Genomic DNA, 144,179 nt, shown 5'->3' with positions numbered 1-144,179 from the left:
TGTTAAGGAAAGATTTGCGATCACTAATTTAGAGAATTTTGAGGCCACTTGGTGGACGATTGAGGAGAAGAAGTTGGGAATTGATATGAGCAGTGTTACATGGGAGTTATTCCTAGAAATTTTTCGTGAATGATTCCTACCAGAGGAATGGAAACAACAAAGGGCTGATGAATTTCATAATCGTAGATAGTGCACTTTGTCAGTGACCGAGTATGAGCATAAGTTTTATGAGCTTATGCCTTTTTTAGGGTTCAGTGAAAATTTTGCTCAGTTGACACAACATTTTATTAGGGGTTTGAATAATTGTATTATTGGGGGAGTTAAGGTATTTGAGCTAAAAACCCTCAAGGATGCGGTGCATTAAGCTATCCTTGTTGAGAAAAGTGTCAACCTTGGTCAAGGTGGTTTTGTAGGAGCGCCAGCGGCATCAGGATCTAAAAACAACTACAATTCAGGTGGTAACAAGAAGTTTTCTTTCTCTAAGGGGAAACAGTATCAGCAGCAGTCTCAACAGACACAGCAATAGAAGGGATCAAATTCTCAAGCTCAAGGTGATGGCAAAGGTGCTAACACTAAGAACAACCACAATGCTCAACGCAATAAATAGAATAAGTCCAATCAGCCAGCTCAGAGTAGCCAATCTTTTGTGAGTAGAAACAGTCGCCAGCAATCAAATGTACCACTTATGGGAAGAGGTTCTGGTAGAAATACAGAATGCTTTTCATATGGTCAGATTGGAGATTATGCAGCTCAGTGTCCTCAGTGAGCACACCGTTTTAGAGCCTGCAGTTGGTGATGTAGGTAGAGCTCATAGAGTTTTTGCAGCAGTTGATCAGCATCAGGTAGATCATTAGGGAACAGTGGTTGAGACCACAAGTGCTATTAGAGGTATATCTCTTTCAGTATTGTTTGATTTAGGAGCTACAAATTCATTTATTTCACCATCTATAGTTTCTAAGTGTATGTTGGATGCAGTGAAGCAAGATCGTGGTTGGCAAGTGGAACTAGCCTCGAGCATTAAGGTCTAAACAGATTCTGTAGTTCATAAGTGTGGGCTTAGCTTAGGAAGCTTTGATACTAGAATGGATCTTCAAATCATACCCCTTGGTTTCTATGATGTGGTTTTAGGCATGGACTAGCTTGGATCTCATAGAGCCAATATAGATTGCAGGAAGAAGATTATTATGTGCCAAGATGACCAAGGGAATGATGTGCAGATAGTTAGGATACCGAGGCCTATATCTTTGCGAATGATTTTTTCTATGCAATTGAAGAAAATTTTCTAGAAGGGATGTTAGATATTTTTTGTTATGGTAAATGATCTTGATGAAGAAGATCCCATGAGGGAGACTTTAGATCACCTGATTTTGCAGGAGTGTGCAAATGTTTTTCCAAGTGAGATTCCAAGAATGCCTCCAAAGAGGGACATTGACTTTAGTATTGATCTGATTCTTGGAGTGGAGCCTATCTCTAAAGCTCCTTATCGCATGATGACACAGGAATTGGGTGAGCTACTTCTTCAGCTAGAGGAACTTCTGGCCAAAGGGAGCATTTGACCTAGTGTATCACCATGGGGAGCTCCAGTGCTCTTTGTGAAGAAGAAAGACAGTTCTTTGCGCCTTTGTATTGACTATAGACAGTTGAATAAGGTGACTATTAAGAATAGGTATCCTTTACCTAGGATTGATGACTTATTTGATCAGATCAAGGGAGCTACAGTATTCTCCAAGATTGATCTTAAGTCAGGATACCACCAGCTTCGCATTAAGGAAGCATATATTCGCAAGACTGCTTTTCGAACTCGTTACGGGCATTATGAGTTCACAGTGGTACCTTTTGGATTGACTAATGCTCCATCGATTTTTATGAGTTTGATGAATGGTGTATTCCGATCTTATCTGGACAGGTTTGTACTCATGTTTCTTGATGACATATTGATATATTTTAAGACTCAGAAGGAGCATGAGGAACACCTGCGGTTGGTTTTGCTGTGTTTAAGGGACAATCAGCTTTATGCCAATGCAGCTAAGTGTGAATTCTTCAAAACAAAGATTTAGTATTTTTAGCATGTTATTTCAGGTGATGGTATTTCAGTGGATCTTGCAAAGATTCAGGCGATAATAGATTGGCCAACACCGACTAATGTGTCAGAGATTCATAGTTTCATGGGGTTAGCTGGTTATTATTGTAGATTTGTCTAGAACTTCTCTCAGATAGCACATCCTATCACTTCTCTTCAAAGGAAAGGAAAGAAGTTCGTATGGATAGAGAAATGTGAGAACGCTTTCCAAAAGCTCAAGGAGCTTTTGACCAGTGCACCGATTCTAGCTGTACTTGATCTAGAAGGTGATTTCATGGTATGTACAAATGCTTCTCTTGAAGGGATTGGGGCAATGTTGATGCTGAATGGATGGGTGATTGCGTATGAATCACGCAAGCTCAAGGATCATGAGTTAAATTATCCTACACATGATCTTGAGTTAGCGGCAGTAGTTCATGTTTTGACAAGGTGGAGACATTTCTTGTTGGGACACAGATTTGAGCTACATAGCGATCATCGTAGTCTTCAGTAGATTTTTACTCAGCCTAATTTGAATGCTCGCCAGAGGCGATGGATGGAGTTTCTATGCAAATATAATTTTGAGGTTAAGTACATTCAAGGTAAGGAGAATGTGGTGGCAGATGCTTTTAGTCGTAGGAGACATGTGTTATCATCGATGACTCTTAGTAAGGATTTGAGGAGTCAGATTCTTCAGGCACTTCCTATGGATTCATGGTATGAGGAAGTGTGTAGAGAGATTAATTCAGGAAGATCTTTGCAAGGTAAATTTGCAGGTTATGTTTGAGAATCAGATGGTCTTATGAGACATTTGGGGAGGATTTATGTGCCATTTTTGGATGAGTTTCACACCTTGATTATGGCAAAAGCCCATAGTACACCTTACTCAACACATCCAGGTGTCAAGAAGATGCATGCTGATTTGAGACATTTGTTCTTTTGGTCTGCGATGAAGTGAGATATTGCTGATTTTGTGGCTAGGTGCCTTGGGTGTTGGAGAGTTAAGGCTGAACATCAGCACCCAGCTGGACTTTTGTAGCCTAATCTTATTCCTTCTTGGAAGTGGGATATCATCTCCATGGATTTCATAGTAGGATTACTTATGACAGTTCGACGTCATGATGCTATCATGGTCACCGTTGATCGGTTGACTAAGGTGGCGCATTTTTCACTAATTAGGTCTTCCTACACAGTAGCTTTTGTAGCTAATGTCTTTATGCATGATATTGTGAGATTACATGGTATTCCTAGAAAGATCATTTTTGACAGGGATCCTGTATTCACATCCACATTCTGGACATTATTGTAGCATGAGCTTGGAGTGCAGTTAAACTTTAGTTTGGCATATCATCTAGAAATTGATGGTCAGACAAAGAGGGTGAATCAAGTTTTGGAGGATATGTTATGGATGTATGTGATGGATAGGCAGACACATTGGGATGATTACCTCTACTTAGTGGAGTTTTCTTACCACAACGGATATCATAGTTCTATTGGTATGGCACCATTTCAAGCATTATATGGGCATCCTTGTCATATAACATTGAGTTGGGATAGTCTTGAGCATCACATCCTGTTGGGACCTGAGATGCTTCGTGATATGGAGCAATAGGTAGTGCGTATTAGTGAGCATTTGACTACGGCACAGGATAGGCAGAAGAAGTATGTCGATGCTCATAAGATTGATAAGCAGTTTGCTATGGGTGATAAGGTTTTCTTGAGAGTGCGATCGTGAAAGAGTCCGATCCGATATCGAAAGGGTTCTAAGGTAGCACCTCGATTTGTGGGACTCTTCGAGATTTTAGAGAGGATTGGCCCGGTTGCTTACTGCCTTGCTCTATCGCCCAGCCTAGCTCGCATTCATGATGTTTTCCATGTTTCAATGCTTTGGCAGTATATTCTTGATATTGTACATGTTCTTGATTGGAATTTATTGCAGGTAAAGGACGGGCAGCTGGCTTTGGAGACGGTTCGTATTCTGGAGCAGTAGAGGTTGGCCCTCATGGGGTCGAACCATCGAGCAGGTAAGGGTCCAACAGGACCCTACTGATGATTCTTCAGCTACTTGGGAGGATGCATCTAGATTGAGGGAGTTATATCCCTACTTTTTTGTAGGCTTCCAAGAGTAAGCCTAACCCAAGAGGGGGTGGATGTAGTGCCTACCCTCGTTCACATCTTTTCTGGACATTGTTAATATTATCAGACTATGATAGACTAGTTTTACATTGATAGATTAGTGGTATTGTTTTGACATTATCAGACATTATGTTATGCATTCAGTGGTTATAAGATGAGATTATTTAGACTTTACATTTCATGCATACATGATGATCATTATATTGTTTTCAGTTATTATTGATGATTAGATGGATAGTTTATTATCTTATGTGTTTTATTATGGATACTTACCCCATACTTGCATGTGTATGGTGTGCGTATTTTCTTATTGTATGGCATTTCTGATGTGGTTAAGGAAGGGAGTCGTAGTCACCTGCTTAGTTGGGATCTACATGATGCACCACTTCCTACCATTGTCTGTTTAGCTTAGCATTATATATAGTATATGTACATGCATAGTTTTTCTGCAAGTTGCAGGTACCAAGTATCGACTTCCCTGAATTGCCAGGATGAGCGTACCCTATTATACTATCTCAATGATAAGAGAAGGGAGATAAATTCTCAAGTCCAAATCCCAAACCCTTAAACCAATTTTCCTAGTGAGGTAAGACAAGTATTTGGATATTTTACCCATCGAATGTGTCGGATGACATAATTCATGATTTTTAACCCTTTAGACTGATTTTGAGTGATTTTCTCTATGATGGGTTTTCATATTCTACCTTGGAGGTCTATGGTGAATTATCAATTAATTAAGTCTTAATAAATAGATTTAATTAATAAATTAATGATTTGAGGAAATTAATATAAAATATCATGTTATTTGATATTTTGATTATAATTAATTAAATGTGAATTATTGAGAAAAAATGAATTAAATAAAAAAAATTAGAAATTAAAATTAATAATAGTTATAAAATAATAATAAAGTAACAAATAAATAATAATAATAAAAGTTATAAAGTTAAAATGAAAGTTATAAATATTTAGATAGAAATTATATAAAAAGTAAATTGGAGTTATAAGCTTGCATGAGAATTAACGCACTTCTCTATTTCTCATGTGTCAACAACACGGGGGTTAGTGCATCAATTAAGCACATGGTGTCTACAACCGTATGGCTCATCTTGAAGGTTGGAAAAAACCCATGCTTAGTTGCTGACACCTTCCAGCTATTTCTAGAAGCATTCTAGATGTTTCCTGAAAGCTCTTTATATTCAGGCATTCATAGAAGCTTAGACACATCGTTGGGAGAGCAATTGGAGCATTGGAGGACTCGAGAATTCTAAAGAAGGGAGGTGCTTGCTCTGCGGATTTTCTGAGGAAGAGCAATTTAGCATCAGAATCCGAGTAGATTCTTGTGATTTTAATTATGCTATTTTCGCATCTCACATTCCCTATCTTCTTCATGTCTTCCATATGTCTTCTGAGAAGTTTCATATTTATATGCATTATCAATATGGGTAGATTAATTTTATTGGAGAATTTTATATGCATTCATAATTATAGATATAATCTTTGTGAAAAAAAAAAAACATACATGGTTATATATTCAGATCTGCATACATATACATACATACATACATACATACATACATACATACATACATACATAGAGATATATATATACCTATGTATATTTATATATAATGCACTGAATTGAGCGATTGATAAATTGCAGTCAGAAATTTAATAAATTGCATCGCGATTCATATCACATGAAACAAGTGTATATTATAATGCCGTGGGCACGATTCGTACCCCGCGCCTATGGAAGGCAGAGACCTGCCGTCGCAGGTCTGTGGCGATAGGGGTACTACGTACCCACTGTCAGCGCAGTGCCTGCGACCGCAGGTACTGCGTACCGCAGCAAGAGTTTGGGAGGGGTTTAATTAATGTTAATGTTATGTAAAAAAAATGTTATGTTAAAACGTTTGTAAACAATCGATTCACATTGCTATATAATATGGTGTCAATCGAAATTGCTAAATCGATTTTATGAAAACGTATTAATATATTTACATATATATATATATATATATATATGTAATATATAATATGTAAATAAGTTATTTATAAATTTAAATTATTATTATTTGATCAATGACTTATAATGAAGATTTATTTTCATAAAGGTGACTCTTTAATAACTTTCAACTATTTAATAATTTAATTATTTTAAATTATTAAATAAGGAATTTATAGTTTGGTGGGGGATGTATCAAATTAATATTATAAATTGGAAAATGGATTTTTTTTAGTTCTGTTAAGGAAAACTTATATCCAAAAACAATATGAGTGTTTCTCCATTCATTCTTCAAACTTGGGAACTTAAACTGAGATCTCTATAATTCAAGTTGTAAAATCAAAACATGTGTTTACATTGTGTATTGTTTATGTTATTGTTTTGAGTTTTGGGTTGACTAGTGTTGACCAGTATAGGACGTCTACCAGAGGTTTGGGCGTTATGTGATTGTGGTGACATGATGATGTTTTAATCTTGATCTTTATAAACCTAACCATGGTTATGTGATGGAATGCTCTATGTATTGGTTGTGATTACTGATTGTTATAGTTGAGATTCTTATGTATGAGACACTTGACTTAACCATTATTTTGGTCATCAATCAGTTATCCTTGGTTATTTTCTAGTCGCCATGACGAGATTGAAATGTGGATTTATTCTTGGTGATGTCATGATGTGACATGTTTGACTCAACCATTTTTGGAGTCTTTGATCAGTATGATTGAGATATATATTTTGGTTATTGAGAACCATTGGATATTTGATTATAAGTGATACTTCAGTTGCCAATAGAGAGCTGTTGTGTTCATGATTTTCTATGGATGTTAGCTCATGGAGATTTGATGTTTTTATGCATATTTGATGATTTTATGGTTTATCTTTTGTGATTTTGAGATTTATGAGTCCATGAGAATTAGGGTAGGATATCTACATGTAGTGATGGGAAGTGGCTTGCAATGGGGGCCAGGGCCCTAAGAGGCTGCCAGGGTAACTCATTGTAAGTTGGATTAATAAGTGATAACATTCACACCTAATACTAACTGAATGAACTTAAAAAGATAAGTGTTTTGTTCTTTCCCATGCCTTGAGTGCTTGTATAGGCTAGGATGAGAGTAGTGAGACACATGGTTGCGACCTTGCATTCCGTAGTATGCCTCGTCAGTATGAGAAGATACTAGTGGCTGCATGAAATCAGTATGGACCCATGGAGTTTAGCTAACAGCCAGGGTAATTTGTACATGATAATTACGATGACACTTTTGCATTTGCATAGTAGGTTCCTACATGTCATTGTGTGCCTTTGGGATTAGATGTTAGATTTTTTGTTTGGAACCTTGAGTTAGTATGCTTTTAGGATTCCTGGACTTATAGAGATATGTGTTATGTGATTTTGATAGCCTGTTTGGGACTTGAGATTATCTCCTTAGCACGGTGGGAGTGGACCATTTAGGTACCACGCGGTCGGGTGGTAGAGTATTTTCTACTCTTATCATTTTGAGATTCATTGAGACATTGTGGGTGATGCGTCCTTCATGATGGTGGATATGTATCCTTTTTTATTGATGATTAGCATATGTTAGATGATGTTATCTTAGGCTTTTATTTGCATGTTAGATTACTTTCTACATATGATGTTTTATATATTAGGAGTGACATTCCTACTATGTAATATCGATGATCTCTTCAGTGATTTGGAATGTTATGCAAGGAGGGATGGCTAGGATCCATGATAGTCTAATGATGCTATTGACGGTTGGGAGGAACTGTGCACTTAGCTTATTATGTTTGATCTTTATGATGGATGTATATGTTTTTGTATCATGTGATTATCTCTATTTTGATGTATCATGGATTAGAATAGGATGATGTACCTTATTCTATGTATGTATATTTTTTGAGGTTGTCATACCCTATGAGATGAATAGTGGATGATTGAGTATTTGAAATGTAATGTATAAACATTGGACTTATTATTATTATTTCATGTGGATGTTGTACTAGATGCATTCATGTATGTAATTCAACATTAAGGGATCTTAAAGAATGTAATCTATTATGTATATTATGATGGACAATGTTATTGCTTCCGTTATTGTGCATGAGTTATATATATGGTATTTATTTTCAAAAAAAAAAAATGCTACTAAACTTAGTGAAAATCTAGGTTAATTCTTTGGAAACCTATTTAAGAGACCCTCATCTCTTCATTTTGAAAGGTTGAAGGAGAATTTGCATCGAATTGTTGCTGGAATTCATACTCATATTTGCTCATATTCACATATGCAAAGATCAAGATTGACCAAAAGTTGACTAGATTTAACCACGGTTGATTTGAGTTGACTAGTTTCAAATTTTTTTTTGAAATAATTAAACAAAATTGTTTAATTAAATGAAGTACTTACTTCTAATTAATTAAACAAAGTTATTTAATTAAATAAGAAGCCATTCCTAATTAATTAAATGAAGTTATTTAATTAAATAAGAAAAGTGTCTCTAATTAATTAAAGATTATTTAATTAAATGGAATAAGCAATTATGAGAGCATATCTCATTTTATTAAATTAAATATCTCAACAGAATCTCTCTTCAGTTCAAAAAGGCAAATTTCCAGTTCATTATTGATAAAAGAATGAGATTAGATCAATTAACTCCTTTTTCTACTCAAATTGAATCAGTTAACTCCTTATTTTACTCAAATTAAATCTGTTAACTCCCTTTAATTTGAAAATCTCCCTTTTTGACTGAACTTCACCTTTAATCCTGACTGTTGATTGAAATCGATCTCAACCGTAGATGAATTCCAGGAAAGTCTATTTAAGAGACACTCATCTCTTCATTTTGAAAGTTTGAATGAGAATTTGCATCGAATTGTTGCTGGAATTTGTACTAACATTTGCTCATACTCACATACGCAAAGATCAAGTTTGACCAAAAGTTGACTAGATTTAACCACGGTTGACTTGAGTTGACTAGTTTCGAAAATAATTTTAAAATAATTAAACGAAATTATTTAATTAAATGGAGTACTTACTTCTAATTAATTAAACAATCTTATTTAATTAAATGAGAAGCCATTCCTAATTAATTAAATGAAGTTATTTAATTAAATAAGAAAAGTGTCTCTAATTAATTAAAGATTATTTAATTAAACAGAAAAAGTAATTATGAGAGCATATCTCATTCTATTAAATTAAATATCTCAAAAAAATCTCTCTTCAGTTCAAAAAGGGAAATTTCCAGTTCACTATTGATCAAAAATGACTTAAATCAGTTAACTCATTTTTCTACTCAAATTGAATCAGCTAACTCCTTCATTTACTCAAATTAAATCTGTTAACTCCCTTTAATTTAGAAATCTCCTTTTATGACTGAACTTCACCTTTAATCCTAACCGTTGATTGAAATCGATCTAAACCATTGATGAATACCAAGAAAGTCTATTTAAGAGACCCTCATCTCTTCATTTTGAAACGTTGAATGAGAATTTGCATCGAATTGTTGCTGGAATTCATACTAACATTTGCTCATATTCACATACGCAAAGAGCAAGTTTGACCAAAACTTGACCAGATTTAACCACGGTTGACTTGAGGTTACTAGTGTCGAAAAGAATTTTGAAATAATTAAATGAAATTATTTAATTAAATGGATTACTTACTTCTAATTAATTAAACAAAGTTATTTAATTAAATGAGAAGCCATTAGTAATTAATTAAATGAAGTTATTTAATTAAATAAGAAAAGTGTCTCTAATTGATTAAAGAGTATTTAATTAAATAGAAAACATAATTGTGGGACCATATCTCATTTTATAAATTAAATATCTCAACAAAATCTCTCTTCGGTTCAAAAAGGGAAATTTTTAATTCACGATTGATCAAAAATGAGTTAAATCAGTTAACTCCTTTTTCTACTCAAATTGAATCAGTTAACTCCTTGTTTTACTCAAATTAAATCTGTTAACTCCCTCTAATTTGGAAATCTCCCTTTATGACTGAACTTCACCTTTAATCTTGACCGTTGATTGAAATCGATCTTAACCGTTAATGAATTCCAAGAAAGTCTATTTAAGAGACCCTCATCTTTTCATTTTAAAAGGTTGAATGAGAATTTGCATCGAATTGTTGCTGGAATTCATACTCACATTTGCTCATATTCACATATGCAAAGATCAAGTTTGACCAAAAGGTGACCAGATTTAACCACGGTTGACTTGAGCTGACCAGTTTTGAAAATAATTTAAAAATAATTAAACAACATTACTTAATTAAATGGAAGACTTACTTCTAATTAATTAAACAAAGTTATTTAATTAAATGAGAAGTCATTCCTAATTAATTAAATGAAGTTATTTAATTAAATAAGAAAGGTGTCTCTAATTGATTAAAGATTATTTAATTAAATAGAAAAAGTAATTATGAGAGCATATCTCATTTTATTAAATTAAATATCTCAACAAAATCTCTCTTCGGTTCAAAAAGGAAAATTTCTAATTCACTATTCATAAAAAATGAGTTAAATCAGTTAACTCCTTTTTCTAATCTCCCTTAATGACTGAACTTGAACTTTAATCCTGACCGTTGATTGAAATCGATCTCAACTGTTGCTGAATTTTAGGAAAGTCTATTTAAGAGACCCTCATCTCTTCATTTTGAAAGGTTGAATAAGAATTTGCATCGAATTGTTGCTAGAATTCATACTCACATTTGCTCATATTCACATACGGAAAGATCAAGTATGACCAAAAGTTGACCACATTTAACCATTGTTGACTTGAGTTGACTAGTTTCGAAAGGAATTTTGAAATAATTAAAGAAATTATTTAATTAAATGGAGTACTTACTTATAATTAATTAAACAAATTTATTTAATTAAATGAAAAACCATTCCTATTTAATTAAATGAAGTTATTTAATTAAATAAGAAAAGTGTCTCTAATTAATTAAAGATTATTTAATTAAATAGAAAAAGTAATTATGAGAGCATATCTTATTTTACTAAATTAAATATCTCAACAAAATCTCTCTTAAATTCAAAAAGGGAAATTTCCAGTTCACTATTGATAAAAAATGAGTTAAATCAGTTAAGTCCTTTTTCTACTCAAATTGAATCAGTTATCTCCTTATTTTACTCAAATTAAATCTGTTAACTCTCTTTAATTGTGAAATCTCCCTTTATGACTGAACTTCACCTTTAATCCTGACCACTGATTTAAATCGATCTCAACCGTTGATGAATTTCAGGAAGGTCTATTTAGGAGACCCTCATCTCTTCATTTTGAAAGGTTGAATGAGAATTTGCATCGAATTGTTGCTGGAATTCATACTCACATTTGTTCATATTCACATACACAAAGATCAAGTTTGACCAAAAGTTGACCAGATTTAACCATGGTTGACTTGAGTTGACCAGTTTTGAATAGAATTTTGAAATAATTAAACGAAATTATTTAATTAAATGGAGTATTTACTTCTAATTCATTAAACAAAGTTATTTAATTAAATGAGAAGCCATTCCTAATTAATTAAATTAAGTTATTTAATTAAATAAGAAAAGTGTCTCTAATTAATTAAAGATTATTTAATTAAATCGAAAAGGTAATTATGAGAGCATATCTCAACAAAATCTCTCTTTAGTTCAAAAAGGAAAATTTCCAGTTCACTATTGATAAAAAAATGAGTTAAATCAGTTAACTCCTTTTTCCACTCAAATTGAATCAGTTAACTGCTTATTTTACTCAAATTAAATCTGTTAACTCCCTTTAATTTGGAAATCTCCCTTTATGACTGAACTTCACCTTTAATCCTAACCGTTGATTAAAATCGATCTCAACCGTTGATGAATTCCAGGAAAGTCTATTTAAGAGACCCTCATCTCTTCATTTTGAAAGGTTGAATGAGAATTTGCATCAACTTGTTGCTGGAATTCATACTCACATTTGCTCATATTCACATATGCAAAGATCAAGTTAGACAAAAAGTTGACCAGATTTAACCACGGTTGACTTGAGTTGACTAGTTTCAAAAAAAAAATTAAATAATTAAAAAAAATTATTTAATTAAATGGAGTACTTACTTCTAATTAATTAAAAAAAGTTATTTAATTAAATGAGAAGCCATTCGTAATTAATTAAATGAAGTTATTTAATTAAATAAGAAAAGTGTCGCTAATTAATTAAAGATTATTTAATTAAATAGAAAAAGTAATTTTGAGAGCATTTCTCATTTTATTAAATTAAATATCTCAACAAAATCTCTCTTCAGTTCAAAAAGGGAAATTTCCAGTTCACTATTGATCAAAAATGAGGTAAATCAGTTAACTCTTTTTTCTACTCAAATTTAATCTTTTATAACTGAACTTCACATTTAATCCTGACCGTTGATTGAAATCGATCTCAACCGTTGATGAATTTTAAGAAAGTCTATTTAAGAGACCCTCATCTCTTCATTTTGAAAGGTTGAATGAGAATTTGCATCGAATTGTTGTTGGAATTTATACTCACATTTTCTCATATTCACATACGCATAGATCAAGTTTGACCAAAAGTTTACCAGATTTAACCATGGTTGACTTGAGTTGACTAGTTTCGAAAAGAATTTTAAAATAATTAAATGAAATTATTTAATTAAATGGAGTATTTCTAATTAATTAAACAAAGTTATTATGAGAGCATATGTTATTTTATTAAAATAAATATCTCAAAAAAAAATCTCTCTTCAGTTCAAAGAGGGAAATTTCTAGTTCACTATTGATAAAAAATGAGTTAAATGAGTTAACTCCTTTTTCTACTCAAATTGAATGAGTTAATTCCTTATTTTACTCAAATAATTAAATGAATGAGTTTCACAAATAATTTTGAAATAATTAAATGAAATTATTTAATTAAATGGAGTACTTATAATTAATTAAACAAAGTCATTTAACTAAATGTGAAGTTATTCCTAATTAATTAAATAAAGTTATTTAATTAATTAAGAAAAGTGTCTCTAATTAATTAAAGATTATTTAATTAAATGGGAAAAGTAATTATGAGAGCATATCTCATTTTATCAAGTTAAATATCTCAACAAAATCTCTCTTCAGTTCAAAATACGAAAATTTCAGTTCACTATTAATAAAAAATGAGTGAAATCAGTTAACTGCTTTTCCTACTCCAATTGAATCAGTTAACTCCTTATTTTACTCAAATTAAATCTATTAACTCCCTTTAATTTGGAAATCTCCCTTTATGACTGAACTTCACCTTTAATCCTGACCCTTGATTGAAATCGATCTCCACCGTTGATGAATTCCAGGAAAGTCTATTTAAGAGGCCCTCATCTCTTCATTTTGAAATGTTGAATGAGAATTCGCATCGAATTGTTCCTAGAATTCATACTCACATTTCCTCATATTCACATACGCAAAGATCAAGTTTGACCAAAAGTTGACCAGATTTAACCACGGTTAACTTGAGTTGACTAGTTTTGAAATTTTTTTTGAAATAATTAAACAAAATTATTTAACTAAATGGAGTACTTACTTCTAATTAATTAAACAAAGTTATTTAATCAAATGAGAAGCCATTCCTAATTAATTAAATAAAGTTATTTAATTAAATAAGAAAAGTGTCTCTAATTGATTAAAGATTATTTAATTAAATAGGAAAGGTAATTATGAGGGCATATTTCATTTTATTAAATTAAATATCTCAACAAAATCTCTCTTCGGTTAAAAAAGGGAAATTTCTAATTCACTATTGATAAAAAATGAGTTAAATGAGTTAACTCCTTTTTCTACTCAAATTGAATCAGTTAACTCCTTATTTTACTCAAATTAAATCTGTTAACTCCCTTTAATTTGGAAATCTCCCTTTATGACTGAACTTCACCTTTAATCCTAACCGTTGATTGAAATCGATCTTAACCGTTGATGAATTCCAGGAAAGTCTATTTAAGAGACCCTCATCTCTTCATTTTGAAAGGTTGAATGAGAATTTGCATCGAATTGTTGCTGGAATTCATACTTACATTTGCTCATATTCACATATGCAAAGATCAAGTTTGATCAAAAGTTGACAAGATTTAACCACGATTTACTTGAGTTGACCAGTTTTGAAAAGAATTTTGAAATAATTAAACAAAATTATTTAATTAAATGGAGTACTTACTTCTAATTAATTAAGCAAAGTTATTTAATCAAATGAGAAGCCATTCCTAATTAATTAAATGAAGTTATGTAATTAAATAGAGAAAGTAATTACGAGAGCATATCTCATTTTATTAAATTAAATATCTCAAAAAAATCTCTCTTCAGTTCACAAAGGAAAATTTTTAGTTCACTATTGATCAAAAACGATTTAAATCAGTTAAATCATTTTTCTACTCAAATTGAATCAGCTAATTCCTTATTTTACTCAAATTAAATATGTTAACTCCCTTTAATTTGGAAATTCCCCTTTACGACTGAACTTCACCTTTAATCCTGACCATTGATTGAAATCGATCTCAACCGTTGATGAATTTTAGGAAAGTCTTTTTAAGAGACCCTCATCTCTTCCTTTTGAAAGATTGAATGAGAATTTTCATCAAATTGTTGCTCGAATTCATACTCACATTTGCTCATATTCACATACGCAAAGATCAAGTTTGACTAGAAGTTGACCAACTTTAACCATGGTTGATTTGAGTTGACTAGTTTCAAAAAAAAATTTGAAATAATTAAATGAAATTATTTAATTAAATGGAGTACTTACTTCTAATTAATTACACAAAGTTATTTAATTAAATGAGAAGCCATTTCTAATTAATTAAATGAAGTTATTTAATTAAATAAGAAAAGTGTCTCTAATTAATTAAAGATGATTTAATTAAAGATAAATATTAATTAATTGAGCATATCTCAATTTATTAAATTAAATATGTCAACAAAATCTCTCTTCAGTTCAAAAAGGGAAAATTTCAATTCAATATTGATAAAAAATGAGTTAAATTAGTTAACTCCTTTTTCTACTTAAATTGAATTAGTTAACTCCATATTTTACTCAAATTAAATCTGTTAAGTCTCTTTAATTTGGAAATCTCCCTTTATTTCTTAACTTCACTTTTAATCCTGACCGTTGATTGAAATCGATCTCAACCGTTAATGAATTCCAAGAAAGTCTATTTAAGAGACCCTCATCTCTTCATTTTGAAAGGTTGAATGAGAATTTGCATCAAATTGTTGTTGGAATTCATACTCACATTTGCTTATATTCACATACGCAAAGATCAAGTTTGACCAAAAGTTGACTAGATTTAACCGCGGTTGACTTAAGTTGACCAGTTTCGAAAATAATTTAGAAATAATTGAACGACATTATTTAATTAAATGGATTACTTACTTCTAATTAATTAAACAAAGTTGTTTAATTAAATGAGAAGCCATTCTTAATTAATTAAATGAAGTTATTTAATTAAATAAGAAAAGTGTCTCTAATTGATTAAAGATCATTTAATTAAATAGAAAAAGTAATTATAAGAGCATATCTCATTTTATTAAATTAAATATCTCAACAAAATATCTCTTCAGTTCAAAAAGGGAAATTTCCGGTTCACTATTGATCAAAAATGAGTTAAATGAGTTAACTCGTTTTTCTACTCAAATTTAATCAGTTAATTCCTTAGTTTACTCAAATTAAATCTGTTAACTCCCTTTAATTTGGAAATCTCCCTTTAGAACTGAACTTCGCTTTTAATCCTGACCGTTGATTGAAATTGATCTCAACCATTGATGAATTCCAGGAAAGTCTATTTAAGAGACCCTCATCTCTTCATTTTGAAAGGTTGAATGAGAATTTGCATTGAATTGTTGCTGGAATTCATACTCACATTTGCTCATATTCACATACGCAAAGATGAAGTTTCACAAAAAGTTGACCATATTTAACCATGGTTGACTTGAGTTGACTAGTTTCGAAAAGATTTTTGAAATAATGAAATGAAATTATTTAATTAAATGGAGTACTTACTTCTAACTAATTAAACAAAGTTATTTAATTAAATGAGAACCCATTCCTAATTCATTAAATGAAGTTATTTAATTAAATAAGAGAAGTGACTCTAATTAATTAAAGATTATTTAATTAAATAGAAAAAGTAATTATGAGAGCATATCTCATTTTATTAAATTAAATGTCTCAACAAAATCTCTCTTCAGTTCAAAAAGGAAAATTTTCAGTTCACTATTGATAAAAAATGAGTTAAATCAGTTAGCTCTTTGTTCTACTCAAATTGAATCAGTTAACTCCTTATTTTACTCAAATTAAATCTATTAACTCCCTTTAATTTGAAAATCTCCCTTTATGACTGAACTTCACCTTTAATCCTGACCGTTGATTGAAATCGATCTACACCATTAATGAATTTCAGAAAAGTCTATTTAAGAGACCCTCATCTCTTCATTTTGAAATGTTGAATGAGAATTTGCATCGAATTTTTGCTGGAATTCATACTCACATTTGCTCATATTCACATACGCAAAGATCAAGTTTCACAAAAAGTTGATCAGATTTAACCATGATTGACTTGAGTTGACCAGTTTCGAAAAGAATTTTGAAATAATTAAATGAAATTATTTAATTAAATGGAGTACTTACTTCTAATTATTTAAAAAAAGTTATTTATATAAATGAGAAGCCATTCCTAATTAATTAAATGAAGTTATTTAATTAAATAAGAAAAGCGTCTCTTATTAATTAAAGATTATTTAATTAAATAGAAAAAGTAATTATGAGAGCATATCTCATTTTATTAAATTAAATATCTCAGCAAAATCTCTCTTCAGTTCAAAAGGGAAATTTCCAGTTCACTATTGATAAAAAATGAGTTAAATCAGTTAACTCCTTTTTCTACTCAAATTGAATCAGTTAACTCCTTATTTTACTCAAATTAAATCTGTTAACTCCCTTTAATTTGGAAATCTCCCTTTATGACTGAACTTCACCTTTAATCCTGGCCGTTGATTGAAATCGATCTCAACCGTTGATGAATTCCAAGAAAGTCTATTTAAGAGACCCTCATCTCTTCATTTTGAAAAGTTGAATTAGAATTTGCTGTTGGCATAAAGTTATTTGTCATTAGTGACAACACTCATCTTACAGTTCACACTGAGTAATACAGTTCTAACCGAGTAATACAGTGCAAATCGAATGATGGCAACACAGTTGAAACTGAGCACTGGCGACACAGTTCAAACTGAGCACTGGCAACACAGTTCAAACCGAGTACTGGAAACATAGTTCAAACCGAGCATTGAAGACATAGTTTTATCTGAGTAAAGTTGCACTTAGTGTAAACCAAGTAAAGTTGCACTTAGTATTAACCAAGTGAGGAAGCACTTAGTGTTGACCGAGTGAGGAAGCACTCAGTGATAACCGAGCTCAGGAAGTTATCAAAGAAGTTAGTTTCTACCGAGTGACACTATATCTACCGAGTCACCAATGGTTACCGAGTTCTATGCAACATTGTATGACTAGTATGAACCGAGCCCCTACCTCTATCGAGTGGATGACGATGCCGAGTAACATAGTGGATGCCATGTATCAGAAGATTGTCAAGTCTATCTGAAGAACCCAAGTTTAGTTTACCATTTGGCCGACTCAGTTATATTTTGTTTACTTGTGTTTGGCCGACCTTGCATGAATAATTATTGGAATGGTATATATATGCAATGTATTATAGACATTCAAGTGATATAGATATTCAAGAAGACATACAAGATATCTGGAATAATGATAGTGCGAATTCTTCAGCAAATAAGAATACTTAGCAAGGTCTACTAGGAGCTGAAATGATTTCATCAATCATAGAAGGTGATCTACAATATAGAACTCAGTCATATTGTAAGTTGATCTGTTGGTTCATCCTAATAGGTGAATCATTTTTGTAAATCCTTTAACAGTGTAGACTTAACTGTCTTTATTTAAATCTCCTAATAGTGTGCATACTTATAAAGTATGTTTGTAAATCCTCTAACAAGGTGGATCTAGCAATCCTCTGTGCTCCTAACAGAGCAGATCACTAGAAGTGATCATTATAAGCCTTAACCGGCCAACTTCATACTGCAGTAATGCAACTTTGTGGGTATCATCCCCACCCCAGTTTTACTTTCTATTTTTGAAAGTTTCTGAGTCACCAAATCTCTGTGCATATATGGTTTAAATGTTTAATAGTTTTTATGTAGCAGGATAGATAAGTAAATTTTGTGTATGGTTGACTTAAAAAGTTTTATTGTTATTGATTCACTCCTCCCCTCTCAGTAACCTATTATTTCTTGAATATTTTCAAAAATTTGTATCAGAGCTTTTTTGATTCTCAGGACAAAGTTTGATAGCTTGAGCAAAGATCTAAGTTATGGAGATATTCAGATTGGAGAAAGTGACTGAAAATGAAAAGCTAGATCTAGAAATGGCCATGGTTCAACTCAAAGAAGCAAAGGATCATCTTTCTCAATCCCTAAAAAGAAGAAAGGAACTTGCAAGACAAATGAATGACCATCACTATGTTGAAGTAAAGATTGAAGATTTGTTACCATCAAGTAGTTCTGAAGAAGCTAACAAGGCAATCAAAGAACTTCTAGAAAAGAATGGATCTCTACAAGAAGAGGTAAGAAAACTCAAAAGAGAACAAGAAGTCCAATCCATCAGGTTATGTGAAGTTTTGGAATAGAGAAACAAAGCAAATGAAGACTTAGAGGTAAGGAATAATCTATCCCTTCAGCATGAAGATCTTATAGGACAACTATCTAATGCAAATGAAAAAATTATGATTCTAAGATCTGAGAATGAAAGTTTGAGAAATGATTTAATCACTGAGAGACAAATCAATGAAAGCTTGAAAAATGACCTAATCTCTGAAAGGCAAGTCAATGAAAGAATGATGAAATCCCAAGTAGATATGAATCAATTGAATTTGCAAAATGAGCAGAATCTACATAGACAAAAAGGTAAAGCTTGTCTTGGATACAATGAAGAAGGTGAATCTTCAAAACAAAGTACCCAAAAGAATACAAAACCTACTTGCAATCACTATGGAAAGTTAGGTCATACATCAAACAAATGCTGGAGCAATGGAAAAACAAAATTCAATTGTAAATGTTTCAATTGGAATCAGCATGGTTACAAAGCAAATGAGTGCAAAGAAAAACCAAAATTTGTAGGCAACTGTCACAAATGCAATAAACATGGTCACAAGGCATTCCAATGCAGATCCAAATCATTCAATCCAGTAGAAAAACTTGTCAAAGCCATATTTGGATGGGACTACAACACCTGGTGTAGATGTCACTATTGTGGAGAATATGGACACACTGGCATAAATTGTGCAAGACATCACCTAAGGAAGAAGGACACTACTGTAAGGTGCTATACATGTACAGAACTTGGTCATATAGCTAGAAATTGTATGAATATAGAAAGAATTGAAGATGAAAAGAAAATCAAAGCAGACAACATCCGAAAGAAAATGAAGCAACAATGGATTCCTAAATCTACTGAACAAGATAAGTCAAGCAATGGCAATGTCACTCAAGAAATGAGTGACTCCATCATTTCCAATTAATATTCATAAAAGAAAGTATGGAACTGCATCCTTCAAGAATCATCCTAAGCAGTTCCAAAGGAAGAAAGATGATCAGATCAGTATGCAGATACACTTTGATCCCAAATCGGTTCAAGACTCAACTAAGTTCGGTCGGAAGCAACAAAGTTTCACTCACTGAGTTGTATCGACCGAGCGAGGTTGGTTCATGACCTTACCAAGTTAGGTCGATACATCAATATTTTTTTTTGATCACCTAGTTGATAGTATCTACCGAGCAAGTGGATGACAACCTGTCATTTCATCTATTGTCGTACCAAGCATTTATGACAAATGTTTTGTCAAAAAGAGAAAAATTTGATCTCATTCTTCACTACGAACTTTGAGCTAAGTTATCTTCTGCAAGCTTAAAGCAATTTTGAGTGAATTTTTTTTAAGAGCGAAGAATCTATTCAGAATTTGTCTTCACCTACCGAGCAGTAATGGCATCTGGTAGCAGCAGCTCCAAGGCAAAGAGAGGCTCAGAAATGCTAGTTAAAGGTGTGCAATGGAAGGCACCGAGCTTCAAATTGACACCAGCAATTGCAGAATCACTTGACCCTAACGGTGCCCAGTCTCGAATTCCTCCAAAGGTACTAGCTTCACAAACTTCAAAGCATTGAAGTTTGAGACAAGAACATAATAGGAGAAAATGCAGATTGAAGAATTGGTATTGAATAAAATGGGAAGATGGAAATACTCTCCTGAAGAGATTGCCTCTCAGATCCCTATAGAGCTATTGGAGAGGTTGCAACCAAGATGGGAAATTGCAACCAAAACTGTCAAAAATATCTTTCAGGAAACCCTGAACAATATATTCTAGGGGATCTACATTCAATGATGATAAATGTTGAGGAAGAATTCAAGGAAGATGAAATGGAGGAAGAAGACAATAAAGTTGAAATGGAGGAAGAAGAAGCTGATCAAGCTAAGGAGGAAGATGATCCTGTAAAAATTGCAGCCAAAGTCATTGCATCTCTTCCTCACTCTCCACCTAAAGAAGCTACATCAACTGTGGAGATAGCCTCTACTAGTGAGATTGTGTGCACAATAGCTTCATCAATTGCTCAATCTTCACCTGTCTCCTCTCAGCTCCGGGCACCATCTATGCAAGTGTCTACCACTTCAATAACCGAGCTACAACCATCTTCATTAACCAAGGCATCATCAACTACAACAGTAAGTTCATTAGGCATATCAACTTCTACTACAGAGTGTTTAGTAATTGTACCCACTAGTACTTCAATTTTGACAACTTCATTTGCTCCAATTTTTGCATCTGTTAGTTCTCCCATTCCAACCTGTACATCAATCTTGGGAGGAACATCAATTTTTTATATTGTTAGCACTTCTCTCAGTTTTCCTCTAGCTAGTCCTATTCCAGTTTTGTCAGCCAGTCCAACCTCATCAACTATTATTTCATATTCAAAGGGAAAAGGTGAAGTCATTGCAGGAAAAGAAAAAAGATACATAATTTCCAGCAAGGCAGTGGATGAGGAAATAGACTTGGATAAGGACATTATCATTCCTAAGATAAATCTGGATAATGCATCAGTTGATGAAATGAGAATGGTCAGTCATCTATTAGATCATAAGGCAAGGCAAAAACAACTGAGGCATGAGAGAGACCAAGAATATAGTATTATTGAAAGTGCTAAGAATATTCTAACAGAAGCTATTGGTGTTGAAGTAGATTCTACTCAACACATTTTGATTCAGTTAGAAGAAGCTATATATAAATTCAATAAGGATACCTTCGGCCAAGAAAAATTGATTGAAAAAGTAGAAAAGAAATTTGACAATAAGGTGCTTGAGCATATTGCTCAGCATATTGCATTAAAACAAGTAGAAGTGTCTACAATTTTGAGTAATTTTGAACATTCTTTTAATAATGTAACTTCACTTTTTGGCAAACTTTGTGATGTTACCGAGTATACTAAGGAAATCAAAGAAAAGTTGAATAAAATTGATGAGGATATAAAGGTCAGTGCACAAATGTTGCAGCTTGACCACAGTTCAAGTTCATCCCATCATCTCAGAATAAGATTTTTGTCAGAGAAATAGGCAGAATTGTTGAGAGAAGAAGCAAGGATTAGGTGTGATTGACATCCAAAATATGATCCTTCCTATCATGGAAACAATGCAGAAGCATATTGCCCATTCCAAAACATTAATTCATGACAAAAACTTCTCAATTGCAGATCATATGATTGAACTTTCTGCAGAAGTTCAAATAGCACTCTCCACCAGCAAAATTTTGCAAGAAAATTGGGATAAGACATTGGCTCTTATTCTCAAGGTACATTCTGAGTTTATCTCTCATTTTGGACTCTCTGTATAAATACATATTGTTTAATTTGGCATTATTGTCAAAAAGGGGGAGATAGCACACTCCAAGAGATAAATCTAAATCATTATGTAATAACTTGTAAATATTGTGCATATTGTGTGGGGGAGATACATGTAAGTAAGATATGTGTAATAAGACTTGCAAAGATCAATTTTGAAAATTCAGAACTGTATGTCTATTTTTGCACATAATTGTTTTTGTCACTAATGCCAAAGGGGGAGATTGTTGGCATAAAGTTATTTGCCATTAGTGACAACACTCATCTTATAGTTCACACCGAGTAATACAATGCAGACTGAATGATGGCAACACAGTTCAAACTGAGCACTGGCAACATAGTTCAAACCGAGCACTGGCAACACAATTCAAACCGAGCACTTGCAACACAGTTCAAACCAAGCACTGGCAACACAGTTCAAACCGAGCACTGGAAACACAGCTCAAACCAAGCACTGAAGACACAGTTTTAACTGAGTAAAGTTACACTTAGTGTCAACTGAGTAAAGTTGCACTTAGTGTTAACCGAGTGAGGAAGCACTCAGTGTTGACTGAGTGAGGAAGCACTCAGTGATAACCGAGCTCAGGAGGTTATCAAAGAAGTTAGTTTCTACTGAGTGACACTATATCTATCGAGTCACCAATGGTTATCGATTTCCAGGCAATGTTGTATGACTAGTATGAACCAAGCCCCTACCTCTCCTGAGTGCATGACGATGCCGAGTAACGTAGTAGATGCTGCGTATCAGAAGTTCATCAAGTCTCTTTGAAGAACCTGAGTTTATTTTACCATTTGGCTGACTCAGTTATATTTTGTTTACTTGTGTTTGGCAGACCTTGCATGAATAATTATTGGAATGGTATATATATGCAATGTATTATAGACATTCAAGTGATATAGATATTCAAGAAGACATACAAGATATCTGGAATAATGATAGTGTGAATTCATCAGCAGAAAAGAATACTCAGCAAGGTCTACCAAGAACAGAAATGATTTCATCAATCACAAAAGGTGATCTACAATAAAGAACTCAGTCAAGTTGTAAGTTGATTTGTTGGTTCATCCTAACAGGTGAATAATTTTTGTAAATCCTTTAACAGGGAAGACTTAACCATCTTTATTTAAATCTCCTAACAGAGTGCATACCTATAAAGTATGTTTGTAAATCCTCTAACAAGGTGGATCTCGCAATCCTTTGTGCTCCTAACAGGGCAGATCACCAGAAGTGATCATTGTAAGCCTTAACCGGCCAACTTCATACTGCAGTAACGAAGCTTTGTGGATATCATCCCCACCCCAATTTTACTTTCTATTTTTGGAAGGATTCTGGGTCACCAAATCTCTGTGCCTATATGGTTTGAATGTTTAATAGTTTTTATGCAGTAGGATGGATAAGTATATGTTGTGTATGGTTGACTTAAAAAATTTTATTGTTACTGATTCACCCATCCCCTCTCAGTAACCTATTATATCCTGAATATTTTCAACATTTGCATCGAATTGTTGCTGGAATTCATACTCACATTTGCTCATATTCGCATACGCAAAGATCAAGTTTGACCAAAAGTTGACCAAATTTAACCACTGTTGACTTGAGTTGACTAGTTTCGAAAAGAATTTTGAAATAATTAAACGAAATTATTTAATTAAATGGAGTACTTACTTCTAATTAATTAAACAAAGTTATTTAATTAAATGAGAAGCCATTCTTAATTAATTAAATGAAGTTATTTAATTAAATAAGAAAATTGTCTCTAATTAATTAAAGATTATTTAATTAAATAGAGAAAGTAATTTTGAGAGCATATCTCATTTTATTAAATTAAATATCTCAACAAAATCTATCTTCAGTTCAAAAAGGGAAATTTTCTAGTTCACTATTGATCAAAAATGAGTTAAATCAGTTAACTCCTTTTTCTACTCAAATCGAATCAGTTAACTCCTTATTTTACTCAAATTAAATCTGTTAACTCCCTTTAATTTGAAAATCTCCCTTTATGACTGAACTTCACCTTTAATCCTGACCGTTGATTGAAATCGATCTCAACCATTGATGAATTCCAGGAGAGTCTATTTAAGAGACCCTCATCTCTTCATTTTGAAAGGTTGAATGAGAATTTGCATCGAATTATTGCTGGAATTCATACTCCCATTTTCTCATATTCACATACGCAAAGATCAAGTTTGACCAAAAGTTGACCAGATTTAACCACAGTTGACTTGAGTTGACTAGTTTCGAAATTATTTAATTAAATGGAGTACTTACTTCTAATTAATTAAACAAAGTTATTTAATTAAATGAGAAGCCATTCCTAATTAATTAAATGAAGTTATTTAATTAAATAAGAAAAGTGTCTCTAATTAATTAAAGATTATTTAATTAAATAGAAAAAGTAATTATGAGAACATATCTCATTTGATTGAATTAAATATCTCAACAAAACCTCTCTTCAGTTCAAAAAGGGAAATTTTCAGTTCACTATTGATCAAAAATGTGTTAAATGAGTTAACTTATTTTTCTACTCAAATTGAATCAATTAACTCTTTATTTTACTCAAATTAAATCTGTTAACTCCCTTTAATTTTGAAATCTCTCTTTATGACTGAACATCACCTTTAATCCTAACCGTTGATTGAAATCGATCTCAACCGTTGATGAATTCAAGGAAAGTCTATTTAAGAGACCCTCATCTCTTCATTTTGAAAGGTTGAATGAGAATTTGCATCGAATTGTTGCTGGAACTCATACTCACATTTGCTCATATTCACATACGCAAAGATCAAGTTTGACAAGAAGTTGACCAGATTTGACCACGGTTGACTTGAGTTGGCTAGTTTTGAAAAGAATTTTGATATAATTAAACAAAATTATTTAATTAAATGGAGTACTTACTTCTAATTAATTAAACAAAGTTGTTTAATAAAATGAGAAGCCATTCCTAATTAATTAAATGAAGTTATTTAATTAAATAAGAAAAGTGTCTCTAATTAATTAAATATTATTTAATTAAATAGAAAAAGTAATGATGAGAGCATATCTCATTTTATTAAATTAAATATCTCAACAAAATCTCTCTTAAGTTCAAAAAGGGAAATTTCCAGTTCACTATTGATCAAAAATGAGTTAAATCAGTTAACTGCTTTTTCTTCTCAAATTGAATCAGTTAACTCCTTATTTTACTCAAATTAAATCTGTTTACTCCCTTTAATTTGGAAATCTCCCTTTATGACTGAACCTCACCTTTAATCCTGACCATTGATTGAAATTGATCTCAACTGTTGATGAATTTTAGGAAAGTCTATTTAAGAGATCCTCATCTCTTCATTTTGAAAGGTTGAATGAGAATTTTCATCGAATTGTTGCTAGAATTCATACTCACATTTGCTCATATTCACATACGCAAAGATCAAGTTTGACCAAAAGTTGACCAGATTTAGCCACGGATTACTTGAGTTGACTAGTTTCGAAAAGAATTTTGAAATAATTAAATGAAATTATTTAATTAAATGGAGTACTTACTTCTAACTAATTAAAAAAAGTTATTTAATTAAGTGAGAAGCCATTCCTAATTAATTAAATGAAGTTATTTAATTAAATAGGAAAAGTGTCTTTAATTAATTAAAGATTATTTAGTTAAATAGAAAAAGTAATTATGAGAGCATATCTCATTTTATTAAATTAAATATTTTTCATGCCCAAAAATGCCAACAAGTTATGATTTAATATTTAAAAGTCATGATAGGATTAAATGTAGTAAACAAGTTTTCAAATAAATTCACTTAACTTCCTCACGCACATGTATAACTATAAAATTTAAACACAACTCAAATGCAAATTTTCTTAACATATTTTAAACTTAAAATTGCTTAGCTAAGTATAGATCAATATGTTATCTGATTAATCTAATTTAAACGAATGTGATTACTAATCATAACAGTGTGCAGTAAGGTAACACCATCACATCTGATTTTCTTTTTTTTTTTAAATTACATATGCAAAACTGAAAACAAGCTATAAGACTCAATGCAAGCATATAACTCGAACACCATTTTATTGGCAAACCTGATTCAAAGGCTTAGCTGAAAAAGAACATGAAGAAAACCTAGCTTCGTTGCCATTTACAAAAAAGTTTAAAATACAAAATACATAGGATATCAATCCCAATTACAACAATTTTATTGAATTTTTTTCATGACCTTCATCAAGGGATTCAAAACGAATTCTGCAACACATTCAAGAACCATGGAGGGAATAGAATCTGATCGAGTGACAACCAAGCATAACTAAGAGACAATCAAACATGCTTATTCATACATGGTTTACACAATAGGATTCATAATGAATCAAAACTAGGGAAAGGTGGATTTTTCCAACATGAGAAGTCAAGCACAACACCAAAATAATGCCCAATCAGAGCTATAAACCAAGAACTTCCGTTCTTCCATTTTAACATGCCATACTCATACGAGGTTTCTGCTGATAGGTAGGGGCCATAACACCCTGCCCTTTCTCCCTCTTCTCATCCTGAGAAGAGACTCTACACTGTTGGACTCCAACTAAAATGCCCTTTCTCAAAATTGGCCACTTCTGCCCTCTCCAATGGTGAGTAATGCCAAAACACCCATGCAAGAACATCTCAAAATTCAACAAAAAAAAGGAAAAGAAAACGTCAAAAATAACATGGTTTTCAAAGCTTCCCAACATACCCACAAACACACAAACATTCAAACAACAACAAGATAGCATAAGCATGAAACAAGCACAAAATTATAAACAAGGGAGATGAGAATTCCTACCTTCACAAAGTGTTAATGGCAACGAACAAGTTTGAGTAGATCTTTCTCCTTCCTTGCTCCAATCTTCCAAGACTCCTCTCTAAATGTAGAGATTGGGTAACAACCTCAACTAGTCCAAGAAGGCCTCTAAATAAGCCTCAAACTCAACCACCAAAAGGATCAATAACTTCTCCCACCCACTTATAATTCTAGAATCTCCTAACTCAACCCATGCTATGGATAAACACTAAGTGAAGGTGGGGTAATGAAACTCATGGTAGCCATAGTCAATTTTTGCACAAAAGCAAAAAGAGACTTTTTGAGTGGCCTCAAAAGTCAAAAAAAGGGGCTTAGGAGTTGGAAAAGACCCCTAACCCATACCCATACCCCTTGGGTATAAATATTTCATGTTTTAAAGCCTTAGGAATAGGTTTAGAGCCAAACAAAGCCTAAAAAAATAATTAGGACCAATTAACAACTCTAAAATGCAAATTAAGCACTAATCTGGATTAAGGATGACTAAACTCGATTAAGAACCCAATTAGCAAACTGACACTAACTTAAACTGACTTAGGTCCATGGGTTACACAACTAACCCTAACCAGCATGCTAAAGAGCACAAACAATTCACGAGTGTCAAGTGACAATAAAAGAACATAGTTAGGAACACTAACATTTACTGAACACAGAGAGCTACATACATACATATCACAATACAATACTTGAATTATGAACAACAAGGTTTCCAAAACTAGCACATAGGGATCAGTTATGTTCCTTCATAGGGTTTCTCGGCTAAATATCTGCACACTCATTGCACACATCAATAGTCTTGTAAAATCACCTGTACATATATGTATACGTATCAAAAATTCACATAAATTGAAACATACATCAATAAGGGTTTCTTTCATCCTACTTATATCCTTAATCATCAAGATTCCAAAAATCAATGTGTTAATCCTACATTTTACTTAATTCATCAACATATATATACATAAAACCTTAAATGACAAATATCAAATATCTAAAAGTAACATCACACACCATGAAAAAAAATCAATATGTTCGAGCATCAGATAATGTCTCGTTATCTCGATTGGTGAGTATCAAAATAATAGTAATGTATCACTATGCTACGATGGATCGGGGCAAACTCAGAACATAATGCTTCAATTACTTAACTATTTAATTCATTTCTACTCACATTTAATCATCAATGATTACATAATCAACATGACATATAACTTATTCATTAATTCAGATTAAATACAAGAATAATCCTTGAGGTAACAAAATCAATAACATCATCATTAAGTGAAACACCTTGTATTATTATTAGTGAAAATTTAATGTTTAAACAGTCGATAATCTTTAAGTATTAAAGCATGGATGTATCTGTTGTTCTCAATTTTCATTAGGACATCTAAAAAAAAAAACTTACAACATTACTCCATATCCATTCAAATCTCCTACAACAGATTTGACAGAGAAATTCATATTTAATAAGTACATGAGAGGAGGGACCTTACATCCTCCCCCAGTAGCCTTTGACTTCCTCCTGGAAGTCGCACAATTAAAATGTTCATCTTATGCTAAACCTTGTCTAGACTTTTTCCAATATTTACTTTTATAAAAAGAATGATTAATGACTCACATACATACATAGGGATAATAACCTATTTACCTGATTAAAATTACTAAAATAAAAGTTTACTCCATAACTCTATCATGGTTACGTTTTTCCACGGTCAAACACTTCTTAAAACATATAGGTCACATATAAACAATTTTCTAATCTAATATAAATATACCTATAGAGTTTCTATCAATAATAATATCATAAGATGTTCTAAATCCCACATACCCTAATGTTAAACATCCACTTAATTGTCAAGAATCCCTTTTGGTAGGCCCATCATATATCACTTTGCCAACAATTTTTTTTTTATATAAAAAAAAAAGTGCCTCACAATTTAAATTCAACATCAAGGTTGAAACACCCAACACAAAAGTCCAAAATCAAAGAAATAAAGAGTGGCCACAATAGTAAAATTTTAATCAAGAAGTGAAGTCATGACTTAGAGGCAAAAATAGAATCATCAATAATACAGTGGGCTAAACAACCCCACATCACACCATTTGACAAAAAGGAAAAGAACATGCAGGGATCTTGAATTGAATATAGATGTTGGTCTAAAGACCATGTTGCTCAATCAATGATCAATCTCACATATTCACTACATAATTATCTTTGTCGACATTGCCCTATAATTAGGGTTTTTTATACTAAGGGTTTTGTCCCAATCCAAACTCACCCCAAAACGAAAATATGAGGATATTAAAATGAGTCTCCATCAATGCTTTTGTTTGTTATATTAGTTTCTTTTTGAAGACTCTAACATGTGGGGACCTTAGTGACAGTAGAGTTAAACTCTAAGTTGCAAATATAAAACCAAATTTCTTATCCTCAATTCACTATAATTACAAATTAGGGCACATACCCATAATCTTTCTCAAGTCAAATTCACCACAATATATCAGCTGAAGTTGTGTTATCAATCTCACCAAATTGGTATGATCTTGTATACATATACATATATATCAGTGTTTTATTTGTTTCATTATTTACACAAGTTCTAATTATCATCTTTGAATGTACTAAATGCTATTGTCCTTATCAATAATTCCAAATTATTCGATTTGATCAATAACATAAGTTATGTTAAATTAAATCTAATACTTACACACTTAATACACTTGACTAGGTCAATTCTCTAGCAGGGTTAATTCTGCACTTAAAGGTTACCCTACTATCATATTTATACTCGATCTTAGTGATCCATATAACCTATTGGAACTAATTTAAACATTTAAACATTTATGATTAGACAATCACAACATTAACTCATCTTCTATCAGAACCTAAATCATCCTAACAAATTATCATGTCAACTCTTGTCCTATAGGACCTTCAAATAAATACAAGAGTATTATCTCACTCAAGGCCATCCTCTACCCAGAATATTAATATATGCCTAGAACATTTTTAAATACATCTTTAATGATAAATGGATTAATTTTGAGAATAATATAATTTCATATTTCATATTAAGAAATCATAAATATACAACTACTTCTCTTTCCATTATACAAGCTAAACTTTTATTAAATACTTAACTATTTAGCCTAATAGTTTTATATTTAAAAGCAACTTCAAAACATGATAGAACAAATAATTAGAATTATTATCCATTAATCTAATACAATATAATTTATAATCCTAATTTTAGAACAACCATGCCTAAACATTTCAAATAGTTTGAATAAAATAAAGAAAATATTACATTTTAAAGTCATAGACTTATTTATTAATAACATTAATATGCTCTATTCAAAGGGAATACTATTAATATAAAACAAACTATTATAATACTAACAATTAAAACAAGTTAACTTAGTATACTAATTTGACATCTAACATACAAATCCTAACCTTTAAACTTTAATGCATATCCTATCTTTAATTATTAACATTATCTAATAAATCAAAACAAACTAAATTTAACATCAAGAATTTACAACTATCTCTACCTTACTAACTAAAATCTAATCACTAATACATACTATCAAAAAAAAAACTCTTAACATATCCTATCTTAACATCATAACATAATACCAATCTGAAAATTTAATACTAACCCAAAAAACTAATTTATAATTCTAACATTAAAACTATATAAAAAAAAAAAAATCCTAACTTTATCCTAAACTAACTTCAATAACACCTAACTACTAAAAATCTAACTAACTAACTAACACACTTCCTAACCCACACTTATCCTCCTCTAACCCAACTATTTCTAAGTCTACCTAGGCTCACGTGGGCCTTTCCCAAATGAAGAGCATGCTGCCCAAGACAAACAAAAGCTGCCCAAGGAAGCATGTTCCTTCTTCCTTCTTAGTAAGTATTACGTGAGCCTTAAAAGGAGATTTAATGGTTTGAAAATAGCTATATTTTAATATTCTTTCTTGAGTTTGCTGTTTTCAACAAAAGCTGCCCAAGGCTGCCATACGCAGCAACCAAGTCTCCCAAGGAATAAATACACCTGGCATGGGAGAAGGATAAAGTTGTGAGACAAGACTTTTAAAACCAAACCTGCAGCATTTAATACTTTGCCCCTCCAATTTTGATTGGCTCATACAACTATCATGTAGGTGACATGGGGCACATGTAGTACTTTGTTGCAGATTTTAGAGGCCCTTTTCAACGCCTAGCAAGGGAAATGGAGGGTAAGAGTTAATATTTTTGAATGCTTTGCACATTTTATTTATTATTAAGTTTGACTTGCTTCCTTCAAAGCTTGCCTACATCATACATTGGAGAGGGGAGTTATGAGTAAGCAAAATAGTTGGTTTAGTGTTCTCTTTTTTATTTATTTTATTTTATATTTATTTGAATTATTCATTATGTTCAAAGAGATATTTAGAGAATCTTAAGAATCTTTAAGATTCTATGTTGAAAAGGGAAATCAATTTTTTTTCTTTCCATACAAACTCCAAAGAGCATATTTTCTCTAGAAGGTAATTTTTTTTCAAGTGCATTATATTTTCTAAGTGTAGAATTTTTTAATGTAGAATATATTATCATACCATGGGGAATATATTTTTCTCTCTTATTTTTAGTCCCTTATTTTTTTTCTAAGTATTGAGTTATTCATTCTATTTAGTTAACCAGAGGAAGCATTTTCTTTTCTCTAAGTTGATTCTAACATTGGGTTTAATATTTTGTTTAAATATTTGAATATGAAGGTTATGCTTCCTGATAATTACGAACATGTAAAATGAAAGTACCAGTTATAAACTTGAATTTGCTCAACTTAGTTTAATTATCGGTTTCACAATTTCGAAGGAATGCATTTGTTTATTAAATTTCTACAAGGGAAATCTCTGCTTCATCTAGTAAATTATAAATGTCCACACTTAACATGGACCCATTATTGCCCTAGTGTCATGAAACTAGGCTCTGATACCAAAATGTCACTCCCAAAAATGCCAACAACTTATGATTTAATATTTAAAAGTCATAATAGGATTAAATGTAGTAAACAAGTTTTCAAATAAATTCACTTAACTTCCTCATGAACATGTATAACTATAAAATTTAAACACAACTCAAATGCCAATTTTCTTAACATATTTTAAACTTAAAATTGCACAGCTAAGTATATATCAACATGTTATCTGATTAATCTAATTTAAACGAATGTGATTACCAATCATAAAAATGTGCAGTAAGGTAACACCATCGCATCTAATTTTTTTTTTTTTTTTAAAATTACATATGCAAAACTGAAAACAAGCTATAAGACTCAATGCAAGCATATAAATTGAACACCATTTTATTGGCAAACCTGATTCAAAGGCTCAGCTAGGAAAGAACCAGGAAGAAAACCCGGCTTCGTTGCCATTTACAAAAAAGTTTAAAATACAAAATACATAGGATATCAATCCCAATTACAACAATTTAATTGAATTTTTTTCATGACCCTCATCAAGGGATTCAAAACGAATTCTGCAACACATTCAAGAACCATGGAGGGAACAGAATCTGATCGAGTGACAACCAAGCATAACCAAGAGACAATCAAACATGCTTATTCATACATGGTTTACACAATAGGATTCACAATGAATCAAAATTAGGGAAAGGTGGATATTTCCAACATGAGAAGTCAAGCACAACACCAAAATAGATGCCCAATTAGGGCTATAAACCAAGAACTTCCGTTCTTTCATTTTAACATGTCATACTCATACGAGGTTTGTGCTGACAGGTAGAGGCCCATAACACCCTACCCTTTCTCCCTCTTCTCATCCCGAGAAGAGACTCTACACTGTTGGAGTCCAACTAAAATGCCCTTTCCCAAAATTGGCCACTTCTGCCCTCTCCAAGGGTGAGTAATGCCAAAACACCCATGCAAGAACATCTCAAAATTCAACAAAAAAAAAGAAAAGAAAACGTCCAAAATAAGATGGTTTTCAAAGCTTCCCAACATACCCACAAACACATAAACATTCAAACAACAACAAGATAGCATAAGCATGAAACAAACATGAAAATCTGAACAAGGGAGATGAGAATTCCTACCTTCACAAAGTGGTAATGGCAATGAACAAGTTTGAGTAGAGCTTTCCCCTTCCTTGCTCCAATCTTCCAAGACTCCTCTCTAAATGTAGAGATTGGGTAAAAACCTCAACTAGGCCAAGAAGGCCTCTAAATAAGCCTCAAACTCAACCACCAAAAGGATCAATAACTTCTCCCACCCACTTATAATTCTAAAAACTCCTAACTCAACCCATGCTATGGATAAACACTAAGTGGAGGTGGGGTAATGAAACTCATGGTAGCCATAGTCAATTTTCGCACAAAAGCAAAAAGAGACTTTTTGAGTGGCCTCAAAAGTCAAAAAAAAGGGGCTTAGGGGTTGGAAAAGACCCCTAACCCATACCCATACCCCTTGGGTATAAATATTTAATGTTTTAAAGCCTTAGGAATATGTTTGGAGCCAAACAAAGGCTAGAAAAATAATTAGGAACAACTAACAACTCTAAAATGCAAATTAAGCACTAATCTGGATTAAGGATGACTAAACTCAATTAAGAACCCAATTAAAAAATTGACACTAACTTAAACCGACTTAGGTCTATGGGTTACACATCTAACCCTAACCAGCATGCTAAAGAGCACAAACAATTCATGAGTGTCAAGTGACACTAAAAGAACATAGTTAGGAACACTAACATTTACTGAACACAGAGAGCTACATAGATACATATCACAATACAATACTTGAATTACGAACAACAAGGTTTCCAAAATTAACACATAGGGATCAGTTCTATTCCTTCGTAGGGTTTTTCAGCTAAATATCTACACACTCATTGCACACATCAATAGTCCCGTAAAATCACATGTACATATATGTATATGTATCAGAAATCCACATAAATTGAAACATACATCAATAAGGGTTTCTTTCATCCTACTTATATCCTTAATCATCAAGATTCCAAAAATTAATGTGTTAATCTTACATTTTACTTAATTCATCAACATATATATACATAAAACCTTAAATGACGAATATCAAATATCTAAAAGTAACAACACACACCATGAAAAAAAATCAATATGTTCGAGCATCAGATAATGTCTCGATATCTCAATTTGTGAGTATCAAAATAATAGTAATGTAACACTATGCTACGATGGATCGGGGAAAACTCAGAACATAATGCTTCAATTACTTAACTATTTAATTCATTTCTACTCACATTTAATCATCAATGATTACATAAGCAACATGACATATAACTTATTCATTAATTCAAATTAAATACAAGAATAATCCTTGAGGTAACAAAATCAATAACATCATCATTAAGTGAAACACCTTGTATTATTGTTAGTGCAAATTTAATGTTTAAACAGTCGAGACAACATAGTCATTCTCTAATCTTTAAGTATTAAGGCATGGATGTATCTGTTGTTCTCAATTTTCATTAGGACATCTAAAAAAAAAACTTACAACATTACTCCATATCCATTCAAATCTCCTACAACAGATTTGACAGAGAAATTCATATTTAATAAGTACATGTGAGGAGGGACCTTACAATATCTCAACAAAATCTCTCTTCAGTTTAAAAAGCGAAATTTCCAATTCACTATTGATCAAAAATGAGTTAAATCAGTTAACTCCTTTTTCTACTCAAATTGAATTAGTTAACTCCTTATTTTACTCAACTTAAATCTGTTAACTCTCTTTAATTTGAAAATCTCCTTTTATGACTGAACTTCACCTTTAATCCTGACCGTTGATTGAAATCGATCTCAACCGTTGATGAATTCCAGGAAAGTCTATTTAAGAGACCCTCATCTCTTCATTTTGAAAGGTTGAATGAGAATTTGCATCAAATTGTTGCTGGAATTCATACTCACATTTGCTCATATTCACATACGCAAAGATCAAGTTTGACCAAAAGTTGACCAAATTTAACCACGGTTGACTTGAGTAGACTAGTTTCGAAAAGAATTTTGAAATAATTAAATGGAATTATTTAATTAAATGGAGTACTTACTTCTAATTAATTAAAAAAAGTTATTTAATTAAATGAGAAGCCATTCCTAATTAATAATATGAAGTTATTTAATTAAATAAGAAAAGTGTCTCTAATTAATTAAAGATTATTTAATTAAATAGAAAAAGTAATTATGAGAGCATATCTCATTTTATTAAATTAAATATCTCAACAAAATCTCTCTTCAGTTCAAAATGGGAAATTTCCAGTTCACTATTGACCAAAAATGAGTTAAATCAGTTAACTCCTTTTTCTACTCAAATTGAATCAGTTAACTCCTTATTTTACTCAAATTAAATCTATTAACTCCCTTTAATTTGGAAATCTCCCTTTATGACTAAACTTCACCTTTAATCCTGACCGTTGATTGAAATCGATCTCAACCGTTGATGAATTCAAGGAATGTCTATTTAAGAGACCCTCATCTCTTCATTTTGAAAGGTTGAATGAGAATTTGCATCAAATTTTTGCTGGAATTCATACTCACATTTGCTCATATTCACATACGCAAAGATCAAGTTTGACCAAAAGTTTACCAAATTTAATCACGGTTGACTTGAATTGACTAGTTTCGAAAAGAATTTTGAAATAATTAAACGAAATTATTTAATTAAATGGAGTACGTACTTATAATTAATTAAACAAGTTATTTAATTAAATGAGAAGCCATTCCTAATTAATTAAATGAAGTTATTTAATTAAATAGGAAAAGTGTCTCTAATTAATTAAAGATTATTTAATTAAATAGAAAAAGTAATTATGAGAGCATTTCTCATTTTATTAAATTAAATATCTCAACAAAATCTCTCTTTAATTCAAAAAGACAAATTCTCAATTCACTATTGATAAAAAATGAGTTAAATCAGTTAAATCCTTTTTCTACTCAAATTGTTTTAGTTAACACCTTATTTTACTCAAATTAAATCTGTTAACTCCTTTTAATTTGGAAATCTCCCTTTATGGCTGAACTTCACCATTAATCCTGACCGTTGATTGAAATCGATCTCAACCGTTGATGAATTCCAAGAAAGTCTATTTAAGAGACCCTCATCTCTTCATTTTGAAAGGTTGAATGAGAATTTGCATCGAATTGTTGCTGGAATTCATACTCACATTTGTTCATATTCACATACGCAAAGATCAAGTTTGACCAAAAGTTGACCAGATTTAACCACGGTTGACTTGAGTTGACTAATTTGGAAAAGAATTTTGAAATAATTAAACAAAATTATTTAATTAAATGGAGTAATTACTTCTAATTAATTAAAGAAAGTTATTTAATTAAATTAGAAGCCATTCCTAATTATTTAAATGAAATTATTTAATTGAATAAGAAAAGTGTCTGTAATTAAGTAAAGATTATTTAATTAAATAGAAAAAGTAATTATGAGAGCATATCTCATTTTATTAAATTAAATATCTCAACAAAATCTCTCTTCAGTTCAAAAAGAGAAATTTTCAGTTCACTATTGATCAAAAATGAGTTAAATCAGTTAACTCTTTTTTCTACTCAAATTGAATCATTTAACTCCTTATTTTACTAAAATTAAATCTGTTAACTCCCTTTAATTTGAAAATCTCCCTTTATGACTGAACTTCACCTTTAATCCTGACCGTTGATTGAAATCGATCTCAACCGTTGATGAATTCCAAGAAAGTCTATTTAAGAGACCCTCATCTCTTCATTTTGAAAGGTTGAATGAGAATTTGCTATAATGCCCCACCAAGGGATCCAAAGAATTAACCTAGAATTTCACTAAGATTAGTAGCATTTTTTTATTAATGCAAGTAAGCACCACATATAACTTATGCACAATAACGAAAGCAATAGCAATGTCCATCTGAAAATTAAACATAACATAAATAACAGATTACATTCTTTAAGATCCCTTAACGTTGAATTACATACATGAATCCATCTAGTAGAACATCCACATCAAATAATAATGATAAGTCCAATATTTATACATTACATTTCAAATACTTAATCATCCACTGTACATGTCACAAGGTATGACAAGCTCAAAAGAATATACATACATAGAATAAGGTACATCATCCTATTCTATTCCATGATACATCAAAGTAGAGATAATGACATGATACACATGATACAACATCATAGAAAACATATACATCCATCGTAAAGATCAAACATAATAAACTAAGTGCACGGTTCCTCCCAACCGTCAATAGCATCATTACATCATCGTGGATCCTAGCCATCCCTCCGTTCATAACATTCCAAATCATCGAAGAGATCATCAGTATTACATAGTAGGAATGTCACTCCTAATAAATACAACATCAAATATAGAAGTAATCTAACATGCAAATAAAAGCATTAGATAACATCTTCTAACATATGCCAATCATCAATGAAAAAGGATACATATCCACCATTATGAAGGACGCATCAACCACGATGTCTCAATGAATCTCAAAATGATAAGAGTGGAAAATACACTACCTCCTGACCGCATGGTACCGAAGTGGTCCACTCCCACCGTGCTAAGGAGATAATCTCAAGTCCCAAACAGGCTATCAAAATCACATAGCACATATCTCTATAAGTCTAGGAATCCTAAAAGTATACTAACTCAAAGGTTTCAAACACAAAATTTGACATCTAATCCCAGAGGCACACAATGACATGTAGGAACCTACTATGCAAGCAGGAAAGTGTCATCACAATTATCATGTACAAGTTACCCTGGCAGTTAGCTAAACTCCATGGGTCCATACTGATTTCATATGACCACTAGTATCCTCTCATACTGATGAGGCATACTACGGAATGCAAGGTCGCAACGATGCGTCTCACTACTCCCATCCTAGTCTGTACAAGCACTGAAGGCATGGGCGAGTACAAAACACTTATCTTTTAAGGTTCATTCAGTTAGTATTAGGTGTGAATGTTATCGCTTATTAATCCAACTTACAATGAGTTACCCTAGCAGCCTCTTAGGGCCCCGACCCCCATTGCAAGCCACTTCCTGTCACTCCATGCAGATATCCTACCCTAATGCTGATGGAATCATAAATCTCAAAATCACAAAAGATAATCCATAAAATCATCAAATATGCATAAAAGCATCAAATCTCCATGAGCTAACATCCATAGAAAATCATGAACACAATAGCTCTCTATTGGCAACTGAAGTATCACTGATAATCAAATATCAATGGTTCTCAATAACCAAAAAATATATATATCAATCATACTGATCGAAGACTCCAAAAATGGTTGAGTCAAACATGTCACAACATGACATCATCAAATATAAATCCACATTTCAGTCCCATCATGGCAACTAGAAAATAAACCAAGGATAATTGATCGATGACCAAAAATAATGGTTAAGTCAAGTGTCTCATACATAAGAATCTCAACTATAACAATCAGTAATCACAACCAATACATAGAGCATTCCATCACATAACCATGGTTGGGTTTATAAAGATCGAGATTAAAACATCACCATGTCTCCACAATAACATAACCCCCAAGCCTCTGGTAGACGTCCTATACTGGTCAACACTAGTCAACCCAAAACAATAGCATAAATAATACACAATGCAAACACATGTTTTGGTTTTACAACTTGAGTTTAAATGTAGAGATATCAGTTTAAGTTTCCAAGTCTGAAGAATGAATGGAGGAACACATATATTGTTTTTGGATAAATAAAAGTTTTCCTTATTAGAACTAAAAATCTATTTTCCAATTAATAACATTTGTTTGACACATCCCCCACCCAACTATCAATTCCCTATTTAATAATTTAAAACATTTAAATTATTAAATAGTTGAAAGTCATTAAAGAGTCACCTTATGAAAATAAACTTTCAATATAAATCATTTATCAAATAAAAATAACTTAAATTTATAAATAACATATTTACATATTACATATGTCCATATATATATATATATATATGTAAATATATTAATACATTTTCATAAAATCGATTTAACAATTTCGATTGAATTCATATTATATTATATAGCAGGTCTCTGCCTTTCGCCGACGCGGGGTACGAATCGTGCCCACAGCATATAATATATATATACTTGTTTCATGCAATATGAATCGCGATGCGATTTAATAAATTTTCCACTGCAATTTTATCAATCGCTCAATTCGGTGCATTATATACATATATATATATATATATATATATATATATATATATATATATATATATATATATATATATATATATATATATATATATATATATATATATATATATATATATATATATATATATATATATATATATATATATATGTATGTATCAGTATATATATATATATGAATTTTATAATTGATTCATAATAAATGTATACATATGCATATATATAAATATAAATATATGTATGCAGATCTGAACATATAACCATGTACGTCTCTCTTTTTTTTCCACAAAGATTATATCTACAATTAAGAATAAAATATTTTCATTATATAATGCATATAAGATTCTCCAATAAAATTAATCCACCCATATTGAGAATGCATATAAATATGAAACTTCTCAGAAGACATATGGAAGACACGAAGAAGACAGGGAATGCAAGATGCAAAAATAGCATAAATAAAATCACGAGAATCTACCTAGATTCTGATGCTAAATCGCTCTTCCTCAGAAAATCTGCAGAGCAAGCTCCTCCCTTCTTCAGAATTCTCGAGTCCTCCAATGCTCTAATTGCTCTCCCAATGCCATGTTTAAGCTTCCATGAATGCCTGAATATAAAGAGCTTTCAGGAAACATCTAGAATGCTTCTAGAAATAGCTGGAAGGTGTCACCAACTAAGCATGGGTCTTTTCCAACCTTCAAGATAAGCCATAGGGTTGTATACACCATGTGCTTAATTGATGCACTAACCCCCGTGTTGTTGACACTTGAGAAACAGAGAAGTGCGCTAACTCCCATGCAAGCTTATAACTCCAATTCACTTTTTATATAATTTCTATTTAAATATTTATAACTTTCATTTTAACTTTTATAACTTTTATTATTATTATTTATTTATTACTTTATTATTATTTTATTATTATTAATTTTAATTTCTAATTTTCTTTTATTTAATTCATTTTTCCTCAATAATTCACATTTAATTAATTACAATCAAAATATCAAATAACATGATATTTTATATTAATTTTCTCAAATAATTAATTTATTAATTAAATCTATTTATTAAGACTTAATTAATAGAAAATTCACAATAGACTTCCAAGATAAAATATGAAAACCCATCATAGAGCAAATCACTCAAAATCAGTCTAAAAGGTTAAAAATCATGAATTATGTCATCCGACACATTCAGCGGGTAAAATATCCAGATACTTGTCCTACCTCACTAGGACAATTGGCTTAAAGGTTTGGGATTTGGACTTGAGAATTTATCTCCCTTCTCTTATCATTGAGATAGTATAATAGAGTACGCTCATCCTGTCAATTCAGGGAAGTCGATACTCGGTACCTGCAACCTGTAGAAAAATCATTCATGTACATACAATATATATAATACTAAGCTAAACAAACAATGGCAGGAAGTGGTGCATCGTGAAGATCCAGACTAAGCAAGTGACTACGACTCCCTTCCTTAACCACATCAGACAAGCCATACAATAAGAAAACACGCACACCATACACATGCAAGTATGGGGTAAGGATCCATAATAAAACACATAAGATAATAAACCATCCATCTAATCATCAATAATAACTGAAAATAGTATAATGATCATCATGTATGCATGAAATGTAAAATCTAAATGATCTCATCATATAACCACTGAATCCATAACATAATCTCTGATAGTGTCAAAACAATACCACTAATCCATCAACATAAGACTAGTCTATCATAGTCTGATAATAATAACAATGTCAAGAAAAGATGTGGACAAGGGTAGGCACTACATTTGTATCAAATTGTTGCTGGAATTCATACTCACATTTGCTCATATTCACATACGCAAATATAAAGTTTGATCAAAACTTGACCAGATTTAATCACGGTTGACTTGAGTTGACTAGTTTCAAAAAGAATTTTGAAATAATTAAACGAAATTATTTAATTAAATAGAGTACTTACTTCTAATTAATGAAACAAATTTATTTAATTAAATGAGAAGCAATTCCTAATTAATTAAATGAAGTTATTTAATTAAATAAGAAAAGTGTCTCTAATTAATTAAAGATTATTTAATTAAATAGAAAAAGTAATTGTGAGAGAATATCTCATTTTATTAAATTAAATATCTCAAAAAAATCTCTCTTCAGTTGAAAAAGGGAAATTTTCAGTTCACTATTCATCAAAAATGAGTTAAATCATTTAACTCCTTTTTCTACTCAAATTGAATCAGTTAACTCCTTATTTTACTCAAATTAAATCTGCTAACTCTCTTTAATTTAGAAATCTCCCTTTATGACTGAACCTCACCTTTAATCCTGACCGTTGATTGAAATCGATCTCAACCATTGATGAATTCCAGGGAAAGTCTATTTAAGAGACCCTCATTTCTTCATTTTGAAAGGTTGAATGAGAATTTGCATCAAATTGTTGCTCGAATTCATACTCACATTTGCTCATATTAACATACACAAAGATCAAGTTTGACCAAAAGTTGACCAGATTTAACCACGGTTGACTTGAGTTGACTAGTTTTGAAATAATGAAATGAAATTATTTAATTAAATAGAGTACTTACTTCTAATTAATTAAACAAAATTATTTAATTAAATGAGAAGCCATTCCTAATTAATTAAATGAAGCTATTTAATTAAATAAAAAAAGTGTCTCTAATTAATTAAAGATTATTTAAGTAAATAGAAAAAGTAATTATGAGAGCATATCTCATTTTATTAAATTAAATATCTCAACAAAATCTCTCTTCAGTTCAAAAAGGGTAATTTCCAGTTCACTATTGATAAAAAAATGAGTTAAATCAGTTAACTCCTTTTTTTACTCAACTTGAATCAGTTAATTTCTTATTTTACTCAAATTAAATCTGTTAACTCCTTTTAATTTAAAAATCTCCCTTTATGACTGAACTTCACCTTTAATCCTAACCGTTGATTGAAATCGATCTCAACCGTTGATGAATTCCAGGGAAAGTCTATTTAAGAGACCCTCATCTCTTCATTTTGAAAGGTTGAATGAGAATTTGTATCAAATTGTTGCTGGAATTCATACTCACATTGGCTCATATTCACATACGCAAATATCAAGTTTGATTAAAAGTTGACCAGATTTAACCACGGTTGACTTGAGTTGACTAGTTTCGAAAAGAATTTTAAAATAATTAAATGAAATTATTTAATTAAATGGAGTACTTACTTCTAATTAATTCAACAAAATTATTTAATTAAATGAGAAGCCATTCCTAATTAATTAAATGAAGTTATTTAATTAAATAAGAAAAGTGTCTCTAATTAATTAAAGATTATTTAATTAAATAGAAAAAGTAATTATGAGAGCATATCTCATTTTATTAAATTAAATATCTCAACAAAATCTCTCTTCAGTTCGAAAAGGAAAATTTTCAGTTCACTATTGATCAAAAATGAGTTAAATCTATTAACTCCCTTTAATTTAGAAATCTCCCTTTATGACTGAACTTCACCTTTAATCCTCACCGTTAATTGAAATCGATCTCAACCGTTGATGAATTCTAGGAAAGTCTATTTAAGAGACCCTCATCTCTTCATTTTGAAAGGTTGAATGAGAATTTGCATCGAATTGTTGTTAGAATTCATACTCACATTTGCTCATATTCACATACGCAAAGATCAAGTTTGATCAAAAGTTTACCAGATTTAACCACAGTTGACTTGAGTTGACTAGTTTTGAAAAGAATTTTTAAATAATTAAATGAAATTATTTAATTAAATGCATTACTTACTTCTAATTAATTAAACAAATTTATTTAATTAAATGTGAAGCCATTCCTAATTAATTAAATGAGGTTATTTAATTAAATAAGAAAACTGTTTCTAATTAATTAAAGATTATTTAATTAAATAGAAAAAGTAATTATGAGAGCATATCTCATTTTATTAAGTTAAATATCTGAACAAAATCTCTCTTCAGTTCAAAAAGGGAAATTTCCAGTTCACTATTGATAAAAAATGAGTTAAATCAGTTGACTCCTTTTTCTACTCAAATTGAATCAGTTAACTCCTTATTTTACTCAAATTAAATCTGTTAACTCCCTTTAATTTAGAAATCTCCCTTTATGACTGAACTTCACCTTTAATCCTGACCATTGATTGAAATCGATCTCAATCGTTGATGTATTCTAAGGAAAGTATATTTAAGAGACCCTCATCTCTTCATTTTGAAAGGTTGAATGAGAATTTGCATCAAATTGTTGCTAGAATTCATACTCACATTTGCTCATATTCACATACGCAAAGATCAAGTTTCACCAAAAGTTGACTAGATTTAACCACGGTTGACTTGAGTTGACTAGTTTCGAAAAGAATTTTGAAATAATTAAACGAAATTATTTAATTAAATGGAGTACTTACTTCTAATTAATTAAACAAAGTTATTTAATTAAATGAGAAGCCATTCCTAATTAATTAAATGAAGTTATTTAATTAAATAAGAAAAGTGTCTCTAATTAAGTAAACATTATTTAATTAAATAGAAAAATTAATTATGAGAGCATATCTCATTTTATTAAATTAAATATCTCAACAAAATCTCTCTTAAGTTCAAAAAGGAAAATTTCCAGTTCACTATTGATCAATAAAGAGTTAAATCAGTTAACTCCTTTTTCTATTCAAATTGAATCAGTTAACTCCTTATTTTACTCAAATTAAATCTATTAACTCCCTTTAATTTGGAAATCTCCCTTTATGACTGAACTTCACCTTTAATCCTTAATGTTGATTGAAATCAATCTCAACCGTTGATGAATTCTAGGAAAGTCTATTTAAGAGACCCTCATCTCTTCATTTTGAAAGGTTGAATGAGAATTTGCATCGAATTATTGTTGGAATTCATACTTGCATTTGCTCATATTCACATACACAAAGATCAAGTTTAACCAAAAGTTGACCAGATCTAACCACGGTGGACTTGAGTTGTCTAGTTTCAAAAAAAAATTTGAAATAATTAAACAAAATTATTTAATTAAATGGAGCACTTGCTTCTCATTAATTAAACAAAGTTATTTAGTTAAATGAGAGGCCATATCTAATTAACTAATGAAGTTATTTAATTAATTAAGAAAATTGTCTCTAATTAATTAAAGATTATTTAATTAAATAGAAAAAGTATTTATGAGAGCATATCTCATTTTATTAAATTAAATATCTAAACAAAATCTCTCTTCAGTTCGAAAAGGGAAATTTCCAGTTCAGTATTGATCAAAAATGAGTTAAATTAGTTATCTCTTTTTTCTACTCAAATTAAATCAGTTAACTCCTTATTTTACTCAAATTAAATCTGTTCACTCCCTTTAATTTGGAAATCTCCCTTTATGACTGAACTTCACCTTTAATCCTGACCGTTGATTGAAATCGAGCTCAACCGTTGATGAATTCCAGGAAAGTCTATTTAAGAGACCCTCATCTCTTCAATTTCAAAGGTTGAATGAGAATTTGCATCGAATTGTTGTTGGAAATCATACTCACATTTGCTCATATTCACATATGCAAAGATCAAGTTTGACCAAAAGTTGATTAGATTTAACCACAGTTGACTTGAGTTGACTAGTTTCGATTTTTTTTTTGAAATAATTAAATGAAATTATTTAATTAAATGGAGTACTTACTTCTCATTAATTAAATAAAGTTATTTAATTAAATGAGAACCCATTCCTAAGAAATTAAATGAAGTTATTTAATTAAATGAAGTTATTTAATTAAATAAGAAAAGTGTCTCTAATTAATTAATTAAATAGAAAAAGTAATTATGAGAGCATATCTCATTTTATTAAATTAAATATCTCAACAAAATCTCTCTTCAGTTCAAAAATGGAAATTTCTAGTTCACTATTGATCAAAAATGAGTTAAATCAGTTAACTCCTTTCTCTACTCAAATTGAATCAGTTAACTCCTTTTTTTGCTCAAATTAAATCTGTTAACTCCCTTTAATTTGGAAATCTCCCTTTATGACTGAACTTCACCTTTAATCCTGACCGTTGATTGAAATCGATCTCAACCGTTGATGAATTCCAAGAAAGTCCATTTAAGAGACCCTCATCTCTTCATTTTGAAAGGTTGAATGAGAATTTGCATTGAATTGTTGCTTGAATTCATACTCACATTTTCTCCTATTCACATAGGCAAAGATCAAGTTTGACCAAAAATTTGACCAGATTTAACCATGGTTGACTTGAGTTGACTAGTTTGGAAAAGAATTTTGAAATAACTAAACGAAATTATTTAATTAAATGGAGTACTTGTAATTAATTAAACAAAGTTATTTAATTAAACGAGAAGCCATTCCTAATTAATTAAATGAAGTTATTTAATGAAATAAGAAAAGCGTCTCTGATTAATTAAACATTATTTAATTAAACAGTAAAAGTAATTATGAGAGCATATCTCATTTTATTAAATTAAATATCTCAACAAAATCTCTCTTCAGTTCAAAAAGGGAAATTTTCAGTTCACTATTGATCAAAAATGAGTTAAATCAGTTAACTCCTTTTTCTACTCAAATTGAATCAGTTAACTCTTTATTTTACCCAAATTAAATCTGTTAACTCCCTTTAATTTGGACATCTCCCTTTATGACTGAACTTCACCTTTAATCCTGACTGTTGATTGAAATCGATCTCAACCATTGACGAATTTCAGAAAAGTCTATTCAAGAGACCCTCATCTCTTCATTTTGAAAGGTTGAATGAGAATTTGCATCGAATTGTTGCTGGAATTCATACTCACATTTGCTCATATTCACATATGCAAAGATCAACTTTGACCAAAAGTTGACTAGATTTAACCACAGTTGACTAGTTTGGAAAAGAATTTTGAAATAATTAAACGAAATTATTTAATTAAATGGAGTACTTACTTCTAATTAATTAAACAAAGTTATTTAATTAAATGAGAAGCAATTCCTAATTAATTAAATGAAGTTATTTAATTAAATAAAAAAAGTGTCTCTAATTAATTAAAGATTATTTATTTAAATAGAAAAAGTAATGATGAGAGCATATCTCATTTTATTAAATTAAATATCTCAACAAAATCTCTCTTCAGTTCAAAAAAGGAAATTTCCAGTTCACTATTGATAAAAAATGAGTTAAATGAGTTAACTTCTTTTTCTACTCAAATTGAATCAGTTAACTCCTTATTCTACTCAAATTAAATTTGTTAACTCCCTTTAATTTGGAAATCTCCCTTTATGACTTAACTTCACCTTTAATCCTGACCATTGATTGAAATCAATATCAACCATTGATGAATTTCTAGAATGTCTATTTAAGAGACCCTCATCTCTTCATTTTGAAAGGTTGAATGAGAATTTTCATCGAATTGTTGTTGGAATTCATGCTCACATTTGCTCATATTCACATACGCAAAGATCAAGTTTCACCAAAAGTTAGATTTAACCACAGTTGACTTGAGTTGACTAGTTTCAAAAAGAATTTTGAAATAATTAAACGAAATTATTGAATTAAATGGAGTACTCACTTCTAATTAATTAAACAAAATTATTTAATTAAATGAAAAACCATTCCTAATTAATTAAATGAAGTTATTTAATTAAATAAGAAAAGTGTCTCTAATTAATTAATGATTATTTAATTAAATAGAAAAAGTAATTATGAGAGCATATCTCATTTTATTAAATTAAATATCTCAACAAAATCTCTCTTCAGTTCAAAAAGGGAAATTTTGAGTTCACTATTCATGAAAAATGAGTTAAATCAGTTAACTCCTTTTTCTACTCAAATTGAATCAGTTAACTCCTTATTTCACTGAAATTAAATCTGTTAACTCCCTTTAATTCGGAAATCTCCCTTTATGACTGAACTTCACCTTTAATCCTGACCGTTGATTGAAATCAATTTCAATCGTTGATGAATTCTAGGAAATTCTATTTAAGAGACCCTCATCTCTTCATTTTGAAAGGTTGAATGAGAATTTGCATTGAATTGTTGTTGGAATTCATACTCACATTTGCTCATATTCACATACGCAAAGATCAAGTTTTACCAAAACTTGACTAGATTTGACCACAATTGACTTGAGTTGACTAGTTTCGAAAAGAATTTTGAAATAATTAAATGAAATTATTTAATTAAATGGAGTACTTACTTCTAATTAATTAAACAAAGTGATTTAATTAAATGAGAAGCCATTCCTAATTAATTAAATGAACTTATTTAATTTAATAAGAAAAGTGTCTCTAATTAATTAAAGATTATTTAATTAAATAGAAAAAGTAATTATGAGAGCATATTTCATTTTATTAAATTAAATATCTCAACAAAATCTCTCTTCAGTTAAAAAAGGGAAATTTCCAGTTCACTATTGATCAAAAATGAGTTAAATCGGTTAACTCCTTTTTCTACTCAAATTGAATCAATTAACTCCTTATTTTACTCAAATTAAATTTGTTAACTCCCTTTAATTTGGTAATCTCCCTTTATGACTAAAATTCACCTTTAATCCTGACCGTTAATTGAAATCGATCTCAACCGTTGATGAATTCCAGGAAAGTCTATTTAAGAGACCCTCATCTCTTCATTTTGAAAGGTTGAATGAGAATTTGCATCGAATTGTTGCTGGAATTCATACTCACATTTTCTCATATTCACATATGCAAAGATCAAGTTTGACCAAAAGTTGACTAGATTTAACCATAGTTGACTTGAGTTGACTAGTTTTGAAAAGAATTTTGAAATAATTAAACGAAATTATTTAATGAAATGGAGTACTTACTTCTGATTAATTAAAGAAAGTTATTTAATTAAATAAGAAGCCATTCCTAATTAATTAAATGAAGCTATTTAGTTTTTGAGGCCTCACCCAATTCGTCATAGTACCAATGAGATAATTGCATTACTGTGATTTTAATCGTATGTTTGATACACTTTTAAGACTATAGGGTTATGTCATTTTAATATCTGCATTTTGATGATCTGCAATTACCTCTGCATATAATGACCTAATTGATGCATTTAATGATTATATTTCACGTTGTAAGCTATTGACGTGCTTTAATAGAAATTGAATGGTATAAATGCTTGTAATATAAGAAGGTAACGTTGAAGTTGAAATTAGAGTTAAGAGATAAATTTTGTTATGCATTGAGACCTAACCCGCATACCTAGGGATTCAATAGTTATGGATTCAACATCTTGTGGTAGAATATTAAATTATTCTATCAAAGCCCGAGTTTCTACATTGGGAGCTCTGGGTATTTTGGAACAACTAGAACTGTGAACTATTAAGTGTATCTCTTCAACTTGAAACTAGGATGGTGTCTGGGATCGGGTCTTCTGTTAGAGGCCGAGGAAGAGGCCGTGGTCGTGGCTGAGCTGTCAAGGCCCATGAGTCTGCCTATGAGGGATTGGCTCATTTAGAGAGTAGGGAAGAGAACTCTAATAGGCAACATGAAGAGAGCCGTAGAGAGGACCAAGCTGAGTCTGAAGAGGTTAGTTTGAGACAGATGATGCAGACTATTTTAGAACATCTACCTCTTGTTCAAGAACAGCCTAAAGTGCATCAGACAGAACAGGAGCATAGACCCAGATCTAGAAGTCCTCGGAAGGATCGACAGAGGTCCATTGTGTCCACTCGGATGAAGGATCTTTCAAGATCCAAGGTCAAGCCTTTCAATGGGCAAGGTTCTGGTTATGTGGCTGAGCAATGGTTGATTTCCCTTGACATGATTTTTGCCATGCAGGATTCTGACAGCAATGTTAAGGCAAGATTTGCGATCACTAATTTAGAGAATTTTGGGGCCACTTGGTGGATGATTGAGGAGAAGAAGTTGGGAATCGATATGCTTAGTGTCACGTGGGAACTATTCTTAGAGAGTTTCTGTGAACGATTCCTACCAAAGGAATGGAAACTAAAAAGGGCAAATGAGTTTCATAATCTCAAGTAGTACACTATGTCAATGACTGAGTATGAGCGTAAGTTTTATGAGCTTATGCCTTTTTTAGGGTTCAGTGAAAATTTAGCTCAGTTGACACAACACTTTATTAGGGGTTTGAATAACCGTATAATTGGGGGTGTCAAGGTATTTGAGCGAAAAACTCTTAAGGATGTGGTACATCAAGAAATCCATGTTGAAAAAAGTGTCAACCTTGGTCAAGGTGGTTTTGTAGGAGCACCAGCAGCATCAGGATCTAAAGGCAACTTCAATTCAGGTGGTAACAAGAAGCTTTTCTTTTGTAAGGGAAAATAGTATCAGCAGCAGTCTGAACAGCAGAAGGGATCAAATTCTCAGGCTCAAGGTGGTGGCAAAGGTTCTAACTTTAAGAACAACCGCAATGCTCAACGCAATAAACATAATTAGTCCAATCAGCCAGCTCAGAGTAGCTAGTCTTTTGTAAGTAGGAACAATCGCCAGCAATCTAATGTACCACCTATGGGAAGAGGATCTGGCAGGAATACAGAATGCTTTTCATGTGGTCAGATTGTACATTATGCAGCTCAATGTCCACAGCGAGCACCTCAGTTTTCAGGACCTAGGACTACAGCTTCAGAACCCACAGTTGGTGATGCAGGGAGAGCTCATAGAGTTTTTGCAGAAGTTGATCAGCGTCAGGCAGATCATCTGGGAATAGTGGTTGAGACCACAGGTGCTATTCGAGGTAAATCTCTTTTAGTATTTTTTGATTTAGGAGCTACAGATTCATTTATTTCACCATCTATAGTTTTTAAGTGTAAGCTGGATGCGGTGAAGCAAGATCATGGTTAGCAAGTGGAACTAGCCTTAGGGTTTAAGACCTCCATGAATTCTATAGTTCATAAGTGTGGGCTTAGCTTAGGGAGTTGTGATATGACAGTGGATCTTCGAGTCATACCCCTTGTTTCCTATGATGTGGTTTTAGGCATGGACTGGCTTGGATCTCATAGAGCCAGTATAGATTGCAGGAAGAAGACAAGATGACCAAGGGAATGATGTGAAGATAGTTAGGATACCAAGGCCGATATCTCTGTGGATGATTTCTGGTATGCAATTGAAGCAAAATTTCTGTAAGGGATGTCAGATATTTGCTGTTATGGTAAATGATCTTGATGAGGAAGATCTTGTGACGAAGACTTTAGATCACCTGATTTTACAGGAGTACACAGATGTCTTTAGAAGTGAGATTCCAGGCATGCCTCCAAAGAGGGACATTGATTTTAGCATTGATCTAATTCCTGGAGCGAAGGCTATCTCTAAAGCTCCTTATCGTATGACTACTCAAGAACTGGGTGAGCTACGTCTTTAGCTAGAGGAACTTCTAGCCAAAGGGAGCATTCGACCTAGTGTATTGCCATGGGGAGCTCTAGTGCTCTTTGTGAAGAAGAAAGATGATTCTTTGCACCTTTGTATTGACTATAGACAGTTGAACAAGGTGACTATTAAGAACAAGTATCCTTTGCCTAGGATTGATGACTTATTTGATCAGATCAAGGGAGCTATAGTATTCTCCAAGATTGACCTTAAGTCAGGATACCACCAGCTTCGTATTAAGGAAGCAGATATTCACAAGATCACTTTTTGAACGCGCTATGGGCATTATGAGTTCACAGTGGTACCTTTTGGGTTGACTAATGCTCCATCAGTGTTCATGAGTTTGATGAATGCTGTTTTTCGATCATATCTTGACAGGTTTGTTCTCATGTTTCTTGATGACATATTGATATTTTTTAAGACTCAGAAGGAGCATGAGGAACACCTGTGGTTGGTATTGCAGTGTTTGAGAGGCAATCAGCTTTATGCCAATGCCGCTAAGTGTGAATTTTTCAAATCAGAGATTCAGTATTTAGGGCATGTTATCTCAGGTGATGGTATTTCAGTGGATCCTACAAAGATTCAGGCGATAATAGATTGGCCTACCCCGACTAATGTGTCAGAGATTCACAATTTCATGGGTTTAGCTGGTTATTATCGCAGATTTGTCCAGAACTTCTCTAGGATAGCACATCTTATCACTTCTCTTCAGAGGAACGGTAAGAAGTTTGTGTGGATAGAGAAATGTGAGGAAGCATTTCAGAGGCTCAAGGAGCTTTTGACTAGTGCACCAATTTTAGCTGTACCTGATCCAGAAGGTGATTTCATGGTGTGTACAAATGCTTCTCTTGAAGGAATTGGAGTAGTGTTAATGCAGAATGGACGAGTGATTGCGTATGAATCACGCAAGCTCAAGGATCATGAGTTAAATTACCCTACACATGATCTTGAGTTAGCAGTAGTAGTTCATGCTTTGACAAGGTGGAGACATTTCTTGTTGGGGCACAGATTTTAGCTACATAGTGATCATCATACTCTTCAATACATTTTTACTCAAACTAATTTGAATGCTCGCCAGAGACAATGGATGGAATTTTTATGCGAGTATGATTTTGAGGTTAAGTACATTCAGGGTAAGGAGAATGTGGTGGCAGATGCTTTGAGTCACAAGAGACTGTTGGAAATGAGAATGAAGAAACTGAGAGGGGGAGGGGGTGAATCAGTTACTACAAAAACATTTCACAGTCCCTTAGATGTCTAAAATTTTGATCTATTTTACAGATTATTGAAACTTGATATTGTAGCAAATAATAACAATCATTAAGAACTGATATCAAAACAATTCAGCAAACTCAAACACTAGAGACACCAGATTTAATGTGGAAACCCAATATGGGAAAAACCACCAATGTAACTAGTTACTGTTTTTCACTCTTCTGAAGTGAGCCCTGTTAGTAGCTAACCCTGTTAAAGGCTACAAAAACACACTGTTAGGTGTGACCTTGTTAGAGGATTTAAACACTCTGTTAGAAGTGGCCTTGCTAGAGGTCTTTAGAACAATTCAACTGAATTGTCACCTTGTTAGAGGATTTACAAAATGGGTGTTAAACCAACTCTGTTAAGAGATTTGGATTCACTGCTGCAAAGGTTATAAAGCAACAATGAAGTGACCTGAATAATATGCAACTTATCTTTTGTTGATTACAGATCTCTATTTGGCTTGATTGGATCCTTACTGATCAAATACAACTTTACAGCTCCTTTAATCCTTCATCAGGATTCACTCAGTCTCCTCTTATCCAAGTATTTGCTTTCGCATCCTTGCTTCTCTTGTTCTTCACTTGTTTTTACACCTTTTTTCTCAAACACTTTTACAACTTGAATAACTCTCTATATATATATTTCAGATTATCAAGTCAGCTCAGATAACTTGGAAAACAATTATTCCAACAGTCAGCTGAATTGCAAGATTTAACAAATCCCTTTACTAGCCGACCCAGCACGGTAAACTCTGTTCAAAAATAATTCTTGTGTTAACCGACTGAGCTCGATTAATACAGAGAATTCTGTGAAATCCTTCAGTCGTCGAGTGAACTCGGTAAGCACTGAGTTCCCTGTGATGATCGAGTGAGCTCGGTGAAACTGACTCCACTTTGATGACTGAGTGAGCTCGGTGAAAACTGACTTCTCCATCTTTTCTTCGATGACCAAGTGAGCTCGGTGAAAACTGACTTTTCCATCTTTCCTTCGATGACCGAGTGAGCTGGGTGAAAAATGACATTTCCATTTTTCCTTCGATGACCGAGTGAGCTCGGTGAAAATTGAATTTTCCATCTTTCCTTTGATGATCGAGTGAGCTCAGTTATTACTGTCTGTTTTATTTTCTTCGATGACTTGGTTGTCACTGTCTGTTTTATTTTCTTCGATGATCGAGTGAGCTCGGTTATCATTGTCTAAACTCAATTAACTGAGATTAAAGACTGATATGACATTTTGTGTGACATCAAGGATAACACTATCCAACAATCTCCCTCTTTGGCATTGATGGCAACACAACATGTCATAACAGAATGAAATTTTGAAAACAAGATAACAGACTTCTCCCTCTTTCACTAGTCTCCTTCTTTTAAGGAGCTTCACAGTAGATTTTTTTTAAGTCTCATAAATTTCAGAAGGATATGATAGTAAATCTCTCCCTCTTTGACAACACATGCCAAAGACAACAGAAGTAAAGTGAATTGCAATGTACCTCTAGTACTGATTCATATGCAATGATTTCTGATTAAACTACATCAATAGATAGATCTTCAATCTGGTATGCATTGATGCATCACTAAAGCTTCCTTTAGTGAACTTCAGATAGGGGAATGACCCCTAACTTACCTCTAAGATATAAAAATGCATCCTTAGACAAGGGTTTTGTGAATATATCAGCAATTTGTTCCTTTGTGTGGACATATTCCAATCTGATCTCCTTGTCTTGCACCAATTCTCTGACAAAATGATATTTGATTGCAATATGCTTGGTCTTGGAATGCATCACTGGATTCTTGGATATATTGATTGCACTTGTATTATCACAGAATATAACAACTAGTTCTTTGATTTCCATCTTCATTCCTTGCAATGGTTGTTTAAACCAAACAATATTAGAACAATTTACTACTGCAGCAACATACTCTGCCTCTACTGTAGATTGGGATGTACAATTTTTCTTTTTGCTTGTCCAAGAAACCAATCTCTTTCCAAGAAAGAATGCTCCTCCACTTGTGCTTTTTCTGTCATCAAGGTTCCTTGCCCAATCAGCATCAGTAAAAACTTTCAAATCCAAATTATCTCCAAATATGTACCATAGCCCATAATCTTCAGTTCCTTTCAAATATCTCATTATTCTCTTGATTGCCATCAGGTGAGTTTCTCTTGGTTTTGCTGAAAATCTTGCAACAATACCAACTGCGAGAGCAATATCTGGCCTGGTATGAACTACATACTACAATTTTCCAATCATAGATCTATATAATGTTTGATCTACCTCTTTGGAATCATCATCTTTTGTAAGTTTCAATCCAGTACACATAGGAGTTCCAACAGGTTTACAGTCCTCCATACCAAACTTTTTCAATATCTCCTTGATGTATTTTGATTGAGTGATGAAGATGCCATTCTTATTTTGTTGGATTTGAAGACCAACAAAGAATTTTATCTCACCAAACATAGACATTTCAAATTCCTTGTTCATTTGTTCTAAAAATTCTTTGCAAAGATCATCATGCCCTGTGAAAACAGTATCATCTAAAAATATTTTTTCCAAGACAATCTTATTATCTGGACCTTCCTTTATATACAAGCTACTATTATCATTAGCTCTTTGAAAACCAATTTGAATAAGATAATTATGCAATCTTTCATACCATGCTCTAGGAGCTTGTTTCAGACCATACAGTGCCTTGTGTAATTCGCAGACCATGTTGCTTTTATCTGGATAAAAAAAACCTTCAGGTTGTTCAATGTAAACTTCTTCATCCAGTATTCCATTGAGGAATGCTGACTTGACATCCATCTGATAAACTTTGAATCCTTTGTGAGAAGCATATGCAAGTAAGGTTCTGACTCCTTCCAATCTTGCAATAGGAGCAAAAGTTTCTCCATAATCTATACCTTCTTCTTGTGAGTATCCTTTGCATACCAATCTAGCTTTGTTTCTGGATACCTTACCATCTTCAGTCAACTTGTTTCTAAATACCCACTTGGTTCCAATTATATTCTTGTCTTTAGGCCTGGGTACAAGAGTCCATGTCTTGTTTTTCTCTATTTGTTCTATTTCCTCATTCATTTCCTCAATCCAACTATCATTTTCCAGTGCATCCTTAATACTTCTAGGTTCAAAATCAGCAAGTAAACAAGTATTTTTCAACTTACTTCTTGTCAGGGTTCCTTCAGATTTGTCTCCAATAATCTGATCTGGTGCATGATGTCTTCTGACATATTTTGCTAATACAGGTTCCTTGCCTCTTGAATGATTTTCATTGTTATCCTTCTGTACTTTAGATTCTTGCTATTCTGGCTCGATAGATATTGGCTCGGTTGATTCAGACTCGGTAGACACTTGCTCGGTAGTGTCTGAAAGTTGCTAAGGCTCGATTTTAACTATTTGCAACTCGATTACTGAAGACTTAAGAGTTGAGGATTCTTGAGTGAATGGTATACTTGGTATAGTATCTGGTTCAATGTAAACAAATCTCTTGTAGTCTTCAGGTACCTTTTTGCTTTCTTCTTCTGATTTGTCTATAAACTCATCAATTTTCACATGTGCACTTTCTATGACCTTTTGAGTGGATAGATTTAAACATCTATATGCTTTGCTTTTGCAAGAATATCCCAAAAATATTCCTTCATCACCTTTTACATCAAATTTTCCTTTTCTAGATTCTTTCAAAATATAACATTTTCTTCCAAATATTTTTAGATAACTTACATTGGGTTTGTGGCCATACCATAATTCATAGGGAGTCTTGAATGAGTCATTTTTCAACTGTACTCGATTTAATGTATGAACTGCAGTGCTGATGGCTTCCTTCCAGTATTTGATAGCAATGTTCTTTTCTATCATCAGGGTTCTTGCACAATCCATAATGGATATGTTTCTTCTTTCAGCTATTCCATTTTGTTCTGGATTTCCTGGTGCTGAAACCTGTCTTTTAATACCTCTTTCAATGCAAAAGTTATTGAATTCATGTGAAATGAATTCACCACCTCTGTATGACCTTAAACATTTCAGTCTTTTCCCTGTTTCTTTTTCTACTCTTGCCAAATACCATTTGAATTTCTCAAATGCTTCTGATTTATTTCTTAGATACATGACAGTCATCATTCTTGAGTAATCATCAACAAAGAGAATGAAAAATTTCTCTCTAGTATAGCTTTCTATTCCAATAGGTCCACATAAATCAGTATGCACAATTTCTAATATATCTTTAGATTGATAGTTTTTACTTTTAAAACTAGTCCTTCCCATTTTACCAATCTGACAGTTCTTGCATAGACCAACCTCAGGTTTCTTAATGTTAGGAATGCCTCTTACTTTCTTGAATTTTTTTATTTTTATCAAATTCTCAAAATTGACATTACACAACCTTTTATGCCATAACCAACTCTCTTCAATTTGAGCAATAAAACATGAGCATTCACCAAGTTCTAGATAGAATAAGTTACCTTTAGTTTGAGTGCCAGATCCTATCAGCTTTCCTTCCTCATTCAACAGTCTTGCCTTTCCATGCATGAATTCCACCTTGAATCTAGTATTGAGTAACTGTGCCACACTTAGCAAATTATGTTTGAGACCTTCAACCCAATAGGCATTATTACAAACAAGTTCTTTGGTTAGACAGATTCTTCCTCTTCCTTTTATGAAATGAGGTTCATTATTACCAAACCTTACACTGCCACCATTATAATATTCAAACTGATCAAACTTAGTTTTATCACCAGTCATATGATGTGAGCAACCACTGTCTATAATCCATGTATCATTCTTACTTATATGAGAGATAAGAGCAATTTTATCTTCCTCATCATTGTCAGAATCATCTTTAACAACAATATAAACAATTTCATCCTCACTATTATCAGAATCTTCAGAATTTTCAGCCATGAAACATGATTTCTTACCTTTGTTCTTGAATGATTTGAAATCTTTCTTGCCATTCCATTTATGATCCTTATTTTCATCATTGTTCTGCTTGTTTGGGCACCTAGCTGCAATATGACCAATTTTTTCACATGAAAAACATATTAGAGGAACTTTACCTTTATATTTTCCTTTGCCTCTGGAGTATTTTCTTGCTAGAAGAGCTTCAATTACTTCAAGATCACTGTCTGAGCTTAGATCTGATTCATCTTCACTTTCTGACTGAAGTTTCTTTTTGCTTTTCTCCTTGAGTGAAATTTTGGCCTCAAATGCTGATTCCATGTTCTTGGAAGTTGGAACATAGTTGTCAAAGTTATCTAGTTCAAATGCAGTTAATCTCCCAACTATGGCCTCAAGATTTATCTGATGATTTGCTTCACATCTTCTTTCTTGAATTGTAGACACTCTAATTGCATAAATGGGAAGCAAGGTTCTGAGAACTTTTCTTACAACTACTTCTCCTTTGATGTCACCACTAGCTGCCCTGATTGCACTTATACATGCTTTAACTCTTTCAACATACTTTGCAATGTTTTCATCCTCTCTCATCCTCATTTGATCAAATTGTCCTCTTAGACTTTTTGCTTTTGCTCTTCTCACATTGTCATCCCCTCCATAGATTTCTTTTAGCTTGTTCCACATGTCAAAGGCGGTTTTGCAGTCCTTAATGTCATCAAATTCTTCATAGCTGAGAGCAGATGCTATGTCTATCATCATGTTGTTGTGAGTTTTCTTTTCAGCAATATCATTGACTGACAATGTGCCAGAAGGTTCTTCATATTTTTCTTCAAGGTATTTCAGTCCAGTATCACCAACAGTAGCCAAATGAAGTTTCATTAGTTCTTACCATACTAAGAAGTTATCTCTATTAAGTTTTGGAATTTCTCTTTTGTAAGACATCCTGATCTTTTGCTTAGATCCTTGAAATCTTCTCCTGAAAGTACCAAATGCTCTGATACCAATTGTTGGAAATGAGAATGAAGTAACTGAGAGGGGGAGGGGGTGAATCAGTTACTACAAAAACATTTCACAGTCCCTTAGATGTCTAAAAGTTTGATCTATTTTATAGATTACTAAAACTTGATATTGCAGCAAATAATAACAATCATTAAGAACTGATATCAAAACAATTCAGCAAACTCAAACACTAGAGACACTAGATTTAACGTGGAAACCCAATATGGGAAAAACCACCAATATAACTAGTTACTATTTTTCACTCTTCTGAAGTGAGCCTTGTTAGGAGCCAACCCTATTAAAGGTTATAAAAACACACTCTTAGGTGTGACCCTGTTAGAGGATTTAAACACTCTGTTAGAAGTGGCCTTGCTAGAGGTCTTTAGAACAATTCAACTGAATTGTCACCTTGTTAGAGGATTTACAAAATGGCTGTTAAACCAACTCTGTTAAGAGATTTGGATTCACTACTGCAAAGGTTATAAAGCAACAATGAAGTGACCTGAATAATATGCATCTTATCTTTTGCTGATTATAGATCTCTATTTGGCTTGATTGGATCCTTACTGATCAAATACAACTTTACAGCTCCTTTAATCCTTCATCAGGATTCGCTCAGTCTCCTCTTATCCAAGTATTTTCTTTTGCATCCTTGCTTCTCTTGTTCTTCACTTGTTTTTACACCTTTTTTCTCACACACTTTTACAACTTGAATAACTCTATATATATATATTTCAGATTATCAAGTCAGCTCAAATAACTTTGAAAACAATTATTCCAACAGTCAGTTGAATTGCAAGATTTAACAAATCCCTTTACTGGCCAACCCAGCACGGTAAACTCTATTCAAAAATAATTCCTGTGTTAACCGACTGAGCCCAGTTAATACAGAGAATTTCGTGAAATCCTTCAGTTGCTGAGTGAACTCGGTAAGCACTGAGTTCCCTGTGATGACCGAGTGAGCTCGGTGAAACTGACTCCACTTTGATGACCGAGTGAGCTCGGTGAAAACTGACTTCTCCATCTTTTCTTTGATGACCAAGTGAGCTCGGTGAAAAATGACTTCTTCATCTTTCCTTCGATGACCGAGTGAGCTCGGTGAAAACTAACTTTTCCATCTTTCCTTTGATGACCGAGTGAGCTCGGTGAAAACTGACTTTTCCATCTTTCCTTCGATGATCGAGTGAGCTCGATAAAAATTGAATTTTCCATATTTCCTTCGATGATAGAGTGAGCTCGGTGAAAACTGACTTTTCCATCTTTCCTTCGATGACCGAGTGAGCTCGGTTATTACTGTTTGTTTTATTTTCTTCGATGACTCGGTTATCACTATCTTTTTTATTTTCTTCGATGACCGAGTGAGCTCGGTTATCATTGTCTAAACTTGGTTAACTGAGATTAAAGACTGATATGAAATTTTGTGTGACATCAAGGACAACACTATCCAAAAGAGACATGTGGTAACATCGATGACTCTTAGTGTGGATTTGAGGAGTCGAATTCTTCAGGCACTTCCTATGGATTCCTGGTATCAGGAAGTGTGCAGAGAAATAGATTCAGGAAGATCTTTGGAAGGTAAGTTTGCAGGTTACGTTCGAGAATCAAATGGTCTTTTGAGACATTTGGGGAGGATTTATGTGCCATTACTGGATGAGCTTTGCACCTTGATTCTGGAAGAAGCCCATTGTACACCTTACTCAACACATCCAGGTGTCAAGAAGATGCATGCTGATTTGAGACATTTGTTCTTTTGGTCTAGGATGAAGCGAGATATTGCTGATTTTGTGGCTAGGCGTCTTGAGTGTTAAAGAGTCAAGGCAGAACACCAGCACCCGACAGGACTATTTCAGCCTAATCTCATTCCTTCTTGGAAATGGGATATCATCTCCATGAATTTTATAGTAGGATTACCTATGACAGTTCGACGCCATGATGCTATCATGGTTACCATTGATCGGTTGACTAAGGTGGTGCATTTTTGACTGATCAGGTCTTCCTACACAGAAGCTTCTGTAGCGAATTTCTTCATGCATGACATTGTGAGATTACATGGTATTCCTAGAAAGATCATTTCTGACAGGGATCCTTAATTCACATCTACATTTTGGACATCGTTGCAGCATGAGCTTGGAGCGTAGCTAAACTTCAGTTCAGAATATCATCTAGAGGCTGATGGTCAGATAGAGAGGGTGAACCAAGTTTTGGAGGATATGTTACGGATGTATGTCATGGATAGGCAGACACATTGGGAGGACTATCTCAACCTAGTGGAGTTTGCTTACAACAATAGGTATCATAGTTCTATTGGCATGGCACCTTTTCAGGCCTTATATGGACGTCCTTGTCGTACACCATTGAGTTGGGACAGCCTCGAGGATCACATTCTATTGGGTCCTGAGATGCTTCGTGATATGGAGCAATAGGTAGTGCATATCCGTGAGCATTTTACTACAGCACAGGATAGGCAGAAGAAGTATGCCGATGCTCATAAGATTGATAAGCAGTTTGCTGTGGGTGATAAGGTTTTCTTGAGAGTGTGATCGCGAAAGAGTTTGATCCGGTACAGAAAGGGTTCTAAGCTAGCACCTCGCTTTATGGGACCATTCAAGATTTTGGAGAGGATTGGCCCGATTGCTTACCGCCTTGCTCTACCGCCTAGCCTAGCTCGCATTCATGATGTTTTCCATGTTTCAGTGCTTAGGCAATATATTCTTGATATTGTGCATGTTCTTAATTGGAATGCATTACAGGTAGAGGACGGGCAGCTAGCTTTGGAGCCGGTTCGTATTCTGGAGTAGCGGGAGTTGACCCTTAGGGGTCAAACCATTGAGCAGGTAAGGGTCCAATGGGACCCTACTGATGATTCTTCAACTACTTGGGAGGATGCAGCTAGATTGAGGGAGTTATATCCCTATTTTTTTGTAGGCTTCGAGGAGTAAGCCTAATTCAAGGGGGGGTGGATGTAGTGCCTACCCTCGTTCACATCTTTTCTAGACTTATTGTTGCTATTATTATCAAACTATGTAGACTAATTTTATGTTGATGGTTTAATGGTGTTGTTTTGACACTATCAAAGATTATGATAGGGATTCAATTAATATATGATGAGATCATTTACACTTTACATTTCATGTATGTATGATGATCATTACATCATTTTCAGTTATTAATGATGATTAGTTAGATGGTTTATTATCTCATGTGTTTTATTATGGTTACTTACCTCATACTTGCATGTTTATGGTGTGTGTGTTTTCTTATTGTATGGTGTTTCTGATGTGGTTAAGGAAGGGAGTCATAGTCACCTGCTTAGTCAGGATCTACACGATGCACCACTTCCTGCCATTGTCTGTTTAGCTTAGCATTATATATTGTATGTACATGCATGGTTTTTTTGTAGGTTACAGGTACCGGGTATCGACTTCCCTGAATTGCCAGGATGAGCGTACCCTATTATACTATCTCAATGATAAGAGAAGGGAGATAAATTCTCAAGTCCAAATCCCAAACCTAAAAACCATTTGTCCTAGTGAGTTAGGACAAGTATCAAAGTTGAATACCCACCGAATGTGTCGGATGACATATTTCATGATTTTTAACCCTTTAGATTTATTTTGTATGATTTTTTCTATGATGGATTTTCATATTTTATCTTGGAGGTCTATGGTGAATTTTCCATTAATTAAGTCTTAATAAATAGATTTAATTATTTATTTGAGAAAATTAATAAAATATCATGATCTTTGATATTTTGATTGTAATTAATTAAATGTGAATTATTGGGGAAAAGGAATTAAATAAAAGAAAACTAGAAATTAAAATTAATAATAATTGTAAAATAATAATAAAGAAAAAAATAAAATAATAATAATAAAAGTTATAAAAATTAAAATGAAAGTTATAAAATTTAAATAGAAATTATTGGAGTTATAAGCTTGCATGGGAATGAACGCACTTTTCTATTTCTCTTGTGTCAACAACATGGGGGTTAGTGCATCAATTAAGCACATGGTGTCTCCAACTCTATGACTCATCAAAAAAAGGTTGGAAAAGACCCATGCTTAGTTGGTGACACCTTTCAGCACTTTCATGAAGCATTCCAAAGGTTTCTTGAGAGCTCTTTATATTCAGGCATTCATAGAAGCTTAGGGAGGGGGTGGAGAGCAATTGGAGCATTGGAGGACTCAAGAACTCTGAAGAAGGGAGCTTGCTCTGTGAGTTTTCTCAGGAAGAGCGAATTAGCATCAGAATTCGGGTAGATTCTTGTGATTTTTCTTATGCTATTTCTGAATCATGCATTCCTATCTTCTTCGTGTCTTCCATATGTCTCCTAAGGAATTTCATATTTTTATTATATGCATGGATAAAAAAAAAAGAGAAAACGGGGCTAGGGTTGAGATTCATAGCCAAACCCATTAGAATAATTGTTGGAAATTTTGGAGATCAAAGATCTATCGAGGAATTCTGAAAAAAATTGAAATTGTAATCATAAATTGTCAATTTGCTTATACATACATACATACATACATACATACATACATACATACATACATACATACATATATATATATATATATATATTATATGCAATTATATATATATATATATGTGTGTGTATATATGTTCATATATTGTGATATTTTTAATTCTGTATATATTTATATATATTTGTTAAAAAAAAAACCAATTACATACCGTGGGCGAAAATGTTTAAGAAACGTTAAAACCAAATCGCAAAGTCTGTATGGAAATCGCGTAAGCGATTGTTAAGAATATATATATAAAAAATGTTGGGTGGGAGGGTACTTCGTACCCCACCCATCGTAGGCCTGCGTGATCGCAGGGTACTTGCGACTGCAGTGTACCTGTGATCTGTAGTGTACCTGCGGTGTGACACTTTAATCGCCGTGTGATTTTAAATCACATTGTGTTATATGTGTTGGTTTTAAATTATATTTGCAACGATTATTTCATATACGATTTGGATATGAATTTTGATTTCATTTTTTATAAGTTGCAATGTTATTAATTAATAAATGTTATTATATATATATATATATATGTATGTATACAAGTATATATGTATATATTATTAATTATAAATGATTATTATAAAGTTCTCAATTAATGGATCACTTTTTTAATGAGTAAAATATTGCTATTAAGCTTGTCAATTATGAAGAGATATTAACAATTAATTTAATTAAACTTAGTTTTTAATTAAGATTAATTATTAGAATATATGATCAAAGTTTTTGATTCATTGAGAATGTCAATCTTCAAACAATGTCATATAAATCAATTAGAAAATTGAGTCTGATGGAGAAAATTTTATCTATCAAACGAATACATGGGTTAGATAAAACGTGAAATTCTCCACTTGATGTTAATTTGGGAATACGTAAACTGAGACTTTTGAATTCAAATTTGAAAACTTAGCAAAACTAAAATATGTGTTTAAATTGTGTATTCTTTATGCTATTGTTTTGGGTTTTGGGTTGACTAGTGTTGACCAGTATAGGACGTCTACCAGAGGCTTGGGGGTTATGTGATTGTGATGCCATGATGAAGTTTTAATCTCAATCTTTATAACCCAACCATGGTTATGTGATGGAATTATCTGTGTATTAGTTGTGAATACTGATTGTTATAGTTGAGATTCTTATTTATGAGACACTTGACTTAACCATTATTTTTGGTCATCGATCAGTTATCCTTGGTTATTTTCTAGTCACCATGATGGGACTGAAATGTGGATTTATTCTTGATGATGTCATGTTGTGACATGTTTGACTCAACCATTTTTGGAGTCTTCGATTAGTGTGTTTGAGATATATTTTGGTTATTGAGAACCATTAGATACTTTTGATTATCAGTGATGCTTCAGTTGCCAATAGAGAGCTGTTGTGGTCATGATTTTCTATGGATGTTTTCTCATGGAGATTTGATGCTTTTATGCATATTTGATGATTTTATTATGGATTATTTTTTTGATTTTGATATTTATGATTCCATGAGCATTAGGGTAGGATATCTACATGTAGTGACGGGAAGTGGCTTGCAATGGGGGACGAGGCACTAAGAGGTTGCCAGGGTAACTCATTGTAAGTTGGATTAATAAGTGATAACATTCACACCTAATACTAACTGAATGAACCTAAAAAGATAAGAGCTTTGGTTCTCGCCCATGCCTTGAGTGCTTGTATAGGCTAGGATGGGAGTAGTGAGAACACATGGTTGTGACCTTGCATTCCATAGTATGCCTTGTCAGTATGAGAGGATACTAGTGGCCGCATGAGATTAGTATGGTCCCGTGGAGTTTAGCTAACTGCCAAGGTAACTTGTATGTGATAAATGCGATGACACTTTCCCACTTGCATAGTGGTTTCCTACATGTCATTGTGTGCCTCTGGGAAGTAGATGTCAGTTTCATGATTGGAACCTTTGAGTTAGTATACTTTTAGGATTCCTGGACTATAGAGATTTGTGCTATGTGTTATGGATAGCCTGTTTCGGACTTGAGATTATCTCCTCATCACGGTGGGAGTGGACCACTTAGGTACCACGCGGTCGGGTGGTAGTGTATTTTCCACTCTTATCATTTGAGATTCATTGAGACATCATGGCTAATGCATCCTTCGTGATGGTGGATATGTATCCTTTCATTCATGATTAGCATATGTTAGATGATGTTATCTTATGCTTATATTTGCATGTTAGATTACTTTCTACATATGATGTTGTATATGTTAGGTGTGACATTCCTACTATGTTAATACCGATGATCTCTTCGGTGGTTTGGGATGTTATGCACGGAGGGATGGCTAGGGCCCACAATGGTCTAATGATGCTATTAACGGTTGGGAGGAACCGTGCACTTAGTTTATTTTGTTTAATCTTTATGATGGATGTAGATGTCTTCTATGATTATGTATCATGTGATTATCTCTACTTTGATGTATCATGGATTGGAATGGGATGATGTACCTTATTCTACATATGTATATTCTTTGAGCTTGTCATACCCTGTGACATGTACAGAGGATGATTGAGCATTTGGAAATGTAATGTTTAAACATTGGACTTATCATTATTATTTCATGTGGATGTTGTACAAGATGGATTCATGTATGTAATTCAACGATAAGGGATCTTAAAGAATGTAATCTGTTATGTATGTTATGTCTACTTTTCAGATGGACATTGCTATTGCTTCCGTTATTGTGAATAAGTTATGTATGATTTTTACTTTCATGTAAAAAAAAAAAAAAAAGTTACCAAACTCAGTGAAACTCTAGGTTAATTCTTTGGATCCCTTAGCGGGGTGTTACATATTCAGAATATTAAATTGACCATGTTATGTTGATAAGTAAAGTTTAGTTTTATAGTATTTTGAACATTTTACATGGAAATTGTTAGAAGAAGTAATGTAATTATAAGGAATGAATTATGGAAGTCAAATGTCAAATGTGATATGTAAGTTTTGATATTTTAATATTTTGAAGGTTATATTTGAAATGATTAAGAAAGGGAAAGTTAATTTGAGATGATGAAATATATTCAAGTCTAATGTTGAATGATATAATGATTTATTTTACATATGCTTATATGATTTTCTTGGACTACTGACGCTCAAGTTTAGTGTGCAGGAATTTGACCATGGGTTAAAGGGGAATTAAGGCTCAAACTACTACAAACATGACATAACCAAGGTTGAATCAGTGGAAAAGATTCAAACCTAATTGTAATGTGTTTTATTTCATATATGTGAATTGTATGTGTGCGTAGTAGCCTAGTTCATGTATTATTGTAAAACAAGTCATTTTTTTTAATATAATGTGATATTTTGTGTGTGTCACTTGACACTTATGCTTGTTATGTGATATGACATGTTATTCGTCAATGGATCATGTGGCCACCTTATTCCGTGATAAATGCCTCAATTGAGGAATTTGATTATTGCCTTAGTCAGTAAAAGGACAAGCTCATCACCTTGGGGAATTTGAAATTTGAATCACCTAGCTTTGGGAGGGTCATAAAGTTACTTTAAGGTAAGTTGGGATTAAAATTAACCCCACCCATGTTAGTACTATAGGCTAGGGAGCTATTAATGACCTCTAGGGTGTCTAGTGGACCTAGGAGATCCCATGAAAATGACATTCTTTATGGAATCAGAAAATGAGAAGGATATATATATAGAGTTATGGCTAAATGAGAAACCACTTGGCCACTCTCTAATTTTAGAGACAGTTAAGTTTTGGAGGGAGAGGAGGGGAGCTCTACTACAACTATCCTTACCCTAGCTTGGACCAAGGTTGGTATCTCAAGCTTGCTTCCTTTCTTTTTTCTTTCTTTTAGCATGGTTAAGCCAATCTGCAAGTGTGGTGTTTATCAATGGAGTATGCATTGCATTGCATTGTGGAGTAGCATTCATGTGAGTGTTTGAATGGTGTTCATTCCATGTGGATTAGTGTGACACCATTGTGCATCTTGTTTTATTGTGTGGAGTATTGTGAGTATGAGGTTTGGATTTCCTCTATTTCCTTGTTGCATTATGGGTGTTGATATTGTGTTGTGATAATGTGATGTGCTCTTGAAAATCTATTGTTTTATTGCTACTTGGTTTTGTTTTATTATTGTGCTTGAGTGTTCTTATGGGTGTGGGACTTACACTCACCCTTGTGGGAAGGGAAGAGAAGTCCAGGGTGAATGGGCAGCAATTGGATTGCATAGTTGAGGACCTTGGAGTATGGGCTCCATTGTATGCCATTGTCATATTCATATTTTTCCTTGTGGGAGGATAAGAAAAAAAAAAAAAAAAAATGGTGAGGAAGGAAGTAACTGAAGTATGGGTTTGTAGGAAGCTAAAGCTATTGGTTGTGTGTGGTGGAGGATGTTGTGTTGGTAGTGTGTGTGGTGGAAGATGTTTATGAAGCCTCAAAAGGGCATGATATTATGAAGCCCCGAAAGGGCCTTGTATTTTGTTGATTTAACCCTGAAAGGGCATGAGTTTTATGGAAAATATGATATGAAAGGGTAAACCTCCTTGTCTTTCCACCTTCACCCTATGTTCAATGTTCCAATGGTGAGCCTTTGTGAAATATCCTTGGGATGGGATTTGTTGCAGTTTTGTTATGTGGTGTATATGTTTCTTACAAGTGTGTATGTGGATTTTGTTTGAGCCTTGTTCCCCTAGTGTGGGGGTGGTCTCTTTGAGGCCTATGGTTGGGTGGAAAGCACCCATGGTCCTTGTTGTTTTGTTGTGATGCATTTGCAAGTTCTTAGAGAAAAATCTTGGAAACTTGGAGTCCTTGTTATCTTCCATGTGTATAGGAGGAGAAGACAATATTGCATTGAGATGAGATAGAGAGAAAAACTCCAATTTTTTTATGTGAGCCTAAATGTATTGTAAGAGAAAGCTACTGTCTTGGTTTGATTGTCAATGGAAAGGTTGTGAGTGCTCATGTGTAGTAAAATTATTTTCCATTGTGTATATTATGATATGTTGACTTCACCACCTTTTTGTGTATCATGAGGGTATCACTGAAGATAATTCATTGTAATAATATTGTTGTTTTTTTGGATGGTAACACCAATCAGAGATCCAAATTACTTGATGCTCTTGAGTGGAATGCAAAAGAAATTTGATATCATAGAAGAGATAATATTCATAGGAAGGATTATCCTGGTGGATTGCTATTATCATTTTAGTTCCATTGTTTATCAATTGTGAATGTACATTCAAATCTAGATCTGCATAAGAAGATAATGTTGAGAAAATGGTTTCTAAATTTCATAATTCATAGATAGGGATAATCCAGATAACTTCATATAAAGTCTTGTCATGAAATGTTGAGTTATTAGATTAAGTTAATGTTTTGAATGCTAAATGAATTACAATTTTAAAACTATACTTAGTTTATAATTATCTCCTAATTATCCTTGCAATAACTTACCTTGAATATCCTAGATTAGAGAAGAAGAAAATCAAGTGATGATATTAAATATACAAGACTTAAGCCATAAGTTTGTTGTAGGTGCACATTTTATCCTCTGGAAAATGTATGAGAAAGTAAAATAAATCTCTTCTCTTAATACAGACATTAAAATATTCAAGAGTATTCCTTAGACTCCTAGGACCCTATAACCTATAAAGCATATTTTAACATAATAAACTAACCATCATATTAATTGCATTATAACGGACCTCATATGAGACACATAACTCGAGTCAACACCCTATCAAATCAAAAGAAACTTAAAAAAAAAAAAAAATACAATGCTCATGTTAAACAAACCTAAACTAGCACCAAGTAATATTTTAAACAAGACATAGCGTGACAAACAAACTACTATATTATCTACCCTAGGCTAGCATGGGTTGGTGAATGAGAAAACAATTTAATATGCTATGGAGACCAAGGTATTTAATTTCTCTGACATGACCAAGACTTATTTCATCCACCTATTCCCTAGGTGCTTTGTGCCTTCAAATATTATATTGGAATACCGTGCAAGTTTATGACATAATTCTGACAAGAGGGAATGGCTTCCATTTTGTCCTTGATGCCTTGATTTTCCTTGGAAGAAGTTATGGCATTTTATATGTCTTTCTTCACCCACCTAATTAAGACTAGGATAAACTCCACGCTACCAACAATATGGGACCAAGTAGCAAGTCGATTTAACATGGGAATTCGAAATGCATATCTTCTAGCTCAAAATTAATAGGATTTGACTCATGGAAAAGGCGCCTATGCTTGTCTTGGCCAAAAATTTGGTAAGTGAGTCAACCATGGAGAGAAACCCAAGGAATTCTCTTGGTCTATGGGTAAGTGAAGAAGATTATGGGGTAGTAGCACATGGGTAGCAGGGTGATTTGGAACTTTGCTAGAGAAAAATTATTTCATCTTCTTAAAAGAAATGTGAGTGGGGTCAAGTTAATGGACTATGACTAATAGGGTATTTTAGATAGATGGATAGTTAATATGTTCATATGCATTCATTTTGTTACCTTAGTATTAGTAAGGATAGATTATCTTTTAAATTAATTCTTTTATGATATATGTTTATATAAATGAATTGATCATTCTTTTCACTACAATTTCAATTGTAGTAGGTATTGACCCTAATATTAAAATGTGATGTCGCTTGCATTAGAGATATAATATGAATAATAAATAAATAATTCAATATTAATAACTATGTCAATGAAAGATGTAAGTTGGGATATGAAAAAAATAAAAATATACACCCATTGATTTTGGGAACATTTTAAATACTCTAGAAAAGTGTTAATTATGTATATATTGTTATTTGAATCAATTGCCTAGAGTAGCATAGTTGGCATCAAAGTTGATGATAGTTCTAATGGATGGTTAATAGAGGGTTACATGCATTGAAGAAATGTTAACTCATATGACAAATTAGTAAAGATGACATTGAAATGTGGAGTACAGATTGAAGTAGTAGATATGAGTATTCTCTTTCCAAACCCTGGGTCAGTAGATGTCAGAGGGATGTCCAACTCAGTGATGATATAGTTGTAACACACATATGTCTTTTGGAGGTTATTTAGGCTTATGAAATTAATTAATTAAGAATAATTATAATAATAATAATAATAATAATAATATTTAAAAAAAAAATTGTGCTTGATGTACATTTGGGGTAAATTTAGGGCATGACATAATTAAATAAGAAAAGTGTCTCTAATTAATTAAAGATTATTTAATTAAATAGAAAAAGTAATCATGAGAGCATATCTCATATTAGTAAATTAAATATCTCAACAAAATCTCTCTTCAGTTCAAAAAGGGAAATTTCCAGTTCACTATTGATCAAAAATGAGATAAATCAGTTAACATTTTTTTCTACTCAAATTGAATCAGTTAGCTCCTTATTTTACTCAACTTAAATCTATTAACTCCCTTTAATTTGAAAATCTCCCTTTATGACTGAACTTCACCTTTAATCATGACCATTGATTGAAATCAATCTCAACCATTGATGAATTCCAGGAAAGTCTATTTAAGAGACCCTCATCTCTTCATTTTGAAAGGTTGAATGAGAATTTGCATCGAATTGTTGCTAGAATTCATACTCACATTTGCTCATATTCACATATGCAAAGATCAAGTTTGACCAAAAGTTGACCAGATTTAACCACGGTTGACTTGAGCTGACTAGTTTCAAAAGGAATTTTGAAATAATTAAAAAAATTATTTAATTAAATGGAGTACTTAGTTCTAATTAATTAAAAAAATTTATTTAATTAAATGAGAAGCCATTCCAAATTAATTAAATGAAGTTACTTAATTAAATAAGAAAAGTGTCTCTAACTAATTAAAGATTATTTAATTAAATAGAAAAAGTAATTATGAGAGCATATCTCATTTTATTAAACTAAATATCTCAACAAAATCTCTCTTCAGTTCAAAAAGGGAAATTTCCAGTTCACTATTCATAAAAAATGAGTTAAATCAGTTAACTCCTTTTTCTACTCAAATTGAATTAGTTAACTCTTTATTTTATTCAAATTAAATCTGTTAACTCCCTTTAATTTGGAAATCTCCCTTTATGACTGAACTTCACCTTTAATCCTGACCATTGATTGAAATCGATCTCAACCGTTGACGAATTCCAGGAAAGTCTATTTAAGAGACCCTCATCTCTTCATTTTGAAAGGTTGAATGAGAATTTGCATCGAATTGTTTTTGGAATTAATATTCACATTTGCTCATATTCACATACACAAAGATCAAGTTTGACCAAAAGTTGACCAAATTTAACCACAGTTGACTTGAGTTGACTAGTTTTGAAAAGAATTTTGAAATAATTAAATGAAATTATTTAATTAAATCGAGTACTTAGTTCTAATTCATTAAACAAAGTTATTTAATTAAATGAGAAGCCATTCCTAATTAATTAAATGAAGTTATTTAATTAAATAAGAAAAGTGTCTCTAATTAATTAAAAATTATTTAATTAAATAAAAAAAGTAATTATGAGTGCATATCTCATTTTATTAAATTAAATATCTCAACAAAATCTCTCTTCAGTTCAAAAAGGGAAATTTCCAGTTCACTATTGATAAAAAATGAGTTAAATCAATTAACTCTTTTTTCTACTCAAATTGAATCAGTTAACTCCTTATTTTACTCAAATTAAATCTGTTAACTCCCTTTAATTTGAAAATCTTCCTTTATGACTGAACTTCACCTTTAATCCTGACCGTTGGTTGAAATTGATCTCAACCGTTGATGAATTTCAGGAAAGTCTATTTAAGAGACCCTCGTCTCTTCATTTTGAAAGGTTGAATGAGAATTTGCATCGAATTGTTGCTGGAATTCATACTCACATTTGCTCATATTCACATACGCAAAGATCAAGTTTGACCAAAACTTGACCAGATTTATACACGATTGACTTGAGTTGACCAGTTTCGAAAAGAATTTTGAAACAATTAAATGAAATTATTTAATTAAATGGAGTACTTACTTCTTATTAATTAAACAAAGTTATTTAATTAAATGAGAAGCCATTACTAATTAATTAAATGAAGTCATTTAATTAAATAAGAAAAGTGTCTCTAATTAATTAAAGATTATTTAATTAAATAGAAAAAGTAATTATGAGAGCATATCTCATTTTATTAAATTAAATATCTCAAGAAAATTTCTCTTCAGTTCAAAAAGGGAAATTTCCAGTTCACCATTGATCAAAAATGAGTTACATCGGTTAACTCCTTTTTCTACTCAAATTGAATTAGTTAACTCCTTATTTTACTCAAATTAAATTTGTTAACTCCCTTTAATTTGGAAATCTCCCTTTATGACTGAACGTCACCTTTAATCATGACCGTTGATTGAAATCGATCTCAACCGTTGATGAATTCCAGGATTGTCTATTTAAGAGACCCTCATCTCTTCATTTTGAAAGGTTGAATGAGAATTTGCATCGAATTGTTGCTGAAATTCATACTCACATTTCTCATATTCACATATGCAAAGATCAAGTTTGACCAAAACTTGACCACATTTATCCACGGTTGACTTGAGTTGACTAGTTTCAAATTTTTTTTTGAAATAATTAAAAGAAATTATTTAATTAAATGGAGTACTTACTTGTAATTAATTAAACAAAGTTATTTAATTAAATGAGAAGCCATTCCTAACTAATTAAATGAAGTTATTTAATTAAATAAGAAAAGTGTCTCTAATTAATTAAAGATTATTTAATTAAATAGAAAAAGTAATTATGAGAGCATATCTCATTTTATTAAATTAAATATCTCAACAAAATCTCTCTTCAGTTCAAAAAGGGAAATTTTCAGTTCACTATTGATAAAAAATGAGTTAAATCAGTTAACTCCTCTTTCTACTCAAATTGAATCAGTTAACTCCTTATTTTACTCAAATTAAATTTGTTAACTCCCTTTAGTTTGGAAATCTCCCTTTATGACTGAACTTTACCTTTAATACTGACCGTTGATTGAAATCGATCTCAACCAATGATGAATTTCAAGAAAGGCTATTTAAGAGACCCTCATCTCTTCATTTTGAAAGGTTGAATGAGAATTTGTATCGAATTGTTGTTGGAATTCATACTCACATTTGCTCATGTTCACATACACAAAGTTCAAGTTTGACCAAAAGTTGACCAGATTTATCTACGGTTGACTTGAGTTGGCTAGTTTTGAAAAGAATTTTGAAGTAATTAAATGAAATTATTTAATTAAATGGAGTACTTACTTCTAATTAATTATACAAAGTTATTTAATTAAATAAGAAAAGTGTCTCTAATTAATTAAAGATTATTTAATTAAATAGAAAAAGTATTATGAGAGCATATCTTATTTTATTAAATTAAATATCTCAACAAAATCTCTCCTCAGTTCAAAAAGGGAAATTTCTAGTTCACTATTGATAAAAAATGAGTTAAATCAGTTAACTCCTTTTTCTATTCAAATTGAATCTGTTAACTACTTATTTTACTCACATTAATTCTATTAACTCCCTTTAATTTGGAAATCTCCCTTTATGACTAAACTTCACCTTTAATCCTGACAGTTGATTGAAATTGATCTCAACCGTTGATGAATTCCAGGAAAGTCTATTTAAAAGACCCTCATCTCTTCATATTGAAAGATTGAATGAGAATTCGCATCGAATTGTTGCCGGAATTCATACTCACATTTGCTTATGTTCACATACGCAAAGATCAAGTTTGACCAAAAGTTGACCAGATTTATCTATGGTTGACTTGAGTTGACTAGTTTCGTAAAGAATTTTGAAATAATTAAACGAAATTATGTAATTAAATAGAGTACTTAGTTCTAATTAATTAAACAAATTTATTTAATTAAATGAGAAGCCATTCCTAATTAATTAAATGAAGTTATTTAATTAAATAAGAAAAGTGTCTCTAATGAATTAAAGATTATTTAATTAAATAGAAAAAGTAATTATGAAAGCATATCTCATTTTATTAAATTAAATATCTCAACAAAATCTCTCTTCAGTTCAAAAAGGGAAATTTTCAGTTCTTTATTGATCAAAAATGAGTTAAATCAGTTAACTCCTTTTTCTACTCAAATTGAATCTGTTAACTCCTCATTTTACTCAAATTAAATATGTTAACTCTCTTTAATTTGGAAATCTCCATTTATGACTGAACTTCACCTTTAATCCTGACCGTTGATTGAAATAGATCTCAACCGTTGATGAATTTCAGGAAAGTCTATTTAAGAGACCCGCATCTCTTCATTTTGAAAGGTTGAATGAGAATTCGGATCGAATTTTTGCTGGAATTCATACTCACATTTGCTCATATTCACATACGCAAAGATCAAGTTTGACCAGAAGTTGACCAGATTTAACCACGGTTGACTTGAGTTGACTAGTTTCGAAAATAATTTTGAAATAATTAAATGAAATTATTTAATTAAATGGAGTACTTACTTCTAATTAATTAAACAAAGTTATTTAATTAAATGTGAAGCCATTTCTATCTAATTAAATGATGTTATTTAATTAAATAAGAAAAGTGTCTCTAATTAATTAAAGATTATTTAATTAAATAGACAAAGTAATTATGAGAGCATATCTCATTTTATTAAATTAAATATCTCAACAAAATCTCTCTTCAATTCAAAAAGGGAAATTTTCAGTTCGCTATTGATCAAAAATGAGTTAAATCAGTTAACTCCTTTTTCTACTCAAATTGAATCAGTTAACTCCTTATTTTAGTCAAATTAAATCTGTTAACTCTCTTTAATTTGGAAATCTCCCTTTATGAGTGAACTTCATCTTTAATCCTGACCGTTGATTGAATTTGATCTCAACCATTGATGAATTCCAAGAATGTCTATTTAAGACACCCTCATCTCTTCATTTTGAAAGGTTGAATGATAATTTGCATTGAATTGTTGCTAGAATTCATACTTAGATTTGCTCATGTTCACATACGCAAAGTTCAAGTTTGACCAAAAGTTGACCAGATTTATCCACGGTTGACTTGAGTTGACTAGTTTCGAAAAAAAAAAATTGAAATAATTAAAAGAAATTATTTAATTAAATGGAGTACTTGCTTCTAATTAATTATACAAAGTTATTTAATTAAATGAGAAGCCATTCCTAATTAATTAAATGAAGTTATTTAATTAAATCAGAAAAGTGTCTCTAATTAATTAAAGATTATTTAATTAAATAGAAAAAGTAATTATGAGAGCATATCTCATTTTATTAAATTAAATAGTTCAATAAAATCTCTCTTCAGTTCAAAAAGGGAAATTTCTAGTTTACCATTGATAAAAAATGATTTAAATCAGTTAACTCCTTTTTCTACTCAAATTGAATCAGTTAACTCTTTATTTTACTCAAATTAAATCTATTAACTCCCTTTAATTTGAACATCTCCCTTTATGACTGAACTTCACCTTTGATCTTGACCGTTGATTGAAATTGATCTCAACCGTTGATGAATTCCAAGAAAGTCTATTTAAGAGACCCTCATCTCTTCATTTTGAAAGGTTGAATGAGAATTTGCGTCGAATTGTTGCTGGAATTCATACTCACATTTGCTCATGTTCACATAGGCAAAGTTCAAGTTTGACCAAAAGTTTACCTAATTTATCCACGGTTGACTTGAGTTGACTAGTTTCGAAAAGAATTTTGAAATAATTAAATGAAATTATTTAATTAAATGGAGTACTTACTTCTAATTAATTATACAAAGTTATTTAATTAAATGAGAAGCCATTCTTAATTAATTAAATGAAGTTATTTAATTAAGTAAGAAAAGTGTCTCTAATTAATTAAAGATTATTTAATTAAATAGAGAAAGTAATTATTAGAGCATATCACATTTTATTAAATTAAATATCTCAACAAAATCTCTCCTCAGTTCAAAAAGGGAAATTTCCAATTGACTATTGATCAAAAATGAGTTAAATCAGTTAACTCCTTTTTTTAGTCAAATTGAATCAGTTAACTCCTTATTTTACTCAAATTAAATCTGTTAACTCCCTCTAATTTGGAAATCTCCCTTTATGACTGAACTTCACCTTTAATCCTGACCGTTGATTGAAATCGATCTCAACCATTGATGAATTCCAGGAAAGTCTATTTAAAAGACCCTCATCTCTTCATTTTGAAATATTGAACGAGAATTTGCATCGAATTGTTGTTGGAATTCATACTCACATTTGCTTATGTTCACATACGCGAAGATCAAGTTTGACCAAAAGTTGACCAGATTTATCCATGGTTGACTTTAGGTTACTAGTTTCGTAAAGAATTTTAAAATAATTAAACGAAATTATTTAATTAAACGGAGTACTTACTTCTAATTAATTAAACAAATTTATTTAATTAAATGAGAAGCCATTCCTAATTAATTAAATTAAGTTATTTAATTAAATAAGAAAAGTGTCTCTAATTTATTAAAGATTATTTAATTAAATAGAAAAAGTAATTATGAGAGCATATCTCATTTTATTAAATTAAATATCTCAACAAAATCTCTCTTCAACTCAAAAAGGGAAATTTTCAGTTCTCTATTGATCAAAAATGAGTTAAATCAGTTAACTCCTTTTTCTACTCAAATTGAATCTATTAACTCCTCTTTTTACTCAAATTAAATGTGTTAACTCTCTTTAATTTGGTAATCTCCATTTATGACTGAACTTCACCTTTAATCCTGACCGTTGATTGAAATCGATCTCAACCGTTGATGAATTCCAGGAAAGTCTATTTAAGAGACCCTCATCTCTTCATTTTGAAAGGTTGAATGAGAATTTGCATCAAATTGTTGCTGGAATTCATACTCACATTTGCTCATATTCACATACGCAAAGATCAAGTTTGACCAGAAGTTGATCAGATTTAACCACGGTTGACTTGAGTTGACTAGTTTCAAAAAGAATTTTGAAATAATTAAATGAAATTATTTGATTAAATGGAGTACTTACTTCTAATTAATTAAACAAAGTTATTTAATTAAATGAGAAGCCATTCCTAATTAATTAAATGAAGTTATTTAATTAAATAAGAAAAGTGTCTCTAATTAATTAAAGATTATTTAATTAAATAGAAAAAGTAATTATGAGAGCATATCTCATTTTATTAAATTAAATATCTCAAAAAAATCTTTCTTCAGTTCAAAAAAGGAAATTTTCAGTTCACTATTGATCAAAAATGAGTTAAATCAGTTAACTCCTTTTTCTACTCAAATTGAATCAGTTAACTCCTTATTTTACTCAAATTAAATCTGTTAACTCCCTTTAATTTGGAAATCTCCTTTTATCACTGAACTTCACATTTAATCCTGATCGTTGATTGAAATCAATCTCAACCGTTGATGAATTCTATGAAAGTCTATTTAAGAGACCCTCATCTCTTCATTTAGAAAGGTTGAATGAGAATTTGGATCGAATTGTTGGTGGAATTCATACTTACATTTTCTCATATTCACATACGCAACGATCAAGTTTGACCAAAAGTTGACCAGATTTAATGACGGTTGACTTGAGTTGACTAGTTTCAAAAAGAATTTTGAAATAATTAAATGAAATTATTTAATTAAATGGAGTACTTACTTCTAATTAATTAAACAAAGTTATTTAATTAAATGAGAAGCCATTCATAATGAATTAATTGAAGTTATTTAATTAAATAAGAAAAGTGTCTCTAATTAATTAAAGATTATTTAATTAAATAGAAAAAGTAATTATGAGAGCATATCTCATTTTATTAAATTAAATATCTCAAAAAAATCTCTCTTCAGTTCAAAAAGGGAAATATTCCCTTCACTATTGCTCAAAAATGAGTTAAATCATGTGAGGCCTCGCCCCGACCCATCATAGCATAGTGAAACATTACTTATTATTTTGATATTCGCGACTCGAGATGTCGAGATATTATCTGATGCTTAGAACATACTTTGTTATTTCATGTTGTGTGATGTTATTTTCTGATATATTTCATGATTGTCATTTAATGTTTCATGTATATGTATGTTGATGAAATCAATAAATGTAGGATTGAGACTTTGAATTAAGAAATTTTAAATGGTTAAGAGTTAAGCAGAATGAAGAAACCCTTATTGATGTATGTTTTAATTTATGTGAATTGCTGAAACGTATACATTTATGTACATATGATTTTTTGGAACTACTGATGTGTGCAATGAGTGTGCAGATATTTTAGCCGAGAAACCCTACGGAGGAACATAACTAATCTTCTTGTGTTAATTTTGGAGACCTTATTGTTCATAATTCACATATTGTCTTGTGAGATATATGTATGTATCTTTTTTGTTTAGTGAATGTTAATGTTCATAATTATGTTCTTTCAGTGTCGCTTGACACTCGTAAAATGTTTATGTGCTTCAGTGTGTTGTTTAGGGTTAATTGATTAACCTTTGGACCAAGTTGGTTTAAGTTAGTGTCAGTTTTCTATTAGGTTCTTAATTGAAGTTAGTCATCCCTAATCCAGATTAGTGCTTAATTTGCATGTTAGAGTAGTTAGAAGGTCCTATTTTATTGCTAGATTTTGTTTGGCTCTAAACCTATTTCCTAAGGCTTAAAACTTGTTATTATTATAACCAAAGGGTATGGGTATGGGTTAGGGGTCTTTTCCAACCCCTAAGCCCCTTTTATTGACTTTTGAGGTCACTCAAAAAGTCTCTTTTTGCCTTTGTGCGAAAATTGACCATGGTTATCTTGAGTTACTTCACCCCATCTCCACTTAGGGTTTAATCATAGTGTAGGTTGAGTTAGGAGTTTCTAGAATTGCAAGTGGGTGGGGGTAGTTATTGAGCCCTTGGGTGGTTGAGTTGGAGGCCTATTTAGAGGCCCTTCTTGGACTTGTGGGGGTTGTTACCCAATCTCTACATTTAGAGAGGAGTTTTGAAAATTGAAGGAAGGAAGTGGAAACTCTACTCAAACTTGTTCTTTGCCATTACCTCTTTGTGAAGGTAAGAAATTTTCATCTCCCTTATTCAGTTTTCATGTTTTGTTTCATGCTCATGCTACTTTGTGGTTGTTTCAATGTTTGTATGTTTGTGGGTATGTTGGGAAGATTTGAAAACCACGTTATTTTGATTGTTTTCCTTTCATGTTTATGTTTGCAATTTTGAGATTTTTCTTGCATGGGTGTTTTGGTATTACTCACCCTTGGAGAGGGCAGAAGTGACCAATTTTGGGAAAGGTCTGTTTAGTTGGACTCCAACCAGTGTAGAGTCTCTTCTCAGGATGAGAAGAGGGAGAAAGGGTAGGGTGTTATGGGCCCTTACCCGTCAGCACAAACCTGGAATGAGTATGACATGTTTAAATGATAGAACAGAAGTTCTTGGTTAATAGCCCTGATTGGGCATCTGATTTGGTGTTGTGCTCACTTCTCCTTGTTCGAAGAATCCACCTTTCCCTAGTGTTGAGTTATTGTAGATCTTGTTGTGAAAACCTTGTATAAATATGCATGTTTTGAATTGTTCTTGTTCATGGTTTTGGGTCACCTGATCAGATTCTGTTTCCTCCATGGTTCTAGAAATGAGTTGCAGAAAACATTATAAATCCCTTGATTATGATCATGAAGAAAATTTGATTTAATTGTTGAAATTTGGGATTGAGATCCTATTGTAAATTGTATTTTAAACCTTGATGTAAATGGCAATGAAGCCGAGTTTTCTTCCTGGTTCTTTCCTGACTGAGCCTTTGAATTAGGTTTGCCAATAAAATTGGTGTTGAGAATAATTTCTTGTTATGTGATTTAATTGTAAACTTTAAATTTAGATGGTTGAATCTCAAAATAGGATGGAAATAATGATGATGTTCAGTTTGGCAATATATCAAGTTGTTCATATATGTTGAAAATGGAAATTTATGTTCATTCATGTAGATTTAGTTTTTTTGATTATTGGATATTAATCAAACTTGCATTATTGTGTCAATGGCTAAATCTATGTTTTAATTCTATTCAAAAATATATACTTGCCTTGTAATTCTATACTTAAGAAATTTTCAAAAAAAAAAAGATTTGACAAAAACAAATATATCTTACATTGCCCTTGAAACTCTTCATTGAGAATAATTTCCCAAAAAAAAAAAAAAATAAATAACACTCTTAGGAGCAAAATTGCTCATTGGAAATTGTATGGGAGATCTTTTTATTTTGAAGGGGAGCAACAGAGAATATCCTTTTAAATATTCTTTTCATTAAAATTTTTGTGGCAAAATAAAATCAGGTTAAGACATAATTTAAATGATAAAGTTTTAAAAGAAATTCAAATATATATATTTAATCCCATCATCTCTACACCCATAAAACTTTATGAGTTTAATGCATACCCTTCTCATCCATAGGGGACGTCAATTTTGGATTGAATTTAAAATGGACTTTTGTTTAAATTAAAGTCATTTGCATGTGGGAGGGTGACATCATTATGTTCCCCACATCCCATCTCCCATCTACCCCTTATCATTTGGAGCGCTCACCTTCTTCTTGGACTTTAACAAGTTGCAAATGTATTAAAACATGTCTGTAGGTTTTGAGCCGCCCACCTTTGTTTGGGGTCTGCACCTACCAGTGTGGGGCAGAGCGTTGTCCCAAGGACAACGCTTGGGAAGCGCTAACCATAGAGTAGGGTAAGGGGGATGTAGGGTGGGGGTAGGCGTTGTAGGGGCTAGGGAAAGTTAGGAATAGTTTAGTTTTAGTTTTTTTAAAGATTTGTTTACTTATTAACGTTATGAATGTTTGTTTAGTTAAGTTTTTTTTTTAGTTATGTTTATAATAATTTTTATGTTTTAAATATTATAATTTTTTTTGTAGTTGTTATTTTAGAGTTTTGTAATAAGTAGATGTGTTTAGATATTAATTTGGATTTGGTATTAATTTGAGTAAGTAATTAAGTTAGTATGTCATAAAGTTGTATAGTTAGCATGGATATAAATAGTTTAATTTTAATTAAGTTTAGACTTAGGTTAAATTATGTAATGCTAGTTTAAAATTAATAAAGTTTTCTTTATTAGTTGAAATTAATGCTTAGTAGTCAAATGGTTACATAGTTAAATGTAAATTTGTTAAGTTTTAATTCGATTAGTGATTTAATAAAAATTCTTTATAAGAATTAGTATGTTCTTAAAAGTTATTGATAGTTAGTAATGTTAGAAGTAAGTTTTAGTTTCAAATCTAGGGGGAGCTAGTATTTTTAGTAATAAAGTTAGTATGTAGTTAGTTTGGTTTGTTCTTCTTTTATTTTAATGTTAATTTATTCCTTGAATATTATATAGTTTTACCTTAATAGGTTAATAATTGATCATGCCTTAATAGCTTATATAGGTGTATGGGTAGATGTAATATTTCCATCCTTAATGAGTTCTTGATCTGATATTTTCTATATAATTTGGAACGAACTCACTTAAAATGTTATATAAATAATTTTCTTATATTGTTTTAGAGCAAATTTAAACCTATTGTTATAAGATTAATATGAGACAAATAGACATCAATATTATTTTTATAACGAGAGCTTCAGTTTAACGATTTATTCCTTCTAAAGATATGTAACTTAAGAATGAGTTGTAGTGAACCTTTTGTAAACTGTGATTGCAAAACTTATCAAACATGAGTATTATAACAATTTATTATTTTATCTCAATAAAATTTGTGTGTTTTTGCCCTCGTAGTTTGGGCATGACAAATCAGTTAACTCCTTTTTAAACTCAAATTGAATCAGTTAACTACTTATTTTACTCAAATTAAATTTTTTAACTCCCTTTAATTTAGAAATCTCCATTTATGATTAAACTTCACCTTTAATCCTGACCGTTGATTGAAATCGATCTCAACCATTGATGAATTCCAAAAAAAGTCTATTTAAGAGACCCTCATCTCTTCATTTTGAAAGTTTGAATGAGAATTTGCATCGAATTGTTGCTGGAGTTCATCCTCACATTTGCTCACATTCACATACGCAAAGATCAAGTTTGACCAAAAGTTGACCAGATTTAACCATGGTTGACTTGAGTTGACTAGTTTTGAAAAGAATTTTGAAATAATTAAACGAAATTATTTAATTAAATGGAGTACTTACTCCTAATTAATTAAACAAAGTTATTTAATTAAATGAGAAGCCATTCCTAATTAATTAAATGAAGTTATTTAATTAAATAAGAAAAGTGTCTCTAATTAATTCAAGATCATTTATTTAAATAGAAAAAGTAATTATGATAGCATATATCATTTTATTAAATTAAATATCTCAATAAAATCTCTCTTCAGTTCAAAAAGGGAAATTTCCAGTTTATAATTGATAAAAAATGAGTTAAATCAGTTAACTCCTTTTTCTACTCAAATTGAATCAGTTAACTCCTTATTTTACTCAAATTAAATCTGTTAACTCCCTTTAATTTGGAAATCTCCCGTTATGACTGAACTTCACCTTTAATCCTGACCGTTGATTAAAATCGATCTCAACCATTGATGAATTCTAGGAAAGTCTATTTAAGAGACCCTCATCTCTTCATTTTGAAACGTTGAATGAGAATTTGCACTGAATTGTTGCTGGAATTCATACTCACATTTGCTCATATTCACATACGCAAAGATCAAGTTTGACCAAAAGTTGACTAAATTTAACCATGGTTGAGTTGAGTTGACTAATTTCAAAAAGAATTTTGAAATAATTAAATGAAATTATTTAATTAAATCGAGTACTTACTTCTATTTAATTAAATGAGAAGCCATTCCTAATTAATTAAATGAAGATATTTAATTAAATAAGAAAAGTGCCACTAATTAATTAAAGATTATTTAATTAAATAAAAAAAGTAATTATGAGAGCATATCTCATTTTATTAAATTAAATATCTCAACAAAATCTCTCTTCAGTTCAAAAAGAGAAATTTCCAGTTCACTATTGATAAAAAAATGAGTTAAATCAGTTAACTTTTTTTTCTACTCAAATTGAATCAATTAACTCCTTATTTTACTCAGATTAAATCTGTTAACTCCCTTTAATTTGAAAATCTCCAATTATGACTGAACTTCACCTTTAATCCTGACCGTTGATTGAAATCGATCTCAACCATTCATGAATTACAGGAAAGTCTATTTAAGAGACCTTCATCTCTTCATTTTGAAAGGTTGAATGAGAATTTGCATCGAATTGTTGCTAGAATTCATACTCACATTTGCTCATATTCACATACGCAAAGATCAAGTTTGACAAAAAATTGACCAGATTTAACCACGGTTGACTTGAGTTGACTAGTTTCGAAAAGAATTTTGAAATAATTAAACGAACTTATTTAATTAAATGCAATACTTACTTCTAATTAGTTAAACAAATTTATTTAATTAAATGAGAAGCCATTCCTAATTAATTAAATGAAGTTATTTAATTAAATAAGAAAAGTGCCTATAATTAATTAAAGATTATTTAATTAAATAGAAAAAGTATTTAAGAGAGCATATCTCATTTTATTAAATTAAATATCTCAACAAAATCTCTCCTCAGTTCAAAAAGGAAAATTTTCAGTTCACTATTGATAAAAAATGAGTTAAATCAGTTAACTTCTTTTTCTACTCAAATTGAATCAATTAACTGCTTATTTTACTCAAATTAAATCTATCAACTTCATTTAATTTCAAAATCTCCCCTTATGACTGAACTTCACCTTTAATCCTGACCGTTGATTGAAATCAATCTCAACAGTTGATGAATTACAGGAAAGTCTATTTAAGAGACCCTCATCTCTTCATTTTGAACGGTTCAATGAGAATTTGCATTGAATTGTTACTGGAATTCATACTCACATTTGCTCATATTCACATACGCAAAGATCAAGTTTGACCAAAAGTTGACCAGATTTAAACCTGTTTGACTTGAGTTGACTAGTTTTAAATTTTTTTTTGAAATAATTAAAAGAAATTATTTAATTAAATGGAGCACTTACTTCTAATTAATTAAACAAAGTTATTTAATCAAATGAGAAGCCATTCCTAATTAATTAAATGAAGTTATTTAATTAAATAAGAAAAGTGTCTCTAATCAATTAAAGATTATTTAAATAAATAGAAAAAGTAATTATGAGACCATATCTCATTTTATTAAATTAAATATCTCAACAAAATCTCTCTTCAGTTCAAAAAGGGAAATTTTTAGTTCACTATTGATAAAAAATGAGTTAAATTAGTTAACTCCTTTTTCTACTCAAATTGAATCAGTTAACTCTTTAGTTTACTCAAATTAAATTTGTTAACTCACTTTAATTTGGAAATCTTCCTTTATGACTGAACTTCACATTTAATTCTGACCATTGATTGAAATCGATCTCAACCGTTGATGAATTCCAGGAAAGTGTATTTAAGAGACCTTCATCTCTTCATTTTGAAAGGTTGAATGAGAATTTGCATCGAATTGTTGCTAGAATTCATGCTCACATTTGCTCATATTCAAATACGCAAAGATCATGTTTGACCAAAAGTTGACTAGATTTAACCACGGTTGACTTGAGTTGACTAGTTTCGAAAAGAATTTTGAAATAATTAAACGAAATTATTTAAATAAATGGACTTCTTACTTCTAAATAATTAAACAAATTTATTTAATTAAATGAGAAGCCATTCCTAATTAATTAAATGAATCTATTTAATTAAATAAGAAAAGTGTCTCTAATTAATTAAAGATTATTTAATTGAATAGAAAAAGTAATTATGAGAGCATATCTCATTTTATTAAATTAAATATTTGAACAAAATCTCTCTTTAGTTCAAAAAAGGAAATTTTCAGTTCACTATTGATCGAAAATGACTTAAATCAGTTAACTCCTTTTTCTACTTAAATTGAATAAGTTAACTCCTTATTTTACTCAAATTAAATCTGTTAACTCAATTTAATTTGAAAATCTCCCTTTATGACTGAACTTCACCTTTAATCCTGACCATTGATTGAAATCGATCTCAACCGTTAATGATTTCCAAGAAAGTCTATTTAAGAGACCCTGATCTCTTCATTTTGAAAGGTTGAATGAGAATTTGTATCGAATTGTTGCTAGAATACATACTCACATTTTCTCATATTCATATACGCAATGATCAAGTTTGACCAAAAGTTGACCAGATTTAACTACAGTTGACTTAAGTTGACAAGTTTCAAAAAGAATTTTGGAATAATTAAATAAAATTATTTAATTAAATAGAGTACTTACTTCTAATTAATTAAAGAAAGTTATTTAATTAAATGAGAAGCCATTCCTAATTAATTAAATGAAGTTATTTAATTAAATAAGCAAAATGTCTCTAATTAATTAAAAATTATTTAATTAAATAGAAGAAGTAATTACGAGAGCATATCTCCTTTTATTAAATTAAATATCTCAACAAAATCTCTCTTCAATTCAAAAAGGTAAATATTTAGTTCACTATTGATCAAAAATGAGTTAAACCAGTTAACTCCTTTTTCTAATCAAATTGAATCAGTTAACTCCTTATTTTACTCAAATTAAATCTGTTAACTCCCTTTATTTTGAAAATCTCCTTTTATGACTGAACTTCACATTTAATCCTGACCGTTGATTGAAATCGATCTCAATCGTTGATGAATTCTAGGAAAGTCTATTTAAGAGACCCTCATCTCTTCATTTTGAAAGGTTGAATGAGAATTTGCATTGAATTGTTGCTGGAATTCATACTCACATTTGCTCACATTCACATAAGCAAAGATCAAGTTTGACCAAAAGTTGACCAGATTTAACCACAGTTGACTTGAGTTGACTAGTTTTGAAAAAAATTTAAAATAATAAAATGAAATTATTTAATTAAATGGACTACTTATTTCTAATTAATTAAACAAAGTTATTTAATTAAATTATAAGCTATTCCTAATTAATTAAATGAAGTTATTTAATTAAATGAAGTTATTTAATTAAATAAGAAAATTGTCTCTGATTAATTAAACATTATTTAATTAAATAGAAAAAATAATTACGAGAGCATATCACATTTTATTAAATTAAATATCTCAAAAAAATCTCTCTTCAGTTCAAAAAGGGAAATTTCCAGTTCACTATTGATAAAAAATGAGTTAAATCAGTTAACCCCTTTTTCTACTCAAATTGAATCAGTTAACTCCTTATTTTGCTCAAATTAAATCTGTTAACTCCCTTTAATTTGGAAATCTCCCTTTATGACTAAACTTCACCTTTAATCCTGACCATTGATTGAAATCGATCTCAACCATTGATGAATTCCAAGAAATTCTATTTAAGAGACCCTCATCTCTTCATTTTGAAAGGTTGAATGAGAATTTGCATTGAATTGTTGCTGGAATTCATATTCACATTTGCTAATATTCACATACGCAAAGATCAAGTTTGACCAAAAGTTGACCAGATTTAACCACAGTTGACTTGAGTTGACTAGTTTCGAAAAGAATTTTGAAATAATTAAATTAAATTATTTCATTAAATGGAGTACTTACTTCTATTTAATTAATAAAACTTATTTAATTAAATGAGAAGTTATGCCTAATTAATTAAATGAAGTTATTTAATTAAATCAACAAATTGTCTCTAATTAATTAAAGATGATTTAATTAAATAGAAAAAGTAATTACGAGAGCATATTTCATTTTATTAAATTAAATATTTCAACAAAATCTCTCTTCAATTCGAAAAGGGAAATTTCCAGTTCACTATAGATAAAAAATTAGTTAAATCAGTTAACTTTTTTTTCTACTCAAATTGAATCAGTTAACTTCTTATTTTACTCAAATTAAATCTGTTAACTCCCTTTAATTTTGAAATCTCCCTTTATGACTGAACTTCACCTTGAATCCTGTCCATTGATTGAAATCGATCTCAACCATTGATGAATTCTAGGAAAGTCTATTTAAGAGACCCTCATCTCTTAATTTTGAAAGGTTGAATGAGAATTTGCATTGAATTGTTGCTGGAATTTATACTTAGATTTGCTCATATTCACATACGCAAAGATCATGTTTGATGAAAAGTTGACCAGATTTAACCACGATTGACTTGAGTTGACTAGTTTCAAAAAAAATTTGAAATAATTAAACAAAATTGTTTAATTAAATGGAGTACTTACTTCTAATTAATTAAACAAAGTTATTTAATTAAATGAGAAGCCATTCCTAATTAAATAAATGAAGTTATTTAATTAAATAAGAAAAGTGTCTCTAATTAGTTATAAATTATTTAATTAAATAGAAAAAGTAATTATGAGAGCATATCTGATTTTATTAAATTAAATATCTCAACAAAATCTCTCTTGAGTTCAAAAAGGGAAATATTTAGCTCACTATTGGTAAAAAATGAGTTAAATCAGTTAACTCCTTTTTCTACTCAAATTGAATCAATTAACTCCTTATTTTACTCAAATTAAATCTGTTAACTCCCTTTAATTTGGAAATCTGCCTTTATGACTGAACTTCAACTTTAATCCTGATCGTTGATTGAAATCGATCTCAATCGTTGATTAATTCCAGGAAAGTCTATTTAAGAGACCCTCATCTCTTCATTTTGAAAGGTTGAATAAGAATTTGCATGGACTTGTTGCTGGAATTCATACTCACATATGCTCAATTTCACATACGCAAAGATCAAGTTTGACCAAAAAATGACTGGATTTAACCACGGTTGACTTGAGTTGACTAGTTTCGAAACGAATTTTGAGATAATTAAATAAAAATTATTTAATTAAATGTACTTCTTACTTCTAATTAATTAAAGAAACTTATTTAATTAAATGAGAGGCCATTCCTAATTAATTAAATGAAGTTATTTAATTAAATAAGCAAAGTATCTCTAATTAATTAAAGATTATTTAATTAAATATAAAAAGTAATTACGAGAGCATATCTCATTTTATTAAATTAAATATCTCAACAAAATCTCTCTTCAGTTCAAAAAGGGAAATTTCCAGTTCATTATTGATCAAAAAGGAGTTAAATCAGTTAACTCCTTTTTCAGCTCAAATTGAATCAGTTAACTCCTTATTTTACTCAAATTAAATCTATTAACTCCCTTTAATTTGGAAATCTCCCTTTATGACTGAACTTCACCTTTAATCTTGACCGTTGATTGAAATCGATCTCAACCATTGATGAGTTCTAGGAAAGTCTATTTAAGAGACCCTCATCTCTTCATTTTGAAAGGTTGAATGAGAATTTGCATCAAATTGTTGCTGGAATTCATACTCACATTTGCTCATATTCACATATGCAAAGATCGTGTTTGACGAAAAGTTGACCAAATTTAACCACGACTAACTTGAGTTGACTAGTTTCGACAAGAATTTTGGAATAATTGAACAAAATTATTTAATTAAATGGAGTACTTACTTCTAATTAATTAAACAAAGTTATTTAATTAAATGAGAAGCCATTCCTAATTAATTAAATGAAGTTATTTAATTAAATAAGAAAAGTGTCTCTAATTAGTTATAGATTATTTAAGTAAATAGAAAAAGTAATTACGAGAGCATATCTGATTTTATTAAATCAAATATCTCAACAAAATCTCTCCTCAATTCAAAAAGGGAAATTTTCAATTCACTATTGATAAAAAATGAGTTAAATGAGTTAACTCCTTTTTCTACTCAAATTGAATCAGTTAACTCCTTATTTTACTCAAATTAAATCTGTTAACTCCCTTTAATTTGGAAATCTCCCTTTATGACTGAACTTCACCTTTAATCCTGACTGTTGATTGAAATCGATCTCAACCGTTGATGAATTCCAAGAAAGTCTATTTAAGAGACCCTCACCTCTTCATTTTGAAAGGTTGAATGAGAATTTGCATCGAATTGTTGCTGGAATTTATACTCACGTTTGCTCATATTCACATACACAAAGATAAAGTTTGACCAAAAGTTGACTAGATTTAACCATGGTTGACTCGTGTTGACTAGTTTCGAAAACAATTTTGAAATAATTAAATAAAATTATTTAATTAAATGGAACACTTATTTCTATTTAATTAATAAAATTTATTTAATTAAATGAGAAGCCATTCCTAATTATTTAAATGAAGTTATTTAAATAAATAAGCAAATTGTCTCTAATTAATTAAATATTATTTAATTAAATAGAAAAAGTAATTACGAGAGCATATATCATTTTATTAAATTAAATATCTCAACAAAATCTCTCTTCAGTTCAAAAAGAGAAATTTTCAGGTCACCATTGATCAAAAATGTGTTAAATCAGTTAACTCTTTTTTCTACTCAAATTGAATCAGTTAACTCCTTATTTTACTCAAATTAAATCTGTTAACTCCCTTTAATTTGGAAATCTCCCTTTATGACTGAACTTCACCTTTAATCCTGATCGTTGATTGAAACCGATCTCTACCGTTGGTGAATTCGAAGAAAGTCTATTTAAGAGACACTCACTTCTTTATTTTGAAAGGTTGAATGAGAATTTGCATCGACTTGTTGCTGAAATTCATACTCACATATGCTCATATTCACATACGCAAAGATCAAGTTTTACCAAAAGTTGACCAGATTTAACCACGGTTGACTTCAGTTGAGTAGTTTCGAAATGAATTTTGAAATAATTAAACAAAATTATTTAATTAAATGGACTTCTTACTTCTAATTAATTAAAGAAAGTTATTTAATTAAATGAGAAGCCATTCCTAATTAATTAAATGAAGTTATTTAATTAAATAATAAAAGTGTCTCTAATTAATTAAAGATTATTTAATTAAATAGAAAAAGTAATTATGAGAGCATATCTCATTTTATTAAATTAAATATCTCAACAAAATCTCTCTTCAGTTCAAAAAGGGAAATTTCCAGTTCACTATTGATCCAAAATGAGTTAAATGAGTTAACTCCTTTTTCTACTCAAATTGAATAAGTTAACTCCTTATTTTACTCAAATTAAATTCGTTAACTCCCTTTAATTTGGAAATCTCCCTTTATGACTGAACTCCACCTTTAATCCTGACATTTGATTGAAATCGATCTCAATCATTGATGAATTCTAAGAAAGTTTATTTAAGATACCCTCATATCTTCATTTTGAAAGGTTGAATGAGAATTTGCATCGAATTGTTGCTGGAAAACATAATCACATTTGCTCATATTCACATACGTAAAGATCAAGTTTGACCAAAAGTTGACCAGATTTAACCACGTTTGACTTCACTTGACTAGTTTCCAAAAGAATTTTGACATAATTAAATGAAACTATTTAATTAAATGGAGTACTTATTTCTAATTAATTAAACAAAGTTATTTAATTAAATGAGAAGCCATTCCTAATTAATTAAATGAAGTTATTTAATTAAATAAGAAAAGTGTCTCTAATTAATTAATGATTATTTAATTAAAGAGAAAAAGTAATTATGAGAGCATATCTCATTTCATTAAATTATATATCTTAACAAAATCTATCTTCAATTCAAAAAGGTAAAATTTCAGTTCACTATTGATAAAAAATGAGTTAAATCAATTAACTCCTTTTTCTATGCAAATTGAATCAATTAACTCCTTATTTTACTCAAATTAAATTTGTTAACTCCCTTTCATTTGAAAATCTCCATTTATGACTGAACTTCACCTTTAATCCTGACCGTTGATTGAAATCGATCTCAACCGTTGATGAATTCTAGGAAAGTCTATTTAAGAGACTCTCATCTCTTCATTTCGAACGATTGAATGAGAATTTGCATCGAATAGTTGCTAGAATTCACACTCACATTTGCTCATATTCAGATACACAAAGGTCAAGTTTGACCAAAAGTTCACCAGATTTAACTACGATTGAATTGAGTTGACTAGTTTCGAAATAAATTTTGAAATAATTAAATAAAATTATTTAATTAAATGGAGTACTTACTTCTAATTAATTAAACAAAGTTATTTAATTAAATGAGAAGCCATTCCTAATTAATTAAATGAAGTTATTTAATTAAATAAGAAAACTGTCTCTAATTAATTAAATAAAAAAAGTAATTATGAGAGCATATCTCATTTTATTAAATTAAATATCTCAACAAAATATCTCTTCAGTTCAAAAAGGGAAATTTCCAGTTCACTATTGATCAAAAATGAGTTAAATCAGTTAACTCCTTTTTCTGGTCAAATTGAATCGGTTAACTCCTTATTTTACTCAAATTAAATCTATTAACTCTCTTTAATTTTGAAATCTCCCTTTATGACTGAACTTCACCTTTAATCCTGACCGTTGATTGAAATCGATCTCAACCGTTGATGAATTCCAGGAACGTCTATTTAAGAGACCCTCATCTCTTCATTTTGAAAGGTTGAATGAGAATTTGCATCGAATTGTTGCTGGAATTCATACTCACATTTTCTCATATTCACATACGCAAAGATGAAGTTCGACCAAAAGTTAATCAGATTTAACTACAATTGACTTGAGTTGACTAGTTTCGAAAAAAATTTTGAAATAATTAAACGAAATTATTTAATTAAATGGAGTACTTACTTTTAATTAATTAAATAAAGTTATTTAATTAAATGAGAAGCCATTCCTAATTAATTAAATGAAGTTATTTAATTAAATAAGAAAAGTGTCTCTAATTAATTAAAGATTATTTAATTAAATAGAAAAAGTAATTATGAGAGCATATCTCATTTTATTAAATTAAATCTCTCAACAAAATATCTCTACAGTTCAAAAAGCGAAATTTCCAGTTTACTATTGATCAAAAATGAGTTAAATCAGTTAACTCCTTTTTCTACTCAAATTGAATCGGTTAACTCCTTATTTTACTCAAATTAAATCTGTTAACTCCCTTTAATTTGGAAATCTCCCTTTATGACTGAACTTCACCTTTAATCCTGACTGTTGATTGAAATCGATCTCAATTGTTGATGAATTCTAGGAAAGTCTATTTAAGAGACCCTCATCTCTTCATTTTGAAAGGTTGAATGAGAATTTGCATTCAATTGGTGCTGTTATTCATACTCACATTTGCTCATATTGACATACGCAAATATGAAGTTTGACCAAAAGTTGATCAGATTTAACCACAGTTTACTTGAGTTGACTAGTTTCAAAAATAATTTTGAAACAATTAAACGAAATTATTTAATTAAATAGAGTACTTACTTCTAATAAATTAAACAAAGTTATTTAATTAAATGAGAAGCCATTCCTAATTGATTAAATGAAGTTATTTAATTAAATAAGAAAAGTGTCTCTAATTAATTAAAGATTATTTAATTAAATAGAAAAACTAATTATGAGAGCATATCTCATTTTGTTAAATTAAATATCTCAACAAAATCTCTTTTCAGTTCAAAAAGGTAAATTTCCAATTCACTATTGATCAAAAATTAGTTAATTCAGTTAACTCTTTTTTCTACTCAAATTGAATCAGTTAACTCCTTACTTTACTCAAACTAAATCTATTAACTCCCTTTAATTTGGAAATCCCCCTTTATGACTGAACTTCACCTTTAATCCCGACCGTTAATTGAAATCGATCTCAACCGTTGATGAATTCCATGAAAGTCTATTTAAGAGACCCTTATCTCTTCATTTTGAAATGTTGAATGAGAATTTGCCTCGAATTGTTGTTGGAATTCATACTCACATTTGCTCGTATTGACATACGTAAATATCAAGTTTGACGAAAAGTTGACCAGATTTAACCACGGTTGACTTGAGTTGATTAGTTTCAAAAAGAATTTTGAAATAATTAAACAAAATTATTTAATTAAATGGAGTATTTACTTCTAATTATTTAAACAAAGTTATTTATTTAAATGAGAAGCCATTCCTAAGTAATTAAATGAACTTATTTTATTAAATAACAAAAGTGTCTCTAATTAATTAAAGATTATTTAATTAAATAGTAAAAGTATTAATGAGAGCATATCTCATTTTATTAAATTAAATATCTCAACAAAATCTCTTTTCAGTTCAAAATGGGAAAATTTTAGTTCACTATTGATGAATAATGAGATAAATCAGTTAACTCCTTTTTCTACTCAAATTGAATCAGTTAACTCCTTTTTTTACTCAAATTAAATCTGTTAACTGCCTTTAATTTATAATGCCCTGCCAAGGGATGCAAAGAATTAACCTAAAATTTCACTAAGTTTGCCAAACAATTTTTTTTCAAAAACATGAAAGATAAACCATTCACAACACTTGCGGAAGCAATAGTAACATTAAACTGAAAGTAAACATAACAGAACAGATTACATTGTTTAAAGATCCCTTAACTTTGAATCACATCTAAATTAACTATTCATCTAACATCCCATCGTTATGAAATAACAATAATACATCCAATGTTCATAAATTACATTTTCAATTTTTCAATTATCCACTGTACATATCACAGGGTATGAAAAGCTTAAAGAACATCATCATCCAATACTAATCCATGATGCAATTAAAGTAAATGAAACCATGTATCATACATGATACATCATCATCATAAAAATATAAACATTCATCATAAGAGATAACCATAAATCACAAACATTAATAACTAAGTGCATGGTTCTTCCCAACTGTAAATAGCATCATTAGACCATCATGGATCTTAGCCATCCCTCCGTGCGTAACATTCTAAAGCACCAAAGAGATCATCGGTATTATTGTAGTAGGAATGTCACTCCTAAAACATCCTACTAACATGCAAAGTAAAGCATAAGATAACATCATCTAACATATGTAAATCATCAATGGAAGAAACATACCAGTAAATACATGCATCATAAGGTATATCATCTATCATAATGATGAAGATAAATACCAACCAAGAATACTCCAGCCACGGTGTCTCAGATAGATCTCAAATGATAAGAGTGGAAAATACATTACCACCCGACCATGTGGTACCTAAGTGGTCCACTCCCACCATGCTGAGGAGATAATCTCAAGTCCCAAATAGGCTATCAAAACCACATAGCATAAATCTCTCTAAGTCCAAGAATCTTAAAAGTATACTAACTCAAATGTTCCAACACACACAAAATCGACATCTAATTTCCAGAGGCACATAATGACATGTAGGAAACCTACTTTGCAAGCGGAAAAGTGTTATCGCATTTATCACGTACAAGTTACCCTGACAATTAGCTAAACTCTACGGGTCCATACTGATCTCATGCGGCCACTAGTATCCTTTCATACTAACGAGGCATACTACGAAATGCACAGTCGCAACCATGCGTTCTCACTACTCCCATCCTAGCCTGTACAAGTGCTCGAGGCATGGGTGATAACATCAAAACAATTATCTTTTTAGGTTCATTTAATCCTCATTTAGTGTTTAAATGTTATCACTTACTAACAAAACTTACAATGAGTTACCCTGACAGCCACTTAGGGCCCAACCCCCATTGCAAGTCACTTCCTGACACAACAAGTAGATTACCTACCCTAAGCTCATGGAATCATAAAATCACCACAGTCCTGTACAAGCGATTGTAAAGAAAATTCAAAAGATAATCCATAAAAAGAATAATCAAATATCCATGATAAAAGCATTAAATATCCATAATAAAAATCATCCAATCACCAAGATAAGAATCATCAAATCTCCATGAGCATTTAAAAAAGCATCCATAGAAAATCATGACCACAACAGTTCTCTATTGGCAACTGAAGGCATCACTAATAATCATAAGTATCCATTGGTTCTCAATAACCAAAATATATCTCAACATAAATCACAATATCCATTGGTTCTCAACAAGAAACCAAGAATATCTCAAAATCATACTGATCAAAGACTCCAAAATGGTTGAGTCAAAACATGTCACAACATGACATCATCAAGAAATAAATCCACATTTCAGTCACATCATGTCGACTACAAAATAAACCAAGGATAACTTATCGATGACTCAAAAATGATTAGCTCAAGTGTCTCGGATACATAAGAATCTCAATTATAACAATCAGTAAATACAAACATTTCATAGAGCATATGATCACATTACCATGGTTGGACTTATAAAGATCGAGACCAAATAAAATCAACATGCCAACACATCTCATAACCTCTGAGCCTCTGGTAACAACCTAAGACTGGTCAACACTAGTCAACCCAAAATTCAAAACAAGAAGCATATAGAATACACGATGGAAACACATGTTTTGGTTTACTAAATTCACATAGTTGAATAATGTGTAGTTGTTTCCAGATTTTTGTTTGCAAGTATACTTCAAAAGTATAAGTTTCATCATTTGACCTACAAGTCAACCCATTTGTTTCCCGATAGCATTATTCTTTCCATTATTAAGAATTACATTCTAAGAATAACTTAAGGATAAATATTCACTAAACTGATCATCATTGACTTTTAATTAAATTGTCCTCTATATTTAATCATGATCCATATTCTAATTGATTAACCTTTCAACTTTTCTAGAATTATTATTTGTTATATTATAAGAGGACCAATTATCAATCTTCAAATAAGAAGATTATAACTTTAATAAAATGATCAATTAAATTAATCAATTAACATAGGTACACAATCCATGACTCTTTAACATTCTAATGGTTCTCAAGTAAAACTTATTTAAATACTACTAAAGTTTGAGCCTTTTAATTTAATCATTATAACAATTAAATCATTACTAATAACCATTAAAATATCTAAGTCATTATTCAAGTCATTAGAATAAGACTTATCAACTTCGATGTAATTACTTTGCAACTTTGCTAAAAGAATCATATCAATTAAAAACTTTATTATATAACTTAATTATTAATTAAATCTAATTAACTCTCATTAATTGATTTAATTAATAATTGCATAACTATAGAAACATTCTAATTAATATCAGTTGACTAATAGCTAACTAGAATTCTGTAAGTTAAAAGTCAAGTATAATCTAGTACACAAATATTCATATTCATAGTTCAATAATAATAACTTGTTAATATTTAATAACAAGCTATATTGAGAATCTTATTAATAAATCTATAATGACTACATTCGTCACTCTGCAACAATGTTCCCATTTATATTTTAATAATAACAAGTTATAATAAATCTCCAATACCAAGTATTATTATCTCAAATAAGTTTCCCCTATGTACGTTGATTCAGTTAATTGATACTCTTCAAAATTATTAACCAATTCAATTTCATTTATATCTTTAATAGTACTTCAATCATTAACTAATCTCTTCTAGATTAACTCTGATCTAATTATTGATAACTATTTATACTATTATTTATTAATAGTTTGTTAGACCCAACAAACATTAATAAATAATAAACTCATCAAAACTATTATTAATCGATTTAGAGAACTTTACATAAGCTTCATTAGCTAACTCTTAATACCATTAAGGTATATCAATAATTTAGTTAATAATATATATTGTATTAATAATACCATAGTAATTAAAATTATAACAATGTTATAACAGTGACTCCATGTCAATTAAATCTTAATCCATTATTATTAAAGTCTCCTCATTTAAAAACCTAATATAAAATTACCATCTCTAAATTATTTAATATATATTAAATAGTATTTAATATATATTATAAAAAGTCCACTATATAAACTATATTAAAATCTCTTTTCTTTTAATTTTCTCTCATTTAAAAATTTATTTACTTAGATTGACTAATAATTAATTACACTTCTTCTACTATTAACTAATCTTAATTAAATTTGATTTAATTAGATTAGATAATAAACCATATAAAACTAATGCATATTAATAAGATTCTAATAAGGGAAGATTGCAATAATATCTTTAATTCATTCCATGCTTTGATATATTATTTATGTGAAGTTTAAGCATAAAGAACTCTTGGTTATGGAAAATAGAAAAATATCTGTCATTGAATAAAATAGTTCCAATAAGAGGGTCATCTCTCTCTAATGAACCATTGGATCAGGCTAAAATTGAAATATGTTGGAGAGGACCAAGTTGCGCCACTTCTAACTGGAGCGATCGAATAAATTTGATTATGATAAAAAGTTATGAATGACTAAGTTCGGGTCTATCCAAGAGGCAGAAACAGGGCAGTTTGTGATTAATTAAGAATTTCTCCTAAAAGGTAATTGTTCTCTAAATTTACCCATTCATCCATCTAATAGGTTTGTCTTTACGCATCTAAAAATATAATTTGATAGAAAGATTATATCTAACCATTCAAATTTTTAACTTAGAATTTCTATTTTAATTACAAATCTTGTCTATCTAATTTTACAATATAAATGCAAACCCAAACCCAATTCAGATCTAATTTCTTTCTTAAATTGAAGCTAGAGTTTTTCTATTGTTTTCTTCTCAACCAAATAAAATATCTAGATTCCAATTTCAAATTGTAGATTCAACCACAGAGAGTATTCAGACATATATGACAAACACGATGAAGACAGAAAGAGAAATAGTGCAAAGAAAGTATGCAAATATCATGAGTGCACCTGGACACTGATGCTAATCCATCATACCTCAGAAGTCCATAAAAAATCTCTTCCTTCTCCATCATTTGCAATTCCACTAAGATTCAAGCCAATTGAATCCTCCAAGTGACTAGAAGTGCTAGAAGAAGCATAGAAGCATGTAAAAAATATATGAGCATATGAACTTCTCCAATGCATGTAAGCTTTGAAGATTCCATTTTAGCTTGAAGCTTGTAGCTTGTCCAAACACACTAGGAGAGCCTCTATTTAAAGGCCTCTAAGATGCATCTAATGTGTCTCTAGAAACAACTAGAAGATAAGTATGAAAACAAAACATGGGTCTTCTTCAACCTTTTAGATAAGTCTTAAGGTTGTAGACACCATGTGCTCAAATAAAATGCTAACTTCTAAGTGTAGACAACTAGTGCATTCTTGGAGTGCAAACTCTTGTGTTGTCTACATGATAGCTCTTGACAATTTGCCAATTCCTATGTGAGAAAATATTAATATAATATTTAATTTACTCTTTCTAATTTAATTTATTTATTTATTAAATCTCATGCACTAACTTTGATAATTCCACTTTTCAATCTTAATATATTTATATTTTAATCACATGAAATCTAGAATCTTTTAATAATTTAAAATATATTTTTCACTTTTAAATTTCATTTTCAAAACTTAATTGCTAAAATATTTATTAGCTTTAATAATAATATTATTTAGTCATTTATAGTCAAAATACATACAAAATCAAACCAAGGGTTAATATCACGAATTACTTCATCAAACGCATTCAGAGTGTACTCAACTCAGATTATTGTCCTAATTTTTCAATTAGGGCAAATGGCTTAAAGGGTTGGGATTTGGACTTGAAAATTTATCTCTCCTCTCTTATCATTGAGATAATGTGATAGGGTATGCTCATCCTGACAATTCAGGGAAGTCGATACCTGGTACCTGCAACGTGCATAAAAATTATGCATGTACAAGCACAATATATACTAAACTAAACAGGCAATGGCAAGAAGTGGTGCATTGTGTAGATTTCGGATAGCAGGTGACTACGACTCCCTTCCTTAACCACATCAAACACGCCATACAAAAGCAAACAAACAAAGCAAACACGCACACCATACACATGCAAGTATGGGGTAAGTATCCATAAGAAAACACATATGATAATAAATCATCTTACTAATCATCATTAATAACTGAAAGCAATGTAATAATCATCATCAATAATTGCGAACACTAAAAATAATCATCATACATACATGAAATGTAGAGTTTAAGTAATCTCATCACATAATAAACTGAATCTATAGCACAATATCTAATCATTTCAAAAGAAAGCTGCTAACCAAAAATATAAAACTAGCTCTAACAAAATGCGAACTACGGGCAAGCACTACATAATTTGGAAATCTCCTTTTATGACTAAACTTCACCTTTAATCCTGACTGTTGATTGAAATCGATCTCAACCGTTGATGAATTCGAAGAAAGTCTATTTAAGAGACCCTCATCTCTTCATTTTGAAAGGTTGAATGAGAATTTGCATGGAATTGTTGCTGGAATTCATACTCACATTTGCTCATATTCACATACACAAAGATCAAGTTTGAAAAAAAGTTGACCAGATTTAACCAAGGTTGACTTGAGCTGACTAGTTTCGACAAGAATTTTGAAATAATTAAACGAAATTATTTAGTTAAATGGAGTACTTACTTCTAATTAATTAAACAAAGTTATTTAATTAAATGAGAAGCCATTCTTAATTAATTAAATGAAGTTATTTAATTAAATAAAAAAAGTGTCTCTAATTAATTAAAGATTATTTAATTAAATAGAAAAAGTAATTACGAGAGCATATCTCATTTTATCAAATTAAATATCTCAACAAAATCTCTCTTCAATTCAAAAAGAGAAATTTCCAATTCATTATTGATAGAAAATGAGTTAAATCAGTTAACTCCTTTTTCTACTCAAATTGAATCAGTTAACTCCTAATTTTACTCAAATTAAATTTGTTAAATCCCTTTAATTTGGAAATCTCCCTTTATGACTGAACTTCACCTTTAATGCTGACCATTGATTGAAATCGATCTCAACCGTTGATGAATTCTAGGAAAGTCTATTTAAGAGACCCTCATCTCTTCATTTTGAAAAGTTGAATGAGAATTTGCATCGAATTGTTGCTGGAATTCATACTCACATTTGCTCATATTCACATACGCAAAGATCAAGTTTGACCAAAAGTTAACCAGATTTAACCACGGTTGACTTGAGTTGACTAGTTTCAAAAAAAAAATTGAAATAATTAAATGAAATTATTCAATTAAATGGAGTACTTACTTCTAATTAACTAAAAAAAGTTATTTTATTAAATGAGAAGCCATTCCTAATTAATTAAATGAAGTTATTTAATTAAATAAGAAAAGTGTCTCTAATTAATAAAAGATTATTTAATTAAATAGAAAAAGTAATTATGAGAGCATATCTCATTTTATCAAATTAAATATCTCAACAAAATCTCTCTTCAGTTCAAAAAGGGAAATTTCCAGTTCACTATTGATAAAAAAAATGAGTTAAATCAGTTAACTCTTTTTTCTACTCAAATTGAATCAGTTAACTCCTTATTTTACTCAAACTAAACCTGTTAACTCCATTTAATTTAAAAATCTCCCTTTATGACTGAACGTCACCTTTAATCCTAACCGTTGATTGAAATCGATCTCAACCGTTGATGAATTCTAGGAAAGTCTATTTAAGAGACCCTCATCTCTTCATTTTGAAAGGTTGAATGAGAATTTGCATCAAATTGTTGCTGTAATTCATACTCACATTTGCTCATATTCACATATGCAAAAATCAAGTTTGACCAAAAGTTGACCAGATTTAACTACGGTTGACTTGAGTTGACTAGTTTCGAAAAGAATTTTGAAATAATTAAACGAAATTATTTAATTAAATGGAGTACTTACTTCTAATTAATTAAACAAAGTTATTTAATTAAATGAGAAGCCATTCCTAATTAATTAAATTAAGTTATTTAATTAAATAAGAAAACTGTCTCTAATTAGTTAAAAATTATTTAATTAAATTGAAAAAGTAATTATGACAGCATATCTCATTTTATTAAATTAAATATCTCAACAAAATCTCTCTTCAGTTCAAAAAGAGAAATTTCAAGTTCACTATTGATAAAAAATGAGTTAAATCAGTTAACCCCTTTTTCTACTCAAATTGAATCAGTTAACTCCTTATTTTACACAAATTAAATCTGTTAACTCTCTTTAATTTGGAAATCTCTCTTTATGACTGAACTTCAACTTTAATAGTGACCGTTGATTGAAATCGATCTCAACCGTTGATGAATTCCTCATCTCTTCATTTTGAAAGGTTGAATGGGAATTTGCATCGAATTGTTGCTAGAATTCATACTCATGTTTGCTCATATTCACATACGCAAAGATCAAGTTGGACCAAGAGTTGACCAGATTTAACCACGGTTGACTTGAGTTGAAAAGTTTCCATAAGAATTTTGAAATAATTAAACAAAATTATTTAATTAAATGGAGTACTTACTTCTAATTAATTAAACAAATTTATTTGATTAAATGAGAAGCCATTCCTAACTAATTAAATGAAGTTATTTAATTAAATAAGAAAAGTGTTTCTAATTAATTAAAGATTATTCAATTAAATATAAAAAGTAATTATGAGAGCATATCTCATTTTATTAAATTAAATATCTCAACAAAATCTCCTTTCAGTTCAAAAAGGGAAATTTCTTGTTCAATATTGGTAAAAAATGAGTTAAATGAGTTAACTCTTTTTTCTACTCAAATTGAATCAGTTAACTCTTTATTTTACTCAAATTAAATCTGTTACCTCCTTTTAATTTGGAAATCTCCCTTTATGACTGTAGTTCACCTTTATTCTTGACTGTTGATTGAAATTGATCTCAACCATTCATGAATTCCAGGAAAGTCTATTTAAGAGACCCTCATCTCATCGTTATAAAAGGCTGAATAAGAATTTGCATCGAATTGTTGCTAGAATTCATACTCACATTTGCTTATATTCACATACGCAAAGATCAAATTTCATCAAAAGTTGACCAAAGTTAACCACGGTTAACTTGAGTTGACTAGTTTCGAAAAGAATTTTGAAATAATTAAATGAAATTATTTAATTAAATGGAGTACTTACCTCTAATTAATTAAACAAAGCTATTTAATTAAATGAGAAGCCATTCCTAATTAATTAAATAAATTTATTTAATTAAATAAAAAAGTGTCTTTAATTAATTAAAGATTATTTAATTAAATAAAAAAGTAATTATGAGAGCATATCTCATTTTATTAAATTAAATATCTCAACAAAATCTCTCTTCAGTTCAAAAAGGGAAATTTTCAGTTCACTATTGATAAAAAATGAGTTAAATTAGTTAACTCCTTTTTCTACTCAAATTGAATCAATTAACTCCTTATTTTACTCAAATTAAATCTGTTAACTCCCTTTAATTTGGAAATCTTCATTTATGACTGAACTTCACCTTTAATCGTGACCGTTGATTGAAATTGATTTCAACCGTTAATGAATTCCATTAAAGTCTATTTAAGAGACCCTCATCTCTTTGTTTTGAAAGGTTGAATGAGAATTCGCATCAAATTGTTGCTGGAATTCATACTCACATTTGCTCATATTCACATATGCAAAGATCATGTTTGACAAAAAGTTGACCAGATTTGACCATGGTTGACTAGTTTTGAAAAGAATTTTGAAATAATTAAACAAAATTATTTAATTAAATGGAGTACTTGCTTCTAATTAATTAAACAAAGTTATTTAATTAAATGAGAAGCCATTCCTAATTAATTAAATGAAGTTATTTAATTAAATAAGAATAGTGTCTATAATTAATTAAAGATTATTTAAGTAAATAGAAAGAGTAATTATGAGAGAATATATCATTTTATTAAATTAAATATCTCAACAAAATCTCTCTTCAGTTCAAAAAGGGAAATTTCCTATTCACTATTGATATAAGATGAGTTAAATCAGTTAACTCCTTTTTCTACTCAAATTGAATCAGTTAACTCCTTATTTTACTCAAATTAAATCTGTTAACTCCCTTTAATTTGAAAATCACCCTTTATGACTGAACTTCACCTTTAATCCTGAGCTTTGATTGAAATTGATCTCAACCGTTGATGAATTCCAGAAAAGTCTATTTAAGAGACCCTCATCTCTTTACTTTAAAAGGTTGAATGAGAATTTGCATCGAATTGTCGCTGGAACTCATACTCACATTTTCTCATATTCACATACGCAAAGATCACGTTTGACCAAAAGTTGACCAGATTTACCCACGGCTGACTTGAGTTGACTAGTTTTGAAAAGAATTTTAAAATAATCAAACGAAATTATTTAATTAAATAGAGTATTTAATTCTAATTAATTAAACAAAGTTATTTAATTAAATGAGAAGCCATTCCTAATTAATTAAATGAAGTTATTTAATTAAATAAAAAAAGTGTCTCTAATTAATTAAAGATTATTTAATTAAATAGAAAAAGTAATTATGAGAGCATATCTCATTTTATTAAATTAAATATCTCACGAAAATCTCTCTTCAGTTCAAAAAAGAAAATTTTCCGTTCACTATTGATCAAAAATGAGTTAAATCAGTTAACTCCTTTTTCTACTCAAATTGAATCAGTTAACTCCTTATTTTACTCAAATTAAGTCTGTTAACTCCCTTTATGACTGAACTTTACCTTTAATCCTAACTGTTGATTGAAATTGATCTCAACCATTGATGAATTTCAAGAAAGTCTACTTAAGAGACCCTCATCTCTTCGTTTCGAAAGGTTGAATGAGAATTTGCATCGAATTGTTGCTGAAATTCATACTGACATTTGCTCATATTCATATACGTAAAGATCAAGTTTGACCAAAGCTGACCTGATTTAACCACGGTTGACTTGAGTTGACTAGTTTCAAAAAGAATTTTGAAATAATTAAACAAAATTATTTAATTAAATGGATTACTTACTTCTAATTAATTAAACAAAGTTATTTAATTAAATGAGAAGCCATTCCTAATTAATTAAATGAAGTTATTTAATTAAATAAGAAAAGTGTCTCTAATTAATTTAAGATTATTTAATTAAATAGAAAAAGTAATTATGAGAGCATATCTCATTTTATTAAATTAAATATCTCAATAAAATCTCTCTTCAGTTCAAAAAGGGAAATTTGCAGTTCACTATTTATAAAAAATGAGTTAAATCAGTTAACTCTTTTTTCTACTCAAATTGAATCAATTAATTCTTTATTTTACTCAAATTAAATCTATTAACTCTCTTTAATTTGAAAATCTCCCTTTATGACTGAACTGCACCTTTAATCCTGACCGTTGATTGAAATCGATCTCAACCATTGATGAATTCCATGAAAGTCTATTTAAGAGACCGTCATTTCTTCATTTTCAAATGTTGAATGAGAATTTGCATTGAATTGTTGCTGGAATTCATACTCACATTTGCTCATATTCACATACGCAAACATCAAGTTTGACGAAAAGTTGACCAAATTTAACCACAGTTGACTTGAGTTGACTAGTTTCGAAAAAAAATTGAAATAATTAAACGAAATTATTTAATTAAATGGAGTACTTACTTCTAATTAATTAAACAATTTTATTTAATTAAATGAGGAGCCATTCCTAATTAATTAAATGAAGTTATTTAATTAAATAAGAAAAGTGTTTCTAATTAATTAAAGATTATTTAATTAAATAAAAAAAATAATTATGAGAGTATATCTCATTTTATTAAATTAAATATCTCAACAAAATCTCTCTTCAGTTTACTATTGATCAAAAATGAGTTAAATCAGTTAACTCCTTTTTCTACTCAAATTGAATCAGTTAACTCGTTATTTTACTCAAATTAAATTTGTTAACTCCCTTTAATTTGGAATTCTCCCTTTATGACTAAACTTCACTTTTAATCCTGACCGTTGATTGAAATCGATCTCAACCGTTGATGAATTCTAGGAAATTCTATTTAAGAAACCCTCATCTCTTCATTTTGAAAGGTTGAATGAGAATTTGCATCGAATTGTTGCTAGAATTCATACTCACATTTGCTCGTATTCACATACGCAATGATCAAGCTTGACCAAAAGTTGACCAGATTTAACCACGGTTGACTTGCAGTACCTACCCTCGTTCACATCTTTTGTGGACATTGATGTTATTATTATCAGACTGTGATAGACTAGTTTTATGTTGATGGTTTAGATTTATTGTTTTGACACTATCAGATATTATGATATAGATTCAGTGGTTATATGATGAGATCATTTAGATTTTACATTTCATGCATAAATGATGATCATTATACTATTTTTAGTTATTATTGATGATTAGATGGATGGTTATTATCTTATGTGTTATATTATGAATACTTACCGAATACTTGCATGTGTATGGTGTGGATGTTTTCTTATTGTATGGCATTTTTGATGTGGTTAAGGAAGGGAGTCGTAGTCACCTGCTTAGTCGAGATCTACACGATGCACCACTTCCTGCCATTGTCTGTTTAGCTTAGCATTATATATATTGTATGTACATGCATGGTTTTTCTATAGGTTACAGGTACTGGGTATCGACTTCCTTGAATTGTCAAGATGAGCGTATCCTATTATACTATCTCAATGATAAGAGAAGGGAGATAAATTCTCAAGTCCAAATCCCAAACCTTTAAACCATTTTTCCTAGTGAGTTAGGACAAGTATCAGAGTTGAGTACCCACCAAATGTGTCGGATGACATAATTCATGATTTTTAACCCTTTAGACTGATTTTGTATGATTTGTTCTATGATGGGTTTTCATATTTTATCTTGGAGGTCTATGGTGAATTTTCTATTAATTAAATCTTAATAAATGGATTTAATTAATAAATTAATTATTTGAGAAAATTAATATAAAATATCATGTTATCTGATATTTTGAGTATAATTAATTAAATGTGAATTATTGAGGAAAATGAATTAAATAAAAGAAAATTAATAATTAATAATTAATAATAATAAAATAATAATTGTAAGTTGGATTAATAAGTGATAACATTCACACCTAATACTAATTGAATGAACCTAAAAAGATAAGTGTTTGTTCTCGCCCATGCCTTGAGCACTTGTACAGGCTAGGATGGGAGTAGTGAGACGCATGGTTGCGACCTTGCATTCCATAGTATGCCTCGTCAGTATGAGAAGATACTAGTGGTCGCATGAAATTAGTATGGAGCTATGGAGTTTAGCTAACTGCCATGGTAACTTGTACGTGATAATTGCGATGACACTTTTTCGCTTGCATAGTAGGTTCTGACATGTCATTGTGTGCCTCTCGAGATTAGATGTAAGATTTATTGTTAGGAACCTTTGAGTTAGTATACTTTAAGGATTCCTAGACTTATAGTGATATGTGCTATGTGATTTTGATAGCCTATTTGAGACTTGAGATTATCTCCTTAGCATGGTTTGAGTGGACCACTTAGGTAGCATGCAGTCGAGTGGTAGTGTATTTTCCACTCTTATCATTTTGAGATTCATTGAGACATCATGGCTGATGCGTCCTTCATGATGGTGGATGTGTATCCTTTTTCATTAATGATTAGCATATGTTAGATGATGTTATCTTATGCTTTTATTTGCATGTTAGATTACTTCTACATATGATGTTGTATTTATTAGGAGTGACATTCCTACTATGTAATACCGATGATCTCTTCGATGATTTGGAATGTTACACATGGAGGGATGGCTAGGATCCATGATGGTCTAATGATGCTATTAACGGTTGGGTAGAACCGTGCACTTAGCATATTGTGTTTCATCTTTATGATGGATGTATATGTCTTCTATGATGATGTATCATGTGTATCATGTGATTATCTCTACTTTGATGTATCATGGATTAGAATAGGATGATGTACCTTATTCTATGTATGTATATCTTTGAGCTTATCATACCCTGTGACATGTACAGTGGATGATTGTGCATTCTGGAATGTAATCTAGAAAGGACATTTGTATATTGGACGTATCATTATTATTTCATGTAGATGTTCTACTAGATGGATTCATGTATGTCATTCAACGTTAAGAGATCTTAAAGAATGTAATTTGTTATGTATGTTATGTTTAATTTCAGATGGACAATGCTATTGATTCCATTATTGTGCATAAGTTATATGTGATGTTTACTTGCATAAAAAAAAATGCAACTAAACTTAGTGAAATTCTATTTTAATTCTTTGGATCCCTTGGCAGGGCATTACATTTGGTATCAGAGCCCGAGTTTCTACATTGGAAACTCTGAGTATTTTGGAACAACTAGAACTTTGAACTATCAAGTGTATTTGTTCAATTTGAAAACTAGGTGAGCTGAAATAGAACTTGAACTGTTACTTTTATATTTTTCATAATTCAACACTTAGTTTTCAAAACTGAAAATTTTACTTAAACCTAAACATAGAACTGAACATAGTCTATGGCAACATGTGATTTTAATAGTACTTTATACTATTGTGGGATGGTATCTGGGACTAGGTCTTCTGTTAGAGGCCGTGGTCATGGCAGAGATGTTAGTGCCCATGAGTCTGCCCATGAGGGATCGGCTCATGTAGAGAGTAGGGAAGAGCACTCTAGTAGGCAGCAGGAAGAGAGCCATAGAGAGGACCAAGCTGAGTCTGAAGAGGTTGGTTTGAGACAGATGATGCAGACTATTCTAGAACATCTACCTCCTATTCAAGAATAGCCTAAAGTGCATCAGACAGAACAAGAGCATAGACCCAGGTCTAGGAGTCCTCAGAAGGATCGTCAGAGGTCCATTGTGTCCAATCAGATCAAGGATCTTTCAAGATCCAAGATCAAGCGTTTCAATGTGCAAGGTTCTGGTTATGTGGCTGAGTAGTGGCTTATCTCTCTCGATAGGATTTTTGCCATGCAGGAGTTCGACAACAATGTTAAGGCAAGGTTTGGGATCACTAATTTAGAGAATTTTGGGGCCACTTGGTGGACAATTGAGGAGAAGAAGTTGGGAATTGATATGAGCAGTGTTACATGGGAATTATTTCTGGAGAGTTTCCATGAACGATTCCTACCAGAGGAATGGAAACAACAAAGGGATGATGAATTTCATAATCTCAGATAGTACACTTTGTCAGTGACTGAGTATGAGCATAAGTTTTATGAGCTTATGCCTTTTTTAGGGTTTAGTGAAAATTCAGCTCAGTTGACACAACATTTTATTAGGGGCTTGAATAACCATATTATTGGGGGAGTTAAGGTATTTGAGCCAAAAACCCTCAAGGATGCAGTGCATCGAGCAATCCTTGTTGAGAAAATTGTCAACCTTGGTCAAGGTGGTTTTATAGGAGCGCTAGTGATATCAAGATCTAAAAGCAACTACAATTCAGGTGGTAACAAGAAGTTTTCTTTCTCTAAGGGGAAACAGTATCAGCAGCCGTCTCAATAGACACAGCAGCAGAAGGGCTCAAATTCTCAAGCTCAAGCCGATGGCAAAGGTTCTAACACCAAGAACAACCACAATGCTCAACGTAATAGATAGAATCAGACCAATCAGCCAGCTCAGAGTAGTTAGTCTTTTGTTAGCAGGAACAATCGTCAGCAATCTAATGTACCACCTATGGCAAGAGGTTCCGGCAGAAATACAAAATATTTTTCATGCGGTCAGATTGGACATTATGAAGCTTAGTGTCCTCAGCGAGTACCTCAATTTTTAGGACCTAGGCCTACAGTTTCAGAGCCTATAGTTGGTGATGTAGCTAGAGCTCATAGAGTTTTTGCAGTAGTTGATTAGCGTCAGGCAGATCATTAAGGAATAGTGGTTGAAACCATAGGTGCTATTAGAGGTATATCTCTTTCAGTATTGTTTGATTCAGGAGCTACAGATTCATTTATTTCACCATCTATAGTTTCTAAGTGTAAGCTAGATGTGGTGAAGCAAGATCGTGGTTGGCAAGTGGAACTAGCCTCAGGCATTAAGGTTTCCACAAATTTCATAGTTCATAAGTGTGGGCTTAGTTTAGGAAGCTTCGATACAGTAGTGGATCTTTGAGTCATACCCCTTGGTTCCTATGATGTGGTTCTAGGCATGGACTAGCTTGGATCTCATAGAGCCAGTATAGATTGTAGGAAGAAGATTATTATGTGCCAAGATGACCAAGGGAATGATGTGTAGATAGTTGGGATACTGAGGCCTATATCTCTGTGGATGATTTCTACTATGCAAATGAAGTGAAGTTTTCGTAAGGGATGTCAGATATTTGTTGTTATGGTAAATGATCTTGATGAGGAAGATCCTGTGAGGAAGACTTTGGATCACCTAATTTTGTAGGAGTATGCGGATGTTTTTCCAAGTGAGATTCCAGGCATGCCTCCTAAGAGGGACATTGATTTTAGTATTGATCTGATTCCTGGATGGGATCCTATCTCTAAAGCTCCTTATCGCATGACTACATAGGAATTGGGTGAGCTACGTCTTCAGCTAGAGGAACTTCTTGCCAAAGGGAGCATTCAACCTAGTGTATCACCATGGGGAGCTCCAATGCTCTTGGTGAAGAAGAAAGATGGTTCTTTGCACCTTTGTATTGACTACAGACAGTTGAATAAGGTGACTATTAAGAACAGGTATCCTTTACCTAGGATTGATGACTTATTCGATCAGATCAAGGGAGCTACGGTATTCTCCAAGATTGATCTTAAGTCAGGATACCACCAGCTTCGTATTAAGGAAGTAGATATTCACAAGATCGCTTTTCAAACTCGTTATGGGCATTATGAGTTCACAGTGGTACCTTTTGGATTGACTAATGCTCCATCGGTTTTCATGAGTTTGATGAATGGTGTTTTTTTATCATATCTTGACAGGTTTGTACTTGTGTTTTTTGATGACATATTGATATATTCTAAGACTCAAAAGGAGCATGAGGAACACCTGTGGTTGGTATTGCAGTGTTTAAGGGACAATCAACTTTATGCTAATGGAGCTAAGTGCGAATTCTTCAAATCGAAGACTTAGTATTTAGGGCATGTTATTTCAGGTGATGGTATTTCAGTGGATCCTAAAAAGATTCAGGCAATAATAGATTGGCCTACACTGACTAATGTGTCAGAGATTCGTAGTTTCATGGGTTTAGCCAGTTATTATCGTAGATTTTTCCAGAACTTCTCTAGGATAGCAAATCCTATCACTTCTCTTCATAGGAAAGGAAAGAAGTTTGTATGGACAAAGAAATGTGAGGAAGCTTTCCAAAAGCTCAAGGAGCTTTTGACCAGTGCACCGATTCTAGCCGTACCTGATCCAGAAGGTGATTTCATGGTATGTACAGCTACTTCTCTTGAAGGGATTGGGGCAGTGTTGATGCAAAATGGACGGGTGATTGCATATGAGTCACGCAAGCTCAAGGATCATGAGTTAAATTATCCTATGCATGAACTTGAGTTAGCAGTGGTAGTTCATGCTTTGACAAGGTGGAGACATTACTTGTTGGGGCACAGATTTGAGCTACACAGCGATCATCATAGTCTTCAGTACATTTTTACTCAACCTAATTTGAATGCTCGCCAGAGGTGATGGATGGAGTTTCTATGCGAGTATGATTTTGAGGTTAAGTACATTCAGGGTAAGGAGAATGTGGTGGCAGATGCTTTGAATTACAGGAGACATGTGGTATCATCGATGACTCTTAGTGTGCATTTGAGGAGTCGAATTCTTCAGGCACTTCCTATGGATTCTTGGTATTAGGAAGTGTGCAGAGAGATTGATTTAGGAAGATCTTTGGAAGGTAAGTTTGTAGGTTATGTTCGAGAATCAGATGGTCTTTAAAACATCTGGGGAGGATATATGTGCCATTTTTAGATGAGCTTCGCACCTTGATACTGGCAGAAGCCCATCGTACACCTTACTCAGCACATCCAGATGTTAAGAAGATGCATGCTGATTTGAGACATTTGTTCTTTTGGTCTGGGATGAAGCGAGAATTTTCTTATTTTGTGGCTAGGTGTCTTGAGTGTTAGAGAGTCAAGGCAGAACACCAGCACCTGACTGGACTTTTGCAACCAAATCTCATTCTTTCTTGGAATTGGGATATCATCTCCATGGATTTTATTGTAGGATTACCTATGACAGTTCGACGTCATGATGCTATCATGGTCACCGTTGATCGGTTGACTAAGGTGGCACATTTTTCACCGATCAGGTCTTTCTACATAGCCACTTCTGTAGCTAATGTCTTTATGTATGATATTGTGAGACTACATGGTATTCCTAGAAAGATTATTTCTGACAGGGATCCTGTATTCACATCTGTATTTTGAACATCGCTGCAGCATGAGCTTGGAGCGCAGCTAAGCTTCAGTTCGGCATATCATCTAGAGACTGATGGTTAGACAGAGAGGGTGAATCAAGTTTTGGAGGATATGTTATGGATGTATGTGATGGATAGGAAGACACATTGGGAGGATTATCTCTCCCTAGTGGAGTTTGCGTACAACAACAAATATCATAGTTCTATTGGTATGGCACCATTTCAGGCATTATATGGTCGTCCTTGTCATACACCATTGAGTTGGGACAGTCTTGAGGATCACATCCTATTGGGTCCTAAGATGCTTCGTGATATGGAGCAACAAGTAGTGCATATCTGTGAGCACTTGACTACGGCACAGGATAGGCAAAAGAAGTATGCCAATGCTCATAGGACTGATAAGCAGTTTGCTGTGGGTGATAAGGTTTTCTTGAGAGTGTGACCGTGAAAGAGTCTGATCTGATATGGAAAGGGTTCTAAGCTAGCACCTCGCTTTGTGGGACCATTCTAGATTTTAGAGAGGATTGGACTAGTTGCTTATCGTCTTGCTCTACTGCCCAGCCTAGCTCGCATTCATGATGTTTTCCATATTTCAGTGCTTAGGCAGTATATTCCTGATATTGTGCATGTTCTTGATTGGAATGTGTTGCAAGTAGAGGATGGGCCGCTGGCTTTGGACCCGGTTCATATTCTGGAGCAGCGGGGGTTGACCCTCAGGGGTCGAACCATCGAGTAGGTAAGGGTCCAATGGGACCCTACAATTGATTCTTCAGCTACTTGGGAGGATGCAACCAGGTTGAGGGAGTTATATCCCTATTTGTTTGTAGGCTTCCAGGAGTAAGCCTAACCCAAGGGGGGGTGGATGTAGTGCCTACCCTAGTTCACATCTTTTCTGGACATTGATGCTATTATTATCATACTGTGATAGACTAGTTTTATGTTGATGGTTTAGTAGTATTGTTTTGACACTATCAGATATTATGATATGGATTCAGTGGTTATATGATGAGATCATTTAGATTTTACATTTCATGCATACATGATGATCATTATACTATTTTCAGTTATTATTGATAATTAGATGGATGGTTATTATCTTATGTGTTTTATTATGGATACTTACCCCATAATTGCATGTGTATGGTGTGTGTGTTTTCTTATTGTATGGCGTTTCTGATATGGTTAAGGAAGGGAGTCGTAGTCACCTGCTTAATCGAGATCTAGACGATGCACCACTTTCTGCCATTGTCTATTTAGCTTAGCATTATATATATTGTATGTACATGCATGGTTTTTTTGCAAGTTGCAGGTACTCGGTATCGACTTTCTTGAATTGCCAAGATGAGCGTACCCTATTATACTATCTCAATGATAAGAGAAGGGAGATAAATTCTCAAGTCCAAATCCCAAACCCTTAAACCATTTTTTCTAGTGAGTTAAGACAAGTATCAGAGTTGAGTACCCACCGAATGTGTCAGATGACATATTTCATGATTTTTAACCCTTTAGACTGATTTTGTATGATTTGTTCTATGATGGGTTTTCATATTTTATATTGGAGGTGTATGGTGAATTTTCTATTAATTAAGTCTTAATAAATGGATTTAATTAATAAATTAATTATTTGAGAAAATTAATATAAAATATCATGTTATTTGATATTTTGAGTATAATTAATTAAATGTGAATTATTGAGGAAAATGAATTAAATAAAACAAAATTATAAATTATAAATTAATAATAATAAAATAATAATAAAGTAATAAATAAATAATAATAATAAAAGTTTAAAAAATTAAAAATGAAAGTTTAAAAAATTTAAATGGAAATTATATAAAAAGTGGATTGGAGTTATAAGCTTGCATGGGAGTTAACGCTATGTCAACAACACGGGGGTTAGTGCATTAATTAAGCACATGGTGTCTACAACCCTATGGCTCATCTTGAAGGTTGGAAAAGACCCATGCTTAGTTGGTGACACCTTCCAGCTGTTTCTAGAAACATTCTAGAGGTTTCCTGAGAGCTCTTTATATTTAGGCATCCCTAGAAGCTTAGACATAGCGTTTGGAGTGCAATTGGAGCATTGGAGGATTCGAGAATTCTAAAGAAGGGAGCTTGCTCTGCAAGTTTTTTGAGGAAGAGCGAATTAGCATCAGAATCTGGGTAGATTCTTGTGATTTTACTTATGCTATTTCTGCATCTTGCATTCCCTACCTTCTTCGTGTCTTCCATATGTCTTCTAAGGAATTTCATATTTTTATTGTATGCATTCTCAATATGGGCAATTGAATTTATGTGAAAATCTTTATATGCATAGATCTGAAAGAAAACAAGGCTAGGGTTAAATTCATAGCCAAACCTATTAGATTATTTATTGGATAAATTTGAAGATCAAAAATTTAAAAGAAAATTTTGAAAATTAAAATTTCTAAGTAAACTGTGTATATTCTTGAATCTGCATACACATATACGTATTTATCATTATATACATATATATATATATGTATGTGCTATGATGGTGATAAACTCTGCGTGTATATATATATGTACACACACAAACACACACACACATATATATACATATATATACCTATATATATAAATACATATGTATATATATACATATACAGTAATCGAATGTCAAATCACGATAGAGTTTCATGTTAATAGTATTTCATATCGCATGAGAACGTTTTTATAAAAAAATGTTATTGAAATTTGCATTTAAATATATATATATATGATGTTGGGCAGGTATTATATAACCCACCCATCGCAGGCTTGCAAGATCGCAGTGTACCTGTAGTGCAGATGTATTGGGCTGCGCGATTTTAAAATCGCATTGCGATTTGAGTTTGGTTTTAAATTATATAAAGTTTTACTTATGAGATTTGGATATGAATCTCGATTTTGTTGCAATATCATTAATTAATAAATGTTATTATATATAAATATAAATATATATATATATATATTAATATTTATGTATGTATATATATATATAAATATATATATATGTATATAAGTATATATTTATATATAATTAATTATAAATGAATATTATAAAGTTCTAAATTAATGGATCACTCTTTTAATGATTTAAAATATTGATATTGAGCTTTTCAATTATGAAGAGATATTAATAATTAATTTAATTAAACTCAGTTTAATTAAGATTAGTTATTAGAATATATAATCAAAGTTTTGATTCATTGAGAGTGTCAATTTTCAAACAATGTTATATAAATAAAAATATAATTAGATCAATTAGAAAATTGATTCTAATAGTTTTGGGGAGAAACTTTTATCTATCAAACAAATACATGGGTTAGGAAAAAAGTGAAATTTCTCCACTTAATATAATTTGGAAAAACGTAATCTGAGACTTTTAAATTCAAATTTGAAAAGTTAGCAAAACCAAAACATGTGCTTACATTGTGTATTCTTTATGCTATTGTCTTGGGTTTTGGGTTGACTAGTGTTGACCAGTATAGGACGTCTACCAGAGGCTTGGGGGTTATGTGATTGTGATGTCATGATGATGTTTTAATCTCGATCTTTAAAAATCCAACCATGGTTTGTGATGGAATGCTCTATGTATTGGATGTGATTACTGATTGTTATAGTTGAGATTCTTGTGTATGAGACTCTTGACGTAATCATTATTTTGGTCATCGATCAGTTATCCTTGATTATTTTCTAGTCGCCATGATGGGACTGAGATGTGGATTTATTATTGATGATGTCATGTTGTGACATGTTTGACTCAACCATTTTTAGAGTCTTCGATCAGTATGATTGAGATATATATTTTGGTTATTGAGAACCATTGGATATTTGATTATCAGTGATACTTCAGTTGCCAATAGAGAGGTATTGTGTTCATAATTTTCTATGGATATTTGCTCATGTAGATTTGATGTTTTTATGCATATTTGATGATTTTATTATGGATTATCTTTTTTGATTTTGAGATTTATGAGTCCATGACCATTAGGGTAGGATATCTGTATGTAGTGACGAGAAGTGAATTTCAATGGGGGTCGGGGTCCTAAGAGGCTACCAGGGTAACTCGTTGTAACTTGGATTAATAAGTGATAACATTCACACTTAATACTAACTGAATGAACCTAAAAAGATAAGTGTTTGTTCTCACCCATGCCTTGAGCACTTGTACAGGCTAGGATGGGAGTAGTGAGACACATGGTTGTGACCCTGCATTCCGTAGTATGCCTCGTCAGTATGAGAGGATACTAGTGGCCGTATGAAATCAGTATGGACCTATGGAGTTTAGCTAACTGCCAGGGTAACTTGTACATGATAATTGCGATGACACTTTTCCGCTTGCATAGTAGGTTCCGACATGTCATTGTGTGCCTCTGGAAATTAGATGTCAGATTTTGTGTTAGGAACCTTTGAGTTAGTATACTTTTAAGATTCCTGGACTTATAGTGATATGTGTTATGTGATTTTGATAGCCTGTTTGGTACTTGAGATTATATCCTTAGCACAGTGGGAGTGAACCACTTAGGTACCACGCGGTCAGGTGGTAGTGTATTTTCCACTCTTATCATTTTGAGATTCATTGAGACATCATGGCTGATGCGTCCTTCATGATGGTGGATGTGTATCCTTTTTCATTGATGATTAGCATATGTTAGATGATGTTATCTTAAGCTTTTATTTGCATGTTAGATTACTTCTACATATGATGTTGTATATATTAGGAGTGACATTCCTACTATGTAATACCGATGATCTCTTCGGTGATTTGGAATGTTACGCATGGAGGGATGGCTAGGATCCACGATGGTCTAACGATGCTATTAACGGTTGGGAGGAACCGTGCACTTAGTATATTATGTTTGATCTTTATGATGGGTGTATATGTCTTCTATGATGATGTATCATGTGTATCATTTGATTATCTCTACTTTGATGTATCATGGATCAGAATAGGATGATGTACCTTATTCTATGTATGTATATCTTTGAGATTATCATACCCTGTGACATGTACAGTGGATGATTGTGCATTCTGTAATGTAATTCAAAAAGGACATTAGTATATCAGACATATCATTATTATTTCATGTGGATGTTGTACTAGATGGATTCATGTATGTAATTCAACGTTAAGGGATCTTAAATAATGTAATCTGTTATGTATGTTATGTTTAATTTCAGATGGACAATGCTATTGCTTCTGTTATTATGCATAAGTTATATGTGATGTTTACTTGCATAAAAAAAAAAAATGCTACTAAACTTAGTGAAATTCTAGGTTAATTCTTTGGATCCCTTGGCGGGGCATTACATGACTTGAGTTGACTAGTTTCGAAAAGAATTTTGACATAATTAAATGAAATTATTTAATTAAATGGAGTACTTACTTCTAATTAATTAAAAAAAGTTATTTAATTAAATGAGAAGCCATTCCTAATTAATTAAATGAAGTTATTTAATTAAATAAGAAAACTCTCTCTAATTAATTAAAGATTATTTAATTAAATAGAAAAAGTAATTATGAGAGCATATCTCATTTTATTAAATTAAATATCTCAACAAAATCTCTCTTCAGTTCAAAAAGGGAAATTTTCAGTTCATTATTGATAAAAAATGAGTTAAATGAGTTAACTCTTTTTTCTACTCAAATTAAATAAGTTAACTCCTTATTTTACTCAAATTAAATCTGTTAACTCCCTTTAATTTGGAAATCCCCCTTTATGACTGAACTTCACCTTTAATCCTGACCGTTGATTGAAATCGATCTCAATCGTTGATGAATTCTATGAAAGTCTATTTAAGAGACCCTCATCTCTTTGGTTTGAAAGGTTGAAAGAGAATTTGCATCGAATTGTTGCTAGAATTCATACTCACATTTTCTCATATTCACATACGCAAAGATCAAGTTTGACCAAAAGTTGACCAGATTTAACTACGATTGACTTGAGTTGACTAGTTTTGAAAAGAATTTTAAAATAATTAAACGAAATTATTTAATTAAATGGAGTACTTACTTGTAATTAATTAAACAAAGTTATTTAACTAAATGAGAAGCCATTATGACTTAATTAAATGAAGGTATTTAATTAACTAAGAAAAGTGTCTCTAATTAACTAAAGATTATTTAATTAAATAGAAAAAGTAATTATGAGAGCATATCTCATTTTATTAAATTAAATATCTCAACAAAATCTCTCTTCAGTTCAAAAAAGGAAATTTTCTGTTCACTATTGATAAAAAATGAGTTAAATGAGTTAACTCCTTTTTCTACTCAAATTGAATCAATTAACTCCTTATTTTACTTAAATTAAATCTGTTAACTCCTTTTAATTTGGAAATCTTCCTTTATGACTGAACTTCACCTTTAATACTGACCATTGATTGAAATTGATCTCAACCGTTGATGTATTCCAAGAAAGTCTATTTAAGAGACCATCATCTCTTCGTTTTGAAAGGTTATATGAGAATTTGCATTGAATTGTTGTTGGAATTCATACTCACATTTGCTCGTATTCACATACACAAAGATCAAGTTTGACCAAAAGTTGACCAGATTTAACCACAGTTGACTTGAAATGACTAGTTTCGAAAACAATTTTGAAATAATTAAATGGAATTATTTTATTAAATGGAGTGCTTCTGATTAATTAAATAAAGTTATTTAATTAAATGAGAAGCCATTCCTAATTAATTAAATGAAGTTATTTAATTAAATAAGAAAAGTGTCTCTAATTAATTAAATATTATTTAATTAAATAAAAAAATTAATTATGAGAGCATATGTCATTTTATTCAATTAAATATCTCAACAAAATCTCTCTTCAGTTCAAAAAGGGAAATTTTCAGTTCACTAATGATCAAAAATGAGTTAAATCAGTTAACTCCTTTTTCTACTCAAATTGAATTAGTTAACTCCTTATTTTACTCAAATTAAATCTGTTAACTCCCTTTAATTTGCATCGAATTGTTGCTGAAATTCATACTCACATTTGCTGATATTCACATATGCAAAGATCAAGTTTGACCATAAGTTGACCAAATTTAACCACGGTTGATATGAGTTGACTAGTTTCAAATTTTTTTTTGAAATAATTAATCGAAATTATTTAATTAAATAAAGTACTTACTTCTAATTAATTAAACAAAGTTATTTAATTAAATGAGAAGCCATTCATAATTAATAAAATGAAGTTGTTTAATTAGAGAAGAAAAGTGTCTCTAATTAATTAAAGATTATTTAATTAAATAGAAAAAGTAATTATGAGAGGATATCTCTTTTTATTAAATTTAATATCTCAACAAAATCTCTCTTCAGTTCAAAAAGGGAAATTTTCACTTCACTATTGATCAAAAATGAGTTAAATTAGTTAACTCCTTTTTCTACTCAAATTGAATCAGTTAACTCCTTATTTTACTCAAATTAAATCTGTTAATTTCCTTTAATTTTGAAATCTCCCTTTATGACTGAACTTCACCTTTAATACTGACCGTTGATTGAAATCGATCTCAACCGTTGATGAATTTCAGGAAAGTCTATTTAAGAGACCCTCATCTCTTCATTTTCAAAGGTTGAATGAGAATTTGCATCGAATTGTTGCTGGAATTCATAATCACATTTGCTCATATTCACATACCCAAAGATCAAGTTTCACCAAAAGTTGACCAGATTTAACAACGGTTGACTTGAGTTGACTAATTTTGAAAAAATTTTTGAAATAATTAAACAAAATTATTTAATTAACTGAAGTATTTAATTCTAATTAATTAAACAAAGTTATTTATTTAAATGAGAAGTCATTCCTAATTAATTAAATGAAGTTATTTAATTAAATAAGAAAAGTGTCTCTAATTAATTAAAGATTATTTAATTAAATAGAAAAAGTAATTATGACAGCATATCTCATTTTATTAAATTAAATATCTCAACAAAATCTCTCTTCAGTTCAAAAAGACAAATTTTCAGCTCACTATTGATAAAAAATGAGCTAAATCAGTTAATTCCTTTTTCTACTTAAATTGAATCAGTTAATTCCTTATATTACTCAAATTAAATCTGTTAACTCCCTTTAATTTGAAAATCTCCTTTTATGACTAAACTTCACCTTTAATCCTGACCGTTGATTGAAATCTATCTCAACCATTGATGAATTCTAAGAAAGTCTATTTAAGAGACCATCATCTCTTCATTTTGAAAGGTTGAATGAGAATTTGTATCGAATTGTTGCTGGAATTTGTACTCACATTTGCTCATATTCACACACTCAAACATCAAGCTTGACCAAAAATTAAGCAGATTTAACAACGGTTGACTTGAGTTGACTAGTTTCGAAATTTTTTTTTAGAATAATTAAATGGAGTACTTACTTCTAATTAATTAAACAAAGTTATTTAATTAAATGAGAAGCCATTCCTAATTAATTAAATGAAGTTATTTAATTAAATAAGAAAAGTGTCTCTAATTAATTAAAGATTATTTAATTAAATAGGAAAAGTAATTATGAGAGCATATCTCATTTTATTAAATTAAATATCTCAACAAAATCTCTCTTCAGTTCAAAAAGGGAAATTACCAGTTCACTATTGGTCAAAAATGAGTTAAATCAGATAACTACTTTTTTTACTCAAATTGAATCAGTTAACTCCTTATTTTACTAAAATTAAATCTGTTAACTCCCTTTAATTTGGAAATCTGCCTTTATGACTGAACTTCACCTTTAATCCTGACCATTGATTGAAATTGATCTCAACCGTTGATGAATTCCAGGAAAGTCTATTTAAGAGACCATCATCTCTTCATTTTGAAAGTTTGAATGAGATTTTGCATTGAATTGTTGCTGGAATTAATACTCACATTTGCTCATATTTACATACACAAAGATCAAGTTTGACCAAAAGTTGACCAGATTTAACCACAGTTTACTTGAGTTGACTAGTTTCAAAAAAAAAATTGTAATAATTAAATGAAATTATTTAATTAAACGGAGTGCTTACTTCTAATTAATCAAAAAAAGTTATTTAATTAAATGAGAAGGCATTCCTAATTAATTAAATGAATCAATTAACTCTTCAGTTCAAAAAGGGAAATTACAAGTTCACTATTGATCAAAAATGAGTTAAATCAGTTAACTACTTTTTCTACTCAAATTGAATCAATTAACTCATTATTTTACTCAAATTAAATTTGTTAACTCCCTTTAATTTGGAAATCTCCCTTTATGACTAAACTTCACTTTTAATCCTTACCGTTGATTGAAATCGATCTCAACCATTGATGAATTCTGGAAAAGTTTATTTAAGAGACCCTCATCTCTTCATTTTGAAAGGTTGAATGAGAATTTGCATTGAATTGTTGTTGGAATTAATACTCACATTTGCTCATATTCACATACGCAAAGATCAAGTTTGACCAAAACTTTACCAGATTTAAGCATTGTTGACTTGAGCTGACTAGTTTCGAGAAGAATTTTGAAATAATTAAACAAAATTATTTAATTAAATGGAGTACTTACTTCTAATTAATTAAACAAAGTTATTTAATTAAATAAGAAGCCATTCCTAATTAATTAAATGAAGTTATTTAATTAAATAAGAAAAGTATCTCTAATTAATTAAAGATTATTTAATTAAATAGAAAAAGTAATTATGAGATCATATCTCATTTTATTAAATTAAATATCTCAACAAAATCTCTCTTCAATTCAAAAAGGGAAATTTCCAGTTCACTATTGATAAAAAATGAGTTAAATCAGTTAACTCCTTTTTCTACTCAAATAGAATCAGTTAAGTCCTTATTTTACTCAAATTAAATCTGTTAACTCCCTTTAATTTGGAAATCTCCCTTTATGACTGAACTTCACCTTTAATCCTGACCTTTGATTGAAATCGATCTAACCCGTTGATGAATTCCAAGAAAGTCTATTTAAGAGACCCTCATCTCTTCATTTTGAAAGGTTCTATGATAATTTTCATCGAATTGTTGCTGAAATTCATACTCACATTTGCTCATATTCACATATGCAAAGATCAAGTTTGACCAAAAGTTGATCAGATTTAACCACGGTTGACTTGAGTTGACTAGTTTTGAAAAGAATTTTGAAATAATTAAATGGAATTATTTAATTAAATGGAGTACTTACTTCTAATTAATTAAACAAAGTTATTTAATTAAATGAGAAGCCGTTTCTAATTAATTAAATGAGAAGCCGTCTCTAATTAATTAAAGATTATTTAATTAAATAGAAAAAGTAATTATGAGAGCATATCTCATTTTATTAAATTAAATATCTCAACAAAATCTCTCTTCAGTTCAAAAAGGGAAATTTCCAGTTCACTATTGATAAAAAATAAGTTAAATCAGTTAACTTCTTTTTTTACTCAAATTTAATCAGTTAACTCCTTATTTTACTCAAATTAAATTTGTTAACTCCATTTAATTTGAAAATCTCCCTTTATGACTGAACTTCACCTTTAATCCTTACAGTTGATTGAAATCGATCTCAACCATTGATGAATTCCAAGAAAGTCTATTTAAGAGACCCTCATATCTTTATTTTGAAAGGTTGAATGAGAATTTGCGTCGAATTGTTGCTGAAAATCATACTCACATTTTCTCATATTCACATATGCAAAGATCAAGTTTGATCAAAAGTTGACCAGATTTAACCACAGTTGACTATTTTCGAAAAGAATTTTGAAATAATTAAACGAAATTATTTAATTAAATGGAGTGCTTACTTCTAATTAATTAAACAAAGATATTTAATTAAATGAGAAGCCATTCCTAATTAATTAAGTGAAGTTATTTAATTAAATAAGAATAGTGTCTCTAATTAATTAAAGATTTTTTAATTAACTAGAAAATCTAATAATGAGAGCATATCTCATTTTATTAAATTAAATATCTCAACAAAATCTCTCTTCAGTTCAAAAAGGAAACTTTCCAGTTCACTATTGATAAAAAATGAGTTAAATCAGTTAACTCCTTTTTCTACTCAAATTGAATCAGTTAACTCCTTATTTTACTCAAATTAAATCTATTAACTCCCTTTAATTTGAAAATCTTCCTTTATGACTGAACTTCACCTTTAATCCTGACCATTGATTGAAATCGATCTCAACCATTGATGAATTTTAGGAAAGTCTATTTAAGAGACCCTCATCTCTTCATTTTGAAAGGTTGAATGAGAATTTGCATTGGATTGTTGTTAGAATTCATAGTCACATTTGCTCATATTCGCATACAGAAAGATCAATTTTGACCAAAAGTTCACTACATTTAACCACAATTTACTTGAGTTTACTAGTTTCGAAAAGAATTTTGAAATAATTAAACAAAATTATTTAATTAAATGGAGTACTTACTTCTAATTAATTAAATAAAGTTATTTAATTAAATGAGAAGCCATTCCTAATTAATTAAATGAAGTTATTTAATTAAATAAGAAAAGTGTATCTAATTAATTAAAGACTATTTAAATAAATAGAAAAAGTAATTATGAGAGCATATCTCATTTTATTAAATTAAATATCTCAACAAAATCTCTCTTTAGTTCAAAAAGGGAAATTTTCAATTCACTATTGATCAAAAATAAGTTAAATTAGTTAACTCCTTTTTCTACTCAAATTGAGTCAGTTAACTCCTTATTTTACTCAAATTAAATCTGTTAACTCCATTTAATTTGGAAATCTCCTTTTATGATTGAACTCCACCTTTAAGCCTGACCGTTGATTGAAATCAATCTCAACTATTGATGAATTCCAGGAAAGTCTATTTAAGAGACTCTCATCTCTTCATTTTGAAAGGTTGAATGAGAATTTGCATCAAATTGTTGCTGAAATTCATACTCACATTTGCTCATATTCACATACGCAAAGATCAAGTTTAACCAAAAGTTGACCAGATTTAACCACGGTTGACTTGAGTTGACTAGTTTCGAAAAAAATTGAAATAATTAAATGAAATTATTTAATTAAATGGAGTACTTATTTCTAATTAATTAAACAAAGTTGTTTAATTAAATGAGAAGCCATTCCTAATTGATTAAATGAAGTTATTTAATTAAATAAAAAAAGTGTCTCTAATTAATTAAAGATTATTTAATTAAATAGAAAAAGTAATTATGAGAGCATATCTCATTTTATTAAATTAAATATCTCAACAAAATCTCTCTTTAGTTCAAAAAGAGAAATTTCCATTTCACTATTGATCAAAAATGAGTAAAATTAATTAACTCCTTTTTCTACCCAAATTGAATTAGTTAACTCCTTATTTTACTCAAATTAAATATGTTAACTCCCTTTAATTTGGAAATCTCTCTTTATGACTGAACTTCACTTTTAATCTTGACCATTGATTGAAATCGATCTCGATCGTTGATTAATTCCAAGAAAGTCTATTTAAGAGACCCTCATCTTTTCATTTTGAAAGGTTGAATGAGAATTTGCATCCAATTGTTGCTAAAATTCATACTCACATTTGCTTATATTCACATACGCAAAGATCAAGTTTGACCAAAAGTTGACCAAATTTAACCACGATTGACTTGAGTTGACTAGTTTCGGAGAAAATTTAAAATAATTAAACAAAATTATTTAATTAAATGGAGTACTTACTTCTAATTAATTAAACAAAGTTATTTAATTAGATGAGAAGCCAATCCTAATTAATTAAATGAAGTTATTTAATTAAATAAGAAAACTGTCTCTAATTAATTAAAGATTATTTAATTAAATATAAAAAAGTAATTATGAGAGCATATCTCATTTTATTAAATTAAATATCTCAACAAAATCTCTCTTTGGTTCAAAAAGAGAAATTTCTAGTTCACTATTGATAAAAAATGAGTTAAATCAGTTAACTCCTTTTTCTACTCAAATTGAATCAGTTAACTCCTTATTTTACTCAAATTAAATCTATTAACTCCCTTTAATTTGAAAATCTCCTTTTATGACTGAACTTCACCTTTAATCCTAACCGTTGATTGAAATCGATCTCAACCATTGATGAATTTTAGGAAAGTCTATTTAAGAGACCCTCATCTCTTCATTTTGAAAGGTTGAATGAGAATTTGCATCAAATTGTTGCTAGAATTCATACTTACATTTGCTCATATTCACATACGCAAAGATGAAGTTTGACCAAAAGCTGACCAGATTTAACCACGATTGACTTGAGTTGACTAGTTTCGAAAAGAATTTTAAAATAATTAAACAAAATTATTTAATTATGTAGTGCTTGCCCTTAATTCACATTTTGTTATCATTGCTGATCTCTTTTAGAGCTAGTTTTATGTGGTTGGTTAGCAGCATTATTTTGAGATTGTCAGATATTGTGCTATGGATTCAGTTGATATGTGATGAGATTACTTAGATTTTGTATTTCATGTATGCATGATGATTATTTTCATTGTTTGCAGTTATTAATAATTATTAGTAAGATGATTTATTATCATATGTGTTTTTTTATGGATACTTACCCCATACTTGCATGTGTATGGTGTGCGTGTTTGCTTTTGTATGGCATGTCTGATATGGTTAAAGAAGGGAGTCGTAATCACTTACTAGTCGAAATCTACATGATGCACCACTTCTTGCCATTGCCTATTTAGTTTAGTATATATTGTGCTTGTACATGCGTAATTTTTATGCAGGTTACAAGTAACGGATATCGACTTCCCTGAATTGCCAAGATGAGCATACCCTATCACACTATCTCAATGATAAGAGAGGGGAGATAAATCCTCAAGTCCAAATTCCAACCTTTTAAGCCATTTGTCCTAATTGAAAAATTAGAACAAGTATCTAAGTTGAGTACCCTCCGAATGCGTCAGATGACGTAATTCGTGATATTAACCCTTGGTTTGATTTTGTATGTATTTTGGCTATGATGAGTTTTTGTATTTTACCCTTATGAATCTTTGATGTATTTTCTATTAATTAAACCTAAATAAAAGATTTAATTAATGGTTTAATTTAATGAAAAATTAATATTTATTTTATTTAATTAATTGAAAAATTAATAAAATAAAATAATTAAATTTGAAAATAAAACTTAAAAGTTTAAATTTGGAATGTGGCAATATTTATTTTAATAATAATATATTTGAAGTTCATTTTTAAATAAATGATTAAATAATATTATTATTAAAGCTAATAAATATTTTAGCAATTAAGTTTTGGAAAATGAAATTTAAAAGTGAAAAAATATATTAAAATTATTAAAAGATTCTAAATTTCATGTGATTAAAATATAAATATATTAATATTGAAAAGTGCAATTATAAAAGTTAGTGCATGAGATTTAATAAATAAATAAATTAAATTAAAAAGAGTAAAGTAAATATTATATTAATGATTGTGCATTATTTTAATATTTTCTCACATAGGAGTTGGAAAATTCTCGGGAGTTTTCATGTAGACAACACTGGAGTTTGCACTCTAAAAATGCACAAGTTGTCTACACTTAGGAGTTAGCATTTTTATTTGAGCACATTGTGTCTACAACCTTAAGAATCCTCTAAAAGGTTGGAGAATACTCATGCTTGGTTGTCATGCTTATCTTCTAGTTGTTTCTAGAGACACTCTAAATGCATCTTAGAGGCCTTTAAATAGAAGCATTCTTAGTGTATTTGGACAAGCTAAAATGAAAGTTTAATAGAAGCTACAAGTTACAAGCTTCAAAGCTTACATTCATTGAGAAGATCATATGCTTCTACATGCTCATATATTTTCTACATGCTTCTATGTTCCTTCTAGCTCTTCTAGGACTTCACTTGGAAGATTTGCTTGGCTTGGATATTGGAGGAATTGTGAATGATGGAGAAGGAAGAGATTTTTTATGGACTTCTGAGGCATAGCGGATTAGCATTAGTGTCTAGGTGCACTCGTGATATTCGCATATTCTCTTTGCACTATTTCTCTTCCTATCTTCATCATGTTTGTTATATGTGTCTGAATACTCTTTGTGATTGAATCTACAATTAAATTGGAATCTAGATATGTATGGTTGCAAAGAAAACAATAAAAAAATCTTAGATCCAATTAAGGAAGAAATTAGATCTAAACAGATTTGGGTTCGAATTAGAATCAAGTTGAAATAGATTTGAAAATGGTTTCAAGATTTATGGCCAAATCCATTAGTGAAATTATTGGATAAATTTAGAGAACAATTACCTTTTAAGAGAAATTTTTTAATTCATCACAAACTGTCCTGTCACTGCCCGTTGGATAGACCCAAACTCAGTCATTCATAACTTTTTATCGTGATCGAATTTATTCGATCGCTTCAGTCAGAATTGGTGCAACTTGGCCCTCTCCAACATATTTTAATTTCAGCCCGATCCAACAGTTCATTAGGGAGATATGGCGGTCGTACTAAGACTGTTTTATTCAAGGATAGATATTTCTCCATTTCCCATAATCAAGAGTTTTTTATGCTTTAAATTCATAAAAATAATATATCAAAGCATAGAATGAATTAAAGATATTATTGCAATCTTCTCTTAGTAGAATCTTATTAATATGCATTAGTTTTATATGGTTTATTATCTAATCTAATTAAATCAAATTTAATTAAGATTAGTTAATAGTAGAAGAAGTGTAATTAACTATTAGTCAATCTAAGTAAATGGATTTTTAAATGAGAGAAAATTAAAAGAAAAGATATTTTAATATAGTTTATATAGTGGACTTTTTATAATATATATTAAATACTATTTAATATATATTAAATAATTTAGAGATGGTAATTTTATATTACGTTTTTAAATTAGGAGACTTTAATGATAATGGATTAAGATTTAATTAACATGGAGTCACTGTTATAACATTATTATAATTTGAATTACTATGGTATTATTAATACGTTATATATTATTAACTAAATTATTGATATACCTTAATGGTATTAAGAGTTAGCTAATGAAGCTTATGTAAAGTTCTCTAGATCGATTAATAATAGTTTTGATGAGTTTATTATTTATTACTATTTTTTGGGTCTAACAAACTATTAATAAATCATAGAATAAATAGTTTAAATAGTTATCAATTAATACGATCAGAGTTAATCTAGAGGAGATTAGTTAATGATTGAAGTACTGTAAAAGATATTAATCAAATTGAATTGGTTAATAATTTGGAAGAGTATCAATCAACGTACATAGGGAAAACTTATTTAAGATAATAATACTGGGTATTGGAGATTTATTATAACTTGTTATTATTAAAATATAAATGGGGACATTGTTGTAGAGTGCCGAATGTGGTCATTATAAATTTATTAATAAAATTTTTAATATAGCTTGTTATTAAATATTAATAAGTTATTATAATTGAATTATTAATATGATAATTTGAGTACTAAATTATAGTTGCCTTTCATCTTACAGAATTCTAGTTAGTTAATGGTCAACTGATATTCATTGGGTTGATAGTATGATTGTGTAATTATTAATTAAATCGATTAACTAGAGTTAATTGGATTTAATTAATAATTATGTTATGTAATAGAGATTTAATTGATATAATTCTTTTAACGAGATGTAGATTATCTATATTGAAGTTGATAAATCTTATGAGTTGAATTATGACTTTAGATATTATATGATTGTCAATGATGATAACGATTGAATTAAGAGGCTTAAATTTTAATAATATTTAATTAAGTCTTAATTAAGAATTATTAGAATGATAATGGGTCATGGATGGTGTACCTATGTTAATTGATGGATTAATTGATCATTTTAATAAAGTTATAATCTCTTGTTCGAAGAATGATAATTGGTCCTCTTATAATATAATGAATAATGATCCTAAAAAAGTTGAAAGGATGATCAATTAGAATATAGATCTTGGTCAAATAAAGAGAACAATTTAATTAAAGGTCAATAATGATTAGTTTAGTGAATATTTACCCTTAAGTTATTCTTAGAATGTAATTCTTAATAATGGAAGGATAATGCTATCGGAGAATCAATTGGGTTGACTTATAGGTCAAATGATAAAACTTAAGACACTTAAAAGTATACTTGCAAACAGAAAATTGAAAACCTCTACACATTATTCAACTATGTGAATTTAGTAAACCAAAACATGTGTTTGTATCATGTATTATATATGCTTCTTATTTTGCTTTTTGGGTTGACTAGTGTTGACCAGTCTTAGGTTGTTATCAGAGGCTCGGGGGTTATGAGATATGATGGCATGTTGATTTTATTTGGTCTCAATTTTTATAAGCCCAACCATGATAATGTGATCGTTTGCTCTATGAAATGTTTGTATTTTTTCATCATTCTTCATGTGTGAAGCTAAGATGTATGTGTATGAGACATTGAGCTAATCATTTTGGAGTCATCGATCAATTATCCTTGAATTATTTTTTAGTCACCATGATGGGACTGAAATGTGGATTTATTTCTTGATGATGTCATGTTGTGACATGTTTGACTCAACTATTTTGGAGTCTTCGATCAATATGATTTTGAGATATTCTTTGTTGCTTGTTGAGAACCAATGGATATTGTGATTTATTTTGAGATATATTTTGGTTATTGAGAATCAATGATTATTATAATTATCAGTGATGCCTTCAGTTGCCAATAGAGAACTATTGTGGTCATGGTTTTCTATGGATGTTTTTCTAGATGCTAATGGAGATTTGATGATTCTTATCTTGAAAATTTGATGATTCTTATTATGGATATTTGATGATTTTATTATGGATTATCTTTTGTGATTTTGAGATTTATGATTTCATGAGCTTAGGGTAGGTAATCTACTTGTAGTGTCGGGAAGTGGCTTGCAATGGGGGTCGGGGCCCTAAGTGGCTACTAGGGTAACTCATTGTAAGTTTGGTTAATAAGTGATAACATTTACACACTAAATGGAGATTAAATGAACCTAAAAAGATAATTGTTGATATTCTCGCCCATGCCTTGAGCGCTTCTACAAGATAGGATGGGAGTAGTGAGAACGCATGGTTGCGACCATGCATTCTGTAGTATGCCTCATCAGTATGAGAGGATACCAGTGGTCGCATGAGATCAGTATGGACCCGTGGAGTTTAACTAACTGTCAGGGTAACTTGTACGTGATAAATGTGATGACACTTTCCCACTTGTACAGTAGGTTTCCTACATGTCATTGTGTACCTCTGAAAATTAGATGTCGATTTTGTGTGATAAAACCTTTGAGTTAGTATACTTTTAGGATTCTTTGGCTTAGAGAGTATCTATGCTATGTGATTTTGATAGCCTATTTGGGACTTGAGATTATCTCCTTAGCACGGTGGGAGTGGACCACTTAGGATCTACGCGATTGGGTGGTAGTGTTTTATCACTCTTATCATTTGAGATCTGTCTGGAACACCGTGGCTGATGCTTTCTTGGTTGGTATTTATCTTCATTATGTTCTTGGATCATTACGATTGATGATATACCTTATGATGGATGTATTTACTGGCATGTTCCTTACGTTGATAATTTGCATATGTTAGATGATGGTATCTTATGCTTTACTTTGCATGTTAGTAGGATGTTTTAGGAGTGACATTCCTACTATGATAATACCGATAATCTCTTCGATGCTTTGGAATGTTACGCACGGAGGGATGGCTAGGATCCATGATGGTCTAATGATGCTATTTACGGTTGGGAGGAACCGTGCACTTACTTATTTATATTTGTGATTTATGGTTATCTCTTATGATGGATGTTTATATTTTCTGTGATGATGTATCATCTATGACATGTGGTTTCATTTATGTTATTGCATCATGGATTAATATTGGATGAAGATGTACTTTATTTACATGGATGTTTATTCTTTTAAGCTCTCATTCCCTGTGACATGTATAGTGGGTGATTGAGCAATCTAAAATGTAATTACTAAAAAGGACACTTGTATATGGTTTAAGAATGTTGGATATATCATTTTTATTTCATAAGGATGGGATGTTAGATGAATAGTTAATTTAGATGTGATACAATGTTAAGGAATCTTTAAAGAATGTAATCTGTTATGTTATGTTATGTGTACTTTTATTCGAATTGTTTCTATTGCTTCCGCAAGTGTTGTGAATGGGTTTACTTTCATGTTTAAAAAAAAAATTGTTAGGTAAACTTAGTGTAATTCTTTGGATCCCTTGGCAGGGTATTATATATGGTATCAGAGCCCGAGTTTCAACATTGAGAGCTCTGGGTATATTGGAATGCCACTAGTTGTTAACTAGTTGATCAAAATGAAAACCTTGAACTATCATATGTATCTCTTTCAAATTGAAACTTGAAACTAGGTGAACTGAAACAAAATTTGAAATTGATACTTGCATATTTTTCATATTTCAACACTAGGCTTTCAAGACTGAAAATTCTACATAAACTTAAATAAGGGCAAAACTGGAAATTGGAACCCATTCTAGTTGTAAAACATGTATGTTTTATTTATGTTGTAAGGTAATATGCCCTTGTTTGTCTTTGCAAGCATTAATTTGCTCTTGTTTAGAATGTATTAGAGGATCTATTTTAGTAGTTGTTAAAAGAACGAATGTTGGATCAATGTGGTTTTTGATTTACCATTAAACCAGAATCATATTGCTCTAAGGGTGTTGTAATATCCTCAGTGGAATCATGTTTCCCTACAGAGGGAAAGGGTTCAATGGGACCCGCAAAGTGAGTAACTCAGTTTCTCATTCTTGTAGGCTTCTAAGAGTAAGCCTAATCCCAAGGGGGGTGGATGTAGTGCATGTCCCTAGTTCACATTTTGTTATCATTGCTGAACTCTTTTAGAGCTAGTTTTATGTTGTTGGTTAGCAACATTCTTTTGAGATTATCAGATATTGTGCTATGGATTCAGTTGATATGTGATGAGATTACTTAGATTTTGCATTTCATGTATGCATGATGATTATTTTCAACATTTGTAGTTATAAATAATGATTAGTAAGATGATTTATTATCATATGTGTTTTCTTATGGATACTTACCCCATACTTGCATGTGTATGGTGTGCGTGTTTGCTTTGCATATTTTCTTTTGTATGACATGTCTGATATGGTTAAGGAAGGGAGTCGTAGTCACCTGCTAGTCGGGATCTACACGATGCACCACTTCTTACCATTGCTTGTTTAGTTTAGTATATATATTTTTTGTACATGTGTGGTTTTTATGCAGGTTGCAGGTACCGGGTATCGACTTCCCTGAATTTCCAAAATGAGTGTACCCTATCACATTATCTTAATGATAAAAGAGGGGAGATAAATTCTCAAGTCCAAATTCCAACCCTTTAAGCCATTTGTCCTAATTGAAAAATTAGAACAAGTATCTAAGTTGAGTACCCTCTGAATGCGTCAGATGACATAATTCGTGATATTAACTGTTGATTTGATTTTGTATGTATTTTAGCTATGGTGAGTTTTCATATTTTACCCTTATGAATCTTTGATGTATTTTCTATTAATTAAGCCTAAATAAAAGATTTAATTAATGATTTAATTTAATGAAAAATTAATATGATATTTTAGTATTTATTTTATTTAATTAATTGAAAACTCAATTAAATAAAATAATTAAATTTGAAAATAAAAGTTAAAAGTTTAAATTTGGAATGTGACAATATTTATTTTAATAATAATATATTTGGAGTTCATTTTTAAATAAATGACTAAATAATATTATTATTAAAGCTAATAAATATTTTAGCAATTAAGTTTTGAAAAATAAAATTTAAAAGTGAAAAAATATATTAAAATTATTAAAAGATTCTAGTTCTCATATGATTAAAATATAAATATATTAAGATTGAAAAGTGGAATTATAAAAGTTAGTGTATGAGATTTAATAAATAAATTAATTAAATTAGAAAGAGTAAAGTAAATATTATATTAATGATTGTGCATTATTTTAATATTTGTTCACATAGGAGTTGGCAAATTCTTAGGAGTTGTCATGTAGACAACACTGGAGTTTGCACTCTAAGAATGCACAAGTTGTCTACACTTAGGAGTTAGCATTTTTATTTGAGCACATGGTGTCTACAACCTTAAGACTCATCTAGGAGGTTGGAGAAGACTCATGCTTGATTGTCATGCTTATCTTCTAGTTGTTTCTAGAGACACTCTAAATGCATCTTAGAGGCCTTTAAATAGAAGCTCTCTTAGTGTGTTTGGACAAACTAAAATGATAGTTTAAAGGAAGTTACAAGCTACAAGCTTAAGCTAAAATGGAAGCTTCAAACCTTACATTCATTGAGAAGATCATATGCTTCTACATGTTCATATATTTTCTACATGCTTCTATGTTCCTTCTAGCTCTTCTAGTCACTTGAAAGATTTGCTTAGCTTGGATCTTGGAGGAATTGTGAATGATGGAGAAGGAAGAGATTTTCTATGGACTTTTGAGGCATGGCGGATTAGCATCAGTGTCCAAGTGCATTCGTGATATTCGCATATTCTCTTTGCACTATTTCTCTTTCTATCTTCATCATGTTTGTTATATGTGTCTGAATACTCTTTGTGATTGAATCTACAATTAAATTGGAATCTAGATAGAGAAAATTTTTTGTTCCAATTAAGGAAGAAATTAGATATAAACGGGTTTGGGTTCGAATTAAAATCAAATTGAAATAGATTTGAAAATGGTTTCAAGATTTATGGCCAAATCCATTAGTGAAATTATTGGATAAATTTAGAGAACTTTTAAGAGAAATTTTTTAATTCATCACAAACTGTCCTATTGCTACCCTTTGGATAGACCCGAAATCAGTAATTCATAACTTTTTATCGTGATCGAATTTATTCGATCGCTTCAGTCAGAATTGGCGCAACTTGGCCCTCTCCAACATATTTTAATTTCAGCCCGATCCAATAGTTCATTCAAGAGATATGGCTGTTGTACTGAGACTATTTTATTCAAGGACAAATATTTCTCCATTTTCCATAACCAAGAGTTCTTGAATATTTAACTTCATAAAAATAACATATCAAAGCATGGAACGAATTAAAGATATTATTGCAATCTTCTCTTAGTAGAATATTATTAGTATGCATTAGTTTTATATGGTTTATTATCTAATCTAATTAAATCAAATTTAATTAAGATTAGTTAATAGTAGAAGAAGTGTAATTAACTATTAGTCAATCTAAGTAAATGGATTTTTAAATGAGAGAAAATTAAAAGAAAAGATATTTTAATATAGTTTATATAGTGGACTTTTTATAATGTATATTAAATACTATTTAATATATATTAAATAATTTAGAGATGGTAATTTTATATTACGTTTTTAAATGAGGAGACTTTAATGCTAATGGATTAAGATTTAATTGACATGGAGTCACTGTTATAAAATTGTTATAATTTGAATTACTATGGTATTATCAATACATTATATATTATTAATTAAATTATTGATATACCTTAATGGTATTAAGAGTTAGCTAATGAAGCTTATGTAAAGTTCTCTAGATCAATTAATAATAGTTTTGATGAGTTTATTATTTATTAATGTTTGTTGGGTCTAACAAACTATTAGTAAATAATAGAATAAATAGTTTAAATAGTTATCAATTAATATGATCAGAGTTAATCTAGAGAAGATTAGTTAATGATTGAAGTACTGTAAAAGATATTAATCAAATTGAATTGGTTAATAATTTGGAGGAGTATCAATCAATGTACATAGGGAAAACTTATTTAAGATAATAATACTTGGTATTAGAGATTTATTATAACTTGTTATTATTAAAATATAAATGGGAACATTGTTGTAGAGTGACGAATGTGGTCATTATAGATTTATTAATAAAATTCTCAATATAGCTTGTTATTAAATATTAATAAGTTATTATAATTGAATTATTAATATGATCATTTGAGTACTGAATTATAGTTACCTTTCATCTTACAGAATTCTAGTTAGTTAATGGTCAATTGATATTCATTGGGTTGATAGTATGATTGTGTAATTATTAATTAAATCAATTAACTAGAGTTAATTGGATTTAATTAATAATTACGTTATGTAATAGAGATTTAATTGATATAATTTTTTTAACGAGATTGTAGATTATCTATATTGAAGTTGATAAATCTTATGAGTTGAATTATGACTTTAGATATTATATGATTGTCAATAATGATAAGGATTAAATTAAGAGGCTTAAATTTTAATAATATTTAATTAAGTCTTAATTAAGAATTATCAGAATGATAATAGGTCATGGATGGTGTACCTATGTTAATTGATGGATTAATTGATCATTTTAATAAAGTTACAATCTCTTATTTGAAGAATGATAATTGGTCCTCTTATAATATAATGAATAATGATCCTTAAAAAGTTGAAAAGATAATCAATTAGAATATAGATCTTGGTCAAATAAAGAGAATAATTTAATTAAGGTCAATGATGATTAGTTTAGTGAATATTTACCCTTAAGTTATTCTTAGAATGTAATTCTTAATAATGGAAGGATAATGCTATCAGGGAATCAATTGGGTTGACTTGTAGGTCAAATGATGAAACTTAAGACACTTAAAAGTATACTTGCAAACAAAAAATTGAAAACCCCTACACATTATTCAACTATGTGAATTTAGAAAACAAAAACATGTGTTTGCATTGTGTATTCTATATGCTTCTTATTTTGAATTTTGGGTTGACTAGTGTTTACCAGTCTTAGGTTGTTACCAGAGGCTCGAGAGTTATGAGATATGATGGCATGTTGATTTTATTTGGTCTCAATTTTTATAAGCCCAACCATGGTAATGTGATCGTATGCTGTATGAAATATTTGTATTTGTTCATCAGTCTTCATGTGTGAAGCTGAGATGTATGTGTATGAGACATTGAGCTAATCATTTTGGAGTCATCGATCAGTTATCCTTGAATTATTTTCTAGTCGCCATGATGGGACTGAAATATGGATTTATTTTTTGATGATGTCATGTTGTGACATGTTTAACTCAACCATTTTGGAGTCTTCGATTAGTATGATTTTGAGATATTCTTTTTTGCTTGTTGAGAACCAATGGATATTGTGATTTAATTTGAGATATATTTTGGTTATTGAGAACCAATGATTATTATGATTATCAGCGATGCCTTCAGTTGCCAATAGAGAACTGTTGTGGTCATGATTTTCTATGGATGTTTTTTCAGATGCTGATGGAGATTTAATGATTCTTATCTTGGAGATTTGATGATTCTTATTATGGATATTTGATGCTTTTATGCATATTTGATGATTTTATTATGCATTATCTTTTGTCATTTTGAGATTTATGATTCCATGAGCTTAGGGTAGGTAATCTACTTGTAGTGTCGTAAAGTGGCTTGCAATGGGGGTCGGGCCCCTAGGTGGCTGCCAGGGTAACTCATTGTAATTTTGGTTAATAAGTGATAATATTTACACACTAAATAGGGATTAAATGAACCTAAAAAGATAATTTTTGATGTTCTCGCCCATGCCTTGAGTGCTTGTACAGGCTAGGATGGGAGTAGAAAGAACGCATGGTTGCGAACATGCATTCCGTAGTATGCCTCGTCAGTATGAGAGGATACTAGTGGCCGCATGAGATCAGTATGGACCTGTGGAGTTTAGCTAACTATCAAGGTAACTTGTACGTAATAAATGCGATGACACTTTCTCGCTTGCAGAGTAGGTTTCCTACATGTCATTGTGTGCCTCTGGGAATTAGATGTCAGTTTTGTGTGATGAAACCTTTGAGTTAGTGTACTTTTAGGATTTCTAGACTTAGAGAGTATCTATGCTATGTGATTTTGATAGCCTGTTTGGGACTTGAGATTATCTCCTCAGCACGGTGGGAGTGGACCACTTAGGATCCACACGGTCGGGTGGTAGTGTTTTATCACTCTTATCATTTGAGATCTGTCTAGAACACCGTGGCTGATGCTTTCTTGGTTGGTATTTATCTTCATTATGTTCTTGGATCATTATGATTGATGATATACCTTATGATGAATGTACTTACTGGTATGTTCCTTACATTGATAATTTGCATATGTTAGATGATGATATCTTATGCTTTACTTTGCATGTTAGTAGAATATTTTAGGAGTGATATTCCTACTATGATAATACCGATGATCTCTTCGGTGCGTTGGATTGTTACACACGGAGGGATGGCTAGCATCCACGATGGTCTAATGATGCTATTTACGGTTGAGAGGTACCGTGCACTTAGTTATTTATGTTTGTGATTTATGGTTATCTTTTATGATGGATGTTTATATTTTTTGTGATGATGTATCATCTATGACATGTGGTTTCATTTATGTTATTGCATCATAGATTAATATTGGATGAAGACGTACTTTATTTACATGGATGTTTATTCTTTTAAGCTTTCATACCCTATGACATGTATAGTGGGTGATTGAGCAAACTAAAATTTGTAATTACTAAAAAGGACACTTGTATATGGTTTAAGAATGTTGGATGTATCATTGTTATTTCATAAGGATGGGATGTTAGATGAATAGTTAATTTAGATGTGATACAACGTTAAGGGATATTTAAAAAATGTAATCTGTTATGTTATGTTATATGTACTTTTATTCAAATTGTTTGTATTGCTTCCGCAAGTGTTGTGAATGGTTTCACTTTCATGTTTAAAAAAAAAATTTGTTAGGTAAACTTAGTGTAATTCTTTGGATACCTTGGCAGGGCATTACAAATTAAATGGAGTAGTTACTTCTAATTAATTAAACAAAGTTATTTAATTAAATTTGAAGCCATTCCTAATTCATTCAATGAAGTTATTTAATTAAATAAGAAAGTGTCTCTAATTAATTAAAGATTATTTAATTAAATTGAAAAAGTAATTATGAGGGCATATCTCATTTTATTAAATTAAATATCTCAACAAAATCTCTCTTTAGTTCAAAAAGGGAAATTTCGAGTTCACTATTGCTCAAAAATGAGTTAAATTAGTTAACTCCTTTTTCTACTCAAATTGAATCAGTTAACTCCTTATTTTACTCAAATTAAATCCGTTAACTCCCTTTAATTTGGAAAACTCCCTTTATGACTGAACTTCACCTTTAATCCTGACCGTTTATTGAAATGGATCTCAACCGTTGATGAATTTCAAGAAAGTCTATTTAGGAGACCCTCATCTCTTCATTTTGAAAGGTTGAATGAGAATTTGCATCGAATTGTTGCTGGAATTCATACTCACATTTGCTCATATTCACATACGCAAAGATCAAGTTTGACCAAAAGTTTACTAGATTTAACCACGGTTGACTTGAGTTGACTAGTTTTGAAAAGTATTTTGAAATAATTAAACGAAATTATTTAATTAAATGGAGTACTTACTTCTAATTAATTAAACAAAGTTATTTAATTAAATGAGAAGTCATTCCTAATTAATTAAATGAATTTATTTAATTAAATAAGAAAAGTGTCTCTAATTAATTAAAGATTATTTAATTAAATAGAAAAAGTAATTATGAGAGCATATCTCATTTTATTAATTTAAATATCTCAACAAAATCTCTCTACAGTTCAAAAATGAAAATTTCCAATTCACTATTGATCAAAAATGAGTTAAATCAGTTAACTCCTTTTCCTACTCAAATTGAATCAGTTAACTCCTTATTTTACTCAAATTAAATCTGTTAACTCCCTTTAATTTTGAAATCTCCCTTTATGACTGAACTTCACCTTTAATCCTGACCGTTGATTGAAATCGATCTCAACTGTTGATGAATACCAGGAAAGTCTATTTAAGAGACCTTCATCTCTTCATTTTGAAAGGTTGAATGAGAATTTGCATCAAATTGTTGGTGGAATTCATACTCACATTTTCTCATATTCACATACGCAGAGATCAAGTTTGACCAAAAGTTGACTAGATTTAACCACGGTTGACTTGAGTTGACTAGTTTCGAAAATAATTTTGAAATAATTAAACGAAATTATTTAATTAAATGGAGTACTTACTTATACTTAATTAAACAAAGTCATTTAATTAAATGAGAAGCCATTCCTAATTAATTAAATGAAGTTTTTTAATTAAATAAGAAAAGTGTCTCTAATTAATTAAAGATTATTTATTTAAATGGAAAAAGTAATTATGAGAGCATATCTCATTTTATTAAATTAAATATCTCAACAAAATCTCTCTTCAGTTCAAAAAGAGAAATTTTTAGTTCACTATTGATAAAAAATGAGTTAAATCAGTTAACTCCTTTTTCTACTCAAATTGAATCAGTTAACTCCTTATTTTTTCAAATTAAATCTGTTAACTCCCTTTAATTTGAAAATCACCCTTTATAACTGAACTTCACCTTTAATCCTGACCGTTGATTGAAATCGATCTCAACTATTGATGAATACTAGGAAAGTCTATTTAAGAGACCCTCATCTCTTCATTTTGAAAGGTTGAATGAGAATTTGCATCGAATTGTTGGTGAAATTTATACTCACATTTGCTCATATTCACATACGCAAAGATCAATTTTGACCAAAAGTTGACCAGATTTAACCATGGTTGACTTGAGTTGACTAATTTTGAAAAGAATTTTGAAATAATTAAATGAAATTATTTAATTAGATGGAGTACTTACTTCTAATTAATTAAACAATTTTATTTAATCAAATGAGAAGCAATTCCTAATTAATTAAATGAAGTTATTTAATTAAATAAGAAAAGTGTGTCTAATTAAATAAAGATTATTTTATTAAATAGAAAAAGTAATTATGAGAGCATATCTCATTTTATTAAATTAAATATCTCAACAAAATCAATTTTCAGTTCAAAAAGGGAAATTTGCAGTTCACTATTGATCAAAAATAAGTTAAATCAGTTAACTCATTTTTCTACTCAAATTGAATCAGGTAACTCCTTATTTTACTCAAATTAAATCTGTTAACTCCCTTTAATTTGGAAATCTCCCTTTCTGACTGAACTTCACCTTTAATCCTGACCGTTGATTGAAATCGATCTCAACCGTTGATGAATTCTAGGAAAGTCTATTTCAGAGACCCTCATCTCTTCATTTTGACTTGAGTTGACTAGTTTCGAATATTTTTTTGAAATAATTAAACAAAATTATTTAATGAAATGGAGTACTTAATTCTAATTAATTAAACAAAGTTATTTAATTAAATAAGAAAAGTGTCTCTAATTAGTTAAAGATTATTTAATTAAATTAGAAAAGTGTCTCTAATTAATTAAAAATTATTTAATTAAATAAAAAAAGTGTCTCTAATTAATTAAAGATTATTTAATTAAAAAGAAAAAGTAATTATGAGAGCATATCTCATTTTATTAAATTAAATATCTCAACAAAATCTCTCTTCAGTTCAAAAAGGGAAATTTCTAGTTCATTATTGATCAAAAATGAGTTAAATCAGTTAACTCCTTTTTCTACTCAAATTAAATTAGTTAACTCCTTATTTTACTCAAATTAAATTTGTTAACACCTTTTAATTTGGAAATCTCTCTTTATGACTGAACTTCACCTTTAATCATGACCGTTGATTGAAATCGATGTCAACTATTGAAGAATACTAGGAAAGTCTATTTAAGAGACCCTCATCTCTTCATTTTGAAAGGTTGAATGAGAATTTGCATAGAATTGTTGTTGGAATTCACTCACCTTTGCTCATGTTCACATACACAAAGATCAAGTTTGACCAAAAGTTGATCAGATTTAACCACGATTGACTTGAGTTGACTAGTTTCGAAAAGAATTTTGAAATAATTAAACGAAATTATTTAATTAAATGGAGTACTTACTTCTAATTAATTAAACAAAGTTTTTTAATTAAATGAGAAGCCATTCTTAATTAATTAAATGAAGTTATTTAATTAAATAGAAAAATTAATTATGAGAGCATATCTCATTTTATTAAATTAAATATCTCAACAAAATCTCTCGTCAGTTCAAAAAGGGAAATTTTTAGTTCACTATTGAACAAAAATGAGTTAAATGAGTTAACTCCTTTTTCTACTCAAATTGAATCAGTTAACTCCTTATTTTACTCAAATTAAATCTGTTAACTCCCCTTAATTTGGAAATCTCCCTTTATGACTGAACTTCACCTTTAATCCTGACCGTTGATTGAAATTGATCTCAACCGTTGATGAATTCTAGGAAAGTCTATTTAAGAGACCCTCATCTCTTCATTTTGAAAGGTTGAATGAGAATTTGCATCAAATTGTTGCTAGAATTCATACTCACATTTGCTCAAATTCACATACGCAAAGATCAAGTTTGACCAAAAGTTGTCCAGATTTAACCACGGTTGACTTGAGTTGACTAGTTTCAAAATTTTTTTTGAAATAGTTAAACAAAATTATTTAATTAAATGAAGTACTTACTTCTAATTAATTAAACAAAGTTATTTAATTAAATGAGAAGCCATTCCTAATTAATTAAATGAAGTTATTTAATTAAATAAGAAAAGTGTCTCTAATTAATTAAAAATTATTTAATTAAATAGAAAAAGTAATTATGAGAGCATATCTCATTTTATTAAATTAAATATCTCAACAAAATCTCTCTTCAGTTCAAAAAGGGAAATTTCCAGTTCATTATTGATAAAAAATGAGTTAAATCTGTTAACTCCCTTTAATTTGGAAATTGCCCTTTATGACTGAACTTCACCTATAATCTTGACTGTTGATTGAAATCGATCTCAACCGTTGATGAATTCTATGAAATTCTATTTAAGAGACCCTCATCTCTTCATTTTGAAAGGTTGAATGAAAATATGCATCGGATTGTTGCTGGAATTCATACTCACATTTGCTCATATTCACATACGCAAAGATCAAGTTTGACCAAAAGTTGACCAGATTTAACCACAGTGGATTTGAGTTGATTAGTTTCGAAAAGAATTTTGAAATAATTAAACAAAATTATTTAATTAAATGGAGTCCTTACTTCTAATTAATTAAACAAAGTTATTTACTTAAATGAGAAGCCATTCCTAATTAATTAAATGAAGTTATTTAATTAAATAAGAAAAGTGTCTCTAATTAATTAAAGATTATTTAAGTAAATAAAAAAAGTAATTATGAGAGCATTTCTCATTTTATTAAATTAAATATCTCAACAAAATCTCTCTTCAGTTCAAAAAGGGAAATTTTCAGTTCACTATTGACCAAAAATGAGTTAAATCAGTTAACTCCTTTTTCTATTGAAATTGAATCAGTTAACTCCTTATTTTAGTCAAATTAAATCTGTTAACTCTCTTTAATTTGTAAATCTCTCTTTAATACTAAACTTAACATTTAATCCTGACCGTTGATTGAAATCGATCTCAACCGTTGATGAATTTCAGGAAAGTCTATTTAAGAGACCCTCATCTCTTCATTTTGAAAGTTTGAATGAGAATTTGCATCGAATTGTTGCTGGAATTCATACTCACATTTGCTCATATTCACATACGCAAAGATCAAGTTTGACCAAAAGTTGACTAGATTTAACAAAGGTTGCTTTAGTTGATTAGTTTTGAAAAGAATTTTGAAATAATTAAATGAAATTATTTAATTAAATGTAGTACTTACTTCTAATTAATTAAACAAAGTTATTTAATTAAATGAGAAGCCATTCCTAATTAATTAAATGAATTTATTTAATTAAATAAGAAAAGTGTCTCTAATTAATTAAAGAGTATTTAATTAAATAGAAAAAGTAATTATGAGAGCATATCTCATTTTATTAAATTAAATATCTCAAAAAAATCTCTCTTCAGTTCAAAAAGGGAAATTTCCAGTTCTCTATTGATCAAAAATGAGTTAAATGAGTTAACTCCTTTTTCTACTCAAATTGAATCAGTTAACTCCTTATTTTACTCAAATTAAATTTGTTAACTCCCTTTAATTTGGAAATCTCTCTTTATGACTGAACTTCACCTTTAATCCTGATCGTTGATTGAAATCGATCTCAACCATTGATGAATTCCAGGAAAGTCTATTTAAGAGACCCTCATCTCTTCATTTTGAAAGGTTGAATGAGAATTTGCATCGAATTGTTGCTGGAATTTGTAGTGCCCCAAAATTGGCTCATTGCCATCTCAACCAATTCTTGTCTATTTCTGATCAATCTTAAAGTCCTATTCTAATAGGCAATTCTCATTCTGCTTTTCGCTACTTGACTTAATTGTCAGATGCAAAAAACCTAAATCTACATTCATCATGCTTATTATTTAATTCCTATAGTATTTACTCATATTAGTCACATTAAACCTATTGATTAATATTTAATTTAATAAATACGCCTATTTTAAGTAATTAAATAAATTATTTAATTAAATGAGAAAGGTATTTCTAATTAATTAAAAGAAATTATTTAATTAAATGGAGTACTTACTTCTAAATAATTAAACAAAGTTATTTAATTAAATGGGAAGCCATTCCTAATTAATTAAATGAAGTTATTTAATTAAACAAAAGTGTCTCTAATTAATTAAAGATTATTTAATTAAATAGAAAAAGTAATTATGAGAGCATATCTCATTTTATTAAATTAAATATCTCAACAAAATCTCTCTTCAGTTCAAAAAGGGAAATTTCTAGTTCACTATTGATGAAAAATGAGTTAAATGAGTTAACTCTTTTTTCTACTCAAATTAAAATAGTTAACTCCTTATTTTACTCAAATTAAGTCTGTTAACTCCCTTTAATTTGGGAATCTCCCTTTATGACTGAACCTCATCTTTAATCCTAACCGTTGATCTGAATCGATCTCAACCATTCATGGATGCTAGAAGAGTCTATTTAATAGACCCTCATCTCCTCATTTCAGAGATGAATTTGGAGAGTTTACATTGAATCGTTGCTGAAATTCATGCTCACATTTTCTTACATTTCTTGCATACATTCTCATTCTTAGTTTAAGCTCATTTTAGTTTAATCGTGCATATGCTTAATTTAGTTTGCTTAATTTGTTCTTAGATTACATTGCATCTTTCATTTTAGATTAATTTGCATTCTCATTCTTAGCTTAATTTCATTGTCGAATCCTTCGTTCTTAGAGGGTCTGGTTGCCTGCACCTTGATTCTGAGGATATTAATAGGCAAAATCCCTTTAGATAGAAGGCAAGAGGTCGCTTTGCAAGGAAAATTTCGAATGAACAATCCAATCTTCATTTCAAGATGAATCCTCATGCAATGACTGTGTTGAAGTGTGTGTGTTAGCATAGGCCGCATTTTCACATATACATTTCTGGCGCCCACTATGGGGCTCGAAAATCAATTTTTCTGGCCTCTTTCTCTATTTTTTTAATCTTTTTTTGGTTCTTTGTCCGTACTTTTCTGTACAGATTCAAAATCTTCACGTGAAACTATTCATTTTTGCGCGAGGATCCAGAATCTTCGTGTGAAGATTCTTTCCGCATCGTGCGAGAAAATTCTTTAGCGCATGAAACTTCGTGCGAGACCTGTTTCTTCGCGCGAGTTGAATTTAATTTTGCACGAATGGAATTCGATTTTGTACGGGCTGTAAAACTTCTTCACGCGAGATGAATTTAATTTTGCATGAAACTCTGCTGACAGAGGCATTTTTTTGCATTAATTTACGTGTTTTTTGATTTTTCTGCTGACTGTTCGCGATTTCTAGTGTTTCTGTGTTTTTTGATTTTTTTGAACAGCATAGTAGCAGTTTGTGGAACAATGGGAAAAGTGTGCTAAAGTTTCTAGAAATAGGTAAAAATCTACTAAGTGCATTGCAAGGATCACCAGGTAATCTTCCTCAACTGATAACACTTCATTTGGATCTAAAACGAACATCTTTCGTGTTGAGCTTGTGTGTTTCCTTTTTATTTTCATTTTACAACACATGCATAATTTGATACTAGGATGTGATCTCTGTTAGTATTCATTTAGCAGGCTTAGTCTTGAGTGATAGATCTAATTAGCTATCTTGGGTTATTGGACTCGCTAATCTGTTGGCCCCTCGTTCCACCTTGTGGTTGCAAGCTCAGCACCACGTTAAATAGGGGAGGGGTCTACAGGACATAAGCATTAAATGTTCCACAAGGAAACCCTTTTGTGCTTTCTAGAACTCACTAATTTCTGAGTTGTGGACTCATTTTGGCTTGTGTGAGGGGTTAAATGTTCCACATCTTTGGAATCACCTCACATTAGTTAAAGCGTTAAGTGTACCACCTTGTGCTTTTTGATTTCTTTTAGATGGATTTGTTTTCAGGAATTAACATCTGTACACACATAGTAATTAAGCCCCCATGAACACTATTCATGGATCTTGAGGGAGTGGGTTCCTAGTGAAACTCCTCTCTAAGACGGATTCCTTATGGTTGGGGAGGATACTTTGAGCATCTCGTAGATAGATGAATCTCCGACTTGTTGATTAAGGCATCCTTTCTCCGGAGAGGCTGATAGATCACAAGAAGATGATATCATAGATCATTAAGAGATAATCTTAGTCTAGCGTGTCGGATTAATCTGTTTGTTTTGATTGGGCTAAAGGTGAAAAGGTGTCAAAACCTTGAATCTGGAAGCTAAGTCCCCTTGTGGTATATTATTGTGAGTCAGTCACCTTTAGAGAGGGTTAACCATAGCAGACAATCCCTCTACAGGGAAAACTGTGATGATGGAACCTCAAGCGGTAATAGCCATTTTTGCCATGGTAGTGACAACTGCTATATAAATATCCTTGTGGAAGAAATCTCCATGGGTGTGGTTCATTGTGGCTTGTCACATCTCCCTAGCAGCTCTTGAAGATTAAGTTCTCAGACTGTGTCAAAACCTCGGTGTACCGGGATTGGAGGTCACCCTTGTGAGTCATAAAAGTTGCAGAGTCAAACCATTACTAAATACCTTAGAGAAGCCAACTTTTATTTTCTAGGAATGTGTGCAATGATTGCAAAACCTTTTGAAAATGTACACAACTAGCTCTCTTAAGGATTAGCACAAACTAAATCACTTGATTATTCATGCGCAAGGTTGCCTTTGCCCCTGCTCATTATTTTCAGACGTGCTTGAAATCACTTGCTTGCTATTCTACGTGCCTGTTTATCTGCCTGGTTATTGGATCGATCAAATTTTTTTTCAAAATCAGTCGCTGTTGTGAAACTGTTCTATCCTTTCGTGCAAAATCATTTTGGTCTCACACAAAATCATTTGGCTCTCGCACGGAATCATTTGGCTCTCACGCGAAGCCATTTTATCCTTGCGCAAAATTAAAGTTCTGTTGCACATCTTTGCGCTATCCAGA

Source organism: Cupressus sempervirens, chromosome 5 (genome assembly GCF_028749045.1).
Source record: "Cupressus sempervirens isolate cs-2001-9-10 chromosome 5, ASM2874904v1, whole genome shotgun sequence".
NCBI lineage: Eukaryota > Viridiplantae > Streptophyta > Pinopsida > Cupressales > Cupressaceae > Cupressus > Cupressus sempervirens.
The sequence above is the reverse complement of the archived record's forward strand: the minus strand, read 5'-3'. Positions refer to the sequence as shown.